This window comes from Canis lupus, chromosome 13, assembly GCF_003254725.2.
Source record: "Canis lupus dingo isolate Sandy chromosome 13, ASM325472v2, whole genome shotgun sequence".
In the NCBI taxonomy this organism is placed as follows: Eukaryota; Metazoa; Chordata; class Mammalia; order Carnivora; family Canidae; genus Canis; species Canis lupus.
Window position 1 is genome coordinate 47,112,976 of NC_064255.1, and position 144,179 is coordinate 47,257,154.

General features: G+C 45.0%; 1 protein-coding gene across 3 annotated transcripts; it reads left to right on the forward strand.

Annotated features, from left to right (window-relative positions):
- The first annotated feature begins 25,531 nt into the window (after positions 1 to 25,531).
- On the forward strand, positions 25,532 to 71,759 carry PDGFRA (platelet derived growth factor receptor alpha). Of its 3 annotated transcripts, none has more exons than XM_025435724.3 (23): positions 25,532 to 25,795; positions 35,400 to 35,460; positions 37,088 to 37,405; positions 40,594 to 40,854; positions 42,049 to 42,179; positions 43,805 to 43,976; positions 44,069 to 44,258; positions 47,521 to 47,636; positions 48,590 to 48,716; positions 49,743 to 49,936; positions 50,630 to 50,724; positions 50,941 to 51,073; positions 53,239 to 53,343; positions 53,849 to 53,959; positions 54,223 to 54,376; positions 55,263 to 55,429; positions 57,726 to 57,841; positions 58,346 to 58,468; positions 59,890 to 60,001; positions 61,346 to 61,445; positions 61,561 to 61,666; positions 62,948 to 63,189; positions 68,637 to 71,759. In XM_025435724.3, exons 2-23 carry the CDS (start codon positions 35,412 to 35,414, stop codon positions 68,782 to 68,784), a joined length of 3,270 nt encoding a protein of 1,089 aa, XP_025291509.1. In that variant the 5' UTR covers positions 25,532 to 25,795; positions 35,400 to 35,411; the 3' UTR covers positions 68,785 to 71,759. The 3 variants fall into 3 exon arrangements, with proteins under 3 accessions (XP_025291509.1, XP_025291508.3, XP_025291510.1); XM_025435723.3 differs by lacking the exon at positions 25,532 to 25,795 and adding an exon at positions 28,723 to 28,790; XM_025435725.3 differs by lacking the exon at positions 25,532 to 25,795 and adding an exon at positions 29,527 to 29,604.
- The last annotated feature ends 72,420 nt before the right edge of the window (positions 71,760 to 144,179 follow it).

Genomic DNA, 144,179 nt, shown 5'->3' on the forward strand with positions numbered 1-144,179 from the left:
GGCTAACATCTTTGTAAATATAATAAAGATGAACATCTAGAAAAATGAAATTTAAAAAATCAAACACATAGAAGAGATGGGGCACCTAATTTTTATTATTAAATTCAACAGACTGTAGGTAACCATGTAAAGTTGCTATCAAAGTTTCTAAATGTGTTGTCTCAATTTCTGCGCTCTTCCCTCTGTTGACCAGAACGGTTGGGTGAAGCAGCAGCCATTCCTGGCCCTCAGTCTGGGGAGTACTGTAGGCCACGCTTTTTTTTTTTTTTTAAGGTTTTTATTTTATTTTGAGAGATTTTTATTTTTAGAGAGAGAGAGCACGCATGGGGGATGAGAGAGAAACTCAAGCAGACTCCTGCTGAGCATGGAGCCTGGCACAGGGTTCGATCTCATGGCCCTGAGATCATAACCTGAGCTGAAATCAAGAGTGGGTTGCTTAACTGACTGAGCCACCCAGGCGCCCTGCCCTGGACAAGGCCAGTTTCTTTCCATTGGGTCTCTGGTTCCTGAGCTGAGTCATTCAGCGAGTGCTGGCGGCCACTCTGAAAACCCCACCTTGGGCTCCAAGGTCTGCAGACAGGCCATCTCCCAGGAAGCCTTGCCTTCTGTCATCTGTGTGGAGCGTCCACGGTCCCTGTCGTTTCTGGGATCCTGTAGACAGAACCACAGTGGAAGAGGAAAGAGAAGGACCAGATGTGAGAAACCGAACAAAACAAAAACCAGGTACTGCACAGTTCTCTCTACCAGCCCACACGGCCAGGGCTGGATTCAGGTTTCTGTGGAGCTGGAGAGGTCGGTGGCGCAGGCCCTCCCTAGGCAGTGGGCGTCCTCAGCATAGAGAGAACTGGGTTTTTTCTTCAAGGTACATGTTTTTAGAGCAATCATTTTGATCTGAAGATGTGCCGGGTAAATGCCCTCTCCCCAGGAGCCTCAAAGACCATTTCTCTAAGTGTGATTTTTCCAGCAAAATATTTACCAGCTTAAAAAAAAAAAGAAAAACCCTACATTTAACTTGGAATTTTCCATAATAGTTTCAAGTGTTTTTTTTTTCTTTTTCTTTCTTTAATGAACTCTTTAGTGAAGCCATGTGGAAAATATTATTCTTTATATTTCCTCCACTAGAAGCCTTCACATTGCATTTTCCTTCAGGCTAATGGTGTCGCTCTTTGTGGCTGACATGCCACCTTGAGAGGTGGCCCTGAGAATTTTCTGGAGGCCAGGATGAGGCCTGGACACCCTCCCCGGTGGTCTGAGAACAGGGTGTTCAGAAGCCAACTCAGAGCATTCTGGGTCTGGAATCGTCTCTCAACCGGTTCCTCAGTGCAGTGCTGCTTGTTCTAAGAGACTGTTTTCCTTTCAATGTGTGAACTGGGATTTTTGGCTGTACGTGCTCATTAAGAAAACCCATGTCACTTGTCACAAGTGTAAAAAGAATGTTTCAAATGTTCCTGGAAAACTTTCAGCTGGTTCATGTCCATGCCTAGGTCCTCCCTATAATTTTTCCTATTCCTCCCCTCCCCAAGATGTCGAGTGGAGTTATTTCTGATACAGAATGATTGCAATGTTTCAGCCAGGCAGACGGGCTGTGCGTAGGTAATGGATGAAGTCACTGATGTGAATGACTAACTGACATTGTAAAGTTCTTTAGGGATGGGGTGAGGGGGGTTGCTGGGCTGGGTTTCTGCTAGTGTGGCCAAGAAATAAGATTTACAGCCCATCAAGGATTTAATACCCTTTTGCGGACATGCTCCCAGTGGAGCTTATTAAATACAGAGGCTTATTCTAAAGCAAGGAAACTTGATGGGTGTGAAAGTCCAGGGGAGAAAGCCCAGCCTTTATTTCCAAACATTTATTCGGGACAGAATTTTTCCTAATGAAACTCCACTTAAATGTACGTTTTCTGATGGCATTTGATCTTATTTTTTCTAATTTCTGATGACCAACAGAAAATGTCTAGTGAGATCCTTCTGTATTTGTAGCCAACATTGTTTATTGAGGAAGATAGCACCAGTACTTAGCACAATGGCACAGTGGAATACAGCCCCAGGGGAGTAAGGAGTATTAATTTGCATTCAAAATAATATGACTCTTAAAAGAATGAAATGACAAGTCTCAGACTGGGAGAAACGCTTTGTGCAACATGAATTTGATAAAGGACTTGTATCCAAGAGATACAAGAAATCTTAAAACTTAGCAATAAAAAACCAAAACAATCCAGTTAACAAATGGGCAAAAGATCTGAACAGATAGTCACCAAAGAAGATAAGCAGATGGAATAAGCATATAAAAAGTTGTTGCCCATAGATGCCATCGGAGAATTGCAAATTAAACCCACAATGAGGTACTACTAGATTCTTCTTAGAAAGATGAAAATCTGTAACACTGACAACTCCAAATGCTACCCAGGTTGTAGAATGATAGGAACCCCCATTCATGGCTGGTGGGAATGCAAAATTGTACAGACATTTAGGAAGACTGTTTGGCAGCTTCTTACAAAGCTGAACAGCCTCACCATACAATCCAGCAATCATGCTCCCAGGGATTTACCCAAATGAAAACTATGTCCTTGCAAAAATCTGCGTGTGAATGTTTATAGCACCTTTATTCGTCATGGCCCCCAAGCTGGACACAACCACGATGTCGTTTGATAGGCGAACAGGTGAATAAACTGTAGCACATGGCACAATGGAAATGAGCTACCAACTTATGAAAAGCCATGGAGGAGTAGGAAATGTGTATTTCTAAGTGAAAGTGGCCACATAGTTTCCAGGCTACATGTTTTATGATTTCAACTCTCTAATATTCTGGAAAAAGCAAAGCTATAGACCTAGTGAAAAGATCGCTGGTTGCCAGAGGATGTATGTGGTGAGGGGAGGATGAATAGTGAAGAACAGAGGATTTTTTAGGGTGGTGCAACTGTTCTGTATGATACTATGACAGCGGGTACACGGCTGTGCTTTTATGGACACATACCAAGTTGTACAACACAAAGAGTCAATGCTAATATTAACTATGATCCCTATTAATAATTACGTATCAATTTTGGTTCGTCAATTGTAACAAATGTACCATACTAATGTACAATGTTAACGAGAGGAGAAACTGTGGGTATGTGTGGGTGGGTGTATGGGAATTTTGTATTATCTCTCGATTTCTCTGTAAACCTAAAACTGTCCTGAAAAGTTGCCTATTTAAAAAACAACAACAGTGATATGGCTCAAATGATCAGTTTTCATCATAGAGGGAAACCCTATCTTCTGCTTCACCTCGTTTCTGCACCCTTGTATATCTTGTCCACCATTGGACATACTAGGTGCAATGGTGCATACTAGGTGCTCAGTAAAGACTGCTGACTGAATACGCTCACAAAAGTTTAGCCAATAAAAGGCTGCTCTTGTGTATTTTATGCCCTATTTGATCGAGTAAACCTTGACCGAATGCAAATCACTGTAATCACAGTTAATATGTATGAAACATTCAGTGTACGTCAGGCATTTTTCTAGACCCTTGACGCGTAGTAATTCATTTATTCCTCATAAGACCCCTATGAAACAGGTACTTGTTTTACAGATGAGGAAAATGGCTATAGAAAGCTTAAGTAATTTGTCCAAGGTCAGAGGACTAAATAAGTGGTAGAGTCAGGATTTGAACACACAAAGTCCAGCTCTAGAGGCCACACTCTTGACAACTCTACTAATGTAGGAAATGTGGGAATAAGGAGACGCATCAACTCCTTTAAGGATAGTTCAATCCATTAGGATAGCCTGCACAAATTCTGCAAGCAATAACAGAGGCCTGACCTCTTTCCATTGGAATGCTCACTTGGGGCCAGCCCAGATTGGCCCGTGTGGGGCCACTGGGTTGTTTCTCTGTGTCCTGAGCTTGGTTTTCCCATTACGTACTATCACAGTCAACACTCTAGAGCTATTGACATTACTAACTGATTGCTTCCTCTAGTGTTGTCTACCCCCAATTAAACTCAAACTCCTTTAAGTTAGGGGGATAAATTTTTATTCTTCACTGCATGTTAGGTGATTAATAAATACTTTTGGAATGATTAAATGCTGGGAAAATGCTCAGCAAGAAAACAAATTCAAGTCCAACTTTCAATAAAATCGAGTTCAACAGTTATCGTGTGTGTGTGTGTGTGTGTGTGTGCTTGCTTGTTGTTTTAGGACTTTTGGTGGCCAATTTGCACTTCATTTACATTTGATTCACTGTGAAAGTCGTGGTGTTTGATATTTGCCATATCTCTGATGGCCCATTAGAGGGCAAAGTGCTGGAGTAAACCATTAACATACAGGTAGGGAGGAGCTCACCTTTGGATCCCAGAGTTCAGAGGTCAAGCGTCAGAAAGGTAGCCAGGAGTGCATCTTGGGGAATTGGAGATCAGTGTTAGCCATGATACTGTCCCAGACCGTGTGACAGGGGCAAATCATTCAAATTCCCCAAGCCTCAGTTTCCTATCCATTACAAGAAGCTAATCCTATGTGCCCTGTCTACTTCTCCAAGTTTTCTGTATCAACCGAGGCTCTCGTGAGCCAAAGATCAGGAGGTCACACAACTCCTGATCTTTGAAAGAGAGAAGGTGGTGGGAAAGGATAGTGATGAACTGTTTTGTGATGCATCTTCATTATATTCTGCATCAGAGACTTATTGTTTGCAACAGGGCAGCATAGAAACACTTCTGCTTGCTGTTTTCGATTCTGCAAGAGTTTGTACAGGAGGGTTAACTCATCTGGGTCAAGATCTGCTGAAGGACACCAAGTAAATGCCCTGTTTCAATATTTCAAGCTTGAAATATTCATAACTGCTCCACTATTGTGGAACCGAGTAGTGAGAACGAGTGCATGCTGGCTACTCATAGCAGGGGTTGTAATAGTAGGTCTCCTACCGGGAGAGAATTTAAATGAGGGCAGAAGCATCATTCCACAATTTTCCTACCAGTTAATCAGTGGTTACATAAAGACCAACAGCAAAAAAGTGCTACTCAGTCATCCACATTCTATTTCATATTTGCTGACAGCCATCAGAGTCCTTTCACCATCATGGGTAAGCGTCAGAAACAATTACCGGGCTACCCACGAAGAATTAGTATGATGTCACCTTGACTGCCCTTACCTTTGGAACTGGAAATCAGCGAATAAGGTTTGAGAGCGAGGTCTAGGCTCAAGTAAGGGGTATGAAAATGGTTGAAGCAAGGATCTATGAGTCCCTTGCCACCTCATGTTCTCCTCCTCTATTACCTCCTGCGATTCCATCTGTGAGTATGAAGGTGATGGACAGAGAGCTTGTCCACTGTCCAACCATCACTGTCCTTTCTTCTCATCCTCAGAGAATAAGGAAGCCAAACAGCCTTGGCAAGAAGTGCCATGGGCAAGCTCCACCAGTGCAGAGATTGCCAAGAACGGCCCAGCTCAAGACACAGTTGAGCAGTCTTCCACCCACCGCCTCCTCAGCAAAGAGAGGTGGTACCAAAGAAGAGAGAGGAGGAAGCCTCATAATTAGGAGCCATTCCAATGTTGAAATATGCCCACTGTCACTAACTACCTTGGAGCAGACGCCCAGGGAGAGATTGAGCTGTGTGTGTGTGTGTGTGTGTGTTTCCAGTCTAAGGAGAGAGGCTTCAGAAAACCACTTTGCACTTTGGGGGGTGGGAGACACTTTGGCCCTCAGAAGACAGTTTATCAGACACAATGTAATTGTCTGAAAGTAAGCACTCAAAGTGAGATATGGGAGGAGGGTGGGGCAGAGGGGAGAAGAAAATAGTTGGGGGTAAGAATGCGTTTTGGTAATTGCAGCTTCCTGAATCACACTGATACCAAGCTCTGGGATCATTCTAGGCAGGGCTGCTGAGTAGGGGAAAGAATTGCAGTGGGGACATTGCCCAGAGCAGTGGCTGAGATAGGAGACACGTCCAGGAGTAGATTCTGGAGCCCCCCCTCTCCAGCAAGATGCTGTTTGGGTTTGCACCCTGTGTATTTTTGAGCCTTTGGTGAGTCACTTCAAAGGGGCCCCAATACATGCCTGGTGCACCATTAAATGGTTAAGAGGCAAGGAGCTGGGGAAGGTGGAAGCTGTTTGAGACTTCATGTCTCCAGGCCTCATCTTCAGTAATAGTGAAATAAATAATAATGATTATTTCTGACTGGCAATTCTACTCAGTATTTACTGGAAGAGAATGAAAACACTGATTTGAAGAGCTATATACAGCCTTACGTTCATTGTGACTTTATTTACAATAGCCAAGGCACAGAAGCAAACTGTCTATCGACTAATGAATGAGTAAAGAAGATACAATACATATACAATGGAATATTACTCACCAGTCAAAAAGAATGAAATCTTGCCATTTGCAACAATATGGATGGAACTAGAGGGTATTACGCTAACAGAAATAAGGGACAGACAAATACCATATGATTTCATTTACATGTGGAGTTTAAAGAACAAAGCAAACGAACACACGAAACAGATTTGTAGATTCAGGAAACAAACTGTTGGTTGGGGTTTGGGGGGTGGTTTGGGGGGAGCAGGGGAAACGGGGAATGGTATTAAGAGGTATAAATTTCCACTTTTAAAATAAGTAAGTCACAAGGATGTAACATACAGCAAAGGGGATATCATCAATAATATTGCAATAAGGACAGATAGTAACTAGACTTCTTGTGGGGATCATTTCATAATGTATAAAAACGTTGCATCACTATGATGCACATCTGAAACTAATGTAATAAAAAAATAAGAATCCCTACCTAATAATCTGCTGGGGGGAGGGATAAATAAAATAACATGTGTGAAGCTCTAGCATTAGTGTCTCACATGTAGTAAGAATTCCATTATTGCCAGTAATTATCATTTCACACGGTAACTTATACCGGAGTTATTTGCATATATGCAAGGGACTCCCATTTGATTGTAAATCTCAAAAGGGCAGACACTGAGCATACTCATCTTTGTTTTTGTTTTTTGGTTTTCTTTCAGGAGCTGAAAACCCCTTGGAGGCAAAGACCTTTGCTTATTCCTCTAGATATTTGTTCCTAGCAAAGGGCCTGGCTGTCTCATGGTAAACAACGTAGTAACTACATTTGTTGAATGAATGAATGAATTAGTGCATGAGCAAATGAATGGAGAAATGAAAAACACAGTATAGTGAAGAGAATGGAAACCTGAGAACAGAGGGTGATTCCATATGCCTGTTATTTTTGCTTGAAGTTAATTCTCCGATCTCTGCTGGGATCTTGGCTGACATACATTTACTGGGGTTGACTAGATTATATAATTGCTGTTTTCTGTCTCGCACCACTGTGATTATGACTCAATGAGTGGATACATTTACGGTGCTATGTAAATAATAATTATTTTAATTATGGTTTGACCTGTACAATATATTCTAACAACGTAGCTGACTGTGCATTTGTGTATGTGTACTCTCGAGAGTGGTGGAAAAATCTCCTATTATGAAGGTACAAAGGAATCTCCCCTCCATGCACATGGTAATTTTAGAATTATAACATAGAGAAGTACAATGCCACTGCAATTATAGCAAGTTTGCAGAAAGAAATGGCTTTGAAATAGTATATAATCTAAGTGTGTTGTATTTAGATAATAGAAATTTTAATTTTATTGATGCTATTTTGTTTTCGGTGCCAGGAAAACGGGGGGGATGGCAATTTTTCAGGCCTCCTGTAAGACTACAAAAGTGCCTTCTAGGTTTAAGTGTGATGTAAGCGACACACCTTGTGTAGCATGCTCAGTCAAGTGCCTGGCATGTAGTATGTGCTCAGTAAGTATCAGATGTCGTTATCTGGCAACACCATATACGTAAGTAAGCATTTGATGTCAGTGATGCGTTGTATGCATTTTAAGAATGATCTCCAAGAGGAACTCAAATTTGACCCACGTGGTACCTGGTAGACCTTGATCAACCATAGCAAACGTTATTTTTGGCACTTGAAATGCACAAGGGACCATTTTAGACTCCTGATAGAGTGGAGAAAAGTTGGGGCCTGAGGGGAGGACACAAAGATGAATATCATAGGTACCTGCTTCTAAGGAATTTAAAATGGGATGAAAGAGGCAAAATGTTCATCGGATAATAACAGAACCCTAACTGAGCACTTACTACATGTCTGGCGGTACCTAGGAACTCTTACAATCTTCACACAGATGACATCAGTTGAGTAAGATGTCACAGACAGCAAGCACCTGACAAGATTCCAATCTGGGCTGTCTGACCCCAGTCCACACTCCTGACTCCTCCCTTAGATTGCCCCTGCTAAGGGTGTGCACATAGCAGGCACACAAGTGTAATCTTCAGAAAGGGGTAAGAAAACCCCTATAGGAACATTCCAGCCAAGAGATTGAGAAGGTGTCTCTGAGGACCGGCTTTGAGTTGAATTTTGAAACACAGGGGAAGGGAATATCAAGCAAGAGAGAATAGCGTCCTAGAGTCTCTGACAGTCCCCACCACACCCTGCAATTCTGGAGTCAATTCCTCCACTGGACTCCTACATCAACTACAGTCCCCTGCTGTACCCCACGTAGTACATTTGACTGCAATGGCCCCCATTAAATGTACATGCTGGAAATCTCTGTATCCTGAGCACCTAGGAGACCCTCCAGGGTTTTACTGCTGTGATCTACACCCCACTTCTCTTTTCCTGAAGTTAGATATTTTACATAACAAAATGACATTTGATTTTGCATACCACGTGCCCCCACAGAAACGCACATTTGTAGGGCATGAAGTTACGTTGACCACAAAGCTCGTTACTGGACAGAGTCTTGTGGCTAAATCAGTAGGATTACTGGAGCCAAAGTAAACCTTTTAAATGCATATGTCATGGAGGATGAATGCCTTCCAATTATCTGGAAGTTAATAGGGCATTTTAGATGAAAACGACAATAAATCCTACTTTTGTTCTCATCTGTATTTTTCTATCCTACTCACACACAGAGACTCTCTAGGCCAGTAGGAAAGATACAGCAGCAGTTGTCAAGTGGGTGCTATTTGATGGAATAGACAACAGAGGAAAATCAGGTTAGCACAAGGGGGGGCTGAACATATTTAAGAAATGCACAAAATTCACAAAATTACCAGCTTATAATAATTAATGCATTCTTAAAATTCTTGCCAGAAACATTACTTTTCACATTATCAAGTTCCGTCCAAATTGTTATTGAAATGGTGGACTATTTGAAGCATATTCTTTCTCACTCTAAAGTCATAGGCTTTAGGATCCGAGCCAGCTGACCCCAACACCTACATCACCCCCTAGGAATGATTTAGGGCCTCAGAAAAGGGCAATCCTCTTGGAGGACATTAGAGTGCTTCCTGGGGATATAGAAGGTGACTTGATTATTAAAAAATTCATTTCCTAAGGGTGCCTGGATGGCTCAGTCAGTTGGGCATCTGCCTTCGACTTAGGTCATGGTCTCAGGGTCCTGGGAACCAACCTCTCATTGGGCTCTCTGCTCAGCAGGGAGTCTGCTTCTCCTTCTCTCTCTGTGCTTATGCTCTCTCTCTCTTTCTCTCTCTAACAAATAAATAAAATCTTCAAAAAAAAATTCATTTCCTGGAATACTCAGACCTTCCCCCAGGAACTACAACATTTCTTCCTTCAGAAAACCTCTTTGGGGGATCCCTGGGTGGCGCAGCGGTTTGGTGTCTGCCTTTGGCCCATGGCGTGATCCTGGAGACCCGGGATCGAATCCCACATCAGGCTCCCAGTGCATGGAGCCTGCTTCTCCCTCTGCCTGTGTCTCTGTCTCTCTCTCTCTGTGATTATCATAAATAAATAAAAATTAAAATAAAAAAAAAAAAAAAAAAAAAAAGAAAACCTCTTTGGATTAACTATGATTCTGCTTTTTTCCCCAGAGAGTCCTTGCTCATAGACAAGCTCTGGGCTTCTTGTCTAAGCTGCTGCTTCATCCCTTAGGTTCTCGGTCTGTCCACTTCTGGCCAAGTGTTTTCCAGGTACCTAGGTAGAGAAACAAACAGAAGAAGAAAAAAAGAAAGAAAGAGAAATATGTAACCACAAACTGTGATAAAGTGCTGTGGGATTAGTTCCGTGAAGGGAAGTACAGGAGGGAGTGATTAGGGTTCTCCTCAGGACAGACTTAGCATATGTTAAGTTGTTAAGAGATAGGAAGGGTGGGAGAGAGGGTGGGACAGAAGGAACTTTTCCCAGGCTAAGGAAGAGGTGTGTGCAGGTCCAGAGGTGGGAAAGAGCTTGACAGATTTTCCAACCAGTGTAGAAAGAGGAAGAGAGTGATAAAGGGTGACATTGGAGGGCTAGGCAGGGCCACCTTTAATAGTCTGGATTTTGTTTTAAATTCATCTATAAGTCATTGAAGGTCATTAAGTAGGAAGGACATTGATCAGACTTATGAAAGCACACTGTCCATGACAAGGACTAAAATTAAAAAGATAGAGCGCCTGGGTGGCTTAGTCAGTTAATCATCTGCCTTGAGCTAAGGTCATGATCCTGGGGTCCTGGGATGGATCCCCACGTTGGGGGGGAGGGTCCCTGCTCAGTAGGGAGTCTGCTTCTTCCTCTCCCTCTGCCCTTCCCGCCCTCTTGGGTTCTCTCTCAAATAAATAAAATATTTAAAATAAGTAAATAGACAAAGAGTTGGCAAAGATACAAAGCAAATGGAACATTCACACGTTGTTAATGAGAGCATAAATTGGTACAATTACTTGGGAAATTGGCAGTATGTACTAAAGCGTGCACATTGCATGACCCAGCAACTCCACTCCTAGGTATATTGCCAACAGAAGTGCATTCACAGGCTCACCAAAAGACAGGCATCAGGATGTTTATAGCAGTATTATTCTTGATCGCTAAAAGCTGGAAACTATTCACGTATCCAACAACAATAGAATGGTCAAATAAATTGTGAATTCATACAATGGACTACTTCCCAGAAATTAGAATAAACAAACTGCAATTACAGGCAACACGTGGATGAATTTCATGAACAAAATGCTGACTGGAAGGAGTCAGACACAGAAGAGTACACCCTGTGTGATGCTATTTATCTATGATTCATATTGAATCTATGATTCAATGATAAAACTTTAAAGCAGGCAAATACCAATCTACGATGTTGGAAATTAGGACACTGGGTAACCTTGGAAGAGGCTCTTGTAGAAATGGCATGAGAAGATGTCTGGGATACTGGTCATGAGTGTGTTCATTGTACATAAAATCACTGAATTATACACTATAGTTTGTGTTCTTTTTGTATATATGTTATATTTCAACAATATCTATTTGACTTACATAAAAAGTATGTCTACATTTTAGAACGAGCACCCTGAGTGCTGTGTGGAGAATGATTGACAGTTGGCAAGAGTAGATGTAAAGAAGCAACTGGAAGGTGACTCCCGGTGAGAGGAACCTCTTGGCACCAGGGGGATTGGCACAGAGGAGAGGGAGAGGAAGGGATAGATTTTAAATTTTCCTGGGAGGTAAAATCAATGAAACTTGTTAATGGCCTGAATATGGGGGGTTAGGGAGAAGGAAGAACAAAGAAGACATCTAGATGTGGGGCTTGGGGACTGAGAAGATGATGGCATCATTACCTGAGATGGAAAAGACGGGGGGCAAATCCATAGTTTGTAAATCAAGGCTTCCTAGCAGCTCCATTGGTACAAGGTTGATCTCAGGGGAAGTGGAGAAGGTCAAAATGACTCAGAACACCTACAGCCTTGCCAGACCTGAGATAGAGTCTGTGGACAGAAAAAGAGGGGACATTCTTATTCAGAATGAGAACATTCCTTCCTAGGATTTTGCTGTCTCCAACTGCTCCCCACTCTCTTAGCTCTGGATCTTATAAGGCAACCTCTGCCACCAGGAAGGCAACAAAGATATCCTATTCTTTTTTTTCACCAGAAAGTAGAAAGTTCCCATCTCCTCCCCTTAGGTCATAGATAGCTGCCATTAAAGACTTTTTCTAGGAATAAAAGGAAAGGAAGCCAAATACGAACCAGAGAATGCGAAGAGAGGAGGAAAGTAGGAGTGCGTTCTGAGTTGTCTAGGGTCTGACCCAAACAATGGGGCACTGAGAGCCTGTAATGCTGAAGCTGCTGGACGCAGGCAGAGGTGTCACATCAGGGCGAGGCTGGGGAGGCAGCCAGGACCCTTTATGGTGGGCTTACAGGCTGTGCCAAGGGTTCTGGAACTTGATCTTTTTGGAGTTGGGGTTAGCAGTTGGGGGGCTGTGATCAGTCTGGAGGAGAGATACTGAGGACTTGAAATTGGGTGCTGGAGGCAAGAAGGGAGGAAAGGAAGAGGTGGGGCCAAGAAGATTGGAAGATCAATCTGAAGGTCTTAGGGAGGGACGCCTGGGGGGCTCAGCGGTTGAGCATCTGCCTTCAGCTCAGGGCATGATCCTGGGCCGGGATAGAGTCATGGAGCCTGCTTCTCCCTCTGCCTGTGTCTCTGCTTCTCTCTCTCTCTCTCTCTCTGTCTCTCTCTCTCTCTCTCTCTCACGAATAAATAAATAAAATCTTAAAAAAAAATGAAGGTCTTAGGGATTGAACAGATTCAGATGGGGAAGGAGAGGGCTAGTCAAGGATAATGCCCACGTGTGAGATACCCTCAGGACTGTGATGTCAACAAGTGAAAGAATACAGGATGGGATCTGGTTTAGAGGAGTGGCTTGAGATGGATCAGTTGAATCCTGACCTGGTCACAGCCTAAATCTTGCTTCCTACAAAAATCCCCATTGTTCCCACTGGGTCCAAGGGCCATTCCCAGGCGCTGAGTGACTGGTTGGCTGCATTTGTTCATATGCTAATGTTTGCTTCTTAACAAATAGATTTTAAACTTCTGGGAAATAGCTATTTCTTGTCATTTCTACAGTGTCTCTTCCTGGCCACCTAGCACCCAGCCTTGCACGTATTTAACGTGCCTTTTGAATTTTGTGGCATTTATATAGCGTGAACAATAGTCCTAGGAAAAAAGGCATAGGAAACGTGAAAACCTACCCCACTCAGATTACAGGAGGAAAAACACACATTTTACTTCTGAGTTCCTTGATCCGCAACTCTAACCCCATTATCCTAACTGCAAAGAGCATGATGGTGGGGGGGAGATCATTGCTGGGGGCCAGGAGGGCACCCAGTCTCCCCCCGCACCTGAGAATGATGGCTTGTCCAAGTCAGTATCTGTCCTATCCGCTGTCTGCGTCGCTGCCCTTACGCTCATGGCTGTGAGGGACACCGGATGAGCTTGCACATCCAGAAACACTCTTGGAAGGTGTCGAATGGCATAGGAGTATGAGCTCGTGGAAAATGGAAGAGAAAAACTGAAATTAATGGAGTGACCTGTACTTCCAGGGGTCGGTCCGGATTCAAAAGTATCCAAATAATTGCAATGTCTTTCATGTGTCCTTCAGGTCATATGTAGACATGACTGGCCTTTGTCCTCTGGATGGTAGGAAGTGACAGTGACATGAGGATGAGCTCTCTGTCACAGCTTAGAATGATTCTTACGATGGTCAGGGAGAGGACCGTGCATATGAACCAAGTGTCGTGGCAACTCTGCGCTCAAAGACCAAGTATTAAGCAGCATCCAGCAGACAAGCTCCTCCCCGGTCGACCAGGTGGGGTGGGAGCAGGGAACTCTTGAACAGCCAATTCCACTTTCTCAGATTTTATTGGTGGCTTGAGGGAAAGCAGACAACACTCGGGCAGATAAGATAGATAGATAACCACTATCTGAAGTGTGAGTCTGCAGTTTTAGATCGTCTTTTATTTGGAAATACATTCAATCTCATTTCAATGCCAGCACAAAACTTAAAAGATTCAACTCCACAGTCATAGACAAATTATTATTTTTTTTAAGATTGTCTTTCTTATTTATTTGAGAGCGAGAGCGTGCACACTCACACATGCATGAGCAGGGGTTGGGGCAGGGGCAGAGGCAGAGGGAGAAGCAGACTCCCAGCTGAGCAGGGAGCCAGATGTCCTGGGCTCTATTCCAGGACCCTGAGATTATGACCCGAGCTGAAGGCAGACGCTTAACAGGCTGAGCCACCCAGGCGCCTCAGACAAATCATTTTTTAAGTGTGGAGAATAAACATATAATGTGAAATTTTTACCTGCAATAATAAAGTAGTTCAGTAGGCTAGGTATTAGGTTACACCACATGAATTGCTGATGCTTACCCTGCTTGAGACCTACAGCAACAGCAGTTGCATGTGCCAGAGTTGTCAAGGGGACTCCAGATTCCGTCACTGGAAAATTCAGATGGCTCACGCGGATCTTGGACAGAATTTATATATAAGTTATTCTTCACCTTTTGCATGGCTGACAGTCTGGTGTGTCTCTGATTATCACAAGTTATACTGAAACGTGTCTTAAGTAGGCTTTTGTGTGTTTTTACAAATAAAACCACGCAATCGCACCCTTATTTAGCAGAAAATGGGATTGCAGTAGAGAATTAAATGCAGAGACTGGAAGTCATCATAATCTTGCCTGAATCCGACTAAAATGGAAAGAAGTGTTGGATCTCAATTATCAAAATTCTTCTGAAAGATGTAAGCTGTGTCAGTCGAGTGTTATCTGTATCTGTCGTAACACGACCTAGCCATAAAAGCATGCGTGTTTTAGTTGGATAAATCGCTCTGGCTCAATCGGCGTTACTGTTCCCCAGTGGAATAACACGGCTAACCAACAGGAATAATATCAGGTTGTTCACAGGGCTGCTATAGAAAACCATTTGATAAGAAATATTTTCCATGATGCCTGCCCGTTTTGGAGGGGGGATTTCCATAGGAGAATCTGAGAAAATTCAATCTGGTAGCTCCACAGTGCAGGCCCGGCTGTCAAAATACTGGTTTTATGGTAATGAATGCCAAGTGTGCCGTGGTATTCCTTGCCAACAGGTAAAATTTATGTTGTAATGTTTGAGAATTCCAATGATCAATGCAGACTAAACGTTAGGATGCCCTGTTATTTGCTATGGGAGCCAATTCTAGGCATTTTTTTTTTTTTAGAGATTTTATTTGTTTATTCATGAGAGACACAGGGTAGGGGGGCAGAGACACAGGCAGAGGGAGAAGCAGGCTCCATGCAGGGAGCCTGACGTGGGACTCGATCCTGGGTCTCCAGGATCACACCTGGGGTCAAAGGCAGGTGCTAAACCGCTGAGCCATCCAGGGAATCCCCAATTCTAGGCATTTTGATGTGAGTTGAATTTCAGTTCAGGTCCTGAGCGATCTCTGTGAAGTCCCTGCCTGGGGGCCTTGAAAACTTCTCTAGAGTAGCCCACAGAGGCAAGGGCTATCGCCCCTGATGCTGGTGGACAGCATGACCTCCTCTGTCTCCACTCTGGCCTCTGCGCCTTTGCTTAAACCCTTCCCTCTGCAAGGACCCCATCTCTCCCCTTTCTACCGTGGGTAGTCTACTCATCATGCTCAGGTCTTAGCTCAGACACTGCCCCCACAAAGTGCTCCCCAACCTGTGAGGTTGGATAAAACGCCCTGATCCTGTGCTTTCAGGGCTTTATGTTTCTGCCTCTACGTTCTCACCTATCACCAGACTTTTCTTGTGGACATGACCCAGCACAGAGCCTGACGTCTGGTGGGGGGTTGGCAACTGGCTGTATCTCCTTAGTGGTTTAGTTTTAATTGCATCATGCACCCTCCTCCCCTCCCCCTTGCCCTGACACACAAACCTGAGTGCTGTGAGGATGTCTCCAGGCAGGGTCAGACATTCAAGGCGAAGCTCAAGCCTACCCAGGGCTGCACTGGAACTGAACCCGTTTCTAGGGGTGCAACGGGAGTCTTAGGAAAGGGAGAGACCCTGACTTGGTTCCTCTCCAAGAACAGTTGGGCTTCTTTTTACACACAAATGTTGACTTGCTGAGTGGACTTAGATCCTGAGCTGGCCTCTTGCGTCCTCTAGTGGTTCAAAGTCACAGCCCGGCACAGGGAGAACTCCAGGACAGCTCAGAGGTTTTTATTCTTTCTTTAATCCGAGTTAACCATTTATTTAGACATCTCCCAGGCAGTGAAGTCATTTCATAAATACACTTGGGGAGCAACACAATAATTAACCACATTCACACACAATGAGGAACTTGGGATATCTTGTGGAATCCTTGAAGGGCCCTGAGTTCTTTATTTTGTAGTGCAAACTCTTAATCGGCTTTCTGGGCCCAGTGGATAACTGAAAACGTGCTTTAATCAAAGGCAATCGTTCTGTCATTGTCGGCCTGTGAAACATTAGCTCGGGGAGCTGGATGACAGCACGCCTTCCTCTTATCTCCCTGAGACTGCTCCACCCCAAGGACCAGATCTGGTGTTGTCTTGGTTATATTCAAATTTTATGATAGGCAATCTCAAGGGAACCCAAGTGTCTCCTTCGAACAAGGACAATCCCTTAGATGAGCGTGTTCGATCATTCTGTGGTTCAATATCAGAACGTTACTGTTCCTTGGGGGGCACTAGAAACTGTCATTTCCAGAAACAGGAGGGTACGCTTTGCTATCTTTGCAACTGCCCCAAACCCATACTTCTTGCGGGACCTAACTTTTTGAATGTCTTAAAATATAAAAGCCGAATGGGGGCGTGTGGGTGACTCAGTTAGGCGTCTGCCTTCGGCTCAGGTCATGTTCCCAGGGTCCTGGGATCGAGCCCCACATTGGGCTCCCTGCACAGCAGGGAGTCTGCTTCTCCCTCTCCCTCTGCTTGTGCTCTCTCTCTCTTTTTCTGTCAAATAAATAAAATCTCTTTAAAATGTAGCAGAATATAGCTACTTTCCTCAGAATTGCTCACAGCTTTAAATATCACCTCCTCAGAGGACTATTCCTTGAGGATTTGGAGCAGCTCTGGCTTCCTGTGATAGCCTCCCGCATCACTGGATGATGGAGGAGCACTTGTCACATGTGCCATTTAACCAGGGCCTGGGTTTGCTTTCCTTTGGTCTCCCCCTGCCCCCCGAAGCTGAGGCCCATAGTGCAGAGGTCTTGTTTGTTCCTCTATGACAGCATCCCTGAGTCTAGCACAATGCCTGGCACAGGGGGTGTCAGATAAACACTTGTCAACTGACCAACAGAATCCAGAGAGGTAAAAGCTAAGGGGAGGCTGATTTTGCTCCTTAGTTTAGGTCAATGAGGACCCCCTTCACTCGAATTCTGAGCGGAAAGAATTTATGCTGCAAGACTCAGTGATAGCTGAGTTGCGGGGTTGAGGTCAGCCCCCAGATGCCACATCTGCAGCTGCAGATGGAAGGCAGGGAGAGGAGAGACCTCCTGAAGCTTGCTTCAATGGGCCGGCAGAGGGGCCAGGTGGTAGTTGCCCTAACCTCCCTGCATGTTTACTTTCAGGAAGCTTCTATTACCTGGAAATATGGGCATAAAGTTCAGATTTCTGAAAGCGTATCTGTAGAGTCCTAAAAATCAAACAGGAATGGAAATATGTTGAGGACCTGGAGGCAGCAAAGAGAGAGGGCCAGAAGTGTGCAGACTGTGAGACTATCCTGAAGGGTAAGAGCAAGAATGTAATGAAAAATGAAAATAGGAGACCAGGAGAAAGGATGGGGGAAAGGGAGCTAATTCATACCCTGTCTCTTTGAGAGTCTCCTTTTCATTACTGACTATGCAGAGACAAATAAAGTTGAATAAGCACCATGCCTGAATTGAACGTTGTAGCACGCACACACACACACACACACATTTGTGCTCAGATTCCCCCCCTTTTTAAAAAGATTTTATTTATTTTTGAAAGAGAGCGCATGAGCAGAGGGAAGGGGAAGGCAAGGGGTAGGGGGAGGAGCAGACTCCCTGCTGAGCAAGGAGCCCCATGTAGGACTCAATCCCAGGACCCTGAGATCATGACCTGAGCCAAAGGCAGGTGCTTAACCGGCTGAGCCACCCAGGCGCCCAGGAATACTGTCCATGTGAGCAGGGCAGCAGGGAGACATCCAAGCCTTGGTGGGCTTGATGGGGATGTCATGCAGCTGTGATGTGTTTCTGCTCTTCTATCCCCAGTTTTCATTTTGGGGCAAAGGTGATTGTGTTTGAAGTTAGAATGGACAAATACGTTCTGATTTTGTTAGCACCAAGCTGGGCTGGCAAGAACAAAAAAATTCAAAATAAGAGACTCCATGAGAATGACTAATGATTTCATTTTTTTCCAACATTTTCAAGAAGACAGTAGGTAGTCTTTCAGGGTGTTTGGAGCTTGGGAGGTCAGGGGGCCTTCCATGTATTCCACCATCGTGCATGGTTTCCATTTTCAAGGTTGCCTCACAGTCTAAGATGGTTGCTGAAGCGCCAGTCATAGGTCTGCTTTCCATCTGGCCAAAAGACCAGGTCAAGAAGGATGTGCACTTTACTATTAAGGACATTTGTTGGCAGCTGCACCCATGACTTCTGCCAATGTCCCATTGACCAGAGCTTTTTCTTTATGACCAGATCTAGCTACAAGAAAGAAAAGTTGTGTCCCAGGAAGAAAAAAAAATCAGAGGCTTAATTACGGGGAGAAGGAAGGGAGAATGATTACTAGGGGACAATATGTAATCTTTGTCACTGAAATCTTACTTTTTTTTTTTTTTTTGTCCCTGAAAGTAAGCCCTGCCTCAATCTTTCCAGTGCATGGGTGCATGGTGAGGGGCCAGGAGTGAGGGGTAGAGAGCTAGCACTAGCGCTTGAGTATCCTTAGGACAAGGATCTGGCTTCAACCCCACTTGGGTCTTTGGGTGATTTGATTCCAAACGCGGATACAAATGTGTATTTAAGAGTGTGAATGACAGAAACAGTAATCTGGTAATAATTAAAGTTCTCATAAAGAATGTGTATCACCACTTGAATTCAAAACTACCCGATATGTCTGGCCACAGTTTATAGTGCTGAGCTTAGATGGTAAGTGTGGACAGCGCTTCACAATTAACTCCCATACAACCCATTGTATGGATTCAGAGATGACACCTGAATATTCAGGAGATAAAGATTCCTGGCTCTTCTTTCTCAGCCTCTTCTCTGTCCCCCGGGGGTGGGGGTGGGGTGGGGGTGGTGGTGGCGCAGAATGCCGCTTTACCCACAATTCTGTCCTGGATTTTCTCCTCGTTTGACTCTTGCCTTCGGAAGCGTTTTCCAACATATCATTTTAAGACCGGGCTCATCATTTTCCTCCCCAACTTTGTGTTCCTTGTGTCCCTCACCTGAGCACCAGCACCAGCGAGGGCCTAAACCTGGGACTCCATTCTCCCCGGGGGCTCCCATTCAGTCGGGAAGGGGAAGGGTGTGCACTCTACTTTCTCCTTTCAGATGCACTTTCTCCCAATCCCCCCCACCCCCGCCCCTGCTGTGAGCCCTGGGGCCATGGAGGCCTCCACCTCAGCCAGTTGAAACCAAGGTGGGGGGCCACCCTGCCTCCTGGCACCTTTCTCTAGGATCTGGCCTAAAATCCAACTCTGCCCCAGTCTTGTCCTTCCTTGAACCAATTGTGGAGCTTCCCTACAATGAAGTCCAGACTCAGCACAGCCTGGAAGGCCCCATGATCTGGCCTCCCTCTTGCTCCCCCCCATCTGGCTCTTTCCATGTTCCAGCCATTCCAAGCTTTTTTTTTCACTTCTGATGACCTTGTGGTCTCTGTCTCTCACCTCCAGGCCCCTGCACAGGAGATTCCACGCCAGCGAGACTGTTCTCTCTCTTAGGTTCAAAAAGATGTCCCTCTCCTCTAAGAAGTCCCCTGCGATGCCCAAGTTGGGTTAGGCTCCTCCTACGTGATCCACATCACTGCACCCCTCTAAAATTTGAGTATAGCACTATGTAGTGCAACTGTATGTTTAACTGATTGATTGTTTAACCCGTCTGTAAACTCTGCAGGCAGGGCTGTATCCTCACCACTTGGCACAGAGTCTTGGGCATCGTAGGTTCAGTAAGGATGCCTTGTATTGAACTGGAGCGCCTCCCAGCCCAGGCTGGAGATCCCAGTTGCACACATTCTGGAAAGTTTGGGAAGGTCCTGTGGCCCACGATTCAAGACTATGCCCGGTGTGCCTTCGCTAGCCATCTTCTTCTTAAGAGTCTCACAAAGCAATGATTGTTGCCCCAGTGGGTGCGCTCTCAGTGCTCTGCAGTGAGGCTACAATGGGGGAAACTTGGGTGGCCAGACAAGAATCTTCTAGCCACTTCCCCGAAGGCAAGGACCATATCCATTCTGCTTACTGCCGTATCACTAATGCCCATAGACAGGAGACTTAATGAATGTTTCTTGACTCAATGAATCACTCTCCAAAGTTGAGAAGAAACTCTGATTGGCACACACCATGAGTTTTTGATGAATTAAAAAATGGCAAAAGAGGGGAAGTCTGGTGGGGGAGGGTAGCCATGCCTGAGGTGCAGGCCTGGGGACACCTTGCCCTACCAGGTGCATCCTCTCAAAGTCAGGGCGTGTGGTACACAGCCCCATAAGACAACCAAGGGGTTCCCTAACTGATCCCTACCCCAAACTCCACGTGCTGAGGCCTCCTCAGCCTTCCTTCTTCCTGGTTCTTGTGTAGCCCCTCTGGCTGGTGAGGCCAGGCAGGTCTTCTCATTTTCAATTCCTTTCTTTACCCTTCCTGGCTCTCCCTCCTCCTGCCCTCTTGCCTGGGGCTCATTTTCTTTTCTTTCTTTCTTTCTTTTTTTTTTTTTAGAAGGGCCTGAGGCTTTGGGGAGTAATCGCTCAGAATCCTGACACCACTGCTCCCATCCTTACTTGAGAATATGAAAGAGAAAGCTAGACTGGCTTTCCCCCAGCACTTGAGGTCTGTCCAAGGGAACTGGAGATGAATGTGACAGTAACAATGTCTGTGGAAAAGCCTGAAGAAGTGAGAAAAGGATACCATTTATTTAGCTCTTTCCTGGGCTTCACATGCCTCATCTCACCTGATCCGCACAACGATCTGGGGATGCAGACATCACATCCGGGGATGCAGACATCACACGCATTCGTGTAGGTGAGGAAACAGAAGCTCAGAAACATGACCTGTCTTGACCAATCAAGCTGTACCTGGCTCCAGGACACGGTGAGGCAGATGGAGGCACTGCTCTATGCAATTTCTTAACCCCTCTGACTTTGCTCACAACCTACAGGGTTGCCTTGGGGATTAAATAACACCCCGATTAAATAATGGGGCCCCTATTCAAATTTATGTGCTATGCTTAACGCAATTGTGGAACACAGGTCCCAGTGGCTTTCCACTTCACAACGCCTCGGCTGGATTTTTTTTTTTTTAAACATCACAGAGCCTTGCTGTACTCCTGGGACTTCCACAGGACAAGGCCCTTTCTTCAGTCAGGCTGACCTACACGCAGCCAGCCCTCCCAAGCCACAGCTGTGTGTTGGAAAGCTGGCTGCTCAGGCCCCTAATAAAGAGCAGACCTCCCAATCTCTTCATTCCCTCTCCCTCCCCTCACGTAGGTTTTCAAATTAAAAGTAACCCAAAGCTAAATCCTTAAGAGAAGGCAAGGGGGGTAAGAGGCCCCAAATTCTGGGAGATGGAGAAAGTTCGGCTCTCTCAAACAGGATCCTGAAAATCCAGACCCAGAGGGAGTGCAGTCCTACCACATTTTTTCCCAATTCTGAGGATTGTGGGCCCACCTGGGCTGGGCCGGGCCCCAAAACAGAGTTCCCAGTCTCTGGTCCTCTGGGAGGTCTGTAAGCAGGCTGCGCGGTTAGGGACCCTAGGAGACCTTGCAGCTCCGTCTCCAGCCACAGGAAACTGCTGCCTACCTCTCCCTGGACACAAGTCCGGGGAAAGAAAGACCCAAGGAACCCAGAAGAGACGCTACCCCCTTAGCTAGCCAGCAGCCGCCAAGGAAGAGGAGGTGTGAGCGGAGTCCTGGACAGAGAACCGTCACCCCAAGTCACACACTTAGCCAGTCCGGACCCCTTTGGAGAACCCTTCCTCCTGCGCTGCCAGGACTTGGGCCTCTGCATCCTGAACGTGCACAGAGGCTCAGAGCAAGTTTCCGAGCCTGGGCTGGGGCAGACCCGCGGCAAGGGCGGAGTCCGCCCCGCTCCCCTGCCCTCTCCGCGGGGACCCCACATCTGGGCGCCACATCCACACGCCTCCTCTGAGCCTTCCCTAGGAAGGTCCCTTTGCGAGGCCCAGGGAGGCGGCTCTTCCAGGCGCAGGCAAGTACGGAAGAGGTGGGGGGGGGGGGGGGAAGGGGTAGTTAGAGCCGCTTTCTTTCGCCAACCGCCAAACGGTTTGCATTTTCAAATTGTGAAGCTAGAGATGGGCCCCCACCCCATCAACTTCATCTTTGGGGCGGGGGGCAAAAATATCACAAGTTTGTTTCACTGCGACGTGCACAACGAAGGGCTATGGTAACCGCTGCAACCCTAAGTCTTCTAAAGCAAAAGGACCTTCTGAATTCTCCAAGGAAAGCAGAATTGGGGGTGGAGCTGTAGAGCAGGGGAGTAGGGAGAGGAAACAAAAACCCCCAGCTCAGCGGGGAACGCCCACCCCCCCTCGCGAGAGCCAAAGGTGTGTGGCCGGAGCTGGGGCTCAGGGTGCGGAGCAGCGGGGGCCGGCGGGGCGAGCCTTGGAGCAGGCCGGGGTGCAGGAGGGGCGGAGATTTTGTTGTTTTTGGGGGCCGTTTTGGCTTGGGTGTACAGGGCTTGCGGGGCCCGCTCTTTGATGGCTGGCTCAGCTTCAGGGCTTTGATGCCCTTGCATCCACTTTTCTGTCGCCCGCGGGCCTAGACGAGCGAGGCCACCACGCCAGAACCGCCGTGCCCCCTGCGGCTCTCCCCAGACCTCTGGGCGCAGCCCCGAACTCCGGAGTTAGGCCTCCCGCCCTGAGGGTCGCAGCCCCCAAGACTCGCGGTCTGGGGAGGAAAAAAAAAATCCTCCTTTTTAACCCCGTGAGCATTGCTCAAGGGAGAAACGCAAGAGGTTAAGATACGAGGCGGGGTGCGGGCTGGGAGCTCCACGTCGGTGAAAGTCACTCCAGGGCGCGCACGGGTGGCCTGGTCCCCCGCGGTGCCAGGGGCCGGAGCCGGGGGTGGGGGTGGGTGGGTGAAGAAAGGACCTCGCAGTCCCCTTGGCCAGCGGCGCTTCCAGCCCCTGGCCATCCAGGACCACCCAGGACCCCGGGCGCGCAGGGAGCAATCTGGAAAGATCTTAGAACAACAAGGGAAGAGCGCGGCTGCCCACCCCCCCCCCTCCCCGCCCGGGCCCGGCGCGCCGCAGACCCGTCCTCTCCCGAAGGCTCGGACCCGCGGCGGAGGGCGGACGGCAGGATTCAAACCCGCCTATGAGCCGTGGGAGGCGCGGGTGGGTGGTGGCTGCCGGGGCAGGACGGGTGTCGAGGCACGAACCGCCTCTTTCCAGGGCCTCCAGCCCCCAGGTGGCTCCCGACCACTGGGTTTATTTTGCTTTTGCAGGGGAGGCAGATGTTGACCTCGCTCCGTCTTTGCTCGGCCCAGACTCGGCGAAATCGTCCCCCGCCCCCCGCCCCCCAACCATTTGCTTCCCTGCGCCACCCCCCACCGGTGCGCTATCCCGGGAGTCAGCATCCCAGTCCTTTAAACCTTCTGGAATGTCACACATGGAAACCTTTAGCAAATGTTTGTTAATGATCATAACAAAGGCATCATTCAAATTAGGCAGGTAATTACTACCAGAAGGACAACTGGGTGCGCGCTTGCTCATCCATTCTCCATGCTTCCAAGTCGAGAGGAGTTACGACCCGAAGACACCCCCCTCCAGTCCCCCCAGCCCAGCCCAGCCTGCTTTTCAGGCCCCTTTAAGCATCTCTGAAATGAACTGTGAAGTTACCATTTGTGGGCGGGGAGCCCAGTGTTCAGGAGACCCCGGCGCGACTGGGCTGGCAGTTTCCCAGAGCAAAGCAGGCCTTCCTGGGTAGGCTTTCTACCTTGCCTCCTCGTCTTTGGGGTATTTGATATAAAAACTCAGATCTCAGCTTGTCTTTATTAATAGCATGAAAGCCAGCCCCCGCCTTTTCCTATTATTCCGCACGCTGAATTTTTTTTTTTTTTTTTTTTTTTGGTGGGGGGAGAGGGAGGTGCCGCGCGGGCCGGTTCATTATCTACAAGCATTACGGTATCCTGTTAGCATTCCGAACAAGAGGCTGTTCATATATTTGCCTTCAATGATTTCCTGAAGGAACATGTGGAAGTAATAGTGAGCAGTGCAGTCACCCGGACTGAAGATGCACGAGAGGCGGGCGCGCAGAAGAGCTGGGGTGGGGGGTGGGGTGGGGATGGGGCCCCTGGCCCAGCCCCGGGCGTCTTCCCGAGCCGGACACCCCAGGAGCCCATCCCGGGGCGGCACAGGACCCCACACTTTTCTGTGTGACCCTCCCCTGCCGGCTGCTCCTTGTCCCCCCTGCTGATGCGGGAGGAGCTGACGGCTGTCCGACGTTCCAGGCTCAACCTGGACGCCCTGGCCATTCCGAGAGTGCGGAGGTGGAGAGGGGGTGGGGATCAAAAATGACCCCTTCCACCCCACCGGAGAAGGCGCTCCCCTCCCCCTCCGTCCCTCGCACGCCCCACTCGGCCTCCTAGCCCGGTTCCTGGAGCGTCAGCGCCCCCTTTCCTCCGCGAGCGGAATCGCGCCCTCCCGGTACCGTGTCTCGCCTCGCGCCGTGGGGTGGGGGGGGGGCGGGCAGAGGATTTGGGGTTCAGCTCAAGCCCTAGGGCGTCGGTAAGCTGCGTGCTCTGTGGCGGGGGGCGGGAGGGGGGTGCGCGGAGGTGCACCTTCCCCGGGACGCCGAGGTGGCCAGGTTGGCCGCAGACGATTCCTCCCAACGCCCAACCCTGAGTCTTATTTCGTGTGCAGGATAGAAGCCAGGGCAACCTCGCCCGGGTCCCCCCGCCCCACCTCATCCCCCCAAAACAAAGACGCGACAAGATAAGTGGCTCCGAGGGAGTAAAGGTCGTTCTGTCGGGGAACGTTCCAAACCTACGCAGACCCTCGAGTCTTTGCACCTTCTTTCAAACCCGTTTACAAAGCAACACAAAACAAAACCGAAAACAAAGACCATCATCTTCCCACTGGACCCAACAGTTTGCCTGATACCATTAAAAGAGTCAGCGACTACCCGGCACTTTCCCTTAAAAGACCCCCAAGTTGTAAAGACGCAACCGCTTGGGGACCTCTCCGGACAGGCCCCCCAACTAACTAGCAGTTTCTACGGAAGGGACATTTCTCGATTCCAGATGTACACTCCTCCCGGGCATTAACTGCAACTTCGCGAGTTGTGTTTCTTTCCAAGAGCATGCAGAGCAATAGGGCAGCGTAGGAGACTATGCCCCTACATCAGGAGGCCGACTCCTTCTGGAAGTGATGGGCAGTTGGTATTTTCACGGACCTCTTTCCCGGCAGAGCATCAACACCTCCCCCCTTCCACCACCCCCACCCCATCTGGTCTGCTTCTCCCCGCCCCCCCCCCCAGTTGTTGTCGAAGTCTGGGGGTTGGGGCCGGACCCCCTGATTGCGTAAGAGCGAAGAGCGAAGGCGCAATCTGGATGCGTGGAGGCTCAGAGCGCACGGAGTTCGGGAGAAACTTTTATTTTGAAGAGGCCAAGGAGGGGGGCGCTTCATTTCCTGACAGCTATTTACTTAGAGCAAATGATTAGTTTTAGAAGGATGGACTATAACATTGAATCAATTACAAAACGCGGTTTTTGAGCGCATTACAGTTGGAGCTAGAGAGAGAAAAACAGAGAAGGGGACTACAGGAGAGAGGACTGGAAGCCGTGGACACTTTTTGCTCCCTATGTAGGATTTTCATTACGAATTGACATAGGAGGAGAAGGTAAGAAAGGAGAAAAAAATAATGATTTTTTTTGTTTCTAAGAGAAGTCCTTGATCAGGCCCCTTTGGGCTGGAAGTGAAGGAACTTCACTCAAACTTTGGGCGATGAGGAAAAAAAAAAAAAAGGAGTGGAATTCCAGCTGTGTGTCCAGAGAGTCATTTATTTTGAATAAACTTCACTTGGAGGAAAGATAACCATAGAGTTAGAAAGTCTAGGGATTAAAAAAAAGAAAAAAAGAAAAGAAAAGAAAAAGCACACATTTTCCAGGCCTATTTTTAAAAGCAGTGTTTTTCTAACAAGTCCATAGCCTCCCGAAGAAATTTGTTTTAGGCTTACATTTTTGAGGTTTCTTTTTGGGGCTGGGGGGGGGGGTGGTATTCGTGTATACCGGGACGGGCACCAAGTAATGCTGGGAGTGGGGGCAGAGGTGTTTGCCCTCTTCTTGGCAGTAGGTCCTGGAAGGCGACAGGTTTTTAATGAGTATTTTCATTCCTCGCCCGCGGTTTGGCGGGACAGCGCTGCAGCCGGCGGTGTGGAGCGCGGCGGGGGCCCTGGGTGGGGGGTGGGGTGGGGGGAGCGGGGCGCCGAGTGGGGCGCGCGCCGGGCGGCGAGGAGGGGAGGCGTGAAGGGCTCGGCTGGAGCGGGGCCGGACCTGGGGTGCCAGCCGGGGGCGCTTGGCGCCGGCCGAGGGCGCGTAATTACTGGACGGCGCAGCGCCGGGTGCGAGCCGGGGCCAGACACAGCACCGCGGCGGCGGCTGCGAGGCGCGCGGAGGGGGCGCGGGCGTGGGCGAGGGGTGGGGGGGGGGACACCCCGGCGGGGTGCGTGCCGGATCCGCGGGGCGGGAGCGCGAGCGGGCGCCGGTCCCGCAGCGCGCGGGGGTCGTGCGCCCCTGTGCGGGGGCGCGGGCGCGGGCGGCGGGCGGGCGGTCTGGAGTAATGACAAACACATTTGGCCCCGAGTGAAGGAGTCGTCGTCGCCTCGCATTCCAGCGAGTGGGATTTGAGGAATTTCGAACCGCGCTCCGAGGGGCCCTCATTGTGCGCTGGGGTCCCCACCTCCACTCCTCTCCGCGCGCGCCCCCTTTCCTCGGTGGAATCGTTTTGGTTTTTTGCTTTTTTTTTTTTTTTTTCTTACACCCCCGCCCTCCCCTTTGCAAAGTCCGGGACTCCTCTGCTGCCCGGTCCCGGCCACAGGAAGGAAAGAAGGAAGATCGCCAGAAAAGTGTAGAACTTCTCTTGGGGGAAGTTAGGGACGCCTCGGAACGGAGAAACTGGGTCCCTAGGTAAGAGGAAGATGGTAGGCGAACCGTGCTCCCCACCTCCCGCCGGGCACCTGAGCCCAGGTCCGCACCCCCCCCCGCTCGCGTGTCCCTTTCCTCGCGGGGATGCGTGGCACTCGCCGCCCGCGCTCGCCCTGCGCTGCTGGGGCCGCAGTGCCCGGGTCTGCCCCACTCTCTGCGCCGGCCTCCTGGGCGGCTTGGGGGGGGGTCCCCTCCTCGCGCCCCTCCCTCCTTCTCCGACCATCCGCGTGGAAATCGGCTTTTGCTCGTGAGATTAACTTCTCCGGGGTGGGGGGACCGGCGGCGTCCACTTGGCTCGGAAGCAACTGGGCTCAGCGGTCCTGGTCGGAAAGGGTCGCAGCCGGCTGGGAGCCAGAGGGACCCGAGGACGGCCGCCCTAGGGGCCGGGGGCCGGGGGCCGGGGGCAGGGGCCGGGCCGCCGGGCCAGGTGTGCGGGAGCTGCAGCGTCCTGGCCAAGCCCTCGGAGCGGGAGAGGCGCTGGCTGCCTGTGGGTTGGCCGCGCGCCCTTCCAGCGGCCGGAGCGCCGGTCCCTCTCCCCGCTTCCCTAACCCTGCGAAGACCTCGGGCTTGCAGAGCGGGCGCCTGGGAGGGCCGGCCGCTCCCTCCACCTCCCAGGGTGAGGCCGACCCGCGCCGAGCGGGAGCCTGGATGGCCTTTAGCGGGTCCGGACTGCCCCGAGCCCGGCCCAGCTGCCTGGAAAAGCCCCGGGCTGCGCCCTGTGGGAAATGGCTTTTTGGCTCCGCAGCCGAATTGCTCAACGTTTTGGAGCGACTCGTCTCGCCGCAGTCGCTCCCGAGCAGAACTAAGGCAGCTTTTTTAGGGCCGGGGACATCCGGGGCACACGGGCACGACAGCCAGGCGCAGGGCTCCCGGGACCCACACCCCCGAGCGCGGCGCGCGTCCGGGCTGCTGGAGGGAGGGACAGGCGCTGCCGGCTGGCGCGCCTCGCCCGCACCCCTGGTGGCTCTGGTTTTAACACCCCCCACCCCTTTCCCTGCGTCTGACCCGCTCCCACTCGGACCCTGGCGCCTGTGCTTCGCATCCCTTCCCAGTTTTCCTTTCCTCCTTCCACTATCTTGGTTTTCCTCCTTCCACTCTCCGCCTGCCTCGCTCCCCGCCAGGCGAGGGCCCGTCCTTTCTCGCCTTGACACCCCGCGCTGTCCCTGCTCCGAGGCTCCCACACAGTCTGGTTTTTGGTTCGACCCAAGCGTAGCTCGAGTGAGTCCCCACAGCGGGGATGGGGGTGGGGGCGGGAGGCAGAAGGAGGAGGTCGGGGTGGGCGTAGGGGGGGAGGCTCCGGGAAGGAGAGGGTGGGTGACCCTCGGCCCTCGCACCAGCCCTTAGGGGGACCGAGAGGGACCCAAAGCAGAACCCCGGCTCCCGGCCCCAGGGCTGCTTTCTTCCCGGGACGCGGACTGGGGAGGGGTGCAGGGGGAGGAGCATCGGGCCAGGCTTTCCAGCTGCAAACGCGTCTGGCGCCGAGGCGGGCCCGTCCTGTGCCTCCTGGGGACCGGCCGTGGGCGGCGCGCAGCGCCTGGACGCGTCCTGCGGACGTGGTGGCCAGCGCCTTCCTGCACACCCCGCAGGGTGGGACGCCCTCTGGCCTGCGGGGAGCTGCGACCGGGTTGCATGTTGCCGATGGACGAGCGGCACTTCTGGGGGGGGAGCCAAAGCCTGCTCGGGGACCGAAAGGTGCGGCTCTCCGCGTCCCTGGAGTGTGGCCGGCGGGGCCCCCGCGCAGCACCAGCCGTCGGGGTGCGGGGGGGAGGCCCCGCGCGGTTCGCGGGCTGCGGCCAAGTGGCTGGTCCCCCCTGCGCTCCGGCCCGGGCTTTGCCGGTCCACGCCGCTGGCCGAAGCGGCTCTGCGGCGTTTCCTTTTGTTTTAACCTGAAGAGGGAACCCGGAATCGGCTGGGAAAAGAGATTGGGGTAGCTCAAGGGGACCTCGGGTTTGGGGCGCTCCCCGCCCAGCCAGCTGCAGCCCTCCCGTGCCCCGAGACACGCAGGCGAGGGGCGCGAGGGTGCGCCGGACGGCGGGGCGCAGAAGGGAGCCCCCGGCAGCGGCGGGGGGGTCGCAGCCTGCGCGCCCCGGGCCTTCCCCCGCCTCCGTGCCGCTTGCGCGCCCGTAGGAGGCGCTGGCGCGCGCCTGTAACCCTAAACCCCCGGGCCCGCGTCCCTCCGCCCGGCCCGGCCCCCTCCCGGGTCTCCGCCGAAAACAATGCAAACGCGCAGCGCCGTGCCCGGGGCGCCGCGGCCGCTGCAGCCAGGCCGGGAGGGCGGCCCTAGTTAGGGACGCCACACTCCACGAGCGGGAGGCCGTGGCCGCCGAGCCCGGAGACCGAGCGGGAAGGGAAGGGCCGGCGCGGGTTCGCGCCCGGGGTGGGGGTGGGGGGCGGAGGGGGGCGCGGCGGGGCAGGAGGCGGGGCCGCGCGGACCCGCCCCCGCCGAGGTGGTGGAGCTGCGGGGCCCGGCTGCGCTGTCGGGGACCGGAGCCGAGCGCGCGAGCCGGTAAGATCCGCGGGGCTGCCGCGCCCTCTGGCGGCCTTCGGGGGCGCGCGCCGCGGGCTCTGCGCGGGGCTGGGGCGCTGCGTGGGGCGCGGGGGACCGGCCCCGGGGTCGCCTCTGCGGCCGCCGGGGGCCTCGGGGAGACGCGAGCGGGCACGAGTGGGTGGCTCAGGAGGCGCTGGGGGGCTGCGGGGATGGACCGGGGGCGTCGTGGTGCCCGAGCGGGGGACGAGCGGAGGGGGTAGGGCCTCGGGCGCCTTTGGGGGTGGCCGCCGACCCCTGGCGAGGGTCGCCCCTGGGCTGCCTGTTGTACGAGTCTGCGCTATTGAGCAACGGAACAGTCGTTTCCAACCAGCCAGCGGTTCGCGGCGGCGCGGGTGACGCGGGGTGACAATGGCCTGCGAACAGGTCAGGCTCCAGGTCCCCCCCCGCCCCGCGCGGCCCCAGGTGGCTTCCCTCCTGCAGGTGGGCGCCGTCCCCGGGGCGGGGAGGCCGCGCGGGAAACAAAGCCCGGGGCCGACCCTCCGACCTCCTCTCCGGGGGCTCCCCCGGGGTGCGCGCGCCGCCCTCGGACCCGCTCGCCGCGACGGGCCTGCTGGCTGCCCCCCGCCGAGTTCTCCCGGGGTCCCCAGGACGGCTAAGCGTTTGGGGCAACAGCATCGTCGCCCTATGGCTTCCATTCCGTGGGGTCCGAACTGAGGTCACCCCGAAGCCTGAAAGTACGATCCAAGGGAGGAAGAGATTGGAAGCTAAGATTTGGGACATTTTAGCGCAGAAGGTCTGAGAGCTGCATCCGCGTCTCCGCGGACCCCGGGACGCACGTCCTTGGACCAACACTGGCACCTGCTGGCCGCGCCGGGGAACTGCAACGACCCTCCGCGGGACCGGGCTTCGCGGAGATTCTAAAAAGCGTGTCGTGGCGCGAGGAGGATGCCTTTTCTGCCCGGCAGGACCAAGTGGAGGATGATGGCAGTTTCCCTTTTTACGCTAAGGTTGCCAGGATCGTTGGGCCGATCGCATTTATTTTGTGGACCTTTGTGTCGGGTTGTGCGGCCGAGCTCGTTCTTTGCAACCGTGTAAGGAGGGAAGCGCAGACCCACCGCCCCAGTCGGGGCCCGTCTGCGTGAACCCCGGGCGGACACCTGCGGATATGGCTTTGTGAGTCCACGCTCTGCAGCTGGGGAGCTGGCCTGGTGACCTTGAGTTCAAGAGCACGCCCAGGGTTGTCTCCTTAGGAGTCACACCAGTTTGGTGACAATCCGAAAGGCAGTGTCATTTTAGTCTTCCATGGCTAAATGTCTGGTGCAGGAAGAGCAGAAAGGTTTACGAGCTCGGATTGTCCCATAAATGCTCCCATGTTAAAAAAAAAAAAAACAAAAAACAAAACTCCAGCCACCACCCATCCCTGGAATGTCTGATGGAGCTCAGGGAGAGATCAAAACAACACAGCAGCCTGTGGTGGGGGGCAGATCCTGGGAAACACACCCTCCGGGAAGTCGCCACCCGTGTAGGCGGCGTTGGGATTGCAGGGGGGGTTAAGTTAGGAGACTGAGTGGAACGTTTTGTCACAGGGAGAAAGCAGGGTATGTAATTTTCACAGTTAGAATTAACTTCGAGCTGACATTTAACCGAACCTCGGAAATCTGAATCTTGGAGTTGTCGGTGGCTTTGGGGACTGTGAGAGAGTCTCCCGTGGCCTCTAATCAGGCCAGGGCGGGGTGAAATCCAACCTCCAGCGGCTCCGCGTGCCTGCGTCGAGCAGTTGGCAATCGAGAAGCTGGCTCCCGGCCTTCTGAGAAGGCCAGCGTGCTCCCACTTCTGCAAAAAGTGCCCAAGCTCCGTTTCCTCTCTAGCTTCCTTGCCATGTTGACTTTGGGTATGAAGTTGCCCTTCATGGCTCTTCACTTCTGGGTGCGGGGCCGGGGGTGGCAACCCATTACGAACACTGGCTGCAAACAGACTTCTTTTTCTGTTGTGCGTGACCGTAAACATTGGTTCACGTCAACAGGGCCTTGGTCATTCGTCAGGCCTTCGTTGAACCTGAGTCGAGATCTCCCTCTCCAACATGCAGGTGACGAGGGGCAGGTCGGAAGGCCTCCCCGGCTGGGCCTTGACTTTCTCGATAAGAAGTAGTTGAAGAAGTTACTCTGACATCCCCGTCATCCGAAACGTCTCAGGGGGGGCGCCTGGGTGGCTCAGTGAGTTGACCGTCGGACTCTTGATTTCGGCTCAGATCATGATCTCGGGGTTGGGAGATCGAGCCCTGCAGCGGGCTCCCTGCTGAGCACAGGGTCTGCTTGGGATTCTCTCTCCTCCTCCCTCTGCTCTCCCCCCCCCCTTCTCTTTCTCTCTCAAGTAAATAAAACCTTCGTAAAACATCTTAGAGTCTGCAGGGAGAGAGTCCATCTGAAAACCAGTGGCTGCGGTTTCCAAAACACTTTGGACTCAACTGTAACGCAGTCTTTATAACAATGCGGTGAGGCGAGCCAGGGAGTCAGGCGTTATTAGTCCTCCTTTCTAGAAGAACTGGAGGTTCAGAGAGATGGACTAAGCGTCCCATAGGGCATGAGCCTCGTCCAAAGCGATTTCCATCATACTTTGGAGAGAAGGGATGAAAAAGCCAAGAAAATGCCCAGGTCACTTGCCTGGGAGTGAATGTGGCAGATATCTTTTTCCTGATTGTTTTTTTTTTAAGATTTTATTTATTTATTCATGATAGACACAGAGAGAAAGAGAGAGAGAGGCAGAGACACAGGCAGAGAGAGAGAAGCAGGCTCCACGCAGGGAAACCAACCTGGGACTCGATCCCGGGTCCCCAGGATCACACCCTGGGCCGAAGGCGGCGCTAAACCGCTGAGCTACCGGGGCTGCCCCCTGATTGTTTCTCTAACTCTGTTGCCGCGTTTTTTGCTTTTTGCGTTGTGGTCTTGGGGACTGAGGCTGAAAACCAGCTTGTCGCTGGCACGAGAGGACACGATCATGATTTAAAAAAAAAAAAAAAGAAAACCGATTTGGATGATGTCCGTTGCTCTCCTTGCAGAGTGATTCGCTCATGCGGGCTCATGGCGTGCAGGGTGGCCCTGAACCTGTAACCTCTGTTACAGGTTTGCACATCTGACTTTTGGGATGGGGGCTACCGAGTAAGGATGAGCGGTTATGACCCCCGAGCAGAGAAGCCCCCCAGAGAAGCCGGGGCTCCTCGAGATCCCCATGACGTGGCCAACGGGCCGAGGGGGCTTCCCTCCTCCCCTGTTGTGTGATGATTCCCGAGTACATTGTCCCGAGTACATGTCCGAGTGGGGACAGGAGACCTCGCCAGCGCACCTCGGTTTCCAGCCAGGGAACTCCCCTTATCAGAGAAGGGAGCTGGACATCTCAGGCAAACACATGCTGATTCGCAGTCTCCGCATCATTATCGCTGGCTCTGAGGCCCTGTTTTCGTTGCCCACTTTGTGTGTCAGTAAATAATCCTCCCTGGCAGCAGGTCCCCCGTATCTGCGCGCACAGAAGGAAATCTGGCGGGGCTGGCCCAGGGCAGAGCGCTCCTCAGAGCCTGCCCTGTAAAAGCAGCCGAGCCCTTCTCTTAAAGCTCGGGAATGCTTTAAAGATGCATCGTTGGCAAGCCCCGCTGAAGAAATACAGGATATAAATGTGATAAAAACCCAAGACATCAAGCTGGCTCTGGAGGGCTCCTTTGAAGTTGGCTAAGTGGATTATCAGTGGGAGGCTGATATTTATATGTACAAACACACAGGCCGTTGCTGCTAATTGTGGTAAATCAGGCCTGGGGCCCGCTGTGCCCGTCGCCACAGCAGTGAGGAAACCCTGCAACACCCCCCCCTCACCCCACACTCTCTCCCCGCCCCGGGGGCACATGCCAGGAGCCTCAGAAGCCCTGGCGAGCCAGCATTGTGCAAATTGCATTTGGGTTCACAGCACTGCCATTGTACTCCTCTCTCCCGGTGGTGAGCAGAGAAGGGCAGCGGGGGCCCCATTTGCATTAGGAAATAGTGCAGGGCGGGGGAGGGAGGGGGCACGCAAGGCTGAGGCCCTGACCTCCCCTTGAGGGGGACCATATGGTGAGCTGGAGGGAGCATGGCTTTTGCATCACACAGACTTCGTGTCAGAATTCTGGCTTCCTCGCCTGCTGTGTGACTTGGGTGACTTGCTAAACGTCTCTGAGCCTCGCTGGCACTGCCCCAGATCAGCTATGTCTCGGGGTGTTGGGGAACAGACGCGGGATCCATGGGGAAAACTTTGGCCTGTTAGTTCACACTGGTTTCTCATCCCTGCCTTGGAGAAAACAGAATTACCATGATCTCCCCCTTGCCCAACCCGTGCGCCTCCCTGGGGCCCCGCATTGTGCCTTCCGCTCTTTCTTCCTCCTCCCTTTTTCCTACTAGAATTCAAGGAAGCAGGAATCCGATTCGTGCATATGGGCCAACTTGCCACCTTAAAGCAAAAATGCACCACCAGGGGCGGAACACGGGCACACACACACTTTTTTGTTGCGTTTTCTTGGTGTGTTTTAGGCCAATGTACTCAGGACTCACGAACGCACATCTTAGTTTCCAAAGCTAGTGGTGAAACCAGTGAAATCCACGGATTTCTTCGCTTGCATGCGTGAAGGTTTTGAGTATGTCAGGGACCCAGGGCATCCCGGGGCCGAGGCTTAGGTGATTTTTTTTATGGGGTATCCTAAAGCTTGCACCCCTGCAAGCCAATAAAACTGGGGTGCTTAGCAGCGTCCACACCTGCAAGCCGGTGCGCGGGTCTTTCATTGACTTCAGTGAGATCACGTTGACTGAAGGGGCCTTTTCAGAGGATTGACCAGAACAGACTGTTTCGTGGCTTTGCCCTGGAGGCTCCTTGGGTCCGCCTGTATGCACCCTGTTTGTGTCTCAGGACACTCGGTTTGGGTTTTGGTCTCTCTCCCCAACTCTCTGCCCATCTTCAGATTTTGTGGCAAGAGAGTGGAGTGGAAGACTCGGTTTCTCCAGGTCTCTACTAGACCCCCCGGGTGGCCTAGGGCGTCCCTGGGACCACGGACCTGCAGGCCCACTTTCCTCCCCGTGTCCTCCCCCTGCTTTGTTCTCTGCTGCTCTGTCCACGGCCGTGCCCTGGGCTCCCCGGGCCCTGCCCAGCGCAGCCGTGGGTGCAGCGGGCCCAGGCCCAGCCTGCCGTACATTTGCAAGAGTGACTTGCCCCTAGGTGACAGTGCTTGGTGGGACTTTCAGAAACTCCAGATCAGAATGGCTTAAGGTCACTAAATAAAATCAAGAGATGGTGAAAAAAAAAAAAAATGAAGCTATTTGTTGTAGCCCAAGCGTCTTCGCCAAAGGTCGTGGAGGATGTGAACTTGGTGTGCTCTCTGTGTGGTGAAACACAAAGCAAATGACAACCTGTTTTGGGGTGAAAACAGCTCCAGTTGAATAAGTAAAGACGCATGCTTGTTTTTCACGTTCTTAATTTCAAATGGTTTAAAAGGTAACGGTTCTCTTGTACTCTTGGATGCCTCCTGAGACCATGAAAGCCAGACTTTTTGGAATTGGAAAGCTGCATGCAATCCAAGAGGGTTTCAGCCTCACATGGCTCTGGTCAGGATCTTGGGGTCCCATTGGGCTCCGGGATTCTTTTTTTGAGGTATCTTATTGCTTGAACCCTAAATCTTCAACCGAGGTGTTTTTGACTGAAATGATGCTGTTAACATTTTCTGTATCGCGAAGCACGAGAAGAATGAGGCTCACCTGTTGCTTTATTGGCTAACATCGCTTCTGTTTGACTTTTGATTTTTCCAGTTTTCCGGAACTATGGGGACTTCCCTTCTGGCACTCCTGATCTTAGGCTGTCTCCTCGCAGGTATGGATCCCAATACCCTCTGAGTTCACTCTTCTGGGGGAAGCCTTGCCTTCTCAGTTCTGTGCTCCGGTGTGTGTTCCCTGTACTCTGCAAACACAGTCTAAAGGAGTGAGAGGAAGTCGGAAAACTGAGAAGTTATCTAGAATGACCACAGACCTTCCGTTCCCTTTGCCCTTTGGCACTAATTCCAACTCGAAGAAGAATGCTCACCAGTGGCATTTTTAGTGTATGTGTAATCCTGGCACTGAAACGTGGTAGGAATAATAGCCAAAGTTTACCCATCGCTCTTTTCTTTTTCCCGGGACATGGATTTCCAGAGACATTCGAGAGTGTTCGAAGGAAATAAACGGTGGAAAAAATTCATGTCCCGGGAATCATAGCTGTCTTAAGTGGAAGATGCTTAAATTGCTGGAAAACCCTAGAGCCACCTTTTCCCTTGGAATCTAGTTGATTTGACTCTTGGGTAATCTTACTAGTGTTTTTCTACCAGGAGGATACTACTTGGACCATTTGTGGAAATATTTATTGGTATTTTTGAGTTTTCATCCAGATGTTTATATGTCTCAGATGCTCCCCAAGAACCCCGTGGTTTTCTGGTTTGAGGAGCTGACTTAGGTCTGTTAGGGCTTACTTTTATGGGCATGTCAGCAAGGGCAGTGGTTTGGTAGTTCCAAAGTCCACCAAGTCTGTCCCGCCTGCAGGAGCTTAGTGACCAGACACACTTAGGACTTTGGCCTTCAGCTGCAGGAGTCGTAGCGTAGCAGGTGCATGGTAAAGTGGGCTGGGATTCCCACGTTGGGCTCCAAAGGAGATTAGAGACCCTGGATTAAAAATTAAGTTATAATATATCTCTTTTGTCGCTTTTACAGGCAGGGAAAGCTGGACTGAAATTTTAGTTTCTAAGATGATCCTGGAGGCTTCACTCTGGGGCTTTAAGGCATTCTTACTTTTAAAATTAAAATCCAGGGACACTCGGCCAGCCCAGGCGGTAGAGCACACGACTCTTAATCTCAGGGTCATGAGTTCAAGCCCCACGCTGGGTAGGGAGCCTACTTAAAAATAAATAAAGAAATTAAATTAAATTAAAATCCATTATCATCCTGCTTTGGTTTCTGGGAAGCCAGGAGAGAGAAGGCATGCCGCGGTGTTGCAAGAAATGGAAAAGATGCGATTCTTGGGCACCAGTCTGCTCTGTGCTTCATTCAGTCTCCCCGCCCCCGTTCTCATCCCATCTCTTACTGCGGGAGGCATCGGCAGAGAATGTGGGCAATAAAGAACCCACATGCGCTCGCGTCTGTGCCCTCTTGGGATATCTGATGGTCACACATGAGAGTCTGAAACATGGAATTGGATGGAATCAGGCATCTTCTCTCCATCTGAGTGTTGGGAGGGGTGACTCTCGGGGCTTGGGGGGTGGGGGGGTTTTTGAGGCCTTTGGAACATTTGCTGCTCTCAGCAGATGCAGCCCCTGTTACAATGGGGGGCCTTTCACGGGCATCCAGGCCAACGGATTTTTGCGCAAAAACGGTCATTGTTCACGTAAGCTGCTGCTGCTGCCTCTCTCGGCTCGCTGGGTGAGACTGTCCTTTCTGGCTGCACCCTATTCAGAGCGTGTTTCTTTTTCCAGGGCCCAGCCTAATCCTCTGCCAGCTTTCATTACCCTCGATCCTTCCAAATGAAAATGAAAAGGTCGTGCAGCTGAATTCATCCTTTTCTCTGAGATGCTTTGGGGAGAGTGAAGTGAGTTGGCATTACCCCACGTCTGAAGAAGAGAACCCCAATGTGGAGATCAGAAATGAGGAGAACAACAGTGGCCTTTTTGTGACCGTGTTGGAAGTGGTCAACGCGTCGGCGGCGCACACGGGGCTGTACACTTGCTATTACAACCACACTCAGACAGACGAAAACGAGATCGAAGGCAGGCACATCTACATCTATGTGCCAGGTGAGCTGGGGGGGTCCCCTGGCCCAAGCTGATTGTACCCCCTCTCCCGTCGACTCTGTTACCGTTTGGAGGAATGTAAAAGTAAGACGCGTGTATTGGAGAAAATGTGAGAAATATAAGAGAGGGCCCAACAGTAAATCGAGGTCGCCTGGGATCCCATTAGCAAGACCTATGTATTGGTAACGTTTTGGAGCTGTGTTATTTTTTTTTAAAGATTTTATTTATTTACTCACGAGATACACACACACACACACACACACACACACACACAGAGGCAGGGACACAGGCAGAGGGAGAAGCAGGCTCCACGCAGGGAACCCAATGTGGGACTCGATCCTGGGACCCCTGGGCCGAAGGCAGATGCTCAACCACTGAGCCCCCCGGGTGCCCCTTAGAAATCATTTTTATCATGGCACGTTTTATTGGCATTGTGCAGAAGCTCTGGAATGTACTAATTTCTGTTCAGTTCAGCCAAGTTTGACGAGTATTTGCTGTTTGCTTATTTGTGTCAGGCACTATGCTAAGTGTTGGGGACCCGAAAAATTAATTAGGTAGGTCCTATCTGGGAGCTGCTTATAGTTTATCTTAATAGGTTCCCAAATAACCATACTCTTCTTCAGATGGCATGAAATATGTATTCTTGATTAATTAGGGGGCTTTTTTTCTTTTTAATTAAAATTTGGGGGCAAGTTCCGTACTGTGTGGGAAGCAGATGCCAAGATAGGAGTAAGATAGGATGAAGCACACCAGGGTTTGATTGCGGGGGCAAGCCTGTGAGAGGACGTGGGCAGGGATCCAGCGGAACCTGGGAGCACTGGCTGCCTGGATTGTCAGTGTGACCTTGAATGGAGGAGGGAGGGATAGAAGGTGGAGTAGATGAGTCCTAGAGCTCTGTGTCAAGGAGGTCTGGGAGTCCTGCTGCCTAAGGAGCCCCAGTGTCACACAGTCCTTGGCTGGTGGCACCTCTGGAGGGTGTGGCCTTGGGGGGTGATGGATTTCAGAACCTGCCCCTAGAGGAGAGGACGGTGTGGTGCTTTCTCCCGGCAGCTCAGCTAGTCAGCTAGGCTTAGCCACCAGCTTGGGGTTCATTTGGTGTAGCACCCACCGAGCATTCCCTGCGCACTCCTTGCAATGATCTAAGTCTACATCTGTACCTATATCTATATCTGAATCTGTATCTTTGTCTATATCTGTCTCTATTTTTTTTTTTAGATTTTATTTATTTATTCATGAGAGACACAGAGAGAGAGAGAGAGAGGCAGAGACACAGGCAGAGGGAGAAGCAGGCTCCATGCAGGGAGCCTGATGTGGGACTCAATCCCAGTGCTCCAGGATCACGCCCTGGGCCGAAGGCAGGTGCTCAACCGCTGAGCCACCCAGGCGTCCCTGTCTCTCTTTGTATCTAAATCCATATCATCTCTGGGCAGCCCCAGTGGCACAGTGGTTTAGCGCCGCCTGTGGCCCGGGGCGTGATCCTGGAGACCCGGGATCGAGTCCCACGTCAGGCTCCCTGCATGGAGCCTGCTTCTCCCTCTGCCTGTGTCTCTGCCTCTCTCTGTGCCTTTATGAATAAATAAATAAAATCTTAAAAAAAACACTTAAAAAATAAATAAATCCATATCATCTCTGTGTGTATCCATGTATATCTGTATTTATCTATATCTGTGTACATTGGTTTCTACCGAGGACCCTTGTTTAACGAAGGGCCATGAAGTTATTTAAACATTGCAGAGATAGTGCTTAATGGTAGGGACGACTTGCATGTTAAAGGAAGCCCTGGCCGATGTGTGACAGATATCAAACTATATTTTAGCCTGAAGTGAATTCGTAGCTTTGTTTGCCCAAATCTTTACCAACAGAGTCCAAGGATTTGGAACTCTGAACACAAATTCAAGTAATGGCAATCTTCGTGCATAAATGGAAAAGGGCTATAGCTAGAGTACTTGGCTTAACACAAACAAGCACAGACCTCCTGATAACGCTTGCCATCCTGTTTTGGCAGCGGCGAGGTAAGGGGGTCTCTGAAGCATGTCTTCCTATCTTTCTGCCTTTTCCTTGTAAATATTTGTAAATCAGCCACTCTTCTTGTCCTCTGTAACTGTGGGTGCCCCGGGGATCTAGACCCTCTTCATTCTCTCATGACATTCTTATCTATCTGAACCCTCTTTCCTAACAATACAAGATTTTTTTTTTTTTAAAAAAGGGGAGGCATTTAGGGTGTCACTCCAGCTTTGTTCATACATAAATGCCTCCCGCTTTGAAGAGAACGGTAGGAATATGGGCTTGTTAAAGGTATATGAGGTCTGGTGTTTTGATTGTCTTGAGACTGTCAAAAATTCTTGTTCTTCCTCTTTTCCCAGCACAAGCATCATCGGAGTAGGCTCTGCACTGCTGTCAGAGATCTTTTTATTTGTAGCCATGGAGAGTAAGGGGCCCTTTGGGAACTGCTTCAGACTCTCTCCTCTCTCTTTTTTTTTTGAAAGATTTCATTTATTTATTCATGAGATACACAGAGAGAGGGGGAGAGAGAGGGAGAGAGAGGCAGACACACAGGCAGAGGGAGAAGCAGGCTCCATGCAGGGAGCCTGACCTGGGACTCGATCCCGGGACTCCAGGATCATGCCCTGGGCCGAAGGCAGGCGCTAAACCGCTGAGCCACCCAGGGACCCCCTGCTTGAGACTGTCAATACTCCTTACTGTGGTAGCTTCCATAGCTGGCTTTCTTTTGGAAACAAAATTCTCAGGCTATGGAACTTTGTAATTCTATTTATTACTTGACAGATTATTTTTTAATAGGTTTCTGTACTACTTTTCAGTAATATGGACTCTAGGCAATAGGAATTTTTGAAATTATGAAAATGTTATGTTTTGAAAAGATTTGATTATTGATCATGTTTTTTAGTAGTGCTTAAATTTTGATATCAGTCTCTGGCTGATACTTATATTCATCACTCGTCTTTTTTTTTTTTTTTTTTTTTTTTACTAGGGTACAGGCATTTTGGTGTTGTTCATACCTTAAAATAGCCTTCTAGTGCTTACAAAGATTAATGTCAGCATGGTGACAATTCTGGGTATATGTGAGGGTATCATTCATGCCTAATATGATTAATGCCCGTGCGATGCTCTTTCTGAATATATGTGTAAAGGTGAAATCAATGCATAATGTGTTTTTCTTTTCTAAACCACAGACCCGGATGTCGCCTTCGTACCTCTAGGAATGACAGATTATTTAGTCATCGTGGAGGATGATGACTCTGCCATCATACCTTGTCGTACAACTGATCCTGAGACTCCGGTCACCTTACTCAGCAATGATGGGGTGGTACATGCGTCCTATGACAGCAGACAGGGCTTTAATGGGACCTTCAGCGTTGGGCCGTATATCTGCGAAGCCACTGTCAGGGGCAAGAAGTTCCAGACCATCCCATTTAATGTTTATGCTTTAAAAGGTACTTTTGCCTTCTCTCTCCTTCTTTAAGTAAGATTTAAAGGCAAAAGAATTAGATGTACATAGAATTTTTTTTTTTAAATCCTCGCCCCTGGTGATAGGGAGACTCTGAATATTTGGGGATTTAGGACCTCACCTTTACCATACAATGTTAGGCTGCCCTCTGTGGCTTTAAAAACACTAAGCTTAGCATTACTAAAGGCAAATGCTTCTTTACCCCTGTAAGATTTCATATTTCATCAGTGGACTTCGAAATACTGTAAGGAATTCGTTTCTTGCATATAAGCCTCTTACTGTTGTACCCACATTCCTGACTACAGAGGCCCTGAAGACAAACACACACCTGTGGGGGTTGGATGCCTCAATTAACTTTAGTAACTTAAGAAAAGTGATTTTGATTTTGAGAACAGCTTGTTATAGTCCTTCCTTTGATGTGAGTGGCTAACGGGAATGGGAAAGTATAATACATGTTTGGGTCAGCAGACTTACTAAACACTCACGGGCAGGTAGGCAGCCTCAGAATGCCACTGAACACTTGGTAAGGGCTTCTTTTGTGCCAGCACTGTGCTCGGTTCTAGAAAAGCGCTGAGAATAGCTGGGTAAGAGGTGGGAGAGAGAAGGAGAGAAATAGGAGGGTAGCAGCAGAGTGCCCAGAGCAGTGCTGCTCAGTAAAGTTTGGTTAATTAAATGAATAAATCCATCCATAAAGGTGATTACAGGAGGCGAGCCATCATTAACCCACATGCTCAGGAATGTGGTGTTCTGTTGAACTGGAAGTTAGTTTCACCATTGTTGCCGTTTTGTGTGTAGATATTTGTGTGTGTGTGTGCTATTTTAGAACTATGTGCTAAATTATGTATGCCAACACAAAATCACAGTTTCTGAGACTTTACAAATTTTGTCTTGATCACAGTGGTTTGAAGATTATTTTTCTGTGGGGCAGCGTGGTGGCTCAGTTGGTGAAACATCTCGCTCTTGGCTCAGGCCGTGATCTCAGGGTTGTGAGATTGAGCCCTGTATCGGGGCTTAAGATTTTTCTCTCTCTCCATCTGCCCCCTCATCAAAACAAAACAAACAAAAAACTTAAAAAATATATATTTTTTAGCGTTTTAAAAAAGAAAGCAAACCCAAACCCTATAAGGTTCTAACTATACTATAGATATTGAGGCCTTTGTGTTTTTCTTCTTTCAAATAGCAACGTCAGAACTTGATCTAGAAATGGAAGCTCTTAAAACTGTGTATAAGTCAGGGGAGACGATTGTGGTCACCTGCGCCGTCTTTAACAACGAGGTGGTGGACCTTCAATGGACCTACCCTGGAGAGGTGGTAGGTACCTTCAAGGCTCCTGGTGGCATGGAGCGGAGCACAGCAGGGCTCAAAAGATCTGTCACTGACAGGGCGTGACACCAAGTTGCTCCAGAGCTCAGCTCCCCGTCTCTGCAGTGAGCCCATTTGCCTAGATGACTTTATGGCTCTTTGGGCAATGGGAGAGGTTGAGAGGCTAGCTGGACCAGGACCTTCAGAATGTCTAAAGCTTGGGCAGCCCAGGTGGCTCAGCGGTTTAGCGCCACCTTCAGCCCAGGGTGTGATCCTGGAGCCCCGGGATCGAGTCCTGCATTGGGATCCCTGCATGGAGCCTGCTTCTCCCTCTGCCTGTGTCTCTGCCTCTCTCTCTGTGTCTCTTATGAATAAATAAAATCTTCAAAAAAAATTTTTTTAAAAAAAGAATGTCTAAAGCTTGAACACTGAGCCTTCTTTTTCAGAAGTCGGAAAGAAATAGAAAGGTTTTGTACATATGGTCTTTAAAAAAAATATATATATATATATTTCTAATTTTTTCCTTTCATTCCTATTTTGCAAATTTCTGCTCCCTGCTCTTTGTTGGCATCTGATAGCTTCTTTCCTTTTATCCATTTTTCTCCCCTGTGCTCTTGGTGCCCCTCTTCGTTTCTCTCAGGGGCATTGATTGGAGGTTGGGCATCTTCACACATGACCTTATAGACCTCATGCATTGAAGAGACATTCATAGTCCGACGTGTGTACATCTTCCCTGAAATATGAGGCAGTTTGGTCTTACTGTTCATATTTGATTGCCCTTAAGCCTTAAAACATAAACATTTCTTCTCATTTATTGGAGATAGACATTTTCCCCCCAAACCACAGTATATGCTATTTGGCCCCCAAAATATATAATCAAAGTATTGTTTTATAAAACAAAGTTTCCATCAGATGACAAAAATAATGCAGGTTTATTGTCCTAATGTTATCAAATGTAAAGAAACAGAGGAAAAGTCACTTCCTAGGACATCACCGTTAATATTTCAGGAAGATAAATTCTTTCAACACTTTGTATACAAAATAAATGTGACCGCTAATAGGTATCATACTTTTAAATAGTACTTTGTCACATCCTTTTTCCTTTGGCAGTATAGCACAAGCACCTTATTATGTCATCAAATATCCTTTTAAAACATGATTTTCTAAGGAGTTAGCTTAAACTTTTTTTTTAAATTAGATTTTTTAAAAATTTATTTTAAAGATTTTATTTATTTATTCATGAGAGACACACAGAGAGAGGCAGAGACACAGGCAGAGGGAGAAGCAGGCTCCACGCAGGGAGCCTGATGTGGGACTTGATCCTGGGTCTCTAGGATCACTCCCTGGGCTGAAGGTGGCGCTAAACCACAGAACCACCCAGGCTTCCCCCAGATTTTTTTTTTTTTTAAGAGCACTTCTAGGTTCGTAGAGAAATTGAGTGGCCAGTACAGAGATTTCCCATTAGCCTCTATCCTGTGCATGCATTATCAACAGCCCCTGGGGTGGGGGTGGGGACATTGCAATCTAGGAACCTATATTGGCACCTACTCCCCACCCACGGTCCACAGTTTATGTGAGCTTTTGCTTTTAGGAGCTAGCTTTTTCAAGTTGGTTTTCCTCCCCTTCTGCTGTAGAAAGGCAAAGGCATCACCATGTTGGAGGAAATAAAGGTCCCGTCCATCAAATTGGTGTACACTCTGAGGGTCCCCGAGGCCACGGTGAAAGATAGTGGAGATTATGAATGTGCTGCCCGCCAGGCCACCAAGGAAGTCAAAGAGATGAAGAAAGTCACCATTTCTGTCCATGGTACATTCTGCTTTCTAAAATGTCAGTCGTCCCTGCTGCTCGGGATCCACTGTGTGGCCATCATTACTTAATGGAAACTCTTCCCCGTACAGAGAAAGGGTTCATTGAAATCAAACCCAACTTCAGCCAGTTGGAAGCTGTTGACCTACACGAAGTCAAGCATTTCGTGGTGGACGTGCAGGCCTACCCACCTCCCAGGATATCCTGGCTGAAGGACAACCTGACTCTGATTGAAAATCTCACAGAGATCACCACTGACATAGAAAGGACTCAGGAAATAAGGTAAAACAAAAGACACCCTTCTCAAGTGTGCCTTTCCTTTTTACTGTGTCTCTCTAGGTGGACTGAGGTTTATGCATGTCTTACAGCACAGGCCAAGAATCAATCTAGAAAATGAGCAATCTGACACAGGGGATACTTGAAATCAGGCACCTTTAATGGTAACGTTGCCATGTAATACCATGTTGATAACTATTTCATGATAGAATAAGAAGAAAGAACTAAAGAGCTCTGTTCCCAGTGAGAGACAGTTTCCTGCATCCAGGAAGGGGTGGAGGAAAGAAAGTAAAATTGGACCCACTTGGACTAAATAGAGTCCATGACATCCACTATCTGTATGGCAAGTACACATGTATGGTGACCCCAGTTCCAAGGCAATTATCGCATAAGCCTACGTGAAACACAACCTCATTGGTTTAATTCACAACACATTTGCCCCCGTGAGGCGTCCACAGGAAAGAAGAGTAGCATCTGGTTAGATGGATGTGGTTTGGAGAAAATGCACAATGAATAGTTTGGTTCCCCTTCCTCTCATGAGACCATCTGCAGCTCTCATCTCTTAACTAGGGTTGATGTAAGTCACCTCGGCCTCAGTTTCCTCATCTGTAATGTGGGGTTAATAATACCATATGTCCTTTGAAGGTAAGGAATTGGACCAGATAATATTTTGAGGTCTCTTGCAGTTTTAAGCTCTGATTAGAATCCCAGAGCAGAGAGTGCATCTTGAGCGGCTAAGTTCTCCGGGCCTGCGCCCTCATCAGAAACCGTCCCAGAGAGACATGTGTCAGTCCTCTCCTTCTTGCTTTCAGGAAAGAGGGACAGAGCCTATCTCATCAGCTCACTTAACCTTGGGATTTGCTTGCTTCTTTCTGAACTAAGTCCCGTGTGTAGTTGAGAAGTAGTATCTGAGAAAATGGAATTTTATAGTCTCTGTAGAAGAGCGGTATAAAAGGCGTCAGGTTCTGAATCTGGAAGGCTTTTCTGAAGACACGAGATGAAGGTGTGCAAAGAGGTGGGCAGTGCCAAACTTACAGTCAGGCTGTGAGGCCAGAGAGGAATGGGGTAATCCTGGCCCAGCTAACACTTCGGATGCTTGTGTGAGCCCTGTACGCAAGCCATAATCAACAGTAATGACAAGATGAAGCTCGCCAGCTGAGAGGTTCTGGAGAGCTGCCTGGGCAGGTGATTCAGGAGTTCCTCTAGCACAGATTCTTCTAGTTCCCATTGTGGGACAGGGCCATAAGGATGAATATGACAGACAAGTGGATGTGGCTTCTTGAAGCTTAGAACTAGTGGATCTGCCAGTTTTCTTGGCTGAGCAAGTGTAGACAATGAATGGCAGAGGGTCGTTTGGTGACCAGTAGCTGAGGGTGCCTGTGGGGACTGGCTAAGAAAGCCCGGGCCTGAAGCACGTCCAGTGTGGTGCAGCAGAGGAGAAAGCAGCCCCCTGCCCTCTCATTACACGGGCCGATACCTGGCATGTTGGGCTAGAAGACTCTACATTTCCAGGGTACTTTTGAGCCTTCAAAATGCTTTCACAAAAGTCAATCGGAGAAGGACAAACAAATGGTCTCATTCATTTGGGGAATATAAAAAGTAGTGAAAGGGAATAAAGGGGAAAGGAGAAAAAATGAGTGGGAAATATCAGAAAGGGAGACAGAACATGAGAGACTCCTAACTCTGGGAAACGAACCAGGGGTGGTGGAAGGGGAGGTGGGCGGGGGGTGGGGGTGACTGGGTGACGGGCAATGAGGGGGGCACTTGATGGGATGAGCACTGGGTGTTATTCTATATGTTGGCAAATTGAACACCAATAAAAAAAATAAATTTGTAAGTAAAAAATAAATAAATGAATATAAAAAAACCAAACAAAAAACCCAAAATGCTTTCACACTTATAATTTCATTTAGTTAATTTCTGAAAAGGACACTGTGCTATTGCATTTGGTTATCCCACGCGAGATATAAGAAAGCTGAGGCGTGGAGAAATGCAGTCACGCCCAAGCTCTTCCCTTCCATCCCATTGCTTTTCGGCGCTATGGTGATTTTTTTTTTTAATAAAGAAGGGCAATCAAATGGGCAAATACCTTATTGGTGGACCCACACAAACACCCAGAGCCAAATGCCATGTATAATCCATGGAAGAAATATTTTGGGGAGATTTAATAAAGTATGAAGAAATAGATTTTTCTAATTTATTTTATTATTTTTTTAAAAAAGATCTTATTTATTTGAGACTGAGAGAGAGAAAAAGAGCAAGAGAGAGATCATGAGCAGGGAGGAGAGGGAGAGGGAGAAGCAGACTTCCCCCTGAGTAGGGAGCCCATGCAGGACTTGATCCCAGGACCCTGAGATCATGATCTGAGCTGAGGGCAGATGCTTAACCGACCGAGCCACCCAGGTGCCCCGATTTATTTTTTTTAATAGGTGATGGAATCTTATGCTTTATAAATATTTAAGCATCAAGAGGGTGTGTTGTAAGAAGCCTTGCTTGATTCCTGCCACCGTTTACCCCAATCTCCCTGCCTCCTCAGGTGGAAGGAAATACTTTTATTAGTTTCATTAGATTCTTCTGAAACCTTCCAGAATTTCTTTAAGCAAATACCAACAAGTAGGATTGTTAACATCCTGGCGACCTCTCCGTGTCAGTTTGTAGACTGTGTCTTCATTCTTTCTAACAATGGTGTCCCATCCTTTGGCTGAACCACCTAAATGGTGCATATTTAGGGGAAACAAGTATTTTTAGAAAGGGAAAAACCAAGATTTTTTTTTTTAAAGGAAGGTTGGTGAGATGTGTCTGCTTTCATTCAGAAGTCAGTCCTTACTAGGACCCATTGCTGTTCTGGCCACATAAGCTGTCTCGTCTCGAGATGTCTGGTCTTCTGTTTAAGAATTAAGTATTTAGGGACACCTGCGGGGCTCAGCGGTTGAGCCTCTGCTTTCGGCTCAGGGCGTGATCCTGGGTCCTGGGATGGAGTCCCACGTCGGGCTCCCTGTGAGGAGCCTGCTTCTCCCTCTGCCTGTGTCTCTCATGAATAAATCAAATCTTAAAAAAGAAAGAATTAAATGTTTACAAGTCAGACCTTCAACTTGTAGAAAGTGCATTGAAAATCTCAAAAAGTGATGGTATGGACAAGAAAAGGTGTTTCTACTTTTTACAAAAACAATTAAAAAAAAAACAAAATTTAAAGTGAACACGGTAACAGCTTGAACGATTGGCATCCCTTGGGCTACGACTTGCTGAAACAAAGGCCTGTTCTTTTCAGGTATCGAAGCAAATTAAAGCTGATCCGTGCTAAGGAGGAGGACAGTGGCCATTACACTATCGTCGTTCAAAATGAGGATGACGTCAAGAGCTATACTTTCGAACTCTTAACTCAAGGTGTGTAAGGGAGTATAAAGGTAATGTCAGCTCGGTGATGAAGTGAAGGAGTGTCCCCCAAGGAGAGCCTGGCACTTTTCTCCCAGGGCTTGGAGAGAAAAGCAACACTTTATGGGGAGAAGCAGTGGGTGTCGATGTCACGCATCAGGGAGAAATTTGTTAATAAATTCACATCATTCTGGGAAGTTCCAGGTTGCTCTGAAGCATTCTGGGGAATTCCTAGGTTACAACACCACCTGCTTCTCAGTCTGGCACCTCCAGTTCTTGGAAGAGTAAAGTGATGGTTTTTTGGTCCAGATGACCTTAGGTTGTTCCAGAAAGTTTTGGCCTTTTTTCCTTAGCTTCCCTCATAGGCTTTGGACAGCGGCCCTTACCCTTACCAGGAGCGAGTGCCCCAGTCTGTCTGCATTCAGGTCCAGCACCTGTTCCCTGGGTACCCACCATGCGCCCGGGACTGTGTTAGGTGGACCCATTTGACCCTCACAGTAAATCTGTGTGATACAAGTATTAGCATATTTCTAACTTATTTGATCATGGATTTAAAAAAAAAATCTTTAAAACCTAGTCGCATTCCGCAGATGCACTTTGGTAAATGCTGCTTTAGATTATACTCTAGCTGAATCCATTAGTTGAACCCCAAGCTGCAATACAATTTTAAGAGCCTCCTTGCCTTTCAAGCCAAATAACCACAGGGGCTTTTTGCTTTTCTCGCTCCAGATTTAGAACACCACAGGATACAAATCCCTAAACACTGAAACTGTGAAAATGCTCTTAACCAAGTGGGTCTGCCCAAACTGGAGCATTATTATTATGCACATAATTGCTCTCGACCCCTCCTGGGGAGATTACTTGCTCGGAAGGTCCGAATGCTACATGGACATGTTCTGAGCTTGTAGTTCACAGGAGTTCTGGGACACAGACCCTTCAGTTCTGATTTCTTTCACCTCTGACAGTTCCCTCGTCTATTCTGGACTTGGTCGATGACCACCACGGCTCTACTGGGGGACAGACCGTGAGATGCATCGCTGAAGGGACACCTCTTCCTGATATTGAATGGATGATTTGCAAGGATATTAAGAAGTACGGAAACGAGAGTTTTCTTTTTCATTCGTGGTCAGAATGTTTCTTCCTTGGTACAAAGAACTTCAAGTGCATTTTCTTTCTTTTGCTGGCCCTTCTTTTGTATTTGTGATTCTCATGGGGCCAAAGTCTCATAAACTACGGGTGAGGGTTCTAAACACGGGCCTGCTGTGCATGCGTGCATGGTATGTGTGCATGAGCACTTGTGTGGTCATGAAGAGTTGCAAAGAGAAGGTCCATGGCTCTTGCCAGATTCAAAGGACTGCAGCTATAAGAGGATTTTCACTACCCTGGCCCACTTGACCTTATATTTCTTACACAGTGAGCTTTATTTGGTAGTGAGACTGGCATGTGAACATAAATGACAATATTGCCCACGTGACCCTTTGTCTCACTTGCCTACCTGCTGTTTGGAGGGAGTTAACTCACCAGTCCTCCTTTACCCCCCATTTGTCAACCTTCTCTGGTGGGCACTTGAGTGACACGCTCATGCTTCCACCCCTGTGTTCAGAAGCCTCAGTTGTTTCTCCTAGAGGCTGAGAGTCCCAGACCTTCCCCTTCTTGGGGCTGAAGGACCAGACCTGGATCTTGACAGGAGCTGGAGTCTAGGTCTCGTAACTCAGCCAGGAGATCACTCCAACCCTAGTGACACCTTAAGGGCTCTCGACAGACAGTGCAGGTGGGGAGAAAAGGAGGGAGCCAGGCTTTTCCAAGGGTGGGAACTTGGGATAAACATTCTTGAAGCGGATCTGTTCAAGGCTTGGCATTGGCAGTTATATTTGATTGAACTTCTTTCTACCTTGCCTGCTTCATAAACAGTTAACTTTCAATTATCTACATACAGTTATGCCCTATGGAGTGTGTACAAGCAGGTTTCAATGTTAATATGCACAGAAAGTCAACCTGTAGCACCCCCAAGATGTAGGCAAGGCCAGAACTGCTTGCCACCATAGATGATTCTCACTGCTTCGCTCACCTCCGTTATCCCGATAACTGGCTCTATATTTCTGTCCTCTTTCTCTCCAGATGTAATAATGAAACCTCCTGGGCGATTTTGGCCAACAATATCTCAAACATTATCACGGAGGTCCACCCCCGAGACAGGAGTACTGTGGAGGGCCGGGTGACCTTCACCAGAGTGGAGGAGACCATCGCCGTTCGATGTCTGGCCAAGAATCTCCTTGGGGCCGAGAGCCGAGAGCTGAAGCTGGTGGCTCCCAGTGAGTTGCTCCTAGCCATCGGCCAAGCCCTTCCTCTCACAGGCAGAACCTTGAGTCCCGGATGGGGTCCCAGAGGCAGAAACTTGGCTCTGAATGCTCTTGAAGGGCCTTCTCGGGGCATCCACGTGGGAGCCCTTTCTTTCAGATTCTGACCCCGAGCTGCACCTTGCACAGGCATCCTAGGCAGTTTGCTTGTCTAACAGGATAGCTACTCAGTCTCTTTAGTGTGAGAGTGGGGATGGATGATGGGGAAGGAGGATCTTCGGCCTTGTTGCTCTTTACAACTGTCGAGACAGGCTGGCTTTTTTAAAAAAAAATTAATGAAGCCCAAAGTAATATAAACAAAATGCAACCTTTCAAAATAAACTGAACCCCTGTGGCTCTCAACCTCCTTTATCAATCTTTACATTCCAGTCCACGTTCTGTCTAGAAGGTTAATGTTGCAGCACCGTTAGGGCCAGTATTGCATTCCCCTGATTGAGTTTTGTCCCTTTCTCTTCTAAGGGAAGAGCTGGAGTAGTTTTGCGTATGTAGATGATTGAGAGGTGGAATTGCCCATCCTTAAAACAAGCCAGGCAGCCTTGCTGCTTTTCCACCAGCAGTGAGAGATTTCCGGCCCAGACACAACTACGTGGCCTTCTGGGCCTCCTGCATGTCTGAGCAAATTCCTCATCAGGCCTCTTTCTCCTTCAGCGCTGCGTTCTGAGCTCACGGTGGCAGCTGCAGTCCTGGTGCTATTGGTGATTGTGATCATCTCACTTATCGTCCTGGTTGTCATTTGGAAACAGGTAGGTCTTTTCCTCAAAGAACTAAAAATCTTCGAGGCCAATAAGAAGAAGAAGAGCAAGCAACCCAGTTCAGTGCTTGGGCAGAGAGAAGGCGCTCAGTAATTCTGTGCTGAATGAATGTGTCGATGCGACTGTGTCTGGTCACTTTGCTGGGGTCAAGCTTTGGTGCGTCTGGGCTTTGATAATTCACCAGTTACCTGTCCTGGTCATTTATAGAAACCGAGGTATGAAATTCGTTGGAGGGTCATTGAATCCATCAGCCCTGATGGACATGAATATATTTACGTGGACCCGATGCAGCTGCCTTATGACTCAAGATGGGAGTTTCCAAGAGATGGACTTGTGCTTGGTAAGCGCCTACTGGGGTGATCTCCCAAGACTCCCCTTTGATTTGTACATAACTTAACTTTTTATAACCTTGTGCAGGAATAAGGGATCTGAGATTGTGTTTGGTTAAGAGCTAGGCAATAGAAATTGGCTTTCAGAAATATTTTTCTGTCTTGAAATGGAAGTTAATTGCATCACTGCAATGGTTTTTTTTAAAAAATCTCGTTACAGGGGTGCTTGGGCAGCTTAGTCGGTTAAACATCTGATTTCGACTCCGGTCATGATCTTGGGGTCCTGGAATCGAGCCACGTGTCAGGCTCCGCCCTCAGCCTACTTGTCCCTCTGCCCCTCTCCCCCTTGTGCTCTCTCTTAAATAAATAAATAAATAAATAAATAAATAAATAAATAAATAAAATCTTAAAAAAAAAAAATCTCGTTCCATAACCTTTCCTTTAAGGTTAAGGAAAATTTTGTAAGAGAAGAGAATGTGAGGAGGTCCTGCCAAAGATACTCATTGAAATGGCTTTGCTTTGGGAGTGACACAAATTGATGAGATGAATTTCTGTGACTCAAAAGGAACCGAATGACGACAGCCACAAATGGTATTTTAATCCAGTGCATTCTGAGGATGTATTAGATGCTTCTTAAAATACGTATATTTAGAATATAAAAATACAGGTACTTTTCAAAGCAAAACATGTAAAAATAATATCCGGCCAATTTATCACAAACTTTTAAAATATTTCAATCTTGGGTGGAGACTCAGTACATGAGTCCAAGGAATTTTTTTAAAAATCACATTCTGAATGAATGAAAACAGGACAAAGACCCAAAACAGATGAATGTAGGGGAAGGGAAGGAAAAATAAAATAAGGCGAACATAGAGAGGGAGGCAAACCGTCAGAGACTTTTAACTCTAGGAAACAAACTGAGGGTCGCTGGAGTAGAGGTGGCTGGGGCACGGGGTAACTGGGTGATGGGCATTAAGCAGGGTGTGTGATGTAATGAATGCGGGGTATCGTATGCAAATGATGAATCCCTGAACTCTACCTCTGAAGCTAATAATACGCTATATGTTAACTAAATTGAATTTAAATTAAAAAAATTTTTTTAAAAAAGACAAACGAAAGAGCTAGGGGTTGTGTCACTGGGCATATGCCAACAGTGTGTCCTTTGCAGGATGCCAGTTTAATTATCCACTTGTCTCATTCCAAGGTTAGGTCTTAAATAGTTACATAAACTGGCAAGATGTCCTAGCTACTTCCAATTTCAACTACTTGTATCTCTCACCCTCCTCACCAGTCCCACCCTTACCCCCACCCCTGATTTTACAAAAAGGGATGAGGAACTTAAAGTGGGAAGATGTGGGGGGTGCGAATCCCTAATGGGCTAAGCAGCATTTGTGTGTCTCTGGGCTCCCGTGTGCTGAGCTGCTAGGGCAGCAGCACCTTCGCAGGTAGAGCTTCCCACAGTGCACACATGCACTCAGAGGCAGTGCTGGCCGCTAGCCCCTTAGGAGCTGAGTCGTTCCCCGGCTTGCCTCGGCCTGGTGAGACTGATATGCTGGGAAGCATCCCTTTGACATTGTGAGCTGTCTAAAGTGGGGTCAACAGCTTCCACTTCCTTCTGTGGCTTCCAGCTGAGAGCAAAGCGTGTGCTCCCCAGGGCGCAGTTAGCCTTTGGTGTTGCTGGTCCTTCCGACAAGCGCGCAGCAAGGACACCGGCCCGGGGCTCCCTTCATCACTCCTTGGAATCCGGGATGTCTCGAATACCAAAGCATTTCCAGTAGATAAGGACTTATGGATGCAAAAGATGCCTCTGCTTGCATGTGGAGAACTGAAGGGTAGAGAACCAGGGGGTTTGGGGTGAGAACCACAGGAAGCAAGTGCCTGGGAGCCTGCTGGCGCTTGAGCTGGGAGACAGCTCACACCAGGGAGGGATGCACCCTCCTTACCCCTGCCAGGGTTTTCCTTCCCACTTGCAAATGATATTTGACAAAAGCAATTGTCCTAATTTCCTTCCCTGTGGGCTCAGTTCTGGTTCTTGACGTGATGAGTTGGAGGAGTTATTAGGCTTACTCCATTCTGGGAGAACAGCCCCGCTGTGTCCCCGCCAGTGCTGGCTGTGGTCAATAAAACCAAGGGGACACCACTGTCTGCCTGTGTTAATGGCTCTGATTGCTCACAGGTCGGATCCTGGGATCTGGTGCGTTTGGGAAAGTGGTTGAAGGAACTGCCTATGGATTAAGCCGCTCCCAGCCGGTCATGAAAGTCGCAGTGAAGATGCTGAAACGTAAGTGCCCCAACCCCCCCGGGATTTTTTTGAAAACAGAGGTTATGAGCACTGGGTGTTATTCTGTATGTTGGCAAATTGAACACCAATAAAAAATAAATTTATTATTAAAAAACAAAAACAAACAAACAAATAAAAAAAGAAAACAGAGGTTAGTAGAGTGAATTGCTCAAAATCACACGGCCAGTAAATGCCAAGTTGAGGACCACATCTTGGTTCTTTCGATTCTAGGTTTTAGGTGGATTTAGACTCTTCTCTCAGTTGGATTATTTCGATTCTTTTTTGCGGCCTGTATGTTGGAACATGAAAAGTTGTCATTTTTTGGTGACTTCTTTTTACCCTGAAGACTAGGCATTCGTTATTAGAGCCTAGACCAAGTGACTATGTGTTTCGCTTTTGGACTCTTGGTAAATAAAATGATACCCAATCAGAGGGTGAGCCATGTTATTGGCTTTTCCTGGGAAAGAAATCACTTGAACTGATGCGTGATTTATTTCTTCAACAGCCACAGCCAGATCCAGTGAAAAACAAGCTCTCATGTCGGAACTGAAGATAATGACTCACCTGGGGCCGCATTTAAACATTGTGAACTTGCTGGGAGCCTGTACCAAGTCAGGTAGGCTTCCTGCCCTGGGAGTGAGGATTTTTATAGAAGACCTATCGTTGTGAGGACTGTCCAGGCTCTTTAAAATTCTTACTCTCAACCTCCAAACATGCCAGCAAATAGAAGTCCCTTGAACGGAGTTGCCTGGATGCTGCTGAATTGATGGAAGCTCCTTGTTTTTGAGCAACATCTCCTGCCGGTGCAAACATAGCATTTCATGGCTTTTCTGTTCTTGATTCTCATACCCATTTCTTCACTGGTTTTGGTTCCCACAGGCCCCATTTACATCATCACCGAGTACTGCTTCTATGGGGATTTGGTCAACTATTTGCATAAGAATAGAGATAGCTTCCTGAGCCGCCACCCGGAGAAGCCAAAGAAAGAGTTGGACATTTTTGGATTGAACCCTGCTGATGACAGCACACGGAGGTGGGTGCAAGGGGACACGTTGCTGCGAATCATTGGCTTACAAGCCTCACCAGTGGAGAGCACCCATGTCTTGGTGGAACCCATGTCTGCAGATCCAGGGCCAGTAGGCAGCAAGATTTAGCATCTAGCCACCCTGCCCGTCATCCCCTGACACCACCAATTCATACCTGTCTGCAGGTGTTTTGGACCAGATATCATGGCGGGGTTGGGGGGGGGTGTGTGCGGCGCTTGCTGAAAGGTTGGAGTAGAAGCAAGAGTTGGAATCATCCTGGGAGCCATTTTGCTGTTAAAATGTGGTCCACTTAAGACCTGCAAAATACGGCTCTGGCCAAGGATGCCCCAGTGCTGCTATCTTGTGAGAAACTGAGGATCTCCAAGTTTGAGATTCTGGTCTTTGCTGACCCTGGGCCTATAAATCAGGCCAGCGGTGGTAGTCCCAACTGCAGGAACCTATATGTGGCTGTGAAGGTCTGTGTGGATATAAAGTTCTGTAGGATCAGAAAGTACAAGTCCACTTTATATTGAATTACTCGATGGACACCACCAAACTGGCCCTAAGTTTACTGAGTAGCAGGAAACGTCTGCCCAAGCCGTGTGGTCCTGTGGCCCAGGTTTGTGGCCTGTGAATTGAAAAGCAGAGAAGAATAAGGAAGGCCCACCTGAGTTGAGATGAGCCATGTATTTCTGCGATTATTGGTTAATGCTCATCTCAGCTCTACTACCCCACGCGAAGGGCACCCCTTGGTTGTGCCTTTGCTCACCCTCTGCTGCCACCATACCTACGGCACCGCCTTGGACACTGTGGGCACCCGGTCGTCGTCTACTGAATGTGAAATGGCCACTCCGGAGGGGCGCCCTGAATCAGGTTTCTTCTGTTTTTTTACAGTTACGTTATTTTGTCTTTTGAAAACAACGGTGACTACATGGACATGAAGCAAGCTGACACCACACAGTATGTCCCCATGCTGGAAAGGAAAGAGGTTTCTAAGTACTCGGACATCCAGAGATCGCTGTATGATCGTCCAGCCTCGTACAAGAAGAAATCTATGTTAGGTAAAAACGTCAGTGTCCACTCTTTGCATCTTCCAGGGGTTTAATAGGATACAGATTTCCCCTGCTACCTGGAAGTTTGGTTTATGCCACTCTGCTTTTAGGAAACACCTACATAAGTACTGGTTTTCACTCATGAAAGAAGTCCAAAAAGGATTTTTTTTTTCCCAATAGTAATTGCTTTCCTTGCTTTACATCATTTTGGCTTACAAAGGGTTTTATAGGAATGCTCTACTTTCAGACAGTGGTGGGAACCTATATCTAAAATACTCAGAGGAAGGGGCGCCTGGGTAGCTCCATCAGTTAAACATCTGACTCTTGATCTCAGCCCAGGTCTCGATCTCAGGGTCCTGAGTTTAAGCCCCGTGTTGGGCTCCATTCTGGGCATGGAGCCTCCTTTAAAAAAAAATACACTCAGAGGAAGGTGAGCGGGCATGCTGAGCAGGACGGGCATGCTGAGCAGGACTGCCAGGCCGTGGTCCCTGAATGCATGTCTGCACAACTGGGTCTGTGACATGTTTTCAGAAGTTTGTGGCCTGTGAATTGAAAAGAGGAAAAAGAATAAAGACCTAATAATGCAATGTATTTTCATATTTTAAATGTAATCCTTTTAAAGGATTATTTACCCTGATATAATTATCTTCCTTTTTCGGTGTTAACATGCCTTTTTTTTTTTTTTTTTCCAATGGAAGTGTGGTGATCATTGATTTTTTTTTTCCCCGCTCAGTGCCCTTATTGGCAAAATAAAAAGATGGCTGCCTTATATTGGTTTCTGATACTATTCTTAAGATTTTAATTATATAAGTCTTTGGTATCTATGAGTTCAGTAGCCCTTGCTTTTAGCTTTGTTAATATCTACTTCGTGATAGAAACTGGGAAGTAGACAATTTGAGGTTCTATTTTTCTGACAAGAGTGTTGGGTGTTTCTATTGAATGTTTGGAGGAAGGTCTGTCTGGTTTTTCAAAACAGATGAACATGTGGCAGGGTTGCATTGATTTATAAACTCCAGGGAGCCTCGCTGATGCCCATAGCAGATGGACCACCCCTCTTCTGAGGGGGCGGGGGTGGCCCTTCCAGGTTCTCATCTGATCCCAGACTCGGATTGAGGAAGGGGTCTGACGTTGACGCGTCTTGTGGTTTTGTGTTATTGGGCCTGGGTCTGATGTTGACGCGTCTTGTGGTTTTGTGTTATTGGGCCTGAGCCCTCCCATTAGTCAATGCAAAAAAAGTGTTGGGCTGCCATGGAAATTATTTTAGAAATCACTGATATGCTCAGAATGCTTGCGAGGTTCTTAAGTGAAAGGTACAATCTGTTAAAAAAGAATGTGCTTGTTTTGCAAAGCTCGGGACACAAGAATATTTTCCATTGCTGCACTTCCAAGTTCCATTCACTTCTCATTGCCAAATGGGTAAACTTCCAAGCCCTTTTAAAAGAGTAGCCAATGAGAGCTGTCGGAACCAGTGCTTCCTCTCCCCTCCCGCATTGTTAAAAATAGTTTACATCGCTTCCCAGGCTGGACCTGGCTCCAGATGTCAGGGGAACCTGATTCATGCTCAGCCTGGGCCCTGTTGGCAGGCAGACCACTGCTTTCTGGCCTTCTCCTAGCTGGCTGGAAAAATGTGAATGGCTGCAGCTACTCTTCACTTGCCTGAAAATTTTTAAAAAGAAATGAGAAGTGCTGGCCTAGATTACCTCCTTCCTCGAAAACCCTGGGACCTTTCCAGGCGGGACTAACTAGGGAAAGTGGACAAGTTACAAAAGGAACTAAATGCAAAGTCATTGGCACTGACCTTTAAGATGGCTACCTCTAGTCTGACTGGGGCTTGATTTTATTCAGGAAATGAGCCAAACACCATGAAGGTGGCTATAAAAAGAAAAAAGAAAAAAAAAAAAAAGGAATTCCTAGAAGCTACTTTTTCAAAGGGAACCTCATGTATATTCATCATGGAAGATTGTGTGTATGTGTGTGTGTTAGGGAGGTGGCCAAGGTAACTTGCTAACTAGGGCTGAAAAAAGAAATTTGGGAGGCAAACAACAAAACATGTGTGAGAACCCACTAGACTGGTGCTTGTGGATGTATATGTGTATAAGCCAGATACGTATTTCCGCGGATAGATTTCTTTTTAATGGTAGCACGTCTGCATGGCTGACGCACCCACCCGTGAGGTCTGGAATCACCATTGGAACATCATCTTAGACCAGTTCTTTGGACGAGCCTGTGCAACCTGACAAGTGGCCCGGTGGGGCATGTTTCACACCATCCTCCAGGGCCAACACGCTTAATTCCTTTTCTGCAGACTCCGAAGTCAAAAACCTCCTTTCGGATGATAACTCAGAAGGCCTTACTTTGTTGGATTTGTTGAGCTTCACCTATCAAGTTGCGCGAGGAATGGAGTTTTTGGCTTCGAAAAATGTAAGTGTGTTCACGGAACAGAGTTCTCTGTAGACGCGAGCCCCAGGCCCGAGTGAGGGGGGCGTGCAAAGTCTCCAAGAGGCCAGTAGCCATGGTTGCTTCTCTCTTCCTTTTCCCCAGAGCGTAGTGGGGAGGCTGAGGTCATCAAGTGTCTGCTCTAGAGCTGTTTTCTTTTCTTTTTTTTTTTTTTTTTAGATATGCTATGTTTTTATTTATGTTTCAGCGGATGAACATTCAAGTTGTTTACACTCTTAAGCTCTTATGAATAATGATGTCAGGTCTACAAAATTGGTACATGAATGGCCATAAGTTTTCATATATCTTGGGTTCTCCCTCTGGGTTGGGAGGAGAGCCTGGAGGAGGTGAGCTCACAAAGGTGCCAGGACAGCCTCCCTAAGGGGGCCCCGCAGCTCCCAGCACCATGATGAAGTGGCCAACCCTGCAGGGCTGACTTGATCTAGCGGCAGATGGACAGACTCTGTTGTTCCTTCCCTTTCCATGCAGTGTGTCCACCGGGACCTGGCTGCTCGAAACGTCCTCCTGGCACAAGGGAAAATCGTGAAGATCTGCGACTTCGGCCTGGCCAGAGACATCATGCACGATTCAAACTATGTGTCTAAAGGCAGTGTAGGTGCTCTCTCCCCTCACCTGACAAGCCCACCTTTCCTCACTGAATCTCCCAAACTAGGTGTTGCTTCTGGCCATTCAGTGTCCCTATTTTTAATGTGGAGTCCATGAAATTCATGAATGGGCTCCAGGGAGCCAGTAGGAAAAGCACAGGCTTGGGGGCCAGACCGCTTGGCTGTGAGTACTGGCTCCAGCCCTTACGAGTGTGGAGATTTGGGGCAAGTGGCTTGACCATTCTGTACCTCAGTTTCCCTATCAGCAGCCAGCACTGATAATCTCCTGGATGGCCATGGGTGACTCAGTGACTTTAACGTGAAGTGCTTAGAACAGGGCCTGGAACCTACAAGCACTCGGCAAGCGTTAGCTCTTAATCGTATGTGCCCGTGTGTGCGCCTTCATTTCCAAAGAGAGCATCTCTAACTTTATCAACTTTGCAAATGGCATCTCTGAGCCCTAACGCATCGAGAGCATTTGCATGAATAGATCTTAGAGGCACAATTTCCTGGGAGACAGTCATTCTAAATTAACACGCGAGCTCTGCTCCCCACCCCTTCCCCCTCTGAACGGATGCGGTAACTCGGAATACATTTGCCACCTGTAGGTACGATTCCAAATCACCCCACTGCACTGGCCGTGACGCCTCTCAGGGTTGCTGCGTCCACCCCCAGAAGGCCACTGGTCTGTGTCCAGCCTCCCTGGGTTTCGTGTGCTGTGCGGCCGCGGCCTGTAGCTTTAGGCACCTCGAACAGATCAGTGGACTTTGGTGGAGACACACTGTCACCTGCTCAGGCAGCCGATGACTGTGATCTCACCAGCCCTCCCAGAGGCCCGAAGGATGCGCATGTGGTCACTTCACGTGTTGGCCTCACGTAGGGTTTCCACCGCGGCTGGCACCAGCCTCGCGAAAGAGGCTGCAAAATTATGAAATGACTATTTCTTAAAGTTCGAAAATGTGGTTGGTTCTCGGATCCCTGGGTGTGCTTTTAATTTTGTTCCTGGGAACACCTGCAAATAGGAGAGAGGCCCATGCAGGGCTCTCGCTTTTTGGGTAAAACACTCAGGATTAAATATTTTTGGATGTTAGTCCTTGCGAGGACATAAGAGGCAGCGTCGCCCATCTCATTCATCAGGCATTGATTGAGCACCCACTAGGTGCCAGACACTCTTCTGAGTGCGGAGAGGGTAGCACCGAACCAGAAACACCAAGATTTCGTGGGCAGGGTTCTTTTTTTTTTTAATTAATTTTTTTATTGGTGTTCAATTTGCCAACATATAGAATAACACCCAGGGCTCATCCCGTCAAGCGTGGGCAGGGTTCTTAGTGCAAGTTATTATTGGTCCAAAGAGAACCCCCACTATTTCTGCGGCTGTAGCTCAGCCGTGGGTATGCCGGGATTCATGTCCTCCCTCTTTCCATGCAGACCTTTCTCCCCGTGAAGTGGATGGCTCCCGAGAGCATCTTCGACAACCTCTACACCACGCTGAGTGACGTCTGGTCCTACGGCATCCTGCTCTGGGAGATCTTTTCCCTTGGTACGGGCCTGACATCTCTGCTCATGTGGGTTGTTCTGGAACAATACTGGAAGGAAAACACTGTTTTCGAAGCTCCGGGGTATAAATGATGTTAAGATCTGAGCTCTGAGTCGGGTGTTCTGCAGCTGATTGAAACCACTTGCTGCTTTTTCACCTGGGGCTTTGGGTTAAGTAGGGTTCCCCAGTGGAGAGCTGCCTCCCCCTTGCTTCGTGGCGTGGGGATCGATGCTCAGGTGAAAAGTAGTATGGCGAGGGACAGGACATGGCTGGCCCTCCTGGCCATTGTTCGGGAGGAGAGGAACATTCTGGTCATCCAGTTATACTCAGTCACCAGGGCCCGAAGGGCACAGGTACCCCTGTGTGCCACGTGAGGGCCCTGAGGCAGGAGCCATTCATGACCCTGACCTCAGATAGTTCGGCTGGTGGGGGACCACCTCCATGTAGCAGTGAACTGTGGGGTGCTGATTTAAAAGTGAGCGAGAAAGGAGAAAAGGCTCCTGTGGTTTTGGAAGGCTTTAGAGAGGAACCTAAGCTTGATTTGGCCTTGGCCATAGAAATCGAAATGTTTCGTGCATTCTGTTGCCTTAATGTGGTAGGAAAGGCTTTCTTCCCTGCCTCCCCTCCTTTTTCGATTCTAGTTCTCTCTGCTGCTTGGACGTCACTGTGGATCATCTCAGTGTGAGACTTGACTGAGTCTCGCAGTCTATTAAAAGCAGAGAATTATCAGGGCGCCTGGGTGGCTCAGTTGGTTTAAGCATCTGCCTTCAGCTCAGGTCATGGTCTTGGGGTCCTGGGATCGATCCCTGCATCAGGCTCTCTGATCAGCAGGGAATCGGCCTCTCCCTCTCGCTCTATGTGTGCACACTCTCTCTTTCTCCCAAATAAATAGATCTTTTTTTTTTTTTTTTTTTTTTTTTTTTTTTAAGGCAGAGCATTATCTAGATCTTTCAAGCCCCAACTTGGACTTTTGCTCTAGTTATTTGAACACTTTTGGTGAAAATGATTTTTCTTTTTTGCCTTCAGTGGTTCAGAATTTCTCCTGCTCTTCTATTTTGCTTTCTGTATGCGGATCCAATAGTCAGAAACATTGAAAAAAACCACTTTTGTGCTTTTTCCTAAAGATGTAGAAGTTTAGCCTAGGGTGTCGGGACTTGACCAACATTAAGCCTTAGTTACATTTAAGACTTAGGGGAATCCTGTGAAGTCAAGGAGATAATACTTAATTTTCTCGAAAGAACAGGAACTTCAGGTGGGGATCCCCAAATGTTTTCTATAGGTTCACCCTGAGCGTTTCCTCAGTGTACCACAGGCTTGTAAATCCTGGTGGTTTTCTCTGGTTTTCAGGCGGCACACCCTACCCTGGCATGATGGTGGATTCTACTTTCTACAATAAGATCAAGAGTGGATACCGGATGGCCAAGCCTGACCACGCCACCAGTGAAGTGTGAGCCCCCTCCCCACCTCATGGGCCTTGTGTTCATGCCCAGCGGGTCCCTGGCTTGGGTGGGGGGTGCTTGATACTCCTCCCTGTGCCCACTCTGATCTCTGTGCCCCTGCAGCTATGAGATCATGGTGAAGTGCTGGCACAGTGAACCGGAGAAGAGACCCTCCTTTTACCACCTGAGCGAGATCGTGGAGAATCTGCTGCCTGGACAATATAAGAAGGTTTGTCCGGGCCCCTCAAAGATGGGTGGAGAGGAATGGGCAAAGGGGGAGGAGTCAACAGCTGGTAGTTATGCAAGTGAGCAGCGTCCTTCAACACTGTTTTGAAGGAACATTTTCAGAGGAGGAGAAAGAGTGATCCAGGGGCCAAGGCTTCATGGAGCGCTCCCCAGGCCCCTGGTAGCAGTGATGTATGAAAACCCTCCCCTTTCTGCAGGGCTCCCCTTTCATCTCAAGTGTGCAACACCTGTAAGCACTTTATTCTCCAGATGTTTGAGTATCTGAAGCTACTGTGCGGTTAAAAGTCTCAGGGCATCCACAGCCATTAAATCGCTAATTTGAATGCACTTAAATCCATGTGAAATTGGCTTTTACCAGCTGACTGGAAGGAACAACCTCAGCTGTTATCTGTGGCTCCAGCTGGTTTTTTTTTCGTGGAATAGGAAGCATTGTTCAAAGGAACAAATGTAATTTCATGGAACCAAGCAGGATATGTTAATGAGTGAAACAACTTTCTGCTGAGATGCTGTGCAGGAACCCCAGACATAGTTGTATAATAAACCCAATTTCTGAGGTTCAGATTAGTCACTCTGTAGAGTCTTCGTATTTATTGCTTCTCCTTCTTCTCAAAGAGAAGGTCGCGTGCTGAACTGGGAGTTAAATACTTGTGTCTATTGGTTATTTCACTGCCCATTACAGCTCCTGTAAGTGAGGCAATGAGGAAGCAGAAGGAAATTATGGCAGGTCAGTCAGACACTCTGGCTGGGTTAAGTAAGACGTGTTGGTGGCTGGAGCCTGGACCTGTTGTTGAAAATGGGGTCTTTTTAGATCAAAGCTCTCTAAGTTTTGAGTTAGATTTCCCCAAGATTTAGGGATCAGGCAGGTTTTAGGGATGGTGCTCCCAGTGGAAGTCCTTGTCACCCCTTATTGGGATCCATCCAAGCCCTGGAGAGACTATTGAATGGGGACCAGAAGGGTCCATGCTAGTCCCAGAGAAGGGAGTGGGTGTGTGTGTGAGGGGGAGTGGGGGGCATAGTCCTAGCTACTGACTCAGAGAAGGGGCTCATTGAATCTTAAGGTGAATGAGAGAGCTCATTGGCAGGATGGCATCGGTGGCCCTTTCCTAGGTCAGAGGCCTCTGGGGACATTTGACCTCTGAGCCTCCTTCAGTTGTCTAAGCCCCTTTGTCTGGGAGGCTGTGTGGAGACACAGGTGGTTAAATGGTCGTCGGTTCTGAGCGTCCCTTTCGCAGTTCGGGTGACCATGTGACGTGCATGTCTGCAGAGTTACGAGAAGATTCACCTGGACTTCCTGAAGAGCGACCACCCCGCCGTGGCGCGTATGCGCGTGGACTCAGACAACGCCTACATCGGCGTCACCTACAAAAACGAGGAGGACAAGCTGAAGGACTGGGAGGGCAGCCTGGACGAGCAGAGGCTGAGCGCCGACAGCGGCTACATCATCCCCCTGCCCGACATCGACCCGGTGCCCGAGGAGGAAGACCTGGGCAAGAGGAACAGACACAGGTAGGGCTGCCTGCTGAGCTGCCCCCCACTTCCCAGCACCCTGGTGGTGAGGCCCCAAGGCTGGTCCCCCCACTGCATCTGTGCAGGGCAGCCAGTCGCAGAGGCCCCGAGCTCGCCCCCTAGGTGCATCTGTACAGGGCAGCCAGTCCTAGAGGCCCCGAGGCTGGTCCCCAGGTGCATCTGTGCAGGGCACCCAGTTGCAGAGGCCCCGAGGCGGGCCCCCAGGTGCATCTGTGCAGGGCGGCCAGTCGCAGAGGCCCCGAGGCGGGCCCCCAGGTGCATCTGTGCAGGGTGGCCAGTCGTAGAGGTCCTGAGGGGTCTGTTTCCCAAAGGATCCTAATGCGGGCCCCTGGGGCTGGGGGGGTGGAGTGCTGTAGAACAGTCAGGGACATGCTTCCCTGATAGAGGGTCTTTGACCTGAGTCCTCAGGGAGTTTGATCAAACCGCCACAGCAGCCCTGAATATTGAGATACCCTAAGCCTCTGTCGTTGTTTTCTATATGAGTCCTGGAACCGAGGAGAAGGCCGAGAGAGAGTCTAAACTGGGCTTTTCCATGCTGCACCAGTAGCTCTGAACCCCAAGTTCAGATCACCTGGGGAGGCTTGAGAGCTGGTCTACAAACTTCATCCAGACCAACAAGTTAGGATCTCTGGGAATGGATCCCAGGCGCCTTCTGCTGATTTGTTCCTTCTTTTTATCTCTGTATAATGGAAGGTTTCACACATGTCTGGTTCAGGTCGAATAGTGAACTGTCAATTAATCTGTCACCCAACTTGAGCATTTAGGAGCTCAGGGCCAGACTGCATGAATAGCGTACCTACTCGGCTACTACTCTCCTTGGATTATTTTGAAGCAAATCCTAGACATCATATCATTTCATCCATAAATACTCCATTATTGTGCCTCTAAAAGATAAAGCCTCTATTTAAAAAAGTAACTGGAGTTATTAGGTTATTAAAAATAACTACAATACTGTTATCTTCCCCCACCAGTTGACAATAAATCATTAGGAGCATCAGATATTCGGTGCTCTGATTTCCCTATCTCATAAATATGGTTTTGCATTTGTTTTGTTCTAATTGGGACCCAAGCAGGAGTCTCACATGGCATTTAATTGCTGTGTCCCTATACATTTGTCCTGCACCTTCGTACCCCTTTGCATAGTATTTGTGAAGAAACCGGGACATTTGCCCGTAATGTTCCCACGTTCAGAATCTTGCTGATTGCACCCTGTCGTGTGTCTTACCACGTGCTTTGTCTCCTGTATTGGCTGTAAGCTGGGAGGCTAGAGGCTTGCTGTGGCTCAGGTTAGATTTTTGGCAAGTGTGCTTCAAAGATGGTGCTGTGTGTGTCCATCGGAAATTACACACTGTCCAGTTGACTCTGCCTCTGTGACATTAACAGCCATTGGCGACCATTGCCTGGATCCATTAATTTATTACCAAGGTGATGCTAACATCCAGCTAGGACCAGAGCCATGAGCTCCCACAGTCTCCTCATGAAAGGGGCATCCCAGGCTCCCACCATCTTTGCGTAGGCCTTGAACAGAGGCAGGGGAAAGTGATCATAGTGGTCCTTGGTTCCAGGTCCAAGATGCACAGGAGTCTCCGTCTCTCTTTTTTTCCCTTCTTCGTTCAGGATACTCTGGTCCCTTCTTCCTCAGTCATTTGGTTAGCTACATATCGTTATTTAGGCAAAAGCACATGGCATTATCAATTTGGAGCCTTGTGATTGTGACATCCCTTTGCTGTTGGTATGAACCAGGTATGAATTGGTATGAATTTAAAAAGTATAATTGTGGGTTTTTTTTTTTTTTTTGCGTGTGTTTGGAATGTGTGATGAGAATTGGAGGTTGGGCAGAGTGCCCTGACTTAACTTTTGCTCAGGATGATTTCAAAAATATGTTTATATTCTTTTGGCAAAATGTTTCTCTGAGCTTTGGGTATGTGTGGTCGCCCTCTACCCCAGATCTGCCATCCAGTTTGGTTATTTTGTTTGTGGGGGCTCTGAATAATAGAGCAGTTATAAAAAGGTTTTGCTTCTAAGTTAAGTTAGAAAGTTGTATTGATGAACAACATAAGAAAGGTGCTCAGAACTTTTTTGGGGGTACACGAAGCTGAGCTGCAGAATTTGACATCTGTTACATGGAGAGAACCATTCTAGCTGATAGATAGTTGTTGTATTAGATAATTAAAACCTCTGCCAGGGTGATAATGTTTGATTTTCAAATTGTACAAAGTATGTCCCAAATGACTATCCCAGGTCAGATGAGACTGTGGCCCTGACAGGTGGGCTGAACGTGGTGAGCGTCTTGATCAGCTTGGGCTGCTGTTACACAGTATCATAGATTTGCGGGTATAAACAGTAGAAATCTATTTGCTCGCAGTTCTGAAGGCTGGAAGTCCAAGATCAAGGTGTCGGCAGGTTTGATTTTTTTTCCTGAGGCCTCTTTCCTTGGCTTGCAGATGGCCATCTTCTTAATGTGTCCTCACATGGTCTTTTTCTGTGTGTGCATCACAGATGTCTCTTCCTTTTACAAGAACACCAGTCCGATTGGGTAAGAGCCCCACTTTAACGACCTCACTTAACTTTAATTACCTCCTAAAAGGCCCTGTCTTCAAATATAATCACAATGGGGATTAGGGCTTCAACATGGGAATTTTGGGGGGTGGGGTGAGATACAGTTCAGTCCATCACAGAGGTGGGTGGATCCCAGAGTTGGGATGCTCTGGGTCTAGGAAGTGGTAGTGGTCCCATGGAATCCTCTCTTTGGGCTCAGGAGGCTTGGCCTTGGGAGGGAGTGGGCATGAGAAAGACCTGGCCTTGCTTACTATAGACAGTTTGGGGGTGCTAGGTCAGTGACTATTGGAAGCCAGGCCCTGGGTCACAAGATGGCCATGGTAGTTTGGGAATCAGAGGTAAGCCTAGTCATCAGCTCCAGGACCACCATGAAGCCTGGCAAGCAGCAAGGATGATCTGGTGCTGAGTCTCCGTGAAGTTAGTTTCCCCCATGCCCACACCCCGGCCTTCTCTCTGAGGGAGACTGGCAGAGAGGAGCATGCCAGGCCCAGGAGGGTCAGTGCAAGGGGGCAACTGCCTCGTAGGACTCAGCCATTCGTCCGAATCACAGTGGCCAAAGAAGTCTCCTAAATGCAGGTCCTAGCTGGCTTGGGGTCCATACCCAAGGGTCGACTCAGGCCTCCAGCTACTGGCCAGGGCCCGAGGAACCAGGTATGGTATGTCTGGCCTCCCAGGGAGAGGGCTTGTCAGGACCACATGGTTCTCAAGACCAGTCCAGTGGACTGCGGTTCGCAGTGAGATTCCAGGACCAGGGTGTAAGTCGGGGGGCAAGGTGGAGTACAAAGCAGGAAGGGAGACAAAAGCTCGGTCACAGGGAAGGGCCCAGTCTGTGGGGTTGGGAAAGGAAACCCCAGTGTGGTAACCCTACAGGTTCTAAGAGCTCTCCAGGCCGCAGGATGGCAGCAGACTGTTTCCCATGGGCATCTACCTGTCGCGCTCAGTCCCCTGGCTGGCCCTCCGGGAGGAAAACAGCTGGCAGGGTTGACAGCCCCCTGTTGGGCATGCATGTGAGCCTCCTTCTCCGGCTGGCCAGCCGGACGGTGGGTTACCTGTTAGGTCAGCAGCCTCATGGTGAGGACAGACTGTCCTGCCTGTCAGCAGATACCCTGCTGGGAGCAAAGAGATAGATGCAGACATCTTGCAGTCTGCAGGATGAGGTTAAGACCGTTCAGAGACGGGAAGACGGACAGGGAATCCTTACAGGCTAGAGACCAGGGAAAATTATTTTTCTAAAACTCTTTGTGAGAAATTTTAAGTGTCCAGAAAATGGAGAGACTACTCCATCTACCATTTAGATTTAGTAGTTGCTAACATTTTGCCACATTTGGTTTACCTGACCGTGTAATGTCTGGTTATGCCTATTTTATATACGTACGCAACACATACTACGTATTTAATAACGTGTAACGTGTAGGAGTGTGTATGTACCACACACATACACACTCATACTTTTTTTTTCTTGCTAAAACATTTGAAACTCCTGGGCACCTCGGTGGCTCAGTCAGTTGAATGTCTGCCTTCAGCTTGGGTCGTGATCCCAGCGATCTGGGATCGAGTCCCACATCAGGCTCCCTGCTCAGTGCGGAGTCTGCTTCTCCTTGTCCCTCAGCCCCTCCCTCTGCTCATGTTCTCTCTCTCTCTCTCTCTCTCTTATTGTCAAATAAATAAATAAGTCTTTAAAAAATGTTTTTGAAACTCCAGCAAACATCTCCTAAGAACAAGGATACTCTGGGTGCCGGGGTGGCTCAGTCGGTTGAGTGTCTACCTTTGGCTCTGGTCATGATCAGGGGTCCAGGGATCCAGCCCCACATCGGGCTCTCTGCTCAGCAGGGAGTCTGCTCCTCCCTCTTTTTTGGCACCCCCTTCCCTCGCACGCACTGTCAAATAAATAACAAATCTTTAATAAGAAAACAATAAGGATACTCTCCTATATAATCATAATGGCATGATCACATGTAAGAACATTAGCACCTACTTCCTGTTATTGTCTGCTATCTGGACCCTAGTCAAGTAGTTGACTAATAATAATAATAATGATAGCTAATATTTATTGGGCACTTAGTATGTTCTGGGCACTGTGCTCAGTGCTTTATGATTATTACCTTATTTGATCAGCCTGACAAATGGGAATATTGTCACACACTATTGTCATCCCAATTCTGTAGGGCAGGGAACAAGTTCAGTGGGGGTTAAGGTACTTGTGTGACTCCCACAGCTGCTCAGTGGTGGATGATTCCAGACCCCAGGCTTTCCGACTCTAGAACGTTGTTCCCTTCAGCCTCTGCTCTAGTGGGTAAGAGCCTTCACCGGGTGTTCAGGAGCAAGGCTGGGGGAGTTGGGGGGGTGTTGTATGTAAAGAGGAGGGTGAGGACGGCATTCCCGGGGAGTGGGCTCAGATCCTGAGAACACTGTTTGGACACTCAGGGGTTTCACGGACAGCAGGTGACTGCTCAGTTGTAGTCACAGCTGATTTCAGCCCTCTGTGCTCTTCCTTCCCCCATTGTCTCCCCATCAGGCTCTGGTTACTCTCTTTTCCACTAGGACCAAGTAGGGACAGTAGAAATTGTCCCAGCTTGTTAGCAACTCTGCTGGAAGATTTGAGAGAAGAGAAGGGAGACCAAGGTGTGGAGATGACCTGTGGATCTTGAGTTTGCATGGGGTCTACTGTGACATGACACCTGATGAGTAGCTGCCTGGCTTGGAGGCAGTCTTGCCAGATTGGGTGGCTTTAGGTCGAATGCCAAAGGGTCTCGCAGGAAGAGCTCCTTCGCCTTTGGATGGATGGGTGGGGGCCACCCTTGCCACCCAACCACAGTCTCGTTGGTCTGTACCTGGGCTTACCCTTTCTTATCCTCTCCCTCCTCCAGCTCGCAGACCTCAGAAGAAAGCGCTATCGAGACAGGTTCCAGCAGCTCTACCTTCATCAAGAGAGAGGACGAAACCATCGAGGACATCGACATGATGGACGACATTGGCATAGACTCCTCAGACCTGGTAGAGGACAGCTTCCTGTGACTGCCAGATGTGAGGGGGGGAGGTACCTTCCACTCTTGGAGCCACCTTGGATCCCTTTAAGAAAACCACTTTATTGCAATGCAAAGTTTGGGAGGAGGATTTGGGTGAGGTGTAAAGAGAAGTTCCCAGCCAAGGGCCTCAGGGAGCCTGCGAACTGTGGATGGATGGCATGTTTCAAAATGAACTTTTTCAGTGTTGCCTCTTGCAATGCTTCCGTAGCATCTCAGCAGCGTGTGAAGTTTGGAGACAGATGGACAAGGAGGTGATAGGCCACACAGAAGGTGAACTTTGTGTTTCAAGGGCATTGGTGAGATTCCAACATACACGACTTCTATTGTGAGAAAACTCCATTGTAATTATGTAAATAACTCTAACTGAGGATGTGTTTAGATTTGTATTAACTGTCTTCTCTGGACTTCTAAAGAGACCACTCAACCCATCCATGTACTTCCTGCTTGAAACCTGGTATCAGCTGCTGCTGAACTCCTCTATGAAGTACATGCAAAACCACTTTTGAACCTTAAAAGGTACTGGTACTATAGCATTTTCCTTTTTTTTTGTGTGTGTGTTAAAGAGAAAAAGAATAATAATTAACCAACCTTGTTTACTAGATTTGGGTCCTTTAGAAGCCCACCAACTCATTTTCATATTGTAATCTACGTGTATAATACTACTGTTATCAGTAATGCTAAATGTGTAATGTGTAACACGTTTTCCCTACAGAGAAAGCACAATTTAAAAAAAAAAAATTCTTACTAAGTAGGCGACAAGTTTGACAGTTTTTGACATTTATATCAAATAACCGATGTTTCTCTATAAAATATGGTAATAGCTTTAGTGGATTAAATTTAGTCGAACATAGAGAACAAAGTAAAGGTAGTGTCTTCCAGGAAGTCAGTGTTTTTAACTGTGTACTGACTAGGTTCACTAATCCGTTGTACTAAAAACAATTAACTGCCCTCTGAAGTGATGGGATTTGAAAGAAACAAAAACCCCTAAATCCTAAATGTTCTCAGTGTAAAGGCGTAAGCCTATGCCTAATGTGACTTCTCGTGTTATTACCCAGTGGAAAAAATAATCAGCAGCAAAAAGATTGAATTTGCAGAGGTCATTTTCATGCCTGGTGATGACTCTGGTGTAGCTCAACATCTATATTTTTAAAATTTTATGACCCCTAGAAGAGTCCGAAGGATGCCTTGACCATCTCCCCCTTTCTTTCATCTCCTACCCCACAGAGAATTAGTTTGAAACTGTGAGAACATACAGGCATTGTTTAGTGAAGGCTGCATCTGCGTTAGCCTGGATCCTTGGTTCCCAAATGTAATCGTAGCCAGGATCACCAAATTCTAGGTCCCCATCCTAGAGCTTCTGAATTACTGAGTCTGGCCAGGAGCAGGAACCTGTATTTTTATAAACTCCTTGGCTGTTGTGATTAGCCACGTTTGGGGAACACCAGCTTAGGTTACAGGAAGTTGCCATGGGAAACAGATAATTGGAAATTTGGAACTGGGCTAGAAGTCAACCATGCAGGAAGCCTACTATTTAAATCTTTGGCTTTGGGTCAGTGACATTTAATGCCCTATACCTAGCAATTGTTGCCCTTAATTTAACTTTCCAGCCTTAGCTGAGGCTGGAAAAGCTAAATCTTGGTTTGGCAGAGCTTCCAAAATAAAGACACCGCTTCCCACTGCATGGGGCAACTGAACTTGCCCCCCCACCCCACCCCCACCCATGGCATGTACGAAAATGAGGCAATTCAGTGTCCCATGTCTCTGTATAACCAGGTCGATATTTGGGTGAAAAAAAGATTTGAAAGTTTTGCTGAAATTTTGGGGTGAGATGGCAGGACAGATTGTCACATTCATCCAAACCGTCAAACTGATTGGTGTGGGTTCATTGGCATTCTTTGCAATACCGCTTAATTGCTGACACCGAATGAAAGAAACATGGGCTGTGATTACTGCAATCACTGTACGTGCTCCTGGCAGGTGATGCGTTGGAGGATGTAGCAGCAGTAACAAGGTACTTGACTACCTACTGGTGCCATCTCAATGCAAGCCCCAACTTTCTTATCCCCCTTTTTCATACTAAGTGTGAAGACTGAGCCAGATTGGCCAATTAAAAAAGAAAATCTGACTAGGTTCTGTAGAGCCAATTAGACTTGAAATACATTTGTGTTTCTAGAATCACAGCTCAAGCATTCTGTTTGTCGCTCACTGTCTCTTGTATAAGACTTCTTATGTCGGTGCTTTGCATTTTTGATGTTCCTTTGAGTTTTGCATGACATCATGAAGCTGGATGAAAATTCTCAAACAAGCAGGTCCCAGTCCTAATGAATACAACCACCTGAGTTTGTGTGTGACTACAATTTTTTTTTTTTTAAACAGTGTTTTCAGTGTATCATAGATTTGTTTCCTTTTTGGCCTCCTGCAAAGTCCCCAGATGAAAATTTGCCAATCCTTCCTGCTTTCTATTTTTATGAAGACAATCAAAGCTGGCCTGAGAAACACAATTTGTGACTTTTTTTAAACGGTCAATGATGTCCTTAAAATGTGGTCTGCCAATCTGTACAAATGGTCCTATTTTTGTGAAGAGGGACGTGAGATAAAATGATGTTATACATCAATATGTATATATGTATTTCTATATAGACTTGGAGAATACTGCCAAAACATTTATGACAAGCTGTATCACTGCCTTTGTTTATATTTTTTTGACTGTGATATTCCCCACAGGCACATTAACTGTTGCACTTTTGAATGTCCAAAATTTATATTTTAGAAAAATAAAGAGAAAAATACGTTAAGTGTTTCCAAAACAGTGGTGTGGTGAATGTGTGAGAAGTAACTCAATAGGTAGGGTCTACTGATAAAAAAAAAAAATGTATTACAAAATGCCCCGTTCGTGTTTTTGTTTTAAAACGTGTAAATGAAGATCTTTATATTTCAATAAATGATATATATAATTTAAAGTTATGCTAAGGTTCCAGCACTTTTGTTTTTAGCTGAATCACATACACTAAAGCCATTCGATTCAATTTGCTTTCTTAGCAACATTTCAGTAGGACTCTTGAACATGGTTTTGATGAAACCAATAGGAAATTTAAGATTTAAACATTATTTGAGCTAGTTACGTTTTCAGGCACAGTATTTGGCTTAAAGATGACTGGCGTGTGGCTCATCTTTGATCCTACTGTTTGTTTTAGTAGCATTGTATTGCATGGGAAGCATTTACTGTCTACAACATTCAAACCCTGTAGATGTGCATAATATAAAAGATTCCAGTCTTTTTTTCACTCTCTCTTCTTCCCTTGTCTCTGTGCTGATTCTCAGAGGGAGGACTATCTTACAGTTCCTTTTCTGTGCCTCTGCTTCTATACATATTTATACATCTCTGTTTTTGCTTCGTATTTTAGCTAAATGGGTAAACATGTTGGATGTTGGATCATCTCTGTTTTTGCTTCATATTTTACCTAAATGGGGTTCACTTTTTTAAATTAAGATTTTATTATTTTTTTAATTTTATTTTAGGAAGAGAGTATGAGAGAGAGCATGCATGCATGAGCGGTGTGGGAGGGGGGCAAGACGGAGAGAGAATCTCCAGCAGACTGTCTGCTGGGTGCTGAGCCCGATCCCATAGCCCTGAGATCATGACCTGAGCCAACATCAAGAGTCAGATGCTTAACCCATTGAGCCACCCAGGTGCCTCCATAATGCTTTGTAAAGTACCTACCCTTTTTTCCTTTTTTAGAAATAGACTTTTATGTCCTAGAGTAGTTTCAGGTTCACAGCAAAATTGGATGGAGGGTACGGAGGTTTCTTCTCTACTCCCTGCCCCCACACATGAACACCCCCCTCTCCCAACCAACTCCATTATAAGCATCTCCTAGAGTGGCACTTTGTTACAATTGATGAACCTATACTGACACCTCATTCTCAGAGTCTATGTTGCTTTTCTCTTTTAATGCTGTATTTGAGAGATCTCTGTGAGAAGTACCTATAGACAGACCTCCCCCATTTCTTAATGAGCTGTATAGCTTCACCTTATGGAGGGTACCAGAATTAATGCAATCATGTTCCTCTAGGTGCATTTATAGTTTCCCATGCTTTGCCACTGGAATGACTGCATGAACCTCCTTGCACATAATCCATGTGCACACACAGTAGTGTTTCATCAGGATAGAATCCTAGAAATAAAATTGTGAGGCCAAAAAGTGTGCACAGAAATAGGGCGATGGTAAGCCCAAGTCTTCCCGTACGATTGTCCCAGTAAATTTTTGAATCGCCTGCTTTGTAGATGATTTATGAGCCCTAGTTTTCTAGGGTTCCCTCTGCCTCTCATTGCTTGCCGTGACGTGGGAAGTGCTGGGAGGATGTTTGGTTTTTGTGTTCTGAGGCATGTCGAATCAAACGTCTTGAGGATTTAAAAAACCAAAATGACACAGTTCAACTTTCCATGGATAATGGAAATTGATATGGAAATTAATTAGAATATAGCAATTCCCTATTCCAACATAACTCCTTATTATCCATATTCGATTAGCCTGTGGATCAAAGCATACTTCCTTGGAGTAAGTTGGAAGATGCTGACTGCAGGCTGGATATTGGCTCTGCTTCTCTTCTAGCCCCAGGAAGGCGATAGAACATGGGGAACAATAATCCCACTGATTAAGCAATAGCTGCTTGATCTAGCATCCACGCAAGGCGCTAAGCCTGCAGAGTGATCTTTCTGTTCTCCTTTTTAATGTATAATTCTACCTCTTAGTAGGATACAGACAACGTGGCCTCCTTTATCTCCTCCTGACGATAAAAATGACTTTTACTAATGGAGCATTTTAAAACTCAAAGATCCTTTTCACGTTTACTTCTTTTGATTCTTCAGATAGCACTTTGAGGCAGGGAAGGCATTTTCTAGATGAGGAAACCAAGTGACTTCTAAAAAATCATACAGCTGGGCAATGAGAGCACCAGGGTTAGAAATTGTAAATATACGGATTCCAGTGCCGTTTGCATCACACCAGACCGTGGGAAAGCAAGAGAGATCGAGAAATGTCCGTGTTCAGAAGAAGGTTTTGCTTTGCTTCTGGAGAGATTTCCAAAGACAAGTGATGGACTAGTTGGCCTGTAGAAGTATTTCACACGTTCATAATAAGAACAATTTCTTTTTAGGCTATACTATAACAGCTCTAATAATGGAATTTATGATTCTAATAGTTATATGCTTCATAAAATGCAGCTCAGGAAAATGACTTAGAATATCTGAATCCGTCATCAACAAGGCAGTTTCCCCCAGGATAGTAGCGATAGAAATGCTTCATTATCTCTGACTCCAAATACATATAAGGATTAAATCCAACCACGTTGTTACAGCAAAATTAATATACTGTGCTTGTCACAGACACAAATTTTTCACCCCTGCAATTAAATATATGTGAAAATACATATGTGGCCTTAATTAGCAGATTATAGGTTCTGTTCCACCCAGCTACATAAATAGCACCTGTCCTAAAGAATAATGAATGCATCCTCCCAAATCTCTTCTTACATGGGTAATGTTTCCATCACCCACATTTTAGTCTACATATAAAGCAATGGAGATATCAAGGACACACGGCTTCACATGGCAGGGGGAGCATATTTGCTCCCTGTTTCTGGTTTAAAGGCTAATTGGAATTTTAAAAAGATTTGCCACATTATCCTGGCAGATGGTATTTTGCTTTATCATTATTCATGGGTATTAATGACTTCCCTCTGGAGCATGTGTATCCTGTCTATTTTGAATTTCATTACATTTCATGCTGACTGCTCCAAACAGAATTGGAGCTAGTATTTTCTGTGGGGTGCTCAAGCTGCAGATTGTTGGGTTGGTCAAAGTTTTAGACTTGATTAGGAATTAAGTTAACTCTTTGAAATGAAGAAAACCTTTTCCTCCTCTCACTCGAGTATTCCATTGTATTCTTCACTTTGTTGAGCTTGGTATTCCACAGGGTTGCGGTTAATATCTGGTGTACAGGAAGACAATTCCAAAGTGGATGCTTCCTTCGTTAGCCTGAGATTGTTAGACACCCATTCTCTTTCCCTACAAGGGTTGGGGTTGGTTTCCTAAGTGCAGAAAATGCACGAGGACGTGATGTAATGATTTGGCTACAGAAAGTAATTTTTTAATTAATCTCTTCAACAAATATTTATCAGAGAACAGCCTCTCCTTTGTTTAGTTGATCTCTAGAATATTTAAGCCTCAGCGAGGCAGCTGGCAGGGTTGATTCCAAATGGCTAATTACCTGAGGGAGACATTACATCACAGAGCAGAGCAGCGTGGAGCAGAAAACTGTGATGAGTGGAAGGCCACAGTCACTACTTGGGAGTAACAAAAAGTGGAGGAACATATTGTGTATATTCTGTACGATATGGAGTATAGCTTAATGGAAACTTCTGATAAAACTGAAGCCTTCCTGCAACCAGAGGACACAAGGTATTGTCAGAACATGTGAGAATGGGATGATAGGGTTGGGGTAGCCAGACCTGGTGGACTTGCTTCCTGTAGCCCCTTGCCAACCTTGATTCCAGACGCTTTGTGGCCACCTTCACGTCCATCCTCCCCAAATGTTATTCCCCTATTCTTAGATGTTATTGAGTTAGGCACTGTTTTAGGCCCTGGGATTCGGGAATTAATACGAATAGACAAGATATCTCCTATCATGGAAGATAGAAGTAGTGTCTCTCGAGAGCAGAAAGATTTGTTTGATGGCGGGTATAATAAAGAAGATGTCCCCTCTTGGGACAAATGTTGGTCAAGTGTGCTTGCAGCCCATTATAAAACACTGGTGTTTCCCAAGCTTAGGGTTCTTGAGCTGTGACCCAAAGCCACTGCCTGTAGAGCACCCACCCAGGCCACTTTGCATTACCACCATAGGGCTCGGGATGCAGGGAGAGCTGATGTAAATATCAAGTTCATGCTGTTTCCTGGATTGTGAGTAGTAAAGTCCTTTGTTTCTGACCCAGGAGTCTCTTGTGTTTTCTGGCAGCCTCCAAGAAACTGGTAGGCTAACTCGTAAGCTTGCAAGTAGGGTAAAATCTCAGACCCTTCATAGTTCTTGACACTAACTCAGCACAGTACCAGCCAAGTAAGACTCTGTCTTCTCGCTTCTTCCTCCAAATGATACCCACCCCCCCTTAACTTTGAAGGGACTGGACTGTGAGTTACGAAGAAGTTAAAAAGCTCTAGTTGGGGAAAATAGAGAAAAAACTGGCCATATTCATCTTTTTTGCCTCTGTAGCCTTTCCTTTGCCTTCTTCAGTAGGTACAAGGTGGGGAAATAGAAATTAAAACTCCACATGAAGTTCAGAGTTTATAGTTACTATGCTGGAGGTGGCAGAGAACATTTCATTATCAAGCATGACAAGATAATGCCAATGGGTTGATTCTACATTTCATCCAAAGCGACAGAAAGAATGAACTCTGCAGAATAGGTATGTCGGGGAAAGTATGGGATAGTAATTAATTACGGTTACTTTCTATTCTTATGCATGTTCAACCCAACCACTACACCTCAACTCTACAGAAAACAGGAAGCAAATAGCAATTTCCCTGCTTCTTGCAAGAACGATGTGTTTTGGTGCAGCCGTTCAGCTCCTATCATAACCCCTTTTGCAACCAGAGTGAGGCTCTAGTGGTGGTAGGGTCTAAGAGTTGTCCATGGTGAGGGTAAGGTTGTAACACTCTAGTATGATTTGGGAAACAATCCTTTCAAATTGAAGCATAAAGTGATATTTTGGCACACTCTTCTAAAAAGGCGTTTATTTAGTCATTATTCAACAACCATTTCTCATCTATTACGTTAAGTCCTAGGGATACTGATATCACTAATGTTCAGTGGCTTCAGAACTGTGTCCTTCCCCCTCATCTTCATAGGAGGAGTAGATATTCTCACTTCATTGATGTTAGACTTGACCATGTAACTCTCTTTGACTAATGGGATGTTAACAAACCTGTTACAGTGGATGCGTGAAATTTGTTGTATTAAGGACTTATGCTCTTGACATCTTAGCAGTATTGAGTCTTCCAACCTGTGAACATGATATACCTCTCTAGTTAGTTAGGTCGTCTTTGTTTATAATAATATCTCAAAAACATTTTATAGTTTTATGTATTGATCTACATTTTGCTATTTTTAAAAAATATTTCTTTCTTTGATGCCATAAACAGCATTTTTTTTCTATTTCTATTTCTAGCTAGTGTTAGAAATGTGATTGACCTTACATTCTGCAGCTCTGTAGGTTCCTAAAGATTTCATTTAACATAGAAAATAATGTTATCTGTAAGTAAAGAAAATTTTACTTCTTCCTTCCCAATTTGAATGCCTTTTATTTGTTATACTTGTCATATTGCACTGTCTAGGAATTCTACTACAAAGAAGAATGGAAACGGTTGATTAGGAAGGATTTTTCTGCATCTATTGAGATTATCATATAGTTTTTCTTTCTTCATTCGTTAGTGTGGTGAGTTATTTTGACCAATTTCTAAAGCTAAGCATTCTTGCATTCCTGGGTTAAAATACCCTTAGTTATGATTTATTGTCCTTTCTATATATTGCTGGATTCAATGTGCTAATACTTTGTTAAGGATGCTTTTTTTTTTTTTGGAGCAGCTTTATTGATTACCAACTTTATTTTACTCCACAAGATTCTTAGCCAGAACAGTAAAGTTATTAATCTAATGTCCTTGTTGTTTACAGTATCCTAAGGTATCTTTATCAAAATTTTTCCTCCTCAGATGCTTAGTGGCTGGGGTCTGTTTTCTCTTCTAGTCATGTCTTTGCCCTGGTTTGTACAAACATAATAAATGGCCTTATATAATGAGTTGGACATGTTTTCTCCTCTTTTATATTCTGGAAGAGTTTGTGTAGAATGTGTAGAATTGGTATTATTTCTCCCTTAAATGTTTGGTATAATTCACTGTTGAAGCCACCTGAGCCTGGAAGTTTCTTTGTTGGAAGTTTACAAATTATGTATTCAATTTTCTTAATAAATTTAGAGCTCTTCAAGCTATCTAATTCTTTTTGAGTAAGTTGGGTAGTTTGTGTTTTTGAAGGAATTTGTCCATATCAATTATGAACGTATTAGTAGAAAGTTTTTTACTTTATTAGCATGAAGTTGTTGATAACATTCCTTATTATTCTTTAAAATTATAAGATCCGTAGTGCTGTCTCCTTGTTCATTCATGACATTGATAATTTGTGTCTTTTTTTTTCTTTTGAGGATATTTACTAGAGGTTTATAAATTTTAGGAATAATCTCAAAAAAATCAGCTTTGTTTCATTGTTTATCTATTCTCTATCATATGTCCTATTTCTATTTTATTGATTTCTGCTCCTTATTACTTCTTTCCTTCTGTTTACTTTAGGTTAAATTTGTTCTTTCTAGTTTTTAAGATAGAAGCTTAGATAATTTATGTGAGATCTTAATACTTCCTAATATATGGATTTAATGCTATAAGCTTCCTTCTAAGAGATATTTTAGGTGTATCCTACAAATTTTGGTTAAGTGCAGTATGATATATAATTCAAAATATTATCAGGGTGCAGAGAAAAAGCCTTTACTCAATGAAGGAGATGTTGCAGAGAAGTGTATGAGCTGGCCTTTGAAAGACTTTTTTTTCCAGACAGAGGGAAGGTAAGAGCATTCTAAGCCAAAATGATAATAAACCAGGATTCATGAATTGACATTTCCCTGATAAAGCGAGCTCATGAATATTTAATAACCATGGTCCATAGATAGAACATCTTTGAAGAGCAGGGACAGAGCCAGTCATTCCCATAAACCAAAAGTGATGTTAAGGCTGAAAGTTGGTTTTGGGTCTTGAAGTCATCCTTTTAGCTGATACTATTTCAAATGAGAATAGTATTGGTCTAACAGAGTGAAAAAAAAAGTACTATCGTGTGAAATTCTTGGGTAGTGAACAGAACAAAGGCAAAATGAGATGCAAATGGAAGCAATAGATCAGTGTCTGGTTATATCTCTTAGATATGGCTCATCAGGAAACATTCATTTATCAGAGAGATACTGCCTTGGAAACTCCCAACTTTTCATCTACTTCTACATCCATAAGATCTTTATCTCTGCATGATTTCTTACTCTTTGCAGCAGATACTATAAATGGGCTCACTCAATGTCCTTCTGTATGTTTTTACTGCTTTTTAAAAATACAAATATTGGAAAGCAAAATACCCAAATTCTCTTGCAGCTAGAATTTGGCCATGTGATATGATTCTGGCCAATAAGATGTGGGTATAATTTCTTGGGAACACTTTTGATTGTATTAAAAAGGCAAAGATGAAAAAAAGGTTTTGTCTTTCTCACATTGTCCTTCCCATTTATTTCCTTTCTGCAACTTGAAGACACTTCCTAGAGTTGCAGCCATCTTTTGACCATGACATTAAAAATCACATCTGAAAGATGGCAGTCTAGGAGACTGCAACAGGTTTCCTGATGACATTCTTGCACAGGTGCATTAGCTCTGACCTATCTAATTCTACATTCTTTTTTTTTTTTTGCATTAAAAAAATCACATATTTAAGTGACTATTTTCATGCTTTCCATCATTTGCAATAAATGCATTCATAAGTGATACAACTTGTGACAATTTAAAACGTTGTATGAGGATGTTTGTAATTCCAACCTTTAACATAACTTTCTTAACTGGGTTTCCAAGACATTGACCTCTCTTGGTTTCAATCCTGCACTACTGGTTGATTATAATCTGTCTCTTTGCTGATCCTTCTCTTCTCTGAGCCTCTATTTATATTGGAGTGCCCCAGGCAAATTCTGAACACCTTTTTTTTCTGGTCTGATTCAAGCTCATGGCTTCAAATACCATCCATATGCTGGCAATTTCTAAATCCATATTTCCAACCCAGTCCTCTCTCCTGAGCTACAGATTCAGGTGTCCAACTATGTCCTCAGCATCTTCATTTGGATGTCAAATAGTTGACCTCTTAACTTCAAAACTTGACTCTCACTTTTCCCTCAAGCTTGACCTATCTTTAATCTCCGTCATCTCAGTTGATGGCAACTCTAATCTTCCAATTGCTTTTGCTCCAAATCATGGAGTCATTCTTGACAGCTCTCTTTCTTTTCTATTGCACTCTGCAATTAATCTGTCAAGACTTTGGTTATACCTTAAGCTTATCCAAATGTATTCAGAAACTGTCCACTTCTCACTACCTCTATTGCTATCACCATGGACCAAGTCACCATCACCTTTTGCTTGGATTACTCTTAGGTCTACCTTGCTTTGCTCTCTTCCCTCCCACAGTAGACTATTTTTGATACCACAGCCAGAGGGATCCTTTTAAAATGAAGTCAGATCGTCGTTACCCCCCTTGGCTGAATACCCTGCAATGGTTTTCTATTTTACTCAGAGTAGAATGTAAAGTGTTGAAATTAGGTGTCAAGGCCCTTCAAGGTCTGGCCTCTGTCAGCTTTCCAACTTCTCTTCTCCCCTTTGTTCACTCCCTTCCAACCTCACTGGCCCCATTGCTGTTGCTGGAACACAAGTACACACTCATGGTATATATAGTCTTTAAATTGGAATCCTCTTCCCCAGCTAGCTTGGATAATTCCCTCCTTTCCTTCATGTGTCTGCTGAATTTCACTTTTCCAATGAGGCCAGACCTGACCTCCTATTAAATATTGACATTGGTCCCATACACCACCTTACCCCACACTGGTCCTTACTTCCAGCACTTCCTTTTCCTCTAACCCTGCTCTACTTTTTCTTTTTTCCTCCACTTGTGAGCATCTAACTTACTGTTAATGTACTGTCTAACTCATTGATGTGTTCATGGTTATTTTCTCCGCTAGAAAGTAAGCTACATGATTATAGGCTTTATATCGGTTTTCTTTACTAATATATCCTTGGTACCTAGAACAGTGCCTGGTTCAGAGTAAGTGCCTAGTAAATATTTATTGCAGGATTGAATAAATCAGCTATCCACGGAGGGAGGAGTTAAAGGAGGCTTCAGGGCAGCAGAATAATTGAGAAAGCAATACTTTAGTCTCTAGTGATTCTGGAAGTCAAATTCAATGTCAATCCCAAAGCTCCTGCCCATGAACTAATCTAAAATGCCTGTTACATAGTGATTGTGCTTTTCTCCAGTGAAAAAAGGAAAAATAATCATTATAGTGATTGCACGGGAGGTTTTTAGTAGGACACATTTGCAAAGTACTGAAAAGTGTTTAAATAGAGCATCTCTTAAATCCCCCAAAAATCAAACCTTCTGTCGAATGCCCTCATTTAACCATCACAACATCCCATTTAGACTTATGGGAAAAATTACATTCCTTATTTTGACTGAAACCCCCAATTTTTTAAATAATTGAAATATAATTGACAATGTTATATTAGTTTCAGATGTACAACAGTGACTCAGTCTTTGTATTCATTATAAAATGATCACCTCAATAAGTCTAGTTACTATCCATCTCCATACAAAGTTACTACAATATTACTGACTACATCCCCCATGCTATACATCACATTCACATAACTTACTTATTTTAGAACTGAAGGTTTATATTTCTTTGCTCATTTCAGTTGTATCCCCTTTGCTCATTTTACTCCCTCCCAACTCCCCTTCCTTCTGGTAACCACCAGTCTATTCTCTGGATCTGTGAATCAGAGTTTGTTAATTTTGAAATCATGTGGCATTTGTCTTTGTCTGTCTCACTTATTTCACTTAGCATAATACCTTCAAGGTCCATCCATGCTGTCACAAACAGCAAGATTTCATTCATTTTATGGCTGAATGTGTGTGTGTGTGTGTGTGTATTCCATATACTGAGTTTAGAACATATTTTATATATATATAAAATGTGATATATATATATATTATATATATATATATATATACCACATCTTAATCTATTCATCCATCAATGGATACTTAAGTGTTTCTTATCTCAGCTATTATAAATAATGCTATAATGAACCTAAGGGTGCATATATCCTTTTGAGTTAGTGTTTTGTTTTCTTTGGATAGATACCCAGAAATGGAATTGTTTTATCATATGGTATTTCTACTTTTAATTTTTTTGTGGAACCTCCATACTGTTTTCCATGCTGGCTGCACCTTCACATTTCCACCAATGGTGCATAGAGAGTTTCCTTTTTATCTTTACCAACATTTGTTATTTCTTATTTGTTTGTTGGTAATGGTATTCTAACAGGTATGAAGGAGATCTCATAGTGATATTGACTTTTGTGTTCTTGATGATTACTGATATTGAGCATCTTTTTGCGTGCTTGTTGGCCATCTGGATGTCTTCTTAGATGTCTATACAGATACTCTATTTTTAAATCAGATTTTGTTATTGTTATTGAGTTGTATGAGTTCTTTGTATATTTTGTATATTAACTCTTTACCAGATATATGATTTGTAAATGACTTCTCCCATTCAGTAGATTTCTTTTTCATTTTGTTGATGGTTTCTGTTCATGTGCAGAAACTTTTTAGTTTGTAGTCTCATTTATTTTTGGTTTTTTGCCCTTGCCTTTCAAGTCAGATTAAAAAAAAAATCACTAAGACCTAAGCCAAAGAGCTTACTGCCTATGTTTTCTCGAGTTTTCTAGTTTTAGGTCTTGTATTCAAGTTTTAAATCCATTTTGAGTTAATTTTTGTGTAAGGTGTAAGCTAGTGGTTCAGTTTTATTCTTTTGCATATCTGTCCAGTTTTCCCAGCACCATGTATTGAAGAGATTGTCCTTTTCCCATTGTATATTCTTGCTGCCTTTGTTGTAAATTAATTGACCATATATGCATGGGTTAAATTAAAAAAAAAATGCTGGCAATCTGTCCAAGCTTGGAGTGGAGCAAAAGGAAAAAAAAAAAAAAAAAACTGAGGCAAAATCCTGACACTATTGGAATTAAGTACATGGGTGGGGTTGGGTGGTGGCTACTTTCATAAGAAGCACACATTTGTATTTGTAGAAGTTGAGGTGAATTTTTCAGAAACATTGACATTTACCTCACTAAGATTGAGAATTTGTTCCACTTCTGGTATGAATAAGCAAACATTGTTTAGTCTCAATTCCTCTTCAAATTCAGGACTCTCGTTAGATTTTGATGGAAGCTACTTGGCAAAGAACCCAGTCTATCCATAGAGGCATGCTTCAGTGTGGAGTATAGCACACAATAGTCTGCATTATGATTATGCTACAGCTGAGGGCTAGCCACTTGATAGAACTTCTCTATGTTAATTAGATGCTAGAAAGGAAATTCTTTATCCTTGTAGCTGTACTGTAGGGTGGGGATGGGGGGCACTCACAGTCAGAAATCTCAAGTGCCTCCTTAAACTTTGCACCCTTGGCATCTCACTTATCTCACCCTGGTCATTGGTCCTGCTATGATCTGTTCTTATTCTGAACCAAGTGGAATTAGCATTAAATGCTCCGGGAAATCTAGAATTTCCTCATGCTGTGTTCCCTTGAATAGAGTCGCCATCTTGATTGTGATACCCTGACTAGTCTTGGACAAGCCCTTCCCTGTTAGCATCTTGAAGCTATGGAGGGCTCTCTGTGGAACATTTGTTATTTCTTGGAATAACAATAATGCCATTTTACTTATGGAAAAGACTATTTTCTTTCTATTTACTCCCATTCCCCCTATAGATTGTCATTCCTTTCTCCCTGAAACATCATTTATTCCATTTACTGAGTTTAGAACAACAATAATTAAGAATCTGATGGGAAGTATTTATAAACTAGCAATTGGGTTTAATGAAGGCTTAATGACCATATTAGGGGAGCACTTTTTACTGCTTTCCTCCCATTTTAAAAGATTTTATTTATTTATTTGACAGAGAGAGAGAGAGAGAGAGAGAGAGAGAGAGAGAATAAGCAAGGGGAGGGGCAGAGGGAGGAAGAAGCAGGTTCCCTACTAAGCAGGAGCCCAATGTGGGTGGGGCTCCATCCCAGGACCCTGGGATCATTACCTATGCAGAAGGCAGATGCTTAACTGAATGAGCCACCCAGGTGCCCCTGATTTCCCCCTCCCCACCTTTTTAAAAAATATTTTATTTATTTATTCATGAGAGACACAGAGAGAGAGAGAGAGAGAGAGAGAGAGAGGCAGAGACACAGGCAGAGGGAGAAGCAGGCTCCATGCAGGGATCCCTATGTGGGTCTCCAGGATCATGCCCTGGGCTGAAAGGGGCACTAAATCACTGAGCCACCTGGGCTGCCCTTGATTTTCCCTTTTTAAATGCAGAGTTTTGCATGAAATACTGCATCAGGTAAGTCCAAACAATTCGACTCCTCATAGTTCTGTACCTGTTGCTTGAATTTACTTGGTTCTGATAAGATATTTCACCTGGACAGGGATGAAGTTTCATGAATATGATTTGTTGACTATATTGTCAGGAAAGATAGTGAGAAGCTGATTTTTCTGGGAAAAGGCACTAGCAGATTAGTTTTTTGAGGGCTAATTATAATAATGAATATGTTCATAAAGTGCAAAGACTGTTATCACATATTTGAAGTAAGTCTCCTGACAATCATACGAACTAACTCATTATTGTTATTCCTATATTTTAGATAAGCAAAAGAAAGTAGCATGTCTAGACTTATAAAGGAAGAGGTGTGATTATTTTTTTCCCTTTCATTTATAAATAAGAAGGGGGCTGAGTGATAACATGGAGAAGTCAATGCCATTGAAAGAAGATTCTTATTTCTTCCATTTCCCAAGAGGAGGGGACACACGCTATGCAAGGCCACGTGGGAAGTACCAGAGTCAGTCAGGAGGCGGATAAAAAGGAGAAAATACAAGTAGAATAGGTGTAGCCTTATTGGGATTTCTGCCAGAAAGGCAAGGCAGGGCAGGGCAGGATAGATGTCATAGGACTCACTAATTTGAATAATTCCAACAGTCTTGGGGCTTAGGGGTTGTCTCTGGTTGTTTGGGTTGCTTTACAATGGGGGAAATTGACATGGTGTGTGTGAGTTGGATAAAGGAGGGACCGGGGGTATGGACTTGGGACTGGTTGGAGGGTTTGTAATGTGATTTTTGTGAAATTTGGATTGCAGGGAAAATATAGATGACTTTGGTCATTAGTTTGTGATTAATGGATGTCAAATAGATGAATACAGTCTAAGAACATATAGTTACAACCTATAAGGAGCCTGACACCAGATGCAAAGCTCTTTCCATGTAAACAATTTAAAGTCCTCATCAAATTCTCCCTCTTGGAGGACTGAGTGGGAAAAATTAGAGAGGGAGACCAATCATGAGAGACTCCTAACTATGGGAAACAAAGTGTTGCAGAAGGGGAGGTGGGCAAGGGAATGGGGTAACTGGGTGACGTGCACTGAGGAGGGCCCTTGATGGGATGAGCACTGGGTGTTAAGCTATGTGTTGGCAAATCAAACTTAAATAAAAACAAATGTAAAAAAAAAAATCTCTCTCTTGCAATTTCTACACCCCCTTCTCTTCTCCAAACCTCCTATGTTTGTAGCATCAGGTACTGGTGCCACCAGTGCTTGTTTGCTTTAGTTAAAAGCTAAGCCATCTGCTAAGTTCTTCATTTCTACTCCTACTTATCTCTTCAGTGTGTCCTCTTCTCTCTTTTTGTCTACTACCGTTTCCTTGGGTCAGACTCTCTTGGCTTTGCTTTCTCCTAATCCATCATTCTCCCCTATACCCATGTCCAACCCAGCTTCACCTTGTTTCCAGAATGAGCATTGGTAAATGACAAATTTGATGACATCACATCCTTGCTGACATACTGCATGCCTCCCTATCTCCTTCAAATTTCTCAGCAGAATAGAGTCTTTTATGGTTTGACCCTTGGCTATCTGCTAGCTCTCTGCCCTACAAAAGGATGATATTGTTGTGTGCATCTTTTTACCTAAGCCACAGTCATAGGGTTGGTACACAGTAGGAGCTTCTTAAATGTTTGGAGAATGAAGAGATAGAGCAAAAGAGCTGGAGAGCTAGAGATGAAGATGAGGAGAGAGATTCTTAACAGAACTGGTTCTCTTACAGAATTGAGTTTCACTGGTCTGTAGGAAATAGACTCACTTCTAGTTTTATTTTGGTTACTGTTAAGTTTTTCTTGCAAGATCTTTAAGATTCCTGTGCCCAGGACAAGGATCCTAAGGCCTTCAAGGTCAAGAGTTGGGCAAGAGGCCTGGAACACAGGCACTGAACTGTAGATTGTTTCAAGTACCACAAGGGGTTGCTAGAGAGCAATGGAAGCTCTAAAGAAACCTAAATTTCCCCTTTTGGCCACATCCTCATTTCCTTAGTCTTGGTAGGAAGTGAGATTTTTTTTTTCCATTTAGGATTATATTTATTTAGCGGATATGACTCTGTCTGGATTACCCATATTTATCTGCTTGTAATACCAGTTTTCTTTATTTCAATCCATCCAAGTGCTTCATCTGTCTTCTCTGCTATTTAGAGGGACTGCTAAGATGCTTTCCTGTTCCTCAACTTCTTGAATGCCATCTAAATCAATGCAGCGTTCAGAGGAAAGGAATAAGGTGGGCCCATGTATCCACCAGGGAACCAATTAGTGCATCAAACATCTTTGTGTCGATTTCTAAAGGAAGCCTCTTATGGGTGAACAAATGGAAAAAGTGCCATTGCTTCTAGGCTGACCCGGCCTGATCCCAGGGCAGTCTTTAGGATTTAAATTCAAGCTGGATTTCAGCCCTCACTCACTCCTTTGGCCAGGGAACCTGGGGACAGAATTCTAGAAGACTTGAAAAACCAAAGGGAACTGAAAATAGCATGAGCTTTAAATATATATTTAAAACAATTCTTTTCCAGAAATTTTGTGAGGGTACTTGGTACAGAATGAGTGTGCATCCTGTGCAGCTGAGACATTGCACTTTCTAAATTGCCTGAAATATTCTAAACTTCGCAATTATTCAATTATAGTTGTTAGATCTTAATCACAATGAGTACTATTTTTGTATTTCTTTTCAGTATGCAGAATTAACATTCCCGTGTGATTCCAAGATGCTCAATTGCTAATAGACTCCCAAGGGGAGGTATTTGCGATGATCTACTTTGGCTCTTGCACTGCCAGTTCAAGGCGTTGCAAGAAATGTGGAAAATTTCCCTGATGACATACGAAAGATCATTTTGTTCCTTCATGCACCAGCCTAACCTGCTTTATTCTTTCCGGTGCATTCCTACCTGGTCTTGAATTCACTGTCTTGTCTGATTATCACATGCAAGATCTACCAGTTAGATTACATTTGACTGCATAAACCACAAAATCTGAGTATCCGTAGCTTATACAATATAGAGGTTCATTTTTTTATTTCATATCAAAGAAGCCTGGAAATCACGTAGGCTGGCGTGGTAGCTCCATAGTCGTCAGAGACCCAGGAACTATTTTTTCTGTCCATCTCTCCACCCTTTATGTGTGTGGCTTCTATCTTCAAGATTACCTCATGGTCTAAGATGGCCGCTGGAGCCCCGGCCATCAGGCCCACGTTCCAGGGAGAAAATAAAGGAAGGTAGAAGAGCAAAAGGACACATTGCCTTCTTGCTGAGTCAGCCCCCTTTGGAGGGCTTTTTAAGAAGTCTCATTCAGCAGCTTCCATTTGTATCCCATTAGCCATCCCTACTGCAAAAAATACTGGGAAATACAGTTTTCTAGTTGGGCACACGGAGTCTTTTGACAATGCTGGAGTTTGTTATTAAGGCCGAAGGGAGAGCCGACGTGGAGCAGGGAACTAGCTGCCTCTACTACACATGAGAATTCAATTCTCTGATGCCCAGAAGTAGATAGAGATTAGAAAATAAAACGCAAGAGGAATCGCCACATAGAGAATTGCCACACTGTCTTAATACACTCACTGAATGCCTATCCATCCCGTGGCTGTTAGGTGGAGTCACTTGGCCTCTCTTACCTTGAACTCATGTGCCTCTATTTACCATCGATATGTTCTCTATTTCCGGTGAGAACTCTTGGGCTCCAGACTCACATAGCCAATTACTGACTTGTTAGCTCTTCACGGAGGACACACAAGATCCTCAAATTCAAGAAGTGCCTCAAAGAGCCCAGAGACCTGCTCCTCTTCTAGAGTCCTTGCACCAGCTGCTCAAGCCCCAGAGCTGGAAGTTCCCTTGGACATCTTCTCCTGGCTCCTTATCCTCGCCAAGTTCTGCTTCCTGAGTCACTAGCGAATCTTCCTGCTACTCTACCTATAGGATCACCACCATGGTCAGCCCCATATCACCTCTCATCTGCTCAGCCACGGCTGCCTCTTATCTAGTCTAGCCTTGCCAACTCTTCCCTTCCGCCAATCCATGCTCTCCACCCAGCAGCCAGACAGATGATTTTTTTTTTAAAAAAACACAAACCCCATTATGTCACTCCACAGCTTCTTACCAATCAATGCTTTCTTCTTGCCCTTAGGGAGAAGTCCAACTCAATAACAAGGACTAAAAGCCACTGAGTGATCTGGCCCCTGCCCACATCACTTGGTATCACACTCTCCTTTGCTCTGGTTCTCACGATGGTCTTGCTAATGAGCTAGGTTCTTCCCCTTCTCAGACCTTGGCATACTCAGTTCCCACCAGCCTGGAATGCTCTTTCCTTGGAGGCCTACCTCGTTGTTTGGTGCATTTCCATGCATTCTTTGAGGTATCGGATCCACACATCCCTAAACCATGCTAGATTACTGTTGACTCCCGTAGCTCACTGTACCTGTCCTTCAAATTTATCCACTTTCTAATCACTTGCTCAGCTGTAAGTTCCTCGAAGGCAGATCTCTCCTCTGTCTTGTTCCTTTCTGTATCTCTGGCACAGCTCTTAGCACCTATTTATTCGATGACACAATCCTTCATTCATTTACTCATTAACTCAAAAGCCTTTGTTGGGATCCCTGTCCTCATTAGCAGTGCGGGGGTGAGAGAGGACATAAATAGGAACGTTTTTGTCATCTCAACTCTACACGTCCTCTGCATCGGCACCCTAGCCTTACATTGGACCAACAGATACAAACCCAGTATGAAATGAGTTCAGTTGAAACCTCTTTTAACCCCTTGGTTACCTTAATACTATCTTCTTAGTGTTTCTGATTTGAAAAAACTAATACAGGAATTTGCTGCCGGTGCTGGGCTGCTCCCTCCACCATTTTCCTGCCCACTTTCCTACCCTCAGACTCTGTCATCTTAGACTGGTTCTGCTCTTATTGCAAACTGTGTAGCATGAGGCTCCATATACTAAGCTAAACATGTCCCCTGTTCACCATCCAGTAGGGTCCTGAATTGGGCACCATGGATAAGTGAGGTTGTGGCCTTTATAATCTTGCAGCCTGTGATGGCCCCAGGATGGTGAACGAGAGGGGCTTAGAGATGGCAAGGAAGCTGGAAGGGGGCCCTGGGTCCTTTTTAAATAAAGAACTAAAAATAGAAGTTTCGAAAAGGTGCTTTTATTCAAACGCATATAACATTGAAGGAATATATGCCCAATGAAAGAATAAGGAGACCGAGGAGGGCTTGGGGGTATCTGACGGAGATTTTATGGGGTGGTTAACTACCCATCAACTCTCCTCCCCTGGCCATCCTCTGACATCAGCCATTGCTTACAACTTACTGACATCCTCAAGAGTTTTTGAGTCTTTGCTGACAGGCAAACACTGTTGTGTCTTGAGTCAGCCCGTGAGCGACCATGAAGTTCCTGGCTGAAATCTGGAGACTCCATTCATGTGCCTAAATCTTTGGACCCTCAGATTTATTGTTAGCAAACCTCCACCTCTTTTACCCACAAGGTAAGGATTTTATGAAAAAGTTGTAGGCAGGGAGGCTGTGGGGATCCCCTCCAGACCCTCAGATTGAGACCCAAACTTCTTACCTGAGTAGGTGAGTAATCCCTAGCAAGAAGACCTTTGGAGAATTCATTACTTCCTGTCCAAAGCAGTAAGTTGGCCACAAGGGGGAAGCATCATACAGAGATAGTGTTCTGACTGGACCTGCTCTTTGTTCTGGCTTCGCTATTGTCATCCACAAAGGGAAGGCAGGTGAGGCCCGCTGCCAGGGGCTGTTGCTCAGCTGTGACCGCGTCCTCCTGTGGTCTTGAACACAGCCATGCAGCCAGTAGACACTCAATGAATAGTAATTGACATGGATGAATATTCAGGATTTTAATTTATTAATGAGATTAAGCAAATCACCGACACAAAGCAGGGATGGCAAATTCTTAGATTCCAAAGATTCGTCATATACTGAAAACTGGGAATCAGAAAATCTGGCTTTATTGCTGGCCTGCAAGGTACTCCCTCTCCTGTGCTTTTAGGCTAGTCTCCTGGTCTTACCTTTCACATGTTCCCTGTAGGTCTCTTTCTGTCTAGGTTACAGGGCTGTGTGAGGATGAGGGGAGAGAATATGGGTGAAAATGCTTAGGAAAATGGTAAAGCAGAACTAGAAATTTACAGCACTACAAATTAGGTGAGCAAAGAAAACATAGCTTGTTATTCCTTTATACTGATTCCATCTTTCAGAGGTGGGTAGTGTGTGTGTGTGTGTGTGTGTGTGTGTGTGTGTGGTGTGGTGTGGTGTGTGTCTCAATTTGGTGCAGCTTAGTTTAAAAATCTTAGCTCAATTTAATTATTGAAACTGTCACCTCTTCAGACTAGGGTGCTGACACCTTCATTCAACAGGACTTCCTCAGTTTTAAAACGTAAAATTCTATGCCCAAGAATCCCCCCCACCAGTCCCTTTGGGACCATTGCTTAGGCTTTTCAGTTTCCCCTGTTCCTCTCTCTTCTCCAAGAAGGCACTGGTGTAACTGGGAAAGTTGTGGTTCACCTGACTTGCAGCAGTGAAGGGGAGTCCAGGTCTTTGGATCCCTGTGAAATTCTCTGGATCCTGTATGCCCATCTTGGGGGTAGCCTTGGAGAATGAACAAGGAGGACTGGGTAGGTTTGGGCTGTTTGGTTGGGATCTTGCTCTGGGGCCCACTGCTGGAGTCTCTGTCTCTTGTTAGAGGCCTTTGATCTCCTACTTCATCCTCTTAGCTGTGCCATCAGGCCACATCACCACCCCTCAGTGGCCTTGCAGAATGTCTCTTTAGGCTTGTCTCTTTAGAATTCTGAGTCATCTGCACACCACGGGGAGGACTTGGGGGAACCAGAAGTGCTAACTTGGGCTCATTTGATTATCCACCTCTACCATGATGTCCATCATTGCCCTTGTCATATTAGGAATGGCAGCATCAGCTGTAGGCTCTTTCCAGAGGCTTAAAACCCACCCCCAGGATGTGAGGGAAAGGGTGCATTAGCCTCGATGTTTTCTGTCTCATTCATATCTGGGTGTTTGTGACTGCCTGTGGTAAGGAGAATGCTAAGATGTCCCCAGATTCCCAGTTCTTGGTGTGCTCACATCTTTCCCTAGTATTCAGTAAACACTAGTCTAGATGCTGCTATGAAAGGATTTTGCAGATTAGTTGATCTTAAGAGACGGAGCCCCTCTCTTGGGCTAGACCCAATCACATGAACCCTTTAATCATGTCTGGAGGTCAGAGACAAGGAATCAGAGGCATTGGAAGTGTGAGACGGCCTATGGAGGATGACACCTGGCAGGGAGCTGAGGGCCACCCCTGGGTGATAGATAGCAAGACATGGACCCAGTCATACAATTATGAGAATGGGAATTCTGCTAACAACTGGAATTAGCTGCCCAAGCAGATCTTTCTTCAGTTGACCCTCCCAGTGGAAATACAGCTAACCTTGAGTTTTGCCCTGAGGGATCCTGTGTTGATGACCTGGCTAAGATATGCTGGACTTCTGGCCCATGGAAAATGTGGGGAAATAAATTTGTGTTGTTGTAAGCCACTAGTTTTGTGCTAATTTGTTACATTGGATGGAAAACCAAGACAATGTTCCTCTTAGGGTTAGGGCCCCAAGATGGGAAGGAGAAGCACCCTTGTATCTTCCTTCCTTCTCAACCATTTTATCCCTTTTCCTCCTCTATGGTTCTTCTGATTGGAAAGGGCAGGCTTTCCTCCACTACAACAGCCAGCTCTGTAGCTTACTGTATGTGGAAAGGACCAATGATCCCAAACCTTTAGACAGGAAATGGCTCTTGCTATGGATATTTGAAAACAATCTGGAATCAAAGACAGCCAAGGATGAATCTGGTGGTTCACCATTCCCCAAATATTATCCTTGTTATATGCTCCAGAGTTGTAGATGTTATATATGACTACAGCAAAAGCTGAAGATCTGGTGGTTTTTCTGAACAATGAACAAAACAGTTTTTACACATGATTTTCTGAATAGATCTTCAATCCTGCTCGAAGTGGCTGGTTCTTTCCTTTCTCTTCGAAGGTAATTCGTTTCACAAATATCGTCTCAACTCCTTGATATGGTCAGTGCTCCTTGATATGGTCATTGGGGCCTGAAATACCACCACAGATTTAGTATTGGCAAGTTACTTACCCATATTTTTGAAATGTGTGCCCATTATCAGGGGGTACTCAACATTGTGTTAGAATCTGTTAGTAGTCACAGAACCAACAGATTCTTGGAGGGTCAGTTTTATTCAGAGATTGGGAAATCAAGTTAAGTACTTTTGATAGGTCATTTACAACTTATTTGCAATATTTAAAAGAAACATTCATTGATTTTGGAGGACAATGGAACATACACATGAATCTTTAAGATAAAAACAAATTTTCAAAAAATTCATAGGCTTGTTCTAAGCTGTGATGCAGAACTCATGGATCATGTGGCCATTCTTTTCCACTATTGACAACCTATTGGGTGAGGATTTTAGAAGACCACTGCCCAACCATGTGGGGAAAAAGAAAAAGGGAGGGAGAGAGTGGAGGAGGTGTTTCTCAGGAGTTTATGGGAAGAATGAAAGATTGGTAGTGGTGTGCTTATTGTCAACCCACAGTTGGTTGTGTTCAAGTCATAGAACTATAGGATGTTTGAATAGAAAGCTTTAGTTGTCAGCTAGTTTATAGATATACAAATGGCACTATGTTTTTTTTTTTTTTCTGGACTTTATTTCCAAATATCCAACCAGAGGCACATCCTCAGGGAGAATCAGGATTTTTATATTTTGGAGTGCAAAAAGAAATAAAGAGTCAAAGTTGAGCTATTGATGCCTCAAATAGATGTTTTTTTATTTTATTTTAAAGATTTTATTTATTTATTCATGAGAGACACACACAGAGAGAGAGAGAGAGAGGCAGAGACATAGAGGGAGAAGCAGGCTCCTCCAGAGAGCCCGATGTGGAACTCAATCCCCAGATTGCGATCATGCCCTGAGTCAAAGGCAGATAGATGCTCAACTGTTGAGCCACCCAGGCATCCCCCAAATAGACTCTTGATGCCCATTTCAGCAATACTGGTTGGTTGGGAAAGCCATATATTGATTGTAAAAGCCAGGCACTTAAGAGAAAAAAGAACCGATTTTTCCAAATTCCAAAAGCTTTTCTTTAAATATTCAGTACCAGAAGTTGAAGACCAAGCATAGATTTTTTCTTATAAACTAGAGTTAGAGAAGAATGTAGGATATGACAAGTTCAATTTCTTACTATACAGAAAGGCAATTTCGAACTTCTTGATCTAGAAGGAGGAATTGGGAGAAAAGGAGAGAAGAGAGTAAGACAAAGGACCCTGGGAGATGGTGATCAATGGACACTCTGTAGGTAGTTTTGGGGTTGAGAGGACAGAGGAAATTTTGACCTCAGATCCTGTGGGAAGGAAGCTTATCAAACATCCTGTGCCTATACAATGATTGAATTCAATCTCTAAATTCTGTGAGATACTCCAGGTCTGAAATTCTATGAATCTAAATTTTCCTATACAGATTTGGTAGATATTTTATACATTCATATTATCATCCTTGCTGGAATTTTCTGAGGTTCTTCTGATTGTGAAAGGTTTGTCATATTGGAGGTTATTAAAACTACAGAGAGGTATGTGGTGGGGATCAAGATAGTACTGCTTACAACTCCTTTTTTTTTTTTTTTTTAATCATGAATTGATGTGTGGATTGTCAGCTTCAGAAGATGACCTCCCTGGACCTCTATGAGAACTCTGAGTCTCATGAGCCTTTGTATTTTCTTCTTTGCACTTAGAGAGTAATTATGGGAAGTAAAACAGTGACCCATGGAAATAAATCCTGATGAGAAGCCCCACAGGAAGTCTTGATCACTCCTCATCTTCATTTTTAAAAAGAGCTTTATTGAGGTAGAGCTTACATACCATAAAATTCAGCCATTTACAGTGTATGATTCAGTGGTTGTTAGTCTATTCACAGATAGGTGCAGTGATTACCACAGTCAATTTTTGAGCATTTTTGTCATCCTAAAAAGAAGCCCCATATAACCTTAGCTTTCATCTGCCCTCCCCACCAGAACCATTCTCCTTCAGCCCTGGCAACCACTAATCTGCTTTTTGGCACTATAAATTTTCCTATTCTGAGCAACTATATTTATGGAATCATGTAATACGTGGTCTTTTTGATTTATCACCTTTTTAAGGGTCATCCATGTTGTAGCATGTACCAGAACTTTCTTTTTTAAAAAAAGATTTTATTTATTTATTCACAAGAGACACAGAGAGAGAAAGAGAGAGGAAGAGACACAGGCAGAGGGAGAAGCAGGCTTCATGCAGGGAGCCCTATGCGGGACTCCATCCTGGGACTCCAGGATCATGCCCTGGGTCAAAGGCAGGCACTAAACCACGGAGCCACCCAGGGATCCCCTTATTTTTTTTTTAAACCAAGTAATATTCCATTATATGGACATGCCATGTCTTTTTATACACTTGTCAGATGATGGACATTGGGTTGGTTTCTAACTATATTTCATTTTGTGTGTCCTATAGTGTTTGTAGTAGACTACTAGGGGCCTGACAAGGAGGCCTACTTCCCTTTCCTGAAAACATAGGTAGACTAAGAAATTCTGTTCTATCCAGGATTCAGACTCTATGTGTTAAAGTGATGCCAAAAAAGGGCCAATGGCTTAGAGAGGACCTTGTAGTGGGTATGTCAAGACGGCATCCAGGACAGAGTCTCAGAGAGGACCAAGGTCTCACATCCATTCAGAGATGATCAAGAGACCTCAAGAGACCTGACTTACATTTACCCCACTTACTAGAAACCCTAACCCAACTGCCAAACTGCCTGATAAGCCAAGAAGCCCATTTGTGAATTTTCAGTGTCTCCAAACAGACCTGGCGTGAGGAATTGGCTGGTGTATACACAATGTCCCTGTAGGGGAGTCAGCGTGAGAAGTCAAATTACCATCAGAAGGTTGCCTTGTAAGTACACTGAAGGCATAAAGAACTGGATAACTTGAAGGAATTGACATTTAAGCCATAATAACTGGACACACTTTGGTATGTGTCTGATGAACATTCTCCTGGCCCAGGTACCCTGTTTCTCAGTAGTGCTGGGCAAACACTGACTGACTCTTGCTATTTTCACCACCTTTTTGTTGTTCCAAGTTGAACAGTGGCTTTCTATGTACACTGAGATTTTATAATTTGCTTAGAAGAGCAGTATCCAAATTTTTCTTATTTTGCATCCTTATGATTAAAACTTTTGAGCACTTATTTATTTAAAACCTTTATTTATTTATTTATTTATTTATTTATTTATTTATTTATTATCACAATACTACTATCAATGTTTTAAAAAAGACTTATTTATTTATTTTAGAGTGGGATGGGAGGGACAGAGGTAGAAGGAGAGAAAATCTCAAGCAGACTGGGTGCTGAGTGTAGAGCCTGACTCAGGGCTCGATCTTATGACCCTGAGATCATGAGCTGAGACAAAATCAATGGTAGGGCACTCAACAGATTGTACCACCCAGGCACTCCAAGGCCTATCAATTTGTATGTTAAATGAAGGGTTTTCTTTATTTATATAAGTTAAATTGAATCTAAATTGAAATGTTAAATTTTTTCCCTATCCTGAATTGTGCTGTCCTCTTCCTTTAAAGGATGCTGTTTTTGTTTTTGCATTTTTGCATTAAATGCACCCCAGATCTAAAGTTACACTTCAATCATCTGTTCTTTTAGCTGAGTTTATTCTCAATTGTACCGTCTTTACAAAAGCACCTTTTAAAGTTAGTTATTTAGAAGAGATCAGAAAGCCGACTTCATGTATTTTTTTTTATTGATTCTATTACTTTTCATTTTAGCTAAGGTGGCATTTTCCATTTATTTCCCAAAATTCTGGGGACAGCCTTCTAAACACAGACGAACATCTTGCAGAGGAGCTCATGTTCTGCACTTAGGCTTCTCAGATAAGAGAAATGGTGAGAGATGAGTGTCCGAGGGTGTCAACTCCTAGCAGGAATGAGAATAAATGGCACCAGGATGGTGAAATTGGGGTTCGTAGTAGAACTTAGGAATTGGCAAAAATCATTGAGACCCAAAGACTGCCAGTGGTTAGCCTTTTGGAAGCAGGCACTGGAATCTGTTCATCATGCTCCCTCATGTAGAGACTGGATTGTGGTGATGCTTAGAGAAATCGAAGTGAAGCTTGATCCCCAGAGCAGGGCAGATAACTGTTTCAGAAAATTCTTTGGTCATAATTGGAGAGGCAGAGGGAGTAAATTAGGATCTGGGTACCCTAGAGAGTGCACTTTGGGCTCAAAATAAAAGATGGTTTGGTTCCAGATAAAAAGGAACGCGCTTCCTGAGGTATCAGGCTTGCTAAAGGAGAAGATTCCATCTTTGGCTCTTGATGTTGGTTGCCAAGTGGAATTGTCTGAGAGCTGTTAAAATTAACTGGTGCCTGAGTCTCATCCCTAGAATTCTGATTTCATTGGTTTGGGGTGAGCCCTGGCCAACGGGACATTTTTTTTTTTTTTTTAAACTTCGAATGTGCAGCCAAGGTTGGGAACCATTGGATTAGACAGTGGAAGAATGGAGTGATCTGGGAAATCGCAGGAGGAAACTTGGAGGGAACAGGAAGACCTTGGGACAAGCTAAGTCATTCCAGAAGTTTGAACTGTGGGGCCTCTGTGACCCCATGTGCCAGACTCCCATAAACACTGCGAAGAAAGGATTGGGAAAGAAAAGGAAATGGGTGGGGATGGGTTGGTGGGGGGGGGGGGAGGCTGGGATTTCTCTAGCACCGCAGGAAGGTGGCAATGGAACTGGGTGGTGGAACCTTCCAGTTGGAGGCTGCCATTGGTCTTGGTTACAGTAGTGGTTGTGACTCAGTCCCTGCCTGGCAGACCATGCAGGGAGCAGAGCCCATGCTGGTCTGTGGCATCTCCTGTGGGATCCTTTTCCATTTCACTCCCCTCTGGGCCCCTGGGGAACCCCTCAGATCTGCAGTTTCCAGATCTGCAAAGGAAGGGGAGGGAGGGGGAGGCTTTGGGCAAATCCAGAATCATCTGGCGTAGGGTCCACCGGCAGGCCTGAGAGTGGATATTCTGGAGCCCCATTTTCCCAAGTGTGTTCCTTCAACACCCCTTCCTCCCGGGTATTCCTGCGATGCTTGGGAAACACAGGGAGCCTCAGCATCCTTGCTATGTTCGCAGGGCCCCCTGCTCCTGCTCTGAGGTCCCCACAGAAACGAACCTGTTTGTTTTTCTTCAACCCTCGCATCCCAACTCATCTGGCTGGTGGAGTTGTTTTTTTCTGCTTAGCCCATTAACATGTTGCCTCTTTCTCATGACACACTTTTGGGAAACTTGCCCCAGAAACTACAATCAGGGTCTTCATTCACAAGCGACAAAGAAGCCAGCTGCATCCTGAACACACGAACCGGGGCGAGGACCCCAGTTGGGCCCCGGGCCTCTCACTGTAACCGTGCCCTCCCCCTCCCCCCTACACCCCTCTACAGCCCCCTTCGGCTGCCATGGCAACGCCCTGGAGAGCTAGGACCAGGCTTTCTATTTCTTCCCTACACCCCACCTCCCCACCCTCTTTGCTTCTCCACCAGCATGGATCCCGCAGTAGGTGATGTTTTGAAACACTGATGGATTGAGAGTTTGGGGTTTCATTTGCCCCCATCTGCAGGTGGGCTCGGAGGGGAGGAGAAAGTGGTCTCAAGGATCTGCTTCCTTAGATCTGGTACTCTGCCGGGCTGGAGGGTGGGAGAGGGCAGGTCTGGGAGCTCACACAACCTTGGCATTGCCTTTTTTTTTTTTTTTAATGCTATGATCAGAAATATTTCACAAATTAGGAGTGGCAAAGGGCACAACGGAAAAAGAAAACGTTTTGACTTCTTGGTATGCTTGGTTCAGGGGTGAATTTTTCTTTCAGTACAATTTCTGGTCATGTTGCTTGCTATGATGTTGTTTTTGTAATAAATAATTTCCTTTTAAGTTTGAGAAGAAAAGAATGTCCTACTTTCTCCTCTCTCTCTAGCTAGTGATCATTATTTTCAAAACTCCAAACCAGGACACATAGCCTGATACAGAGCCTGACAGGATGTTTGAAATGGGAGGGGGGGGGGGTCTAATGGGATACCGTGCCCATGGGATAGAGTGAAATGAAGATGCCCGTCTGAGAAAATCTGGCCTTCTGGTTCCTGTGCCCAGATGCCTCAAGAGTAGTGTTATTTCTAGATTAGAGAGACAGGGAAGCCCATTTTGATATCCGTTGATGAAAACTGGGTATCCATGTATTTTCTAAATCGATAGCCACATTAAAAAAAAATCTATTTATTCCTGCAAAGTCAAGAGCAGCCTTCCCAGAGGGGAAAAAAAATTCTCTTCAGTGCGTAAGTGCATGAAAGACCTGGTTATTTCCAGTCTGCTCTGCTACCCAAGCCCGGGCTCGGGTGCTTTATGAATGAAAGGTTTGTGGGCATCTGCTTGATGCGAACCAAGTGCCCGGGAAAGCCTCACACTACTGGTTCTGTCTCCCAGACGCCTGAGAACGCTTCCCAGGGTCTGAAAGTACCAATTCTTAAGGCGTGAGCACTAGTGGAGGATTGTAATTTAAATCAGCTGGTTCTTAGTTTCTTAAGTGTGAAAAAAGGCGGGTGATTAGGAATGTGTGCATGTGTGTGTGATGGGCTAACATTTGTGGAGTATCAGCCATGTGCTGAGGATGTTATATATCTATATAATTTACATATATTGATATATATCTCTTACAGATTTAGACCTGAAAGAGATGTGTAGTTATGTATCTAATATTTACATATATCCAGTATATATATAATGGATACATACATACATACATACTTATATATATGTAAGTTGATATAACCGTGTGTCTATTTCAGATATTTATCTGAATATACATCTCTCTCTATATATATACCTATCAATATCTACTGATATCGATCTATATATCTCTATCTGTCTATATCTATCATTTTATTTAATTTTTACAGATTTATTTGATATTAGTAAAGAGAAAAGGAAATAGAGGCCCCAAATGGGCAGATAAGAGGGCTTGCCTACGGTCACACAGTGGAGCCCTATTCCCAGCTCAGGTCCATCTGACTCCAAAGTGTTCTCTCTGCTGCACCTTTTTATTTTATTTATTTATTTATTTATTTATTTATTTATTTATTTATTTATTTAATTTATTTATATCAATGTTTATAATCACCAGAAATTCATGTTAAGGCAGGAATGAGGCTGCTTACACGGGCCAATGATAATGCAGTAATCTGAGTCTCTATCTGAAACTCTCCATTTAAAATCCCACTTTCCTGCCTTGACCGTCAGTCCTTCTGCTGGTTTCTAAAGGCCTCGTTCCCTGGAGCTGTTCTTTGACCCCAGCTGTGCTTCTCCAATCTCATCAGATTTCTTGTCTTCCTTTAATCCATCTTTACAATTCTTCTCTGGAAAATATGGCCCATGCCTCGTGTTACCCCCCTGTCGTTCCAGTCTCCCAGTTCTGGAAGAACCCAGCCCCAACCACCTGCCTTCTCTGTGCCTGCTTCTCAGCTGATAAAGGATTCAGGGGAAAAAACCTCATGGATCGGTATTTCAATAACGTTCAATGAGCTTGACACTGTCCAGTAATCTTATTAGCAGTCTTTCTAATTAGCTTGTTCCCCTTCACTCCATAAACATCTGACTTCCCCATTCTGCAGCTCCCCCACTCTGAGCCAGCAGCTTTGCTTCATGCCTCTCAGAGAAAACAGGTGCTATCCAAGAGGAACACACCCTTTCCCCACCACCAAATCTGTACACCTCTCTGCATTTGCATCTAAATCTTGCAACTCCTTTTCCTTTGCAAGGCTGGTGTCTGCTGCTGTGAGTCTAGCCAGGGCCGAGGACTGGGGCCTCAGTTCTGCTCCACAGGGGGACCTCTCAGTGTGGGCTGGGTTCCAGGGGCAGCTCCCAAGAGAGAAGACTAATTGGCAGCTGTGTCGCCTTCTATGCCCGACCCCAAGTCACACCACATCTTTGCCAATGGGCTCTGTTGCTTAAGGCAGTCACAAAGACCTGCCCAGGGGGCAAGGGAGGAGGTACACACTCCACCACTTGATGGAGGAGTAACAGGTACTGGAAGAGCAAGTGGGGGAGACATGTGCTCCTGACCATTTGAGGGAAATAAAACCCACTGCAATTTACTCTTTTTCTCACTTGTTCTGGTTTAAGGTCTGGTTTGAATTTCACCCATCTTTCTAGTTTAGTTGCCCCAAACAACAGTCAAGGCACCACCCTTTCACCTTGTGGTTCTTATCAAAATTTTACATTAGATAATTATTTCTGTGTCATGATTGTTTACCATCTATTACTTATTTCTGTCTTAGCATGGACTGAATGGACACTTCTTGAGGACAGGACTATGTTTTCCTATTCACCACTGATCTTCAGCACCTCTCTCAGGCCCTGGCATGTAACAAACGCTAAATAAACACTCATCAACGAATAACCTAATGAGTGTTGAATAAAACCTGCCTTCCCCGTCATCCCGCCCCCCAAAAAACCCCATGAATTCAAATGGTATTTGGTCATGAGTACATCTTGAACTCATGCTCATTTACAAATGGAAAGGAGTCAGATAAACTACACTTACGACATGGTAAACGGCTAAAAACTTCTTGGCATTGATTTGGCTATTGTTGGTAGATGTTCAACGCAGAAAACCACAGAAGCGAGTAGGCATTTCTCCAAAGGAGGCACTTTTTAAACCAGAATAAAGTTTCATTTGAGAGGCTGTTGGACCAAACACCCTGGTTATTACCCAGAGAGCTGAAGTCCTCTAGCCAGAGGGGATCTGGCAAAGTCACAGAAAGGAGAACTCCTTTCCCTGACTTTTAAAATTATCCACCTTCAATCAGAGACTTTAGGCTCTAACCAAATCAAAGAGTGGTAAATAATTCGTTTCAACTCAGAATTTTAAACTGTTAGAGAACCAGTGGGTGCAGTTTTGGAGGAAATAGGGGGAAGGCACTGGTGGGGTGGGGGGTTTGGAGAGGCACGATCTGGTGGGGTGGTGGGTGGTGGACTAACATTGATTAAGGGCAGATTTTTGCCAGGTGCTTTAGCATATTTTCTTTTTTAAGATTTTATTTATTTTTTCATGAGAGAGAGAGAGGCAGAGACATAGGCAGAAGGAGAAGCAGGCTCCACGCAGGGAGCCCGATGTGGGATTTGATCCCAGGACTCCAGGATCACGCCCTGGGCTGAAGGTGGTGCTAAACTGCTGAGCCACCAGGGCTGCTCCTTTAACATATTTTCATCTAGATCTTGCAGCAGTTCAGCAAGGTAAGTAGTGGCATCTCCATGTGAAAGACCAGGAGACCAAGAGGTGAAATATCTTGACCAAAGTGACACAGCTCACAAGTGGAAGTGTTAGGATCCCTTCCCCTGCTCCCAGGGGTTCCCAAGCCTGCACATTTTCTACTGTACCAAACATGCAGGGTCCATCAGAAGTCAACAAATATTTATTTTGGGTTCTCAGGTATGCTAAGCAAATGGTGGCCCCCATGCATTCTTCCTCCACTTGTTGCTACAGATGTGATATAGGCCCAATTCTTCCAAATCTTGCAATTACAAAGATCTAGGGATGCCCAGTGGTGGAATGCATTGGTATGATGTTTCCAAATGTCATTTCCCAGCCCCCCCCAAATGTAGCCAAAGCCTCAACAATCTTATCTTATGATGCTGCAATTCTTCAAGGAAATCAGAAAGGTAGGAAGGAAGGAAGAAAGAAAAAGTCTGAGGACATGTAAAACTGTTGTTTTTGTGCAGTGGAATATTATGCAGCCATTTCAAATAACCTTTCAGAAAAATATACAATGACAGGAAATACAAAAGGCATATCTGTAAAATAAAAACCAAACCAAACAATATATACAAACCTGATATTTTATCCTTCCTTTGTTATCTCGCAACAGAACTAAGACATGGCTGTAGCATTTGGCTGGACCCTATTACAGGTTTAGGGGAAACAGAAGAGAGAAATATAGAGTGATATGAGCCAGAAAGGCCAGCCTGTGAGTTGCAGCTTACTCGTATTGGTTTGTAACTTCATAAGGGCTGCCTTTGTCTCTAAACTTGGGCATGGGCAGAGGGTCTGTTTAAGCCTTTCATAGGAGAGTGCCTTTATGAATGAGAAATATAAGATTTCCTCATCTGCCTACCTCAGACTCACATTCCAAGTGTTATCCTCCTGTCTGCCCACTGATCTCTACCTGTATGATCAAAATAGGGAGTACCCACTCCTTTCAGAGAAGACTACAGGACTGGAGGTGGAAATTGGAAATGCCAACAAGACAAACAATATCAGAATAAGCACATAAAATGCAACAGCTACTCTATCTATAACAACATAAAAATTCTCATTTTCCTAAGCTAGTTGGTGGGAAGCTTCAATTTGAGCAAAATAAGACTACAATATGAAAGGCTGGGACCCTTGGATTGTGTTGATTTCTGAAAGAATGACTGGTTAACTCCAAGTAATGAATAATTAACAAAATTTCAGCATCCTCCCTCAGGAGTCTAGACTAGAAATGTAATGAGCCACAAATGTGAGTCATGTATGTAAATTTAATTTTCTAGTAAGCATATTAAAAAAGTAAAAAGAAGCAGGTGAACTTAATTTTAATATCATTTAACCCCATCTATCTAAACTATTATCATTCTAACATATAATAAATATGATAAATTATTAATGAGGTACTTTACATTCCTGTTTTGGTACCTCATCTTGGAAATCCAGTATGTATCTTACATTTACAGCACATCTCAGTTCCGCTAGCCACATTTCAAGTGTTCATTAGCTGCATGTGGCTGGTGGTTACACATTGGAGATAAGGTTCAGGCCGAAAGCTAGGCCTCTTGTACCAAGTAGCCAAGTTGTGAACGTAAAGAAAAAATTCTTGAAGGAAATTAAACGTGCTACTCCAGTGAACACATGAATGATAAGAAAGCAAGGGCCTTGTTGCTGATATGGAGAGTGTCTGAGTGGTCTAGTTAGATCAAAGCAGCCACAACATTCCCTTAAGCCAAGGCCTAATCCAGGGCAAGGCCTTACTTAACTCTTTTCAATTCTCTGAAGGCTGAGAGAGGTAAAGAAGCTGCAGAAGAAAAGTTTGAAGTTAGCAGAGGTTGATTCATAAGGTTTAAGGAAAGAATCCATCTCTATAACATAACAGCGCAAGGTGAAGCAGCCAGTACTGATGTAGAAGCTGCAGCGAGTTACCCAGAAGATCAAGCTATGATAGTTAATCAAGCTGACTACACCAAACAACAAATTTTCAGTGTAGACATAACAGCCTCCTATTAGAAAAAGGCACCATCCAGGACTTTCATAGCTACAGAGAAGTCAAGGCCTGGCTTCGAAGTTTCAAAGGACAGGCTGACTCTGTTGTTAGGGGCTAGTGCAGCTGGTGACTTCAGGTTGAAGCTAATGCTAACCATTCTGAAAGTCCTAGGGCCCCTAAGAATTATGCTAAATCCACGCTGCCTGTGCTCCATAAATGGAACAACAAAGCCTGGATGACAGCATATCTTTTTGCAATATGGTTTACTGAATATTTTAAGCCCACTGTTAAGACTACTGCTCAGAAAAAAGAGATTCCTTTCAAAATATTACTGCTCATTGACAATGCACCTGGTCACCCAAGAGCTCTGATGGAGATGGACAATGAGATTAATGTTTGCATGCCTGCTAACACAACATCCATTGGCTAGCCCATGAATCAAGGAGTCATTCTGACTTTCAAGCTTACTTAAGAAATACATTTCATAAGAGTATAGCTGTCACAGATAGTGATTCCTCTGATGGGTCTGGGCAAAGTAAAATGAAAACCTTCTGGAAAGGATTCACCACTCTAGATGCCATTAAGAACATTTTTTTTTTTTTTGATTCACAAGGAGAGTTTCAGATATCAACATGAACAGAAGTTTGGAAGCCCTCATGGAGGACTTTGAGGGGTTTAAGACTTTAGTGGAGGAAGTAACCACAGGTGCGGTAGAAATAACAAGAGAACTAATATGAGAAGGGAAGCCTGAAGATGGGACTTAATGGCTGCAATCTCATGATAAAATATGAATGGATCAAGAGTTGCTTCTCCAGGATGGGCAAAAAAAGTGGTTTCTTGACATGGAAACTACTCCTGGTGAAGATGCTGTAAAGACTGTTGAAACGACACCGAGGATTTAGAATATGACCTAAACTTAGTTGATAAGTTTATTATATAAACTTAGAGTTTGAGAGGCCTGACTTCAATTTGGAAAGAAGTTCTGTTATGGGTAGAAAGCTATCAAACAGCATTGTGTGCTACAGAGAAATCATTCATGAAGAGGAGAGTTGATCCATTTGGCAAACTTGATTGTTGTCTTATTTTAAGAAATTGCCACAGCCACCCCAACCTTCGGCAACCCCACCCTGATTAGTCAGCAGCCTTCTCCATCGAAGCACTCCAACCAGCAAAAATATTACAACTTACTGAGAGCTCAGATGATGGTTAGCATTTTCTAGAGATAAATTATTTTTTAATTAAGGTATGTACATTGGTTTTTTAGACATAATGCTATTGCACACTGAGGCTACAGTAGAGCGTGAACAAACAACTTATATGCATTGGGAAACCAAACTATTCATTTGACTTGCTTTATTGAAATATTCCCTTTATTGCAGTGGTCTGGAACTGAACCTGCAATATCTCTAAGATATGTCTGTATGACATGATACATGTGCCCATTTATCTGTTTAATTTATGTTTCCCCTGGAAGACAGGAAGTCTTGTGTGTAAACATTATTCTAGACCCTGGGCATAAAACACGGAACCAAAATTTAAAATATATCCCTGCCTGCCTAAGGCTTAATTTTTAGTGGAAGGACACTGAAAGTAAACAAATGAACAGATCTGCTGTCTCATATATAACATTTTTCCATGGCCTATCATCTCATAAATCATTTAGTGAGAAAAGCAACTCAGATAAACAGAAGAGGTAAGGGAATAAAGAGCAATGTGGGAAAGGTAGGGCCTCCTGTTTTAAGTAGGATACAGAGGGAGGATTTCACTGCTGATGCTTGAATAGACATGAATGAAGTAAAGGAACAAGCCATGCAAGTATCTGGAGGAAGTGGATTCCAGGCAGGAAGAATAGTAAATATTAGGACATTTACTGAAATGGAGAAGTATTTGGAGAAAACTCAATAGTGGGAGGCAGGAATCAAGATTTCAGTTAGGCCATCCAAAAGTTGAGATGTCTACCTAGTAGGAGTGATATTAAAAAGTATCAATAGGGACAGCTGGGTGGCTCAGTGGTTGAGCATCTGCCTTTGGCTCAGGACATGATCCTGGGGTCATGGGATTGAGTCCCACATGAGGCTCCCCTTGAGGAGTCTGCTTCTGCCTCTGCCTGTGTCTCTGCTTCTCTCTCTGTGTCTCTCACGAATAAATACATAAAATCTTAAAAAAAAGTATCAACGGATGTTCGACAGACACTGGTCAATCAAAAAGGATTTTCCACTATTCAAAGCTTATGACGCTTACAAACCAATGGTAATACCATAGTGAAACATGCTGGTGAGTGTCAACTCTACCTATGGGATGAGTAGTTTAAGTCCATGGGATTGATGAGACCACCAAGTAAGAGGGTGTAGACATATACGAGTGAAACGAATAAGGATTGCAGAGGTGAGAAGTGACATTGACATAGAGGAAAACCAAGAGGGAGTGGTGGCCTAAGAGCCACAGGAAGAATGTATTTCTAAGAGAGAGCAATCTATGGTGACAAATGCTGCTATAGGGTTAGGAAGAGCCCTGAGGACCATCATTGGATTGGAAGTGTGAAGGTCCCTGGCTTTGATAAGGACAGTTTTAGTGGAGTTGCAGGGATATAAGCCTGCTTGGAATGTGTTCAAGAGATGACTGGAAAAAAATTAAAAAAAAAAAAAAAAGAGAGAGAGAGGGAGAGATGACTGGAGCCAGAAAATCTACTGAACTCTTTGCAGATGGCGTCCTGTAAAGGGGAGCAGAGAAATGGGTATGGAGTGGGCGAGGGAAGTGGGGGTAACCAAGATTTGTTCATTATTTGTTTCTTTGTCCCAACTGAGAGAAATTACGGTGTTTGCTTACTGGTGGAAATGATCTGACATAGAAGGAGATTGAGAAGAAGCTACTGCAGAGCAAATCTTTGAGCAGGTGAACGGAAATCGAAGGGAGTGCAGAAGAAAACATAGACAAGGACCTAGTTCATCCTTTGCGTGAGAGAAGGCTGAGTGTGTAGGTACAGATGTGGGGTTGGTAGAGTTGGTGGGGACGAATGTGTAAGTTCTCTCTTCTTATTGCTTCAACTCGCTCAGTGAAATATAAAGCAGATCAATGTGTTTGGAAGGAGCTGCTCCAAGATGCTGTAAGTGGTTCTCGAACCCTCATAAGTAGAATTATGGGCATTTTAAATTACCTTCTTTTGACTTCTCTCTGTCAAATGTGTAATATATATTTTTTCTTAGTAATAGGTATCTTTCCCCGCAAGCTCCTTTTCTTCTGGTCAAGATGGCGATCCTGACCATCCTGCCACATTCCAGTTGTGTGTCCTTGAGCGAGTTACTTACATTTCTTTGTGTCTTAATTTCTTTGTTAGTAAAATGGGGATGATAATGTCAGTGCCATTTAATCTGCTGGGTTCGAAGAGTATTAAATGACAAAATGCATGCGGAAATACTTTTAAAAGAAATCAGCATGGATATAAAATGTTCTTATTGTGGTTCCTTTGGGTCTTGGTAGGAAAGTCTGAGGCAGGTGCAGAATCTAAGAATAGGCTGGAATCATCAATCTACCTCTTACCAGCTAAGTCCTAAGAGCAAAAACTACTTTTCTGACTCCAGCAGGGCTGTGTCCTTTTTATCAAGTATCTAATTAAGATTAAAAGCTTTGTGCTCAACTCTAGAAAACAAAATATGGAACATGTTTCCTTTGCTGTTGCATTAAGTTAACTTTATTATTTGACACTCTAAGTTAAAATGTTTCCTACTGAGCTAGGTTTTTCTTTTTGGCTTCAGATACATTAATTATGACATTTACCAAAATTTTTGCATTTGTATTCAAAACCACCCAGAGAATATATAGCCATGATTATTCTTTTGTTATTTTTTTTTTTTAAATTACTGTGATCGCATTGTTAGATATGCTTCGGCACATGGGTCCTGCCGGCTTGTCATCATTAGACGCATTCATAGAAATCTAGAAATGAAAAAAAATCACAAGATGAAGATAAAACCACTTATTTAAGACACTTTGTATGAATTAAGTAATGATAGTGGAGTCACATAACTCTCCTGCAAGTACAATTCTGAACTGCTTTTGTGTTTCTTGGCATTTGAATATTTCATTGTCAGCTTCAAAGATTATAAAACGGAAAGACAAGGACCATGTTTTTGTTGTTTACAATGTGTACACTACTGAAGATAAATGCTCATTAATCTTTGCTTTCAACTTATTTACATCCCCCCCTCTTTTTTTTTTTTTTTATTGTAAGATAGTGTAGCCCTAGCATTAAAGAGCATTTGGAAAAATGAGAAAAACACCATCATCTCATCATCTGAATATAACTATTTTCCCTTTTGTGTATTCTCAGTGCGTCTCTGTTCTTTCACATACAGAGCTTTGTGTGGTTGAAATCGTATGATGTATACAATTTTGAGAATGAATTTTTAGAGTTGCATTTAAAAGGGGGTGTGTTTTGGGGATGGAAAAATTCCTCGAGTTCTATGTCTACCTTTTGTTAAAACTAGATTGTATTAGAAAAACTGTGAGATCAGAAGACCTTACAGAGAGGAAAACCCTCTTGGTGGGGGGCCAGGAGCACCAACTGATGTGATTATGGCTGGTGTCTTCTCAGGTGGTCTTTGATTAAAATATTGAGTAGTTTTGGCTTTGATTTTGCTGAAAATCTTATGATTTATATGTCTCAAAACAATTTTGAACAATGAAATGTATTTCTCAATTGCCATCTCTAATTTCACATGCCATTAAGTATCAAGATTACAGTAGGTCGATTGCCAATGTGGCCCCAAATTTTCATCTCTTGTTGTATCCACACGCTTGCAACATGACTTTGTAGCTATTCCTGGAATCTAGGTGGGCTTCTATTATGCTTTGGCCAATGAAATGTAGTGGAAGTGATAGAATGTATTCTGAGCTTACGACTCAGAGATGGTGTGCATATCCACACCAACCTGGGCTAGCCTGCTGAGGTACAAGAGACCATGTGGATTAGAGCCAAGGTAGCCCAAGGGAGGTTCAGCCCCAATCCAGCCACAGCTGACCACAGATGCATGGGTGAATCCAGTCAATCTGGATTCTGAATCTGAGCCAGCCCAGATGAGCAGAACCAGCCATCTGAGAAATCACCCATTGCTGTTGCTATTTTAAGCCGCTACATTATGGGTGACTTACTATACAGCATAGTTTCGTAATATGTAACCGATAAAAAGTTCTATCACACTTGGACATTTTGGGCAATTGTTTCCCAATCTTTCCCCTTGGGTTTCTCTTGTGACTTTACGTTGCAGAATTGGAATGGCAGGAACATGCCTTGCTCCCCATTGCCATCACCCATCTTCCCCTAAAGGCCAGAGATTTGTGAAGCCTATAGATTGACTAAAAGGTACTTCAAATCTCCACTGAATGCTGGAGCTCAATCTACCTGAGGACTTGCATGCTGCTTTCTTCAATGAGGTGAAGGTGAGGTAAGACGGCCTTTATTTTATATTTTCTCTTTTTTATCCAATCTATCAAGACTACAATCTCTTCTCCATAGATTTTCGAGTGAGCAGAAAACTAGAAAAGATAAATAAAAGTTTGAGTAGTATTGTTACAGGAGAAATGGTCTGTATGGCTGCAGGGTAACATCTAATTAACCTCGGTTGCAGGTGAGGCCCCTGATAATGGAAGTGCCCAATTTCACAAGAAGCTAACAAATCCCCTGAAATCCAAGCACTTCACCTTTCTGGAGGGGAGGTTCTACTGCTGTTATTATTTATTTTCCTTCTAATTTTAAATGACTTAGGATATATATATACCTTTTTTTCCCCAGTGTGTATTTCTCAGTGCAGCGTAGGTACAAGAAATTCCTCAGATGAAATGATGTTGTTGTAGGGGCTTGGGCATCTCACAGGTCAAGTGAATTCCCAGAGAAAGCAATGACCCTTCAGCAAACAACAAGAGCAGAGCCAGTCTTGTCTGCTATGTGGCATTGAGTTCCTGATATCTTCTGAATATGCCCTGATGAGGCGGTTAAGTTATTTAAGGAAGAGGAAGTTCCTTCATTTTTAAACATTCATTTTATATGTTTCATTGTAAAAACATGCACGATTATTTTTAGAAAATCGCAAAATACAGAAAAAAATTGAAGGAAGAAAAGTAGACCCTCACAATCCTATGAATAGTTTTTGGGGGGGTATTCATTTCCGGTCTTTTAAATTCTTTTCTAAATATAAAACAAATGCAAATAAATAAACAAAAAGAAGATACACATAAATAAGGATTAGAGCAAAGTCAGAAATTCAAGTGTGGCTTTAGAAGGCAAGTACAGGGCCATTCCTCTCTCTAAAGAGTAAGGGCAATCATGATGTCATGGGGTGGGTGGTGGTGAGGACAGAGGAGATCAGTACCTGGCAGAGAGCAAAATTCACTATTAATCGCAATATCTGGAACAAACATCAATCTGGAGCTTCGTAAGTGCCAGGCACTATTCTAATCACTTTCTCTGTATTAACTCACTTAACCTTCCCACCAGCCCTGCCACTAAGGTGTTCCTATTATCCTCATTTACAAACAGGAGACTATGTTAGGTAATTTGCCGGGGGGTGGGGGGGCCACTGGGATTCAGGTGCACTAAGTCTGTTTATGGCGTCCTTGCTCTTCAATGCTATGTTCTTATTTTCTTTATGATAATTATGGATCTGGACTCCCCACAGGACTCCACTACCTTGACCATTGAGAAGGAGCCTGTTTGGCACAGCTGCTGAGAATTGCATGTCACCCTGGCAGTCACTTATTGGCTTAAAAGCATGTTCCTTTGAAACTGAAATCTGAGTGTCATTCATCACCATTCATTTGTGTTATAGCCTGTCACTACCTTTTCTTCTTTCCACTTTTCTTTCAGAGCACAATAAATTATATTCAAATGGCAGTCATGGAGGAAACTTTCCTTTCCTTCCTCATCCACAAAGCTGATCGATGGGCGCTAAAGCCCCGGGGAAGCAGCATCTGTTGTAACTCAAGGATCCCCACTCGAGCTGAGGATGAAATGAACAGACGCGGAGCAGTTTGCAGCTCAACATTTGTTCAAGTCTGGCACATGCACACATCATTAGCAACTCTACTGGAGGAGCAAGATCAAGGAGGTGAGGAGGAGAGTGGATCTGATTAAAGGGGATATTCAAGAAAGAGGAAATTCAGAGCGTTTAGGTAAAGCTGCCTAGCTAAAATAAATGAACTAGAGAGCAGAGCAAACAGCCAGGGACATCGGATAATTTTGCCTCTGCAACTTCCCCAACAAAGTCATTTTATGCAGTGAATTCCCTGGAGTGGTTGCCTCTTTCACTTCAGCTCCATGGGCTGTCTCTCCATTAAAATTCGAGGGCAAAGATTTTGCTGTCCTGTTCACTGCTTATAATCTGGGCTCATAGTAGATAAAATTAAATATTCATGGGAGAAGTTAATGTATACTTGCTCAAAGCTTGCCTTGACCTGAACCAGGCAAATAAGGCCTGAGATGTTCCGCAGGAATCAAAAGCAACACGCGTGCCAAAAGAGTGGCATCTTCCAAGTAAAACTGATGGTTAATTAAAGTGTATGGAATTAGTGGTGAAATATTCTTGGAACGCCGCTCGCGTGGCCACCATTCTTCCAGGCCATGGAGGAGATACAATAGAAGCACAATCACAAGGAACACTGAACATTAGCCGAGGGCTTGCTTTGGCCAGGCATATGCTAAGCTCATTACTCACATTAGCGTGTGCAATTCCTCAGCACTACCTATGGGGCAGGTAGGTAGCTATAAATGTGATCGTCTCCATGGGGCATTCAAGGCAACTGGTGACAGGTCAACTGTGTAACATGCCTAGAGTCCTACAGAGAGTAAATGGTGTTGCTGGGAGTACCTCGGCTATGTCTTCACTGCTATTCTCTTTGGTCCTTTATCAATTCGCCCTTACTCTGAGGATCCAAAAAGGACACATGTGAACAAATAAGTCTTTTATATTTTTTTAAAGAGTTATTTATTTTAGAGAGAGAGAGAGAGAGAGCATGGGGGATGGAGGGGCAGAAGGAGGGAGAGAGCAAGAGAAAGAGTCTCAAGTAGACTCTCCACTGAGCAGGGCTTGATCTCAAGACCCTGAGATCCTGCCCTGAGCTGAAATCAAGAGTCAGCCACTCAACCAACTGAGCCACCCAGGCACCCCTGAACAATTCAGTCTCAAACTCTGTTGCCCTGACGATGAAAAGCAGAGCAGTCAGTGTAGACTTTGACACAGAGCTCCCGGAAGGAGGCTGTGCTGGATGCGTCTTTAATTTCATCATTGGTTTGTTTGTTTATCCATCTCTCCATCCTCCATGTACTCCTCCACTCGTCCTCCCTTCCACCCACCTTACAAACATATACTGAGCTCCAGCTCGCCACCAGATTTTGTGCTGAAGTAGTCGTATTTTAGCCACGTATGCTTTTCGGCTTGAGAAGGCCAAGGTTAAACCACACACATGCATTCTGGCAGAGGGTCTTCCCCAGGAAGGACAGTTTGGTGCTGTCTCTCAAAACTTGAGAATGCTTATACCCTTGACCCAGCAATCTGACCTGTTGGAATTTATCTATGGTGAAACGACCCGTGCCAGAGTTTTTCTCTGCAGTGCTGTTTGTAAGCACCGAGTATTAGAAATAGCTGCATGCTCATCAAAAGGGAACTGCTTAAAGAAAACCTGATATCACCCCCAAAGAGATTACTAAGCAGCTATAAAAAGGAGTGAAGAGGTGTAATGAGTGTATCTTTAAGACATTTAAGTGAAAAAAAGCAAGGAGCATATACGTATAGTAACCAGGCTACCATTTGGGTAAAGGTGGGAAATATAAACATACTTGGTAAGATATCTATAAAATATCTCTGGAAGGATACAACCAGCCACTGAAGACATCTGTGGGTTTCAGTGGAGGGAGTAGGGAGTTGAATGGCAAGAGGAGTAGGAGGGATTTTTATGAAATACTCTTTTGTATGTTTTCAATTTTGAACCTTGTACGTGTATTATCTATATTCCCCTCCAAAAATTAAAAAAAATTCATGTGCACAGACCAAGTACTAGTGATATATCTATAAGTGCTGGAGTTTTAATTTTGGTTCCCCAAATTTCTCTAGGTGCTCAGAAGGGAATCCTGCAAGCCAGGATGGGTTGACAATCTGGATTTCACACTGCCTGACTCATACCTGAAGTGCTATGACATTTGGTTTCTGTCCTTGGCTGGACCAGAGACCCTCCCCAGGTTTCTTCTTCCTTAGCAAGAGAGCTTCTCTCCAGACCTGGTGTTTACAGTTTGGGAGAGGATGGCCATGGAGAAAGTGACATCTTGAAGTAGGGGAAGGAATGAGCCCTGAGGGCATCCAGAGGAAGGGAATTTCAGAAATGAAGGATGAGTTCAAAGAATCTGAGGTAGAAGAGTACCTAGCCTGGTGGCAAATGTGCCAAGAAGGGAGTATATAAAATGCAGAGAAGAGACTAAGACAAAGGCCTAGTCTGCAGTTCGTTTAGGGGTGAGAAGTGTGGATCGTAGAGCGCCTTCCACCCTTTTCTTCGAGATTCCACATCCAGACATCTGCTCTATTTGTTGACTCTAAGCTCATGTCCCAGGTCTACTAAATGGTCTGTCCCTGGGTCCCTAAGACCAATTTCCCGCCCTGCACTCAGACTTGCTGTTGATGTCCTGGCCTCAAACCCTGTCTTTGTAACCCGCTCTGTGACCTGGTCTCTCCCAGCTGCCACCAAGGAATGGGGACCTGAATTCTGGTCTGGGCTAGACAGTGCTGCCAGTTGAAAATGTGTGGGGACCACAGGCACCATGAGGAAGAGAGACAAGAGCAAGGAATCCATCTTTCAATCTCTGTACTCACTGGTCTTCAAAAATGGCATGACTTTTCCTCAGATGCCTTTGAGCTTGTGAGTCTTCATCTTCAAACATACCTCCCCTATTTTGTGTATCTAACTTGTTCTCTTGTTTCACTCCGAAAATGAGTGGTCTTCAAATGTCATCCACCTGAGGTAAGATGGCCACCTCCTCTGCCCCTCTATCCACTTACCCAACTGAATGTCTTCACATATATGGATGTGTTTATTCTCTCTCTCTTCTTGAATGTGAACTTGAGGAGAGTAAGGATTTTATCTAAAATCCCACCAACAGCAGGTGGTTGGACTTCCTGGAACTTGTCTTGGTGAGTAAGTCCAGTTCCAGATTTTGGCCCCGCCCTGTCAGCCGAGTTCCACTGGAGAATCAGACTCTGCCTGTGGTGGCACAGAGAGTCCTAGGAATTAGGAGGACATGTGCAGTTGAACAGAATGGCCTTGTGTACAGGCACTGTAGGAACACCACGCCCTGCCTGCCTGTTCCCCATCCTGAAGCAGAGGGTTGCAGAGGGAAGGGCAGAGCTTGCCAACATGTTACAGGAAAAAAGATACAGGGTCCTTTTACCTACTCAGGGTCATATTTCCTTTGGTTTTACCAGAGCTTGAAGATGAGCATAAAGTGCTCCTAATTTTAAGGCTCACAATTGTTGTAAGGTGGAAATCTGCTTTTATTCTTACAGATTCTTCATTTTTGAGAAGTAACTTGGACACCAGTAGACTAGGTTTCAAATTCTGGCTCTGACACATGGTGACTTTGGCCAAATTAAACCTTTCTGAGCCCATTTGCTCATCTAACGCAGGGTGAAGGGAGTGGGAATGGGGACAATATTTACTTAATATTTACTTCCCAAGTTGGCAGGTTGTAAAGTGTGGAGTACAGTCTTTGGTACCTAGTAAATGCTTAATTAATGTTCAGTCTTTTCCTCTTTCCTCAGCCTTCTCATTATCTGTCACCATAGAAGTTCTTTTCCATGTACTCAGTAGTCCAAGAGATTCATACTTGCCTGTGAGCTGTGAGAACTGAGAAAAACAAGTGCATGATCTTTGAGTTCATCATTGCTTAATGCCTTTTAATGTTCAGTGTCCTGGTCACAGGTCTGATATCTGTAAGATAAGAGCTGTAAGAGCTGATCAGGTAAAAAAAAGTTTGATGGTAAGGTCATACTATATTTCCATCAGATTTTCACAAATGCACAGGTGTGTTAGGATTCAGGCTTAGCTGATAAAACGAAAATATCACCAAATACAGCAGCTTAAGTATGATAGGAGCTTGTGTATATAATTTTCCAAATTATATAATAATTTGGAAAATTAAATAAATTATTATATAATTTGGAAAAGGTGGTACGTTTGGAAAAAGAGGTCAGTGGCTCTGAGCTAAGAGGGCATCCAGAAACCCAGGTTGCTCTCCTCGTTGCTCTGCTATCCCCTTGGGTGTTATTTGGTCCACATGATGAAAGCTAGGGCAACACCACTCTACTCACATTCCAGTCCAAAGGGAGGAGGAGGAAGAGGGGGTCAGTAGCTGTCATTTCCTTTCAGCAAAGTTGCTTTCTGGTTCCATTGGCACAAACTTAATTTTTTAAAAATTTTTATTTATTTATGGTAGTCACACACACAGAGAGAGGCAGAGACACAGGCAGAGGGAGAAGCAGGCTCCATGCACTGGGAGCCCGACGTGGGATTCGATCCCAGGTCTCCAGGATCGCGCCCTGGGCCAAAGGCAGGCGCTAAACTGCTGTGCCACCCAGGGATCCCGGCACAAACTTAATCTTATGGCCATGTCTGGCTGCAAGGGTGCTCAGGGAGGAGATTTTATTTCGACCTCTGTGGATATAGGCTCTGCTAAGACTTGGTAACTGGAGGTCTGTTGCTAAAAGGAAGAGAAGAGAATGGATATGGGTGGGGGGACAGTAAGCTCCTCAACACTCCTGGTATGAGGGGAACCGGGCGACGGTGTATCTGACTGGTCTGGGGTGAGTCCATGCCCACTGGAGAAGAGCAGTTGCCAACAGGCACCAGGGCTTCCTTTTTACCTGCAGATAGTGGGTGTTAAATAAATGATGAGCATACATCTTTCCTCCTCCCATTAAAAAAAATAGATATCATATCCAACAAAACCAAAGGTAAGTAATTTCATGCCCCCTAAGCGTATTTTTAATGGTTTTATACCATTCTGATCAGTCCCGGTTGTTTTAGAACTCAACTGAAGGGTTTTTGTTGTTGTTACTGCTTTGAAACTCAGAACCAAGATTTTACCTCAACTCATGGGGGTTTGGTGACACATGATGATCATTAAGATCAGTGCAGAAACCGGAAGCTGGTGTGGTCCACAGTCATGCGGGGAAGGTAGGTGGTCACAGGCATAGTATCTCGACTGAGATGTTGGGACTTGTGACTTATAACTTCACTTACCTCAGCATCCATGCTTCGGTTTCCATTTCCATTAACAAGGGCCAGAAAAGACAGCAGGCCACGGTATTTTGGGGAGAGAATCACTCTGAACAATGATTGTTAAGTTCTCTGCCAATGTCAGCTGCAGCTGCGTGGTCATGGATTTGCCCCTGGGATCTTTAGACAGAGCTCAAATGGACACAGAGCCTGGTAAAATTAGCTCACATTTGTATGGTCACTTTCAGAGTTGAAAGAACAGTTTTATATCCCTTCTCTCTTTGTTCCTCTCTTGAGGTGGATTAATATTTTCTTATTGTTATTATTATTAGTTTACAGATAAAGAAATGGAGATGCAAAGAGATTATGAGTATTATTTAAGGACCCCAAGCTGATGTGTGGTTCTTTGTCGCCTCTATTTCCTGCACTATTAAATGAGATTGATTAAAAAAAAAAACTACATCAGGACATACTTGTCATATGAATCAGTAAATATTGGTAAGAAGTATGATCATATCAGAAACAGACTGTCACAGAAAAGAGAAGTCTTGTGGGCAGTTCAACAAACTTATTACCTACTGGTGCTTTGTACACCAGCCTAGTGATGGCATTGGCACTATAGGGCAGTTCTCTGGGCAGATTTTCACATTTATTGTCTACCCTCTAGTTTATAGAGCAGATTCACACATAGCAACAGGATTGTAAGCTAAGTAAGGATGGGACCTAAGTCATATTTCTTTGTGTAGTCACTGCGGTGTCTTGCACATAGTAGGTGCCTCCTAAATTTCCATGGCATAAGTGCTCTTATTCGGTCCTCAGGACAGCTCAGGTGGATAAGGACAGATGGTCTCCCCATGGAATAGGGGACACTGAGGTTCAGGGAGGCTGAGTGGCAGGATGCATGTCACAGTGGTTTCCAGGTTTCCTGCCTCAGTGCTCCTGGCATCGTCCCACACCCTGCTCAGCCCTTTAGCTACTTTATCTCTGAATCCAAAGCATGCACTCATAGGCACTCCAGAGGTCCATGTAAGTATCGTTTTTCTCTCTAAAGAAGCCTAAGTCTTTTTTCTTCAGGGAATAAATTCAGAGCTCAAGACAATTGGTCTGGTTCTTGCTCTCTTTCAGTAAACGTGGAAATGCATCCTTTAAAAATTGTAGCTCCTGCTCTTGAAAATACAAGTGTGTTTTCTTCCCCTGTATCCCTGCTATAGAGAATTTGGCCACAGGTCTCCTTATCACTTGATTTTTCTGAAAAATGAATAGAACTGGAAAAACTTCCTTCAGGGTGCCCAGTGGCCTCACCTTGTCCTTTGTCCCCCAAACCTACCTCTCTCTCTCTTTCCAAAGTTGAACTGAGGTCAATTCTAAACTTCTTGGGAGGCAGCCTCCTGTCCCGATTCCACTGACCCTGGGATTTACTACACCACCCTTTTCCCCTCAGACCTGATTTCTCTTGTTCTTCAATTCTGGTTTTTGATGAATGGCACCATTTATAAGTAAAAATTCTGAGGAATCACCCCCTCCCTCTTCCTCCCGTGGCAGGCAGACTGTACAATAACACTCAATGATCCTTACCTCATGATGTTCCCACTCTGCTGTAATCTCCTTCTCTGAGTGCGGGCAGGATTTGTGATTTGCTTCTCACCCATGGAAGATAGCAAAGGCGATAGAATATCACTGCTGTGATTAGGGGACATATGGTTGTGACTTCTGTCTTGCTAGAAGACTTTCTCTTTCTTAATGACTTAGACAAAGCAAGCTGCTACAGTGGGGGAGCCCAAACGGTGAGATGCTGAGGGCAGCCTCTGACTAGTAGCTAGCAAGGAGTTGAAGCCCTTAGTGCAATTGAGTTCTGATAATCAATAATCATATGAACTTGGAAGTGGCTGCTTCTCCAGTTGAGCCTTCAGATGAGATCCCAGCCCTGGCTGATAAGCTGAGAGCTGTTGAATCCCTATGTTTTTCTACACTCCTTCTGCCTCTACTCTGTGTCAGTCTTCATTTGGATAAAAGAGTTATTCCCTGTTTCAATTCAGGGTCCCAGCAGGGAGCCAGAAGTTACTTCCAAAGGATTTAACTGAATGGTGATGTGGACAGGGCTAAGGACATCCAGGGATTGGGAGCAGAAGGAAATCATTATTATCTCAGGCCTAAAAGGGCAAGAGGAGTGAATGGTGATGCCAGAGTTTGATGAAAGCTGGAATAAAAAAAGATGTCTGGTCAGAGCTGTGGCTTTAGATAGAGAAAGAACACATCTGCTGCCTGAACTGCGGGAAGGCAAAGGGAGGACAGGGAAATGAGTACCCTGACCTCTCTCTTTCCTTTTCCCCTCCAGTCTCTTGCATTGGGTAAACTCATTCAGAACCCGGATTAGTCTTCTCCTGCCCTGGGGCGGAGATTTACACCATGGTCTCCCCTGGTTCTCAGGCCTTTGACTTGGACTGGAATTATACCACTGGCTTTCTTGGGTCCTCTGCTTGCAGATGGCAGAGGAGGGGAGTCTCCATAATTGTGTAAGCCACTTCCTCATAAGAAATCAATGATCTTCTCTCTGTATATGTATCTGTATCTGCATCTGTTTCAGTATCTGCATCATATCTATTTCTGAGAGACCTAGCACTGGTGACTTGCCAGCCCAGTATGTATGTTTGCTTTGACCACCTCCTTTTTCTGTCAAGAGCAGGGACTTTGGATTATTTACCTTTTTATCCCCAAGATCCAGCACAAATAAAAGCTCAGTAAATGTAGGTTTGAATGAGGTTTCCTTTACTATCCAGTGTCTTAGCTTGGATTTCTCTCAAAGCAGACCCTGAGACAAGACTTTGGCATGGTTATTAATTCAATTTGGGAGGTGACCCCAGCAAGCACAGTAAAAGAGTAGAGAAAGTAAGAGAGTGAAGAGAGAAAAGCCAATGCTTGCTGGTGTGGGCAGTGGGCCCAATCCCAGGGAGGGTCCCTGAGAAAGCACACAGAGCCGTCACAGGGCCATCCATCACAATACAGAGAAGTAGGAGCTAATCCACCAAGTCTTATTTTCTGTTGGTTGAAGCCTGTCTCCCACAGGAGTTAATTTGCCTACACTTCTGTTCTTGGCTTCAAAGCAAGCCCCGTGGAGTGAGAGAGCCCCCAGGTAGAGCAGCACGGAGTGGCAGGCACCGGAGGTGGGAAGCTGTCACAGCTGCAGGTGAATGCAGGTGGTGCGGGATGCAGTACAGGATGTGGTGGGGGTGGGGCCACTGCATCCAGCCTTCTGAAGATTTTATTTATTTACTCATGAGACACACACACACACACACACACACACACACACACACAGAGGCAGAGAGAGAAGCAGGCTCCATGCAGGGAGCCCGATGTGGGAATCGATCCCTGGTCTCCAGGATCACACCCTGGGCTGAAGGGAGGCACTAAACCGCTGAGCCACCCAGGGATCCCCTGCATCCAGCCTTCTAGATTGGAGAGGAAGGGAACATGAAATTGTTGTGTCCCATTTATAAACACCTGCTCTGAGGTCAGTCTGCTTCTTTAAAGCAGGCTCGGGAAATATTTTTGGAAGGTTACCAAAAAAGTCAGTATTTTCAGTCATTAGTTTTAGTAATCATTAATGTTACTTCCTCCTTAAAAGGGTTCTGCTTTGGACAATAAATCAATTGGTTGCCCAAACCCTTAGAAAATAGCTATGACAGTACATACCTCAACTAGTGTCATGAAGAGCACACAGGCTCTGTGTCCACTGCTGTCCCAAGCCAAGGTCCAGGGCAATGTCCAGGACAGTGGTATGTTGGGAGCTCCTCTCTTCCCTCCATTTGTGTAGGGGAGCTGGACATTTAGAGGGTCGGGATTGGGGGGCTCTCTCCACTCAGTGGTCTACAGCCTGCCTCCCTCCCTGCCCTTGAAGAATGTTTGATTTGCCCACTTGTCTGGCTCTCAGTTCACCCTCACTTCCTGGTTGCATTCCAAGTTCCTCTGGCCTGGGGACCACCCCTGATTTCTACTCAGCTGGGACCTTGACCTTCTCATCTTCCAGCCCCCTTTTCTTAGGGCTGGACCCAGCTTCCTGATCTTTTCTGACCTATGACAGTCATTATATCTTCAAATTTTTCCTTGCCCCACATGCTTGCCTCAGACCTTGAGACCCAGAACTATACTCGACTTGAGTTCACTATGGCCCCTGGCCTTGGAGCTGAGCAGCTGGACCTCCTCTGGAAAGGTTTGCCCTCTATCGTCTCAGCTGGCTTTCTCTCATTTCCATTTGAGCAGGTCCTGGAATTCCCAACATACTCTGTGACCAAGACTGGTTTATAACAAGTTTTGGCACAGAGTGTACTGAAACAAATGAGAAAAAACTGAAGGGATAGAAATGGTGAGTTCCATAAGATTCATTCATGTGTTCATCATTCATAAATTTCCTCAAATATTACTGAACTATCTGGCAACACAATTCTAGACTCATAGTAGGTACCTAGTGTTGGTGGGAATGCCCAGGTATACAGAAATATGTCACCCAGGACTTCTGAAAACCAGGTGGGGAAGATTGGGGGTACCCAACCCTAACTTCCCTCCCACTTGACTCAAGGAGCAGACTCCCCTTGCAGCTCAGGAAGGATGGAGTTTGGTCAGGAAAAGTGCATTATAATTAGTGTCTCAGCTACATGACCCTAGGGACAATAATAATGTTCAAATCTCCGTTACTCTGGGTTTGAGTTTCCATGAAGCAGGTATCCTGGCCTCTTTCTGCTTATTATTACCCTTCCATGCCCCCACCCCTACCCCGGCCAACCTGCTTCATGTCTGGCTGTTCACAGAAAGGCCATATTCAGCTCTGCTCTAAGCTTTACAGGGCCAGGCCTCTGGAGGTGATACTGTGATAACCCAGGGGGCAGTGGGGCTAGGGGTAAATTTGATTCTGGGGTACAGCATTAGGAAGCCCAGGCCTTAAGCCATGTTCTTCTTCATTGGCTATATTACAATAAAGAACATTTTGATCCCTGTTTTCCAAATACCCGAGTCCATCTTCCCATTAGTTCTCTGTACTGATGGGAAGCAAGGATGGAAGTCATTGGGCCTCATCAACACCCATCACATGATTCTAATTCATAGGGTTGGTGTGAGAATTAAATCAATCTTTAGGATAGGGCCTGGCACTTAGCTCTTGTTATTGTTAGTAGTAATAATAATAGTAACAGTAACCTGGTTCCTCATCACACCTAGTTGAGGAAAAAAAAAAGGAACACTATTAAGTATGTAGTCCAAGCATAGGCAAATGAGGTTTTGGATAGAGGAGGAAGTGGGCAGAAATGCTCACAGCAAGGTGGGGATTGAGAGAAGAAAAGTGGGTGCTGTGGGGTGAGTCATACCCCAATCTAGACAGGCCCAGACAGCTTCCCTGAAAGCAGAACTGGCCTCCGGGGAGACACTGGGCAGTCTTGGAACATTCTATTATTAACACAGGCAGGAGTGCTGTACCCATTGCCATCCAAAAGCTCAGCAGTAGGGAGCAGTTCAGTTTCTTGCCCTTGTTCCGTTTTTCTTTTTTCTTTTCTTTTCTTTTCTTTTCTTTTCTTTTCTTTTCTTTTCTTTTCTTTTCTTTTCTTTTCTTTTCTTTTCTTTTCTTTTCTTCTTTCCTTTCCTTTTCTTTTTTCTTTTCTTTTCTTCTTTCTTTTCTTTTCTTTTCTTTTCTTTCTTTTCTTCCCTTTTCTTTTTTCTTTTCTTTCCTTTTCTTTTCTTTTCTTTTCTTTTCTTTTCTTTTCTAGATTTTATTTATTTATTAGAGAGAGAGAGAGCTAGCAGGAGGAAGGGCAGAGGGAGAGGGAGAGAGAATCTCCTGTGACGCCCCACTGAGCATGGAGCCAGAGGTGGGGCTGGTCCCATGACCCTGAGATTATGACCTGAGCCCAAATCAAGAGTCCCATGCTTAACCAACTGAGCCACCCAGACGCCGTGCCTTCATTCCATTTCTTGATTGAGGGTGCTGTGGGGGATGGAGAGGAGGAGAATACAGACCAGAGACCTCAGACCGAAGTCCACGCCACCTGCACCTGACAGGGAAGGTCATCAATGCAGATTCCTTCATTTGCTCATTCAAAGTGCTGCTGATGGGGCAGGTTAGTCTATTCTCATTACTTATAATTAAATTATTGATTGAATAGCTACCACATAGCTACCTTAGCGCACTCTTTTTAATTTGGGTGTTAGCTTGCCCAGGAAATACCTCTAAGGAAAATGCCAATAACTCCTTAGCAGCTTATTTAGGATCCTTTTTCTTTTCTTCCAAGTTATTTAGAAATGCAACAGTTGGGAGAGCTACCAAGCATTTTAAAGTTATTATTGGGTGTTTCTTACAACTTGCCTGAGGTGGCAACATTTATGGGGATGTCCCTAATTGCCAATGGCTCCCCAAATGCACCCAAGGACTGTCGTTTTCATTTTGAAGGACCTAAAAGAAATATAATGATCCTAAGGGGGGTACAAATGTTGGAGAGATAGATATTATGACAATGTAAATGTTCCATTTTACATTATTAATGAAGACAGCTAAAGAGCCATACTGGTGGCAAGCACACCTTTTAGAGTGTCTTATGTTATGTCTGTGCCAAGAGCAAGGGTGAAGGAGAGAGTGAGAATCCCTGCCTCTCTAGTTGTCCATTTCCAGAGTATTTCAGCAGCATACATGGTCCCAAGTAATACAAGATGGAGCAGTGTCATGGGGATCTCCTTCATTCCCCTCAGTTTCTCTGACCATCTGACTTTCCCATCTCCTTGAGGTTGGTTGGGTGGTTGACTTCAACAGCCAAATGACCCATTTGGTTTGGGGCTAGGACTCTAGGAATATGGTGGGGTTGGGTTGGATGGGGAAGATCCTAATAAGCCTGATAGCTCATAGTGGATCCCAAAGCACATCAGTACTGCTTCATTATGGGGATTGCTGCTGCTTACCTAAACTAGCCCCTTCTACTATAATGAACCTCCCAGACTTGGTCGCCATTGACCTCTTTCATGACATGATTTCCTCAAAGTGGCTATTTATTTTCTCAAATGCCAAACCTTTAAAGCTCATATAATTTCTTAACAGTTTTCCATAGGAGACACCATAAAAGTATTCTCTAATGGGGATAGCAAAAGCCTTAAATATTTGACTGAAGGATTTAAGTAAGGATCTGGGGAAAGATTCTAACTAAGGTGTTTATCTCTACATTGACAAGAGAAAAAAATCAGGATCAACCTGGTTATCAATAGAGGATTGGTTAAATAAGTTATGATGTATCCATATGATGGAATACTATAGAGCCACTAAAAATGTCATAGAATTTTATTTATGGACATACAAATATGTTCAGAAATACTAAGTGAAAAGTAAGATGCAAAATCGCACACACAGTATGATGATCATCAAAGCCACCATTTATTGAGTGCTCTCTGTGTGCTGGGCATTGTGCTACATGCTTTTCCTGCATTCTCCTAAATAACCATTATTATTATTATTATTATTATTATTATTATTATTACCCTACTCCAGTGAAGTAGGAGATATGTTTTTCATTTCCAAGATAAGGAAACTGAGGCTGGGGAAAATGAAATTGCTCACTGTAAATGTCTGTTTCCTAAAATTCATATGTTGAAACCTAATCTCCAATGTGATGGTATTTGAAGGTAGGGCCTTGGGGAGGTGATTAGATTGTGAAGGCAAAGCCCCCATAAAAAAGAGTAGTGCCCTTACAAGGGATGGCGGAGAAGTGCTGCCATGTGAGGACATCACAGTAAGACATCTATGAACCGGGAAGGGAGCTCTCACTTGACACTAAATCTGCTAGAGTGTTGGTCGGGGACTGCCCAGCCTCTAGAGAAATACATGTCCGTGTTCAAGCCACTTAGTCTACGGTTTTCTGCTGTGGCAGCCTGAATTGACGGAGATGCTTGTTCAAGGTCACATCCAAAGCTGGGATTCAAGCTCTGATTCTCACAGTCTGTTTTTTTGGCTTAAAATACACACATGCTCAAAGAGACAGAGGGACATCTGAAAAGATACCTAACACCATGTTCATGGTAGTTAATTCAGGATGGTGGGATCACAGATGGCTTTAATTTTCTTCTTTTTGCCTATTTGTATATTCTAATTTATCTTTAGTGAACAGGTATTGTTTCTTTCCTTTCCATCCTCTCTCCCTCCCTCCCTCTTTTCTCTCTTTTTAAATTTTTCTTTCTTTCTTTCTTTCCTTCATTCATCTCTTCAACAAATATTTGTGGGAAGTGCTCTGTATTCCACGTACTGTTCTAGCCCTGGAAACAGAGTGGGAACAAATAAAAGAAAAATCCTTGCTCCCAGGGAGCTTACCTTCTAATGGAGGGAGGCAGACAGCCAAATAAATAAGTAAAGTACCCAGTGAACTGGAATGTGACAAGTGCAGTGGGAAAAATAAAACAGGGAAGGGACAGAGGGAGTGCCAGCACAGGGGATTGTGATTGGGACTTAGAATGGAGTGGGTCAGTGTTGGCCTGCCTGAGGACTTAACACTTGAGCTAAAACTTGAGAGGTGAGAAGGAGTCAGCCACACAGAGAAGTGGGAAGAGAGTTGGAGGAGGTCATGGAGCGGTCCTGACCGCTAGCTGACCCGCAGGCTGACATGACCTGGCAGCTGGGGGCTCCTTACCCCTCCTTGTCCTTGCCTCTGCCCTGCCTGCCATTCCCAGGTGGGGGCCATATCAAGGATGGAGCCTTGAGAGAATGAGGAGTTGAGAACACCTGCACGGTACTTGAGACTGAAACTTTTTAAGGTCTCCGTAGAAACTTGAAGATTCTGGTGGGTGGATGTGCAGAGCTGCTCATCCTGTGGTGGCAGAGACAAGCCTTGTAAGTGTTCCCCTGCTTATTAACTCCTGCCAACCTGGAGTGGCAGCCTGTCACATGGGTCTCTCCTCGTCCTCTGTGCCTGGGGCCAGTTTCAGATTTCACCTGGGAAGGGCCCAAGTTTCTGAACCAACACAAGTGATCTAGGCTGAGGGAGCAAGAGTAGGGCCTCCAGACAAGAATCTACCTGGAGGTGTCAAGGATGAACCCAGAGGCTAGTGTGGCTGGAGTGCTGGGAGGAAGGCAGGACGAAGGTGAGAGGTCAGAGGCATATTAGGGGCCATGAGGACCGCTTAGCTGTCAGGGAGACTTGGATTCTTCTGAACAAGATCGAGAGCAGAGTGAGTATTTTTGGCAGAGATGACATGAACCGATTTATTTTAACAGGATAACTCTGGCTGCAGTGTGGGGAATAGCAATGGGGGAAGAGGCCAGAATAGAATCAGAGAGAACAGTTAGGATGCTGCTGAAATCAGCTGGGTGAGAGAGATAGTGGTGTAGTCTCAGGCAAGGCTTCTCCAGCATGGCGCTATTGATATTTTAGGGATGATGATTCTTTTTACTTTTAATAATTTTTAAAAAATATTTTATTTATTTATTCATGAGACAGAGAGAGGAGAGAGAGAGAGAGAGAGAGAGAGAAAGAGAGAGATACAGGCAGAGGGAGAAGCAGGTTCCATGCAGGGAGCCTGACGTGGGACTCGATCCCTGGTCTTCAGGATCATGCCATGGGCCGAAGGCAGCGCTAAACTGCTGAGCCAACCAGGCTGCCCCAGGGATGATAATTCTTGTTTTTGTTTTTAGTTTTTATTTTAATTCCAGTTAGTTAACATGCAGTGTTATGTTAGTTTCAGATGTACAATATGGTGATTCAACAATTCCGTACATAGTGGCGATAATTCTTTGTTATGGGGGCTATTCTGGGCATTGTAGGATGGTTAACAGCATCCCTGGTCTCTACCCACTAGATGCCAGTAGTACCCTCTCACTTGTGACGGTCGAAAGTGCCTGTGGATATTGCCAAATGTTCACTAAGAGGTAAAACTAGCAAATGTGGTTGAAGGCCACTGAAGAACACCAGGCTGATAGCTGTGAAGATGTGAGAAGTGGTCGGATACAGGATTTGTGGAGGTTATATGTGGCAAATGAGAGAAAGATAAGAGTCAAGGCTGACCCCAATGTTTTTGATCTGGACGACTGGAAGAGGGGAGCTGCCATTGACTGAACAGGGAACACCACTGGTGAAACAAGTTTGAGCGCAGGGCTGTCTGGAGCTCACATGAGAGGTCTGGACTCCAGATAGATGTATTACTAATTGCTTACATAATTTTAGAAGAAGAGAAAGGAGTTAATGGTTAAGATCACCAAGGTATTAAATGGTGTTACAATGACCATAACAAAATGAAGGCATTGCCCAAAGATCTGAAGACCTTGAGGTCATACTCTTATTCTAGGAGGTCATGCATTCTCAGGTTTGAGACTTAGGGTCAAGAGTATCTTATCTCAGTGAGGGTTAGTGGTTACTCACACTTTGGATTTTTCTCTTAGGGAATGTCACCAGAGTAGCTCTGGACCTTTAGAACCAAAACAATGGCTAGAGCTAAGACTGATCTCCAAAGATGGGTCAATATTGAATTATTTACTATTGTGTATCAGCTTCAATTAGTCAGTGTTTGATTTTACTCCACCAAAGAGGATGGCGCGGTTCAGGAAAAAGCCTGGCATGTGAATATCTTGCATATTTGATTTACAAACTGAGAAAAACATTTTCTGTGGCCGCAAAAATTCCATTGTGCTTTACCTACAATTCTTTGGCTATAGCCTGAGCTGAAAAGTGTTTTTGCTATAGTGCAGCTATATATAGAAACTTCTCATCTGTCTGAACATATAAACAACCTCAGGAAGTTTGGAATATGTTGCTAAGACTGTTCTCTTGGTTTCTTTGTCACAGTTTTTTTTTTTTTTAATTTAATTTAATTTTTTTTTTTTTTCCATTCTGCAAGGGATGTGTTGCTTTTTTCTCTTTGGTGCATCATCTTGTCGTCTTCACCATTCCTCTCTTCCTAAACTTTGGCAGAAGCTCTTCTTGCTTCACTATTGAAGAAATTGCCTAAAAGCAAATGGTGCCCTGTTTTCCAAATGAATGAGGATATCCTTCAATGTCTGGGAAGACAGTAAAATCACTCTGATTTGGAATGGAGGTGGCAGGGAAGAAGGGCCAGGGGAGAGGGAGAGGAAAAGCCCTGACATCAAATTAATGAAAATTCTAACCTAAGAATTTTGTTTTTCCCTTATTTCTTATTTCTTTTAAGTAAATACAATGTCAAGAACGAAGTTAATAAAAATTCTTTAAACAGAAGTCCTCTGGAATACACTTTAATAAGTATAAAAATATATAATATATGCACATTATTGCAAAAAATACTTTTAAAATATAGCCTGAAAAGAGACTTTCCTTAAGGGTTTCCATATTATTAACTAAATTGGTATATTTTAAAATTGCTATTTCACAAAATCTGCATTAGTGGGTAACAATTAGTGAGGATGATGTTCCCTTGGTATTATGGGGCTTGCCCACTTGCCTGACTAATGTGATCCCTGTGGCAGGTTGATGATGTTTAAGCATAAGTTAGAGTTAAGAATAATAGAAATAATCAGAAAGGGGTTTTTTCTGGATTACATTTTTTTCAAATTTATGCTGTAGGCTCATGAACTTGTAAGATTTTACCTTCTTAAATTAAGAGAAACTAAGCATCTCTCTGTTTTCGGTTTTTCATCTCATCTTCTTAAAGAAACACAAGTAGAATTACCTGCAGTATATTTAGGATCTGAGAGCTGGAATCTTCCCTTTTCTTCACATCCATAGCAAAACCACAATCGAACATTTCCCTATTTTCCCAAAACTAAATGTTTATGGACATTTAGGAAGCTTATAGAATCTGTTCAACAGAATTTTCTGCAATGATAGAAATGTTCTATATTCACTTTGTCCAATATGGTGGCCACTAGCCATATGTGGCTTTTGAGCACTTGAAATATGACCAGTGCTGAACTGAATTTTAAATTTAAATTGATGTTAATTTTAACAGCCACATGGGGATAGTGACTACCATATTGGACAGTTCAGCTTCTAGACATATTGGGTGGCTTTAGCTTCTGTACTTAAGAAATAGAATTCTATACAACTTGAAACCATCACTTTCTTCTCTCTTCTCCATCTCTGTCATCCTCTCCTTCTTTCCATTAAACATGCTCTGAGTACCTACCACATGTAAGCTGTGTAGCTGGTACCAAGAAGTAGAAATTAAAGACATGTCTCTGCCCTGAAGGAATCAACAAAGGTTGGAATGACAGTGACACATTGTACGAACAGCAGGTGTGTGGTCAGGGCCCAATGAGCAATCAGATATGAATCTCTTACTGAAATATCCAGATTACAGGTATTCATTTTTGCTAAATCTCATTTTTTAAAGATGTTGAATATTCATCAAAATATTTATCAAAAGTAGCCGGTGGGATTTATCAAGAAAGATAAATGAAACATACATGACTTTGGTATCCCGGGGATGTGGATTGAGAGGAACTATAGAGAAACAGAGAAATGGAAACAAGAGGAACTGGGGGTTAGTCAGGGTGGGAGGGAGAAGGGGTGGCTCTGGCAAGAGGCATAGTGGGGTACTTTCAGATGAATGAGGATGGCAAAGACCAGGGAAGAGCTGATGTAAGAAAGTGCCAGAACATAAGATGGGGGAATCTGGAGGGAGGCAGGAGTGCCTGGTCACAGTTTGTCTCTGCTTAGGATTTATGCTTGGAAAACCAGCCAGGAAGGGCTTTGGCTCTTTTGCACATATAGTTGCCAAGAGAAGGTTCTGGATGGACCCTGAATAGCTGGGAAATAAAATAGAGGCTAGCAACATGTTGGCCAGCTGGGCAGAAAGAAACCTGGATCATGTTCATTATTGTCCCTGGAACATACTTTTGGCTCCAACTACAATTAACTCTGTAACTTCTATATCTCTATTTTGAACCTCTCCATCCCTCATCCTATGCTTTCTCGCACCAGCCTCCTTTCAGATTTTCAGAGCTCCAAATTCCTTTTCACTTCTGAGCTTCTACATGTTATACGTGTTATATATCCAATAGGTTTTACTGAGCACTATATATACAGGTAGTCCCTACCTGAGGATTGCAGTGCTGCCCTCATTCCTTGTACCCCAGTGACTGTTTGAGAGTGATGTTTCCAATGAGTCATCTCTGAGGAGAACAAGTGAACTCTTCTACCTTGGGCACATATTGATGGAATGAGGGAATAAAAAGAAAAGACCTAGATTCCTGTGACTAAGTTAAAGCAAGCATTACTCAGTACTTGAGCGATGGCAATGAAAGGGGTGGGAGGTCTAAGACAACAGAAGTCATGTTGAAGTTTTGTTGGTCAGCATTTCACTCATTCTATTCTTGCATTCATTTATTCATTTAACTGATATCTGTTTAAGAACTTAATATGAAATTAATATGGACATCATAGGGAAAAAGACTTATGATATGTTGGAAGAGAGAAATGTTAAGCAAGTAATTATAAAAATAAAATAATTGATGTAAATTTTTGATGTAAGCCCTGAAGGAAAATTATAGGGTACATTATAGAGAATTTGACCTAAGCTGGAAATCACTGAAGGATTCTCTGAGGAGGTAACATTAGTTGAATAGTTGGTGAAGAACACTTTTGAAGTGAAGGAAACAATGCACCGTACTCTTCCTTCCAAGCCCCTTTTGCAACTGGCCTTATATAGCCATTTATTTAATTTTCTTTACAAATGCTTCTATCTGGACTATCTGCCCTGAGAGATCAGGAGTTGTATTGATCTTGATTACTGTAGCACATTCAATATCCTGCCCAATGCCTGTCACATATCAGGTGCTCACTTAAAATCTACTGGATATATAACATGTATAATGTGTAGAAGCTCAGAGGAAAAGGAATTTGGAACTCTGAGAATCTGAAAGGAGGCTGGTGTGGGAAAGCATGGAGTGAGGGATGGAGATGTTCAAAATAGAGACGTAGAAGTTATCCTGGGCCTTGTGGATTACATGGAGGGATTTGGGCTCTGTTCTAAAAGCAATGGGAAACTATTGAAAGATATTAAGTAAAGAAATGATGGAACTTATGGTGAGCATAGCATAATAGGTAAACTTGCTAAGTCACTATGTTGTACATCTGAAACTGATGTAACATCGTGTGTCAAATATAGTTCAAAAAAATAAAAACAAAAGTGAAAAAAATCAAATTTTCAGTTTAAAAATATTATTCTGGCTGCTGTATGAAGAATATATTGGAAAGGAATAAGAGTGGACACAGGAAGATCAATTAGGATGCTTATGTAGTGGTCTAGGTGAAATATGATGGTGTCTTAAGGAGATGGAGAGAAACGGATGGATAAAAGAGGTCAACTAAGAGACCAATAACCCAACTGAAAAATGGTCAAAGGATCTGAATAGACATTTCTTCAAAGAAAATATGCAAATGGCCAATAAACACAGGAAAAGATGCTTTATAGCATTAGCCATCAGGGATATGCAAATCAAAACTACAATGAGATATCACTTCACAATTGCTAGGATGGCTTGAATAAAAAAAAAGATAATAACAAGTGTTCATGATTATATGGAGAAATTGGAAATCTCATACACTGCTGATGAGAATATAAAATGGTGCAGCGACTTTGGAAAACAGACTGGCAGTTGCTCAAAAGGTTAAACATAGAGTTACAATAATAGCCAGAAATTCCACTCCTAAGTACAGACTCAAGAGAAATGAAAACATATGTTCACACAAGAAGTTGTACACAAATGTTTATACCTAAATTATCTATAACAGTCAAAAGTGGTAACAACCCCCAAATGTCCATCAGTTAATGAATGGATAAATAAAATATATGGAGTAATCATCATGGTGAAATAAGAGTTTTCTACTGTCTTGCTTCTAATGAACATGATCTAAATAAGCATCTACAGGAGAGAGAGACTTGGTGGATGTCCAAAAGCCCAACAGAGAAGTTCTAGCACGCTTGATGCAAAGATTAGTCAACATCGACAAATCATTACATGTGATATAACACATTAATTTAATGAAACACAAAAATCATATGGTCATCTTAATAGTTGAAGAAAGAAGTATTTTAAAAATTATTTCATCTTAAAAACTTGAACAGTGGCTATAGTTAACAACATATTGTATATCTGAAAGTTACTAACAGAGTAGATCTTGAAAGTTCTCATCCTAAGAAAAACAAATTGTAACTATGTGTGACTAGACTTATTGTGATGATCATGTCATGTATATATACGTATCAAAATCATTATGTTGTATACCTGAAACTAATATAATGTTATATGTCAATTATATCTCAATAAAAACTCTTAAAATGTTGGACATAGAATGTACATAATAAAGGCCATATGTGATAAACTCACAGCTAACATCATACTCAATGGTGAAAGGTTGAAAGCTTTTCCTTTAAGATCGCGAACAAGACAAGTGTGCCCACTCTCGCCACTCCCATTCCACATAGTACTAGAAATCCTAACCAAATCAATTAGGCAAGACAAAGCAACAGAGGGCATCCAAATCAGAAAGGAAGAAGCAAAATTGTCTCTATTTGCAGATGGTATATCTATATAGGGAAAACCCTGATGATTATATGCACACATGTGCACACACACGAACCTGTTAGAACTACTCAACAAATTCAATACAATTGCAAGACACAAAACATGGAAAAATCAGTTACATTTTTATTACTAACAACAAAATATCAGAAAAAGAAATAAAGAAAACAATCCCATTTATAATAGCTTCAAGAACAATAAAATACTTAGAAATACATTTAACCAAGGAGTGAAAGATCTATGTACTGAAAACTATTAGACTTTTGATAAAAGAAATTGAAGATATTTTACATTCATGAATCAAAGAGTCAATATCATTAAAATGTCAATACTACCCCAGCAATCTATAGATTCAATCCAATTCCTATCAAAATTCCAAGAACATTTTTTCACAGAAATAGAAAAAACAGTCCTAAAATTCACGTATAATCACAGAAGACTCCAAATAGCCAAACCAATCCTGATAAAGAAAAACAAAGCTGGAGACAATACACTTGTTGATTTTTTTAAAAAGATTTTATTTATTTATTCATGAGAGATACAGAGAGAGAGAGAGGCAGAGAGAGAAGCAGGCTCCATGCAGAAAGCTCAATGTGGGACTCAATCCTGGGACTCCAGGATCATGCCCTGGGCCAAAGGCAGGCGCTAAACCACTGAGCCACCCAGGGATCCCCCACTTACTGATTTCAAACTATGTTACAAAGCTGTAGTAATTAAAACAGTATAGTACTGGCATGAAAACAGATACATAGACCAATGCAGTAGAATCTAGAACCCAGAAATCAATCCATACATATATGATCAACTGATATTTGACAAGGGAGCCAAGAATCCTCAATAGAGAAAGATAGTTTCTTTAATACATGGTGGGTGGGAAAATCGGCTATCTGCATGCAAAAGAAGGAAATTAGATCCCTATCTAACATTGCTCATACAAATTAAATCAACGGATTAAAGACTAAAAAGCAAGAACTAAACTATAAAACTTCTAGAAGAAAATATAGTTGATAAATCTCCTTGATATTGGCTTGGCAATGATTTTGCAGTTATGACAAAAGGCACAAGCAACAAGAGCAAAACTCAGCAAGTGACATGACATCAAGCCAAAAATCTTCTACATAGCAAAAGAAACAATAAAATGAAAAACAACCTGTAAAATGGGAGAAAATATTCGTAAACCATCTATTTGATAAGGGGTTAATATCCAAATCATATAAGGAACGCCTACAGCTCAATAACAATAGCAAAAAAAAAAAAATTCCGATATAGTTATGGGGAAAGGACCTGATAGACATTTTTCTAAAGAAGACATATAAATGGGCAACAGGCACATGAAAAGATGTTCAACATCACTAATTATCAGGGAAATTTTTAATTAAGACTACCATTAGCTATCACCTCACACCTGTTAGGATAGCTATAATAAAAAAGATAAGAGGGGCATCTGGGTGGTTCAGTTAGTTAAGTGTCTGCCTTTGGCTCAGGTCATGATCCCAGGGTCCTGGGATGGAGCCCCACATTCCGGCTGAGCAGGAAGCCTGCTTCTCCCTCTGCTCCTCCCCTGCCCCCTTCTCATGCTCTCTCTCTCTCTCTCTCTCAAATAAATAAAATCTTTTTTTTTTCTTTTAAAAAGACAAGAGATAACTAGTATTGGCCAGATTGTGGAGAAAAGAGAACCATGATGCATTGTGTTGGGAATGTAAATTGGTGCAGCCACTATGGAAAATAGTATGAAGCTTCCTCAAAAAATTAAAAATAATACTACTGTATCATCCAGCAATCCCACTTCGGGATATTTATCCAAAGGAAATGAAATCACTATCTGGAAGAGACATCTGCATCCCCATGTTCATTGAACCATTATTCACAATAACCAAGAAATGGAAACAACCTAAGTGTCCAAAGATGGATGAATGGGTAAGGAAAATGTGGTATATATGTGTATATAGAATACTATCCAGCCATTGAAAAAGAAGGAAATCCTCTCATTCTCAACAACATGGGTGGACCTTGGGGGCATTATGCCAGGTGAAATAAGTCAGCCAAGGAAAGACAAGTGCTATATGATTTCACTGACATGTAGAATCTAAGAGAAAGAAAATGGCAACAGGAGATGAGGGCACAGGAAGCTTACATGGGAAAGTATGGAAGAGAAAATGTAAGTAATAAATCTGAATGCTCTGGGAGTTTGTCCCTAAGAGTCCCAGCAAAGTGGTTCCCCACACACGGCCTCTAATTTGGGCATGAAGTTGTGAGGAAATCCCTTTAATAGCCACAGTTTAGTTATGTAAACCACTATCCATTGAGGGGAACAGTTCCGAACTTTCCAGAAAGCACTTCATCTTTAAAGACCCTCATATCTGCCATGTCATTAGGGGACCAGCATGGTAGCCATTAGATTAATTTAATAAACTTTTATATAGAATTTACCAACATTCATATAGTAGAGATACTATATAGAAATGCCAGCAGGGTATACACAAAGCATATAACTAGTGAGAATGAGATCTGCAGGAAGCATCAAGGAGTTGAAGCCTCCTAAATAATAATCGCTCCCCCCAGGGTCCCAATGACATGTAAATGAGAGGATCTTTAAAGTTTAACTGCCCCCACTGGAGAAGTTGGACTGTTTTGTCTCCAGAGTGAATAATCAGAAGAAGGACAAAGTAGTTTTAGGCAGACTCATGTATTAAAAGAGAGAGAGAAAAGAGAAATACCTTTCTGTGAATGGCATATGTGATAAGCATGTTTTGATTAATTCCCTTTCTGTCCTGAGCCCTGGGGATGCACTGTGGTATTTACATGACTTGAGAGGGGCTAGGGAAAAGTTAGGGGCTCCCAGAGTGGAGCAGCAGGAATGAAAATTCCTAGGACTTAAGTGTGAGAGATCCAGGCCCGTATTCGTTGTAGCATTCTTCACAATGGCCAAGACATGGAAACAAGTGTCCAAAGACAGGTGGATGGACAAGGAGAATGTGGTATAGATAGCAGAGATGTCTGCAGGCACCAATGGTGGGCAAAAGGAGAAGACAGGCCAGAAAGAGCAAGCAAAAGGTACGTGAGGCTAACTTACGATGGGATGGCCCACAGCAAGAGTTAGAGGTGGGACATGTGAAGGCTCCCAAAGGGATGGGACTCTTCAGAGCTTTAGGACCTTCCTGGGGCAAGAAGCTGAAACTAGAAAATAGTTTAGGTCTAGAGAACAAAACAGAAAAGGTCTATTCCCTCAGCAGCTACAGAATCATTGGTTCTTGAAAATATATCTCAAGGACCTTCTAGTTAAATCTGAGGTCTGTGATGGAGACATGTCCCAGAACTACCAGTGGCAGGAATCCACTCTAGGTCCCAACTCTGGTAGTTCTTATCCTGGGGTTGGCAGGTGGGGGGTGGGGGGTAGTTGGGGCGGTAAGGGTGAGGGGTGGGGGTGGTGTGGTGATCCGCCCTTCTAAGTATCAGACTCCAGGGTGAGTCAACAGCAGGCCCACCTGACTGTAGACCCAGGCCACATGTTCCAACAGCTTTATTGGTGATAAGGGTGATGTTCTCATCTCCATCTGCTCTACTGGGGTAGTTATCTGAAAGTGGAAGAGGAGCATGGGTCTTATTTCTTGGGCTCCCTAAACCTGTAACATCTGTTCTATGGACCCAGAACCATGAAGTATTGACAAGGATGAGCAAAATAGCATGTGGAAAGTGGGGCTACTGAAGTAGTCTCGCTTTTGGCGTAAGCCTTAAGCTCAGTAAGTGTGGAGCCTGTGGGATTTCTGTTGGGGTGGGATGTTGCATCTATGGAAACCACTCACAGGGAGTGCTGGTTTGGTTCTGGCATGGCTTCTTCAGTCTCAGTAGGCTGAGCGCTGCCACTTGACTTGAAACTTCACAGGTACGGCTTGGCATAGACATTGGTTTGCAGGCAAGGCTGTGTCAGAGATTAGATCATTTTAGGCATGAGCAAGCAGAACAATATTTGCTGCCTTTATTGTGTTTCTCAGCTGTGTCTGCAGGCAGAGACTTCAATCTGGGAAAAAAGAAAGAAAGAAAATAAAGGTCTGTTTCACGCACGCCACAGAACACTAATAATATATGAGATTATAGTTTAAATTGTTAGTGTCAGACCTAAGAGACAAAGTGATCATATAAGACACCCCCAAATCTGCTAACTGCCTGCAGGGCCCTGGAAGGGAGCTGGAGTAGCTGCCCACAATTATCCGGCTTGGCTGGTGACTCCTACTACATGCTTTCTTACTGACTCCGGATTTACTGATTATATAAGCTGTGACCAGGATCGTAGATGGCTTCATCCACACAAGGTGATAAACAAAAACCCCTCGACCCTCCAAAAAAGAATTCTTTTAAAGGCAATGTGTCCTCTTGAGATGAGGAAGAGAAACAATTATATAACATTCTCATCATACACTCTTAGTCCAAGAGAACAATTACAAGGTCCCGTGCCTGGAAATTTCTCACTCTAGAAAATCAGATTGTTCTGGAAATCAAGGAAGAACTAGAGGGGCATGAAAAGTATGCTTCATTCTTACCAGGATGGGAAGAATGAAAGTAAGATGCAGGGGAACAGGCTGATCAAACTGGAGGAAGAGAGGGTTTTCCATAAGAAAAAGGTTGATGTATTGTCAGAAGAAGACCAGGATGCCTGAGATAGAGAAACAGGAAAAGGAGGTACAGAGAGGTGATGACTTAAAGGGTGTTGAAAAGGGGGAGATGTTTTAGTTGTCATAAGATCTGAAAACCTGGATTGGGGATCCATGAAATCTAACAGCTGAAGAGAGGCAAGGGAAGTGACCAGAATGGCTTCCTTTCCTCAGAAGGAGCAAAAATCCAGAAACATAGGGAGAAACAGCCTTTAGAGACATTGCTTGAGTCCACGGTAAGAACTGTTAGGAAGACACTCTTGGAAACTAAGTCAACTATCCAAAGTCACCCCATCATGGGGAGAGATTTGAGAAGGACTGAGTAGACATAAAATAGCATAAAACACTGTCATACTGGGGTGTATTAATGATGAATGCAAGGAAGGGTGTAGGTTTTGCCTATTACCTGGGAATTCCTGACCAAAAAATGTATAGAATTAGGACATCAAAGGAAGGCTGAGCAAAGATGCAATCTACCAGACTGAGGCAGGCAGGCCTGAGTTAGATGTTAGTTTGATGAGAGAATATCTCCCAGGGGATTATCCTACTCAGAAGGTGACAATGAACAAGATTCGAACAATGTTTGTTTTTGTCAGTCTTACGACTCATTGACTTCATGGGTCCCTCTATGGAAGAACAGAACAAATGTGAGGAATACGTTAGAAAAAAACAGTAGGCACAATGGGAGAGGGAAGGGAAGGAGGATATTTGAATCTGGCAAATGTGTTAGGTCTTTGCAGGAGAGAGGAGAGGGGATCAGCTCTAGAAGGAGATTAAACTGGTAGAAATTCACTTTCCTGAGAGACTTGGGGGAAGTGCAGAGGGAAACGGAGTGCTGGCATACATCCCCCGCTGCAGGTGAAGATGGAGCAGAGAGCACCAGTCCCTGAAGCCTGGAGGCATCCAAACCCGAGGAAAACTGTATTCTGAGAAACCTGTGGTAAAGGTTTGAGTCCTCACTAGCTGCCCTGGGGCATAGGTTCTGGACTCAGCAAGGGCATGTTCACATCAGGGACCTGCCAAGAGTGGTTCTTCACTGGAAGCAAATGTGAAGGTGCAGGGGTCAATCCCTCAAGAAGCACGTTCAACCAAGTGGCCCATTCTGATGTTCTTCGTGACCATCGAAGCACCACCATGGCTCAGCTCTTCTTGTTCCCACTTCCAAGAGAATCTGGGGGCCAGTGTCCCTAACAGCCTCCACTCTGTTCATGACTGAGATATCAGACACACAGGACTCAAAGAGCAAGGGATGCTCAGGGCTTTTGTATGTGCTGCAAGGAAGAGAAAGTCTTCGTGTATAAAATCTGGTGTCTGAGACGGTCATCACGTTTCTCAGAAGTCCTCCCTCAGAGTGGAGACATTTTCCTCCTAGATATGGCCCATAAATTGTGTCCCAATTAAGGCCTGCATGGACGAGTCTCCCAGCCAGACTTAAGTTCCAGCTCTGGGCATCTGGAAAGGCTCCTGGGAAGACTGACTCTGCAATTTTCTGTTTTACTCCTCAGATACCGAGCCTCTGCATGGTCTTTGGCAACCTCACACACTAATTCTAGGAACCTAATTTTTTCTGGAATAGCTGACAGTGCTTTTGTTTCTTAAATTTGTGGGTATGAAGCTAGCGCTATACTAATTATATGTGTTATATTAAATTTTTGGATTCTCTAAAAAGATGACATTCGTGAGAGACTTTGAGGCTTGAGGAAACTATATCCATCCCAATGAGAGGAGACACGGGATAGCTACAGAAAGAACCCGAATTCCCCTTTGAAATTTCTACCTCCCACTCCTGTCCCTTCCCCCTTTTTGCATCAAGAACTCTCTGACTTAAAAACTTTGGATTTTAGACTCACAAGGGCACCATGTTCTGCTTTAGAAGATTGATTAATTCTTGGATTTAATTTTCCCCCCAAGAATATGACAACAAAGAGGCATTTTTGTTATTAGAGTATCATTATGCTGTTAGTACATCTAATTTCAGAACCTCTGATGATCTGTATCAGAAGACCTATTCTGGTATGAGAAATAGAAGAGAGTATATTTTCGGCCCTAGTTTAGTATACTATTTGATCCTTGATTAATGGATTGGTTAGATCCATTGGTGAACTTTCTGGTGCCTATATCGACACTTCCACCTGTAGACTCAGGAGGATCCCTAAAGGAACAATGATGGGTAGGGTTAGGGGAGGCCTCATAAAAGTGGAAACAGGACTTTCTACAGAACATTGCATTCCTCCTCCCATGTCTGTGTGGGAGATTTCCACTAGAGTAACATTTCTAGTTCCTCTCTACCCTGTGTGAGTGGTGAACTTGGGAGCATCCTCCGTTTTTTCTAGATTCTCTCTCTAGTGCCTCTTGGCACTGCCTGCTTACAAAGAAGACAGTTGCTGAAAGGGGTGCTCAGCCATAAACTCAGTGTAACAGGGCAGGCCCGGTCCACGCAGGGGACACCATGTGGTCCAGTATAATCTACGGCTGGTGAGTTAGTCGAATTCAAGGAAGCAGACTTCACTGGCTAATTTGACCAGACATTGGGATCACATCTTTCAGCATAGCTTCTGATCATGATCTCTGTCTGTCTGATTGTGTGTCTATGTCTTAGTTCTCTTTTCTACAGAAAAATCATAGGTTTGCACCACTAACCCTCATACACTTGGCTTTGATTCATTAAGAGAAGACCATGGAGATGAGGAAACAAGATATTCTCAAGGATGTGCCATCATAGTTGCCCAGTGGTTCTTGGTGGCAGTAGAGACAACCCTAATGACTGCAAGAAAGCCCAGACTCATTGCGGAACCTGTACTTGTGGGACATGTATGATACTGTGATTTATAATAAGAAATATATATTTAATTGGTCTTCCTTCCCCTTTCTGGCAGAGCTTGGAAAACCCTTGGAATTTCCTGTGTAACGAGAGTGATAAAGGTCTCTTGTGTTATGTTAATGAGATGACTTTTGGAAACTGCTTAAGGGTGGAGGCTGGTTGCCAGGAGAAAGGACCTGTGATTAGAGTGTTGGAATTTTCTGTCCCATCCCCCTGACCTCAGAAGGACAGGGAGAGGGGCTGAAGATAGAGTTCAATAGCTAATGGCTGATGATTTATTTTTTTCATTTATTTTTTATTTTTTATTTTTTCATTTGTTTTATTGAAGTTCAATTTGCCAGCATATAGTATAACACCCAGTGCTCATCCCATCATGTGCCCTCCTCAGTGCCTGTCACCCAATTACCCCATCTCCTCCCCCCCACCTTACCTTCCACAACCCTTTGTTCATTTCCCAGAGTTAGGAATCTCATGGTTTGTCTCCCTCTCTAATGTTTCCCACTTAGTTCCCCTTCTTTCCCTTCTAATCCCTTTCATTATTTCTTTTATTCCACATATGAGTGAAACCATATGATGATTGTCCTTCTCCGATTGAGAAGATCGGAGCTTACTTCACTCAGCATAATACCCTTCAGTTAATCACTTCTATTAATGAAGCCTCCATGAAAATCCCAAAGAATGGGGTTTGGAGAACTTCTGGGTTGGTGAATGCATGGAGATTCTAGGAGGATGACAAGCTCTGAGGGCACAGAACCTCTGGGCCCCTTCCCCGTACTTTGCCTTTTGCCTCTCTTCCATCTGGCTGTTCCTGAATGATACCCTTTTATAATAAACTGGTAATCTAGTAAGTTAAAAAGTTTCTCTGAGCTCTATGAACCACCCTAGCAAATTAACCAAGTTCTAGGAGGGAGTCTTTGGAATCTCTGATCTGTAGGCTGTGGGTCAGAAGCACAGGTGACAATCTGGACTTGTTGGCATCTGAAATATATGTAGAGGGCAGAGATCCCCTTTTTACGGGTGTGATCTTATGCTATCTCCACATAGACAGTGTCGGAATTGAGTCGAATTGTAGGATACCCAGCTGGTGACAGAGAATTGCCTGGTGGTGCAGGAAATCTCCCTCTTCCCACATAGAAAATTGGGTGCAGGGATCCCTGGGTGGCGCAGCGGTTTAGCGCCTGCCTTTGGCCCAGGGCGCGATCCTGGAGACCCGGGATCGAATCCCACGTCGGGCCCCCGGTGCATGGAGCCTGCTTCTCCCTCTGCCTATGTCTCTGCCTCTCTCTCTCTCTCTCTCTCTGACTATCATAAATAAATAAAAATTAAAAAAAAAAAAAAAGAAAATTGGGTGCAGAACATGTATCACAGGAAAGCTATAAATCATTGAAATGTTCCCTATGACCCACTCTTGTTCTTGACCTCAGGATGATTCGGATGATCCAAGCACAGGGACATTCCCTGCTGCCTTATGGTATTTAGAAGCTGATGAGGGACCTCTCTTTCCTTCTCTTCCTATTATATAACCCTCCCCAAGCTTTCCATCCAGAAATTCTTCTTTGGCCATTCTTGCCTGTTATACATCTCTCTCTCTCTCGTCCCCCTTGATAACTTTTCTCTCAGTATCATCTTCAGATCGGGAAGAGAGCTATGATTTAACTATAAACAATGTCTAGATTAATTTCTTTGTAATTCAACATAAGAAAATAAATTCTGGGGTTAACAAGACACCTGTAACTGTGATAGAGCCTCCTTAGATTGTGTTTCTACAGGTAACAGGGTGGCAAGCCATTTGTTTTCATTTCAACATACACTTGTTTGAATGCCTACTGTGTACCTTTCATTGTCTGCAAGTTAGGGGTGGGAGATACCGAAATGAGTCACAAGTCCCACTGTCAATGAGTTTGGGGGAAAAAGAGTGAGTAAAAAAGGATGAGAGAACACTATAAGGATGGAGATATAAACAGGTTATACTTTGTCTACATCAAGTTCCGAGGCGATAGAAGGGACTCTGACTGGTCCAATTGGTTGAATTGCATACAAATGAACAACTTTTACCTGCATGTTCAATTTTTGTGTTTTACATATGCCACAATTTCATACTTACCATGGTGTTCAAGATTCGGTCTCTTACAATTGACTTTGGTTGGGATATGACAAAAACCTTTGTGGAAGACATGTTCTCGGAGCAGGTTCCCTGGCCTCCCTCGATTGCCTTCCACAGACACATAGTGGCCAGTGACTGGGACTGTGAAACCCTCCCTATCTCCATGTGCTGAGAAACCCCCTTCAGTGTCCCTCCATGCACCCCTTCCAGGAGTGGTGGTATAAATGGTTTTTATCAACTTAAGAGGCAACACCTAAACCAGAGCTTCTCAAACTTTACTGTGCAAATGAATGACGTGAGGATTTGTTAAAAGGCAGAATTTGATGCCCATGAGTCATAGATTTAACATTTCTGATAAGCTTTTAGGCAATGTTGATGCTGGCAGTCTTCAGAATACGCGGTGTTCTGCAGCAAGATTTAAACATGTTTCAACTAACAGAATACAAACATACAGTTTATCTATGTCTTTGGATAACTGCCATTGTGCAGCTTTATGGTCTGGTTAGCAAGACTCTCCACCCTGGAAGACTTCCTGGAGGAGGTGATACGTGCACCGAGGCTTTCTTAATAACTAAGGACAATCAATCCACCGTTCCCTTTTCCTGAGGTACCATTTTCCTCACATCATCTATGGGGTGCGTACAGGAGCTTCTATGTTCTAAAATACCATTAACGTTATCTCCTATACAAAGGAGGAAACTGAGGCACAGTGAAAGTTATTTGTCCAAGATCACACAATAAGGGCCCAGGCCAGGATTTAATCTCAGGCAGTCTAGTTTAAGAGCCAAACCCTGTGCTTTTGTGCCTCTCAACTATAATACTCTGATCACAGATGACCCACCTAAGGGTTGGTTAACCCCTGTTTTAAGGAAGGGACAAAAATTAAAGTCAATCATGGGGATCCCTGGGTGGCGCAGCGGTTTGGCACCTGCCTTTGGCCCAGGGCGCGATCCCTGGAGACCCGGGATCGAATCCCACGTCGGGCTCCCGGTGCATGGAGCCTGCTTCTCCCTCTGCCTGTGTCTCTGCCTCTCTCTCTCTCTGTAACTATCATAAATAAATTAAAAAAATAAATAAATAAAGTCAATCATGTAGAAAGTTGATGTGCTGCCTCTGAGAACTGAGTTCTTTTTTAATATTCTCTGTTTCTTTTTTCAAAATCTGGAACTAAACTAGTTAAAATAAGAATTATCATAGCCAAACTTGAGGTCAAGTCAGTAGTACATTTGTTTTCTCCCACCCCCAAAGAATTATTTAATACTTTGAAAGGAAGGGAGGAGGAAATAAAACAGAGGGAAAAAAACACAAAAACCTGTCTTAGTCTGCTAGGGCTGCTATCACAAAATACCACAGATTTGAAGGATTAAACAATAGAAATTGTTTTTAGCTTACAGTTTTGGGAGCTAGAAATTAGACTCAGAGGGCCAGCATGGTCACTTTCTGGTAGAGCTCCCTCCCTGGCTTGTGGATGACGGGAGAGAAAATTAGCTCTGGCAGCCCTTCCTCTAAGTAAGGGTACTAGTTCCATCATGAGGTCCTCACCTTCGTGACTTCATCTAAATCTAATTACTTCCCCTAAACCTCAACTCTAATATCATCACTTTGGGGGTTAGAGTTTCAACATAATGAGTTTTGGGGGACAAAATTCCATCCATAGCAACAACCCAGTGCTGGTGGATCCTTTGTATGTACTGGGTCTAGATCCCACTCCCACCCCCTTGGAGTAATCACTCTGTCACACAATAAGACAGAAACAGCATACAGATGGGATGTGGCATTTCTGACAAAGGACGCCTTTGCAGGGGCTACCTAGAACATCCCACCTACTCTAAGACCAAACTGGGTTGGCGTATGGGCAGCATGTATGTGTGCTGGGTGAGAGAACGTAGTTTCTACTAGTTTTACAAATGAGGAACAATTATTTGGAGTGGGCACCTGGAGGTATATTGCCTTTTCCAGATTCCAATCTTCTCAGTTTAGTCAAAATTAAAATAGCATAGCCTGAGGGAGCATGTATTCTTCAAGACACCCTATCCAAGAAATGAATGTTTTCTTAATCCATTTTGCTGAAAGGAAGAATGGAAATTGCTACAACAAGTGGACTTTGGAAGACAATTAGAAAATGAAGAATTTAGTTTTTTCTCACATGTATTTTGAGCAAAACCGGGGAGTGGGAATGGGAATCATTCGGTTATTTTTCCCTGGAAACTTAGTCTGGAGATGCCACCATGACAGCTCTGGCCTTACATGGGCCAAAGGGTCTTTTCTCCAACTTTCTGGCCTAGGGATAAGAAAGTTCAAATAGTCTTTTTAATGACTGAAGCCAAAAGATGGAAAAGTCAAGGCTGTTGGCTGCCATGTTGTCTGGTAGTCTGCAAATGGATGAAGTTGAATGGAGAAGCAAGGGTTGAAAGATGGAGGGTCAGGATGGGCTGAACTTGTCAACCATCCCCAATTCTATGTTGAAGCCCTAACCCTCAGTACCTCAGAATGTGACTATCTTTGGAGATAGGGTCTTTAAAGAGGTAATGAAAATAAAGTGAGGTCATTTAGGTGGGCCCTAATCCAATATGACTGGTGTCTTTTAAGAAGAAGTTAGGACACAGATGCCTACAGAGGGAAGAACATGTGAAGACTAGAAGACAGTATCTATAAATCAAGCAGAAAAGCCTTCCTAAGAAGCCAATGCTGCTGGTATTTGATCTTCCACTTCTTGCCTCTAGAGAGAAGAAGCTTCTGTGAGAAATAAATTTCTGTGTTTAATCCACCAAATCTGTGGTATTTTGTTATGAGTGCTCTGGAAAACTAACATAATCCAAAGTTCAGGCACATTCCCATTCATAGAGTCCATGATACCACACATTATCCTGATGATAAATTTCTAAAGTGCAGAGGCACAGAACCCTGAGCATGGCTGGGGGCTGGGCTTGAGGAGCAACAGGAGCCAGGCCTGCGGTCTTTTATGCCACAGCATGAGAGCTGTGGGGGAAGGGGAGTATTGAAGTTATTGTGTTTATTTATTTGTTTGTTTATTTTGAGGGAGAGAGGGAGAGAAAGCACACACATATGTGGTGGTGGTGGGGGGGGTGATAGAGGGAGAAGGAGAGAATCCCAGGCAGACTGGGTGCTGAATGATAGCCTGACATGGGGTTCTATCTCACAACACTGAGATCACAATCTGAGCTAAAATCAAGAGTCGGACGTCAACTGACTGAGCCACCCAGGTGCCCCAATACTGAACTAATTTAAGTCAGGAAATTAGATGATCGTATTAGGAGTTTTGAAAAATAACTGACCCCAGGATGATGTGGATTGGAAGGAATGAAATTAGAATGGCATGCAGGATTCTGCATGGGAAATGGTGGTACCTGAACTAAGGGTCTGGCT

Coding starts and splice junctions, on each gene's coding strand:
- PDGFRA (XM_025435723.3), top strand. CDS start 28,728: ATGTTGCCGATGGACGAGCGGCACTTCTGGGGGGGGAGCCAAAGCCTG. Junction 50,725..50,940: donor TGGTTGTCATTTGGAAACAG/GTAGGTCTTTTC, acceptor GGTCATTTATAG/AAACCGAGGTATGAAATTCG. Junction 58,469..59,889: donor ACTATGTGTCTAAAGGCAGT/GTAGGTGCTCTC, acceptor CTTTCCATGCAG/ACCTTTCTCCCCGTGAAGTG.